The 121385-nt window shown below is 45.2% G+C and overlaps 8 protein-coding genes and 1 pseudogene across 15 annotated transcripts; 4 read left to right on the top strand and 5 right to left on the bottom strand.

Annotated features, from left to right (window-relative positions):
* Positions 1-10319: 10319 nt before the first annotated feature.
* lratd2a (LRAT domain containing 2a) lies at positions 10320-11696 on the bottom strand. The gene has a single exon (XM_028964411.1). It carries the CDS (start codon positions 11186-11188, stop codon positions 10376-10378), a length of 813 nt encoding a protein of 270 aa, XP_028820244.1. The 5' UTR covers positions 11189-11696; the 3' UTR covers positions 10320-10375.
* A 2577-nt stretch (positions 11697-14273) lies between these two features.
* Positions 14274-31949, bottom strand: fam91a1 (family with sequence similarity 91 member A1). Its single transcript, XM_028964550.1, has 24 exons — positions 31878-31949; positions 31475-31559; positions 31223-31374; positions 28068-28125; positions 26674-26741; positions 26397-26510; positions 25289-25379; positions 24212-24274; positions 23807-23913; positions 23687-23725; positions 22735-22847; positions 22486-22595; positions 22182-22291; positions 21321-21407; positions 19606-19735; positions 19243-19391; positions 18909-19043; positions 18712-18825; positions 18545-18617; positions 18307-18453; positions 16806-16907; positions 16485-16608; positions 16319-16388; positions 14274-16116 (listed from the first exon to the last, which is right to left on the bottom strand). The coding sequence occupies exons 1-24, from the start codon at positions 31947-31949 to the stop codon at positions 15931-15933; spliced, it is 2499 nt and encodes an 832-aa protein (XP_028820383.1). The 3' UTR covers positions 14274-15930.
* Positions 31950-36001: 4052 nt separating this feature from the next.
* klhl38a (kelch-like family member 38a) lies at positions 36002-40692 on the top strand. The gene is made up of 4 exons (XM_028964157.1): positions 36002-36272; positions 36951-38307; positions 38427-38532; positions 39231-40692. Exons 2-4 carry the CDS (start codon positions 36952-36954, stop codon positions 39518-39520), a joined length of 1752 nt encoding a protein of 583 aa, XP_028819990.1. The 5' UTR covers positions 36002-36272; position 36951; the 3' UTR covers positions 39521-40692.
* Positions 40693-42048: 1356 nt separating this feature from the next.
* On the bottom strand, positions 42049-71752 carry spire1a (spire-type actin nucleation factor 1a). Of its 7 annotated transcripts, XM_028964493.1 has the most exons (20): positions 71282-71752; positions 67698-67729; positions 58898-59134; positions 56936-57061; positions 52694-52768; positions 52433-52597; positions 50795-50881; positions 50536-50665; positions 49657-49698; positions 47956-48003; positions 46939-47102; positions 46751-46841; positions 46524-46666; positions 46026-46046; positions 45794-45820; positions 44442-44579; positions 44014-44084; positions 43874-43901; positions 43631-43776; positions 42049-43536 (listed from the first exon to the last, which is right to left on the bottom strand). In XM_028964493.1, exons 1-20 carry the CDS (start codon positions 71595-71597, stop codon positions 43281-43283), a joined length of 2343 nt encoding a protein of 780 aa, XP_028820326.1. In that variant the 5' UTR covers positions 71598-71752; the 3' UTR covers positions 42049-43280. The 7 variants fall into 7 exon arrangements, with proteins under 7 accessions (XP_028820326.1, XP_028820328.1, XP_028820329.1 ...); XM_028964495.1 differs by lacking the exon at positions 45794-45820; XM_028964496.1 differs by lacking the exon at positions 49657-49698 and having other exon boundaries at positions 71282-71751.
* A 745-nt stretch (positions 71753-72497) lies between these two features.
* On the bottom strand, positions 72498-77394 carry atp6v1c1b (ATPase H+ transporting V1 subunit C1b). The gene is made up of 13 exons (XM_028963800.1): positions 77222-77394; positions 76789-76942; positions 76640-76707; positions 76001-76086; positions 75776-75870; positions 75613-75704; positions 75307-75405; positions 75151-75219; positions 74978-75070; positions 74796-74889; positions 74615-74712; positions 73423-73546; positions 72498-73158 (listed from the first exon to the last, which is right to left on the bottom strand). The coding sequence occupies exons 2-13, from the start codon at positions 76921-76923 to the stop codon at positions 73063-73065; spliced, it is 1149 nt and encodes a 382-aa protein (XP_028819633.1). The 5' UTR covers positions 76924-76942; positions 77222-77394; the 3' UTR covers positions 72498-73062.
* A 1766-nt stretch (positions 77395-79160) lies between these two features.
* Positions 79161-79257, top strand: LOC114770925 (uncharacterized; annotated as a pseudogene).
* Positions 79258-79697: 440 nt separating this feature from the next.
* On the top strand, positions 79698-86026 carry azin1b (antizyme inhibitor 1b). Its single transcript, XM_028963581.1, has 12 exons — positions 79698-79891; positions 81479-81622; positions 81774-81952; positions 82027-82200; positions 82380-82552; positions 82627-82755; positions 82851-82932; positions 84003-84077; positions 84151-84316; positions 84396-84511; positions 84717-84919; positions 84994-86026. The coding sequence occupies exons 3-12, from the start codon at positions 81851-81853 to the stop codon at positions 85067-85069; spliced, it is 1296 nt and encodes a 431-aa protein (XP_028819414.1). The 5' UTR covers positions 79698-79891; positions 81479-81622; positions 81774-81850; the 3' UTR covers positions 85070-86026.
* Positions 86027-86688: 662 nt separating this feature from the next.
* jtb (jumping translocation breakpoint) lies at positions 86689-89789 on the top strand. Of its 2 annotated transcripts, none has more exons than XM_028964265.1 (6): positions 86689-87578; positions 88054-88169; positions 88475-88515; positions 88716-88801; positions 88977-89056; positions 89182-89789. In XM_028964265.1, exons 2-6 carry the CDS (start codon positions 88081-88083, stop codon positions 89336-89338), a joined length of 453 nt encoding a protein of 150 aa, XP_028820098.1. In that variant the 5' UTR covers positions 86689-87578; positions 88054-88080; the 3' UTR covers positions 89339-89789. The 2 variants fall into 2 exon arrangements, with proteins under 2 accessions (XP_028820098.1, XP_028820099.1); XM_028964266.1 differs by having other exon boundaries at positions 88980-89056.
* A 3778-nt stretch (positions 89790-93567) lies between these two features.
* On the bottom strand, positions 93568-95663 carry cart4 (cocaine- and amphetamine-regulated transcript 4). The gene is made up of 3 exons (XM_028964528.1): positions 95510-95663; positions 95282-95362; positions 93568-93821 (listed from the first exon to the last, which is right to left on the bottom strand). The coding sequence occupies exons 1-3, from the start codon at positions 95648-95650 to the stop codon at positions 93714-93716; spliced, it is 330 nt and encodes a 109-aa protein (XP_028820361.1). The 5' UTR covers positions 95651-95663; the 3' UTR covers positions 93568-93713.
* Between the last annotated feature and the right edge of the window lie 25722 nt (positions 95664-121385).

Raw genomic sequence — 121385 nt, forward strand, 5'->3', positions numbered from 1 at the left:
TAATGTTACATCGATTCTGTCTTCAGCATTATCACAATCAGCATTTTACTTCTGATGTTCTTCAGAGGTTCTGATCACGAACATAGAGACTAAAGCTTTTGATAATATTTAAAACTATTACAAAATCAAGAGGTTCCAAATCCATTCATCCATCATGAACATGTTGGCCAATCGGTCGAGATTATTGCGGGTTAATCCAAGTGAGAAACAATGATTGGTTGCCACTCCTGTGCTCCCTGCACAGCAGACACTCCCACCATCAAGCGTTGACGTGATGCTTATGTGTGAGCGTACACGTCAAATATTATAAATTCATCTCAACGACCCCATATTTCCAAATAAGTGTCATTTGGATTTGCCAAGAGGAATCCCGTGAGTGATGCACATCTTCAGGCATTACGCATGTCAGACAGGAATGAACAGGAATGCAAAACGTGCCGACATGTTAACGTAATCAGTTAGGCCCCAGTTTCCTGTTTAAGTGGAGTGTGGCGAAGCGCTTCCCTTTTTCTCTTCTGAAGTCGTTGGCAGTGATGGAGCGTGAAAGAGTGCCGCCCGCCGCGTGACGAACAGAGGGTGATCCGCCAAGCGGGGTGTCTGCACTTAAGATAGAAGTCCCGGTTTAGGTCTGTCTTAAATTAACTCCGCGAACGGAGAAATCCGACACCCCACCACACATTTTCTGCACTTGTCAGTATGTCAGTTGCCACATTTGTCAACTAATTTTTTTTACATTTTACATTTACCTTTACAGCATTAATGAGACGCCCTTATCCAGAGCGACTTACAATCAGTAGTTACAGGGACAGTCCCCCCCTGGAGACACTCAGGGTTAAGTGTCCTGCTCAGGGACACAATGGTAGTAAGTGGGATTTGAACCTGGGTCTTCTGGTTCATAGGCGAGCGTGTTACCCACTAGGCTACTACCACCCTGAACTATTTGGATACAACAGTAAAAAATATATCAGTTGCGATGCAATCGTGCATGACTTTTGGAGAGAGAAGAGAAAACGCTTTGGAAAAACTTTTTTTGGGCCTCAACTTGACATTGTTTTATTTCCACCAACAAATCCGAAGTCACCCGGGGATTTGTTTTCACCCCCCCACCGGCCCGGGTCCATGATTGTCCGTCACTTCACCCACCCACTCAGCTCCACTCCAGCACCTCTACCACAGAGCACAGCAGGTGTTCATTGCAGTTCGACCGAGACCATTGCCCCGCATCCCACAATCCCTTTCACCGCGGCCGTCTGAAGGTCGTTTCCCCTCTAGGCGACGAGAGGTTTTCAAACAGCTGCTGCACGGCTTTCAGCGAACACCTCTCATCTCGCAGCTTCCTGCGAGACGGTGTGAGCTGGGTCCTCTGGTGCAGCGGTGGGGTCGGGTCGCGGTCGGGATGCAGCATGGAAGCATGAATGATGCATTCGTTTCCAAGTCTTCCGGTGTTCAAGCAACCTGTTGTGCTGCCACGCCCACGGAGGCCATTTCATTACTCGACGATCCATATCTAAAGTGAAGTGACTGTCACTAGTGACACACAGCAGCACAGCACACAGTGCAAACAATGAAATTTGTCCTCTGTATTTAACCATCACCCTTGGTGAGCAGTGGGCAGCCATGACAGGCGCCCGGGGAGCAGCGTGTGGGGACGGTGCCTTGCTCGGTGGCACCTTGGCTGGACGGGATTCGAACCGGCAACCTTCTGATTACGGGGCCGCTTTAATTTAACTCTGCTTGAATACGAAATTACATTGCATTCAAGTTGATGTTTTATTCATGCTGATTCTGATGCATGCATTTCCAACATGCAGTCTTCAGTATTCAGATCGGGGTTTTTTTTTATACAACCAGAATACACATACACATGCATGTGAAATAAAGTAATCGAGGCAGAATCTCGGCCCCGCTACCACATCCTCTGTTGACAGCCGTAATGGTTAGCCTGCATATTGTCTCCTACAGAATGGGAGGACACTTCCAGCGTCGAGGCGGCAATTTTACGCCGCACCCCCGCAAGACCCTTGACTCTCTTCGACATCAACATTGCTCAATAGTCACCAGCTCCGGCTGGCGGCCTTGTGTAATTATAGATTGTCGCTTAAAGGCCCGGGCGCGAGGCGCGCTGAATGCATCTGGCATCTGTCCGGAAGCTCTGCGGGGAAAAGCGGAGGCTGAAAGGCCTCGCCTGGTCATTTCAACCTTGAGCTCGCCGCGCCGCCGGGGCGAAATATTGATGAAGTCGAAACCCTGGCAGGCCGGCTCTCAACGGCGCTGCAGGCGAGCCGAGCGGGGATGAGGAAGGGGGATCGCGATTGGCACGGCTGCGGACGGGGGTTCCTCCGGCAGGCCTAATTGAGGCGGATGCGATTCGGCGCGTTGGTATTCTGTGCTGCCGACTCTCCCTAAAGAAGCCGGACTGCCTGCAGGTGGCCAGATAGCGGCGCCTCAATCGGCACGCATTCACGCTGCGGCACGCGGCGCGATTGTCTGAATAAGAAGTAGTTAGTGGGGGGAAAACACGCGGGGGGCTCATCGTAGAGATGAAGGACACCTGGGCTGTTCTTTTCTCTTTTTTTGTTCCCCGCAGATTCCGCATCTGAGGAAACCTCACTCAGGCCGTCATGAGGTCAAACACAGGCGAGCTGCTTTATCGGTCGGGCTAGTGACTAAATAGTCAGAGATGGGGTCACTTTTGTCGCCGCTGACTGACAGTCACTTCCTGCTGTGGTTTGAACTCAAAAAGCTCCTTTGCCGGCTTGTGCGAGAAGTGTGAGTTTAGTGGAGGTGTTAAAACACCCCAAAAGGGGAAAAAACAGTTGCGACAGCTCATATAGTTTTAAAGGAAATCACTTAAGGTTATGCGGACAATATAAAAATATAAAATGCAATGGTCAGATGTTGACATATATGCTGCTTATATGTGTTATATACAGTACAGGCCAAAAGTTTGGACACACCTTCTCATTCAATGCGTTTTCTTTATTTTATTTGAAGGAGTTCCCAGAGGTGTTTAGCACTTGCCTTCACCCCAAACCATCTTGACTGGGTTCAGGTCCGGTGACTGTGGAGGCCAGGTCTCCATTTTTTGTTAAGTTCATAGTTTTGATGCCTTCAGTGAGAATCTACCAATGTAAATGGTCATGAAAATAAAGAAAACACATTGAATGAGAAGGTGTGTCTTTTTTGCCTGTTCTGTATGTGTGTCTGTTGATTAGAAGCTTCTGGATTTGTTGTTATTCTGCCTTATCAACTACCAGTGAAAGGTTCGGACACGCCCAGTCTCTGGAGGCAAATTTCAAATTTTACCATTTTAACTACGAGCTTCAGTTCTTGCAGTCGACCCCATGCAGCTTACACCATTGCAAGATTGTGAGCTTCTTCTCTGAGCTCCGCTGCCCCGATGGTGACCTCTGCTGTAGCAAAATGATACGCCTATTACGGGCTGGTGATGGAGAGGCGGCTCATTGCTCATGCAGAGGCTGGCCGGCCATTCATTTCTCTCGCCGTGGCGCTTCGCTCAAGCAGCTCACGTGCCAAATTTAATTTTCTCATCTGCCTCGCCTGTTTTCGCAGCAATTGTTCAGCTATCATTCGCTGCGATCCGTTGGCTCCATGAATACCAGATGACGCTTGGAGCCGTCGCACAGGGCGTGTCCCCTGCACCCATGGAGCCTGTGTTGGGACTTGTCGTCGTGCTTTTTTGCGTTGACGTCAACTGTGCTGCACTCAAGACCCCCGGCCCACAGGCCCCCCCACTTCAACCGCGGCTGAGCCCCCCAAGAACACGAGCACCCTATCAATTACCTACACCCACCCTGGCAGCCATCTCCTTCTTCTTTCTGACTGATGACTTTTACGCCTCTCTAAAGGCCCAGACGCGGCACCATTACAGAGTCCACGGGTGAGAAGAGAGTTTCTTTTATTTTTTTGTTGCTCCATTTGACTTTTCTCTTTCTTCCTGCTTGACTGTTTCTTCAGATGAGTCAGAGTCTCAGCTCAGGAAGCGGCTCTAATGACACACGAGCGCGTTCCTGCACGGGTCCCAAGTTCTAAATGCCACAAGGTTAAGTGATGGACTTGAAGTGAGCAAAATAAATAAATAAATAAATAAACTGAACCTGAAAGCCTCAAATCACCGAGCATGAAGGCCGGGTCTGCAACTGTGTACGAAAAAGCATCACATGGGCAGCATAGTGCATTTTAATAAGCAACAAAAGCTGCAATCCAACACCCGTAAACATGTGACGTGCGGTGCAGAACAATGGCATCTGTGTTAATATTGCACTTTTCTTTTTTTCTTTTTTAAACTCCTGTGTTAATCAACTTATGGCACGTCGTGACTGTTCCCATTGTGCTCGGCCCCCGCGTCTGTTATTACCGCCGCCCGGCAGTCACAATCAAAACCCTTCTCGAAAAGCCTCCCGGGATTTTTTTTTATTTGATTTTTTGTTTTTTCGCAGCATTTTGATTGACCCAGCAGGTACCCGGGGCTTGGCGCGATCAAAACACGGCGGCGTGAGTGCATTGTTGCACTGCTCGGTGTTTGCCTCGAGTAAACACCCGAGCGGTTTCGGCCCCGGGTTGGACATTAGGGGCCTGCCTCGCCCTCTTAAGAGTGTCTCCATTTCCGGGATTTCTTTTTCCCTTTCCCTCTGAGCAATGGGCTAATAGCGGCCTGCATAAGCATTTTATTCAACATCTGAGGCTCGGAACCTTCAGAAAACATGAATTTAGTGGGGGTTTTGTAATAAGGAAACCCGTTCCTTGACGATAGCTTTTATGTTGCTGATCAAATACGCTTTTTCTCGCCCCCTTAAAAAAAAGAGAGATAGATGAACACAATCAAATGGTGTCTGAGATGTTCAAATGGGAACACAAAGGCAATGTTCTGACTACGTGCCTTTCATGTTGCAGAGACTCCAACAAACAATTAAGCAAAGAAAAATTCTCCAGAGCCAAGATGGCGGCCAGTGTGGAGGTAAAATGTTCAGGTTCTGCACACATCGGGGCGTTGTGAGGTGAATGTTCGCACCCTCGCCGTTCTCCGGCAGCAGCAGACACCGCGGGCAACGGCAGGAAGTCGGGGGTTAGTCACACCTGCGACAATATGGCACCGGCGTTCCCTGTGCACCAGCCAGATGCCACTTCAGATGCCCGAGCGGAATTAGTAATGATCCACTTATGCTAATAGAAAAGTCATTATGCACAACGCTCACTTCCTGCTCGTGCAGCACGCTCAGCAACGACAGCGGAGGCAAGTCGTGTTGCAAAGGTATATTTTTCCACAAACATCGCCCTAATCGCACAAAGTGACCTTAAGACCAGTCATCCTCAGATGAACCGTGGCCACACTGGTCATGTTCCTGTCTAAATCGTACAGAAAAGAAATAAAACTATGGTGTCCTATTCATGTCTCGCTTGCCATTAGCTTCACGTATTCGCCGGAAGATGCCAGTAATAAACACGCACAGTAATAAAGCGATAATAAACCTGGTATGACAGAAAATGCACACTGTCCACTATTTTAGACCCTGTTTACAGGTTCAGTCCTCCCCCAACCAAAAATAGTTTCCACTTTTATAAAAAGTGATGTTAGAGTAATGTTGCAGGCTAGCAGCTAACATTTAAGCATCTCAATGTGGTTATTTTAGGGTGGTAGTAGCCTAGTGGGTAACACATTCGCCTATGAACCAGAAGACCCAGGTTCAAATCCCGCTTACTACCATTGTGTCCCTGAGCAAGACACTTAACCCTAAATTGCTCCAGGGGGACTGTCCCCTGTAACTACTGATTGTAAGTCGATCTGGATGAGGGCGTCTGATAAATGCCTTAAATGTAAATGTAAATGTAAAATTTAACCGTTACACGGTTAAAGAAGCCGTTACACTCGTTTTGGTTGAATAGATGAAAAATTTACATAACGCATGAGGTTTTACCTCCAGGGCCAAATGAGGACATGTGTGAAACAAAACAGCAACTGTAAAATAGGGAAGCAGTCCTAAATTAACCTCAAATTACACATTCAAATAGGATTCATGTTCCCGCACTCGGATGTGGGGATCCGCAAGAACACCCATTCATGACACTGTGCGTGCAAAGTCACTTGTTTTTTTTTACTTTGTCACAAAAACAATTCAAGAAAACTAATATTGTGGAAGTGCGCAAAATGATGACTTCAGAATAACAATTCCCATCAATGCCTCAATCATCTATGGTCACAGCTTGGCTATCATCTGCAATGTAATAGAGTTAATATCCTAACTTGCTGTATGTTTGACCACTGTATTGGCCGTGGGTGACAAGCAATAATCATTTTAGGTATAAAACTTGCCTCCTGCAAAAAAAAGTTTCTCAACTGCATATAAATAAAAAAAACTTGAGTTGTCAATAGATCTAAAATTGCAAATTTTTGCAATAAATAAATTATGATTAATTGCGATTTATTGTTAAGATTTAATAAAACCTAAAACTATTACACAGAAAAGTGTGGGTAAGAGGCTGAGGCTGACAAGGCGACAAAGGACGCGCTTGTCACCTTATGTGCTTGCGGCTGAAAGTAAAAAAAAATGTTGAACTTAAAAAGCATGAGCCAACTGCCAGCCAATTAAATACGGTACATTTATGCAAATTTGACTGAAGGTACATGGCAAGCACACAACCTTCAAGCGTTGATGCCATGCAAACGATATATTTCTAGCCATTTTATCCCAAAACTTAATATCCCACCCTTAATATCCACTACAAAAAATGAGAAACTGTACTAACACCATACAACACTATCCTGGGTGATGATTTCAGGGCGAGCTTGGCCTCACTCAGAGCACAACCCTACTCCCCCCCCGTCATCTACACTCATAGCATGTGGCGCCCAACACCTCAGCTCTTCTGAAAATGGAAACCACCGCGTCCCATCATACTGTGCGCACAATGGCCTGATCGATACGGTAATGCTCTAAAAATAACGGCGGCAGCCCGGGCTTTAAGAGAGCTGGTTACTGTCGACATGCCCGACGGGACACCAGGAATTTGATTATTTCTCCGGGCCGAGGAACTCGCTGAACTAAGCCTTCTGTTTAGCGGCTGAATGCAAGTCCACTTATTGCTCGAGCACACAGAAATACCCAGAAGCGGGAGGGAGACCATATTCTGACCGCTCACCGGAGGACGCAAAATGACCATCTGATGACTGGGAACGGGTGGTGCATCAAGTCCAAAAATAGATATATAGATTTAATTAGTTAGATGCCTGCGCCGTGGTGGAAAAGCACAGGCAGCCATGTTGTTTATGGGCATCGCCGAGCCAGTCTAACCTCTGGGCCTCCGTCTCAATTGCATCGCCGCAAAGAGGCGGCTCTCAATCACGACACGGCCGCTCTCAGAGGAGACTTGAATTTAAACATATTAAAGCCATAATACTGGCACAAAGCCCCCTCATTAAATTACATTTTCCTCAATATGAATTGCCGCCGTGCAGACTCACACACACACACACACACACACACACACCAACAAACTGCAGGCAGATCCATCTGCAGGACGAGAATTGGCATTCATGCGGCATAATTTGTTTAGTTTCAGAACATCGTGGCTTAAACAAGCAATTACCTTGTCTGCTTCATGTTTATGTGTTTGGCAACAGGAACCCGGGGAGAACAAGGGGGCCGAGGAATGCGAATCGATCTGAAGTACTTCCTTCCTGCTCATTAACGGCACTTCTTCACTTCCGCCGCCCCTGAAGTCGCAGCTAAAGGAACTGGGACGCATTCAGACACACGGAACGCCATTCGCGGCAAAACTGCAGGTTTGCCTTGCGCCTTGTGATGTGCGGTGAATCGGAGAACGTAGCATTTGCATAATCTCTCGTACACGGTTTAACAGAATTAAGGTGCCCCACCTCGGGGTAGAACATTAAAGTCGATACAGTGACCGGTGATAATTAGTGAAGAAGGAGAGGAACACACCTCGAGCACATAACCGTGACCACGTGGGGACAGAAGATTTCAATTCTAACAAATAAATATGTAAATCAAAAAGTTTGTAGTGGAGGAATGAAATATGCTAATGGCGGGAAAGTCTTGCACCAGCGGTTCACCCCATCAAGGGCTAATCTTTCTCTGGGTCAGACAAGCAGTGCTGCTGGGTTATTAGATGAAAGATAATAAGACCAGAATCATATTTCCCTCGACGTGTCTGGTATTTAGCCTTATTCGCTGTCCTGAGCTATAAGGACCAATAGAGTCGATTAATCGGAAAGAGGTCGAACAATCTAATTTCGGGCTTCGACGGCAGCCATATTGCGCCATCAACCTGCCATCGTGTTTTCTCTGAACCACCTGATGCACCCCGCCATTCTGCCCCATGCTACGTTAATCCAAATTCATTCCAGGTGTTTTGTCCGAGCGACACATTAAGAGAAAAAAAAAAAGTGAAGTGATTGTCACATGTGGCACAGCACACACAGTGAAATTTGTCCTCTGCATTTAACCCATCACCCTTGGTGAGCAGTGGGCAGCCATGACAGGCGCCCGGGGAGCAGTGTGTGGGGACGGTGATTTGCTCAGTAGCACCTTGGCGGATCGGGATTCGAACCGGCAACCTTCTGATTACGGGGCCGCTTCCTTAACCGCTAGGCCACCACCATCTGTGACCATTTCTGAACGCTGCCAGCAGTAGGGCACAGACCTTTTCAGCCAACATGTCAGCGGCTCATCGGCGTGGAGGAGGACGGCGTAAGCGGAGCAGTAATCAGCCAGGCACAAAGGGGACCCGAATGAGGGTCCTCGCTGTCCCTCGGCCGAGTGGCACAGCGCTCGTTAGGGGGCAGTTGTTTCAGGGCTGGCATTTGGTTGCGGCGCTAAAGTGTCACACAAAGAGGGTCTTGTTGCCATTGTGGGCAGGGACTGCTCACTCTCAGCGTGGCGACGGTAATTGCTCCCCTCCTTCCCAGCATGCCCTCCTCTGCCCAGAGGGGTCCTGAGACGGCACATTTTGGGCCCGAGTCATAAAAAGCACTTTGTTGGATGAATTGGCGTCGTGATTTCTCGCTTTAAAAGGAAAAGGTGCGTATACGTTTTCTGCTTCATTAAACACAAGCGTCCTCGTTCGGCCTCCGACGGTCCCCTCCTCGCCGCCACGGAGTTTGTGGACTTCGGATAAACGCGTTGGCCGGGCTATGATGGGACCTGAGGGGACCTCTGTCCGTGTCACGATTATTGACAGGCAGGAACCGCGGTCCGCGCTGGAGAGCTCCGTTTAGCCTCCAGCGTCCCTTTCATGTCACCAAACATTTGTCTTATGTCCTGCTGCTGTTTCCAGCGCGGCCTGCTGACAGACAGCCATTAGTTGGGAGTTTCTCGACACACAGGAGAGCTGCAGTGGGGCGCAGGAGGACATCGTACGTTCTCCAGGGTGATTAGACGTTTATAAAAATCTCCTCCGGGATCAAATACATCTCTTATTGCACTACTGGCACATCGACCTGTGAAAGACATTTTATACCTAATAAAAATAATAATAATAATAATAATAAACGAATTACGGTAATCATGAGCAATGAAGATGTTAGTCCACAGTCCACAGGAGCACTGTGGTGCGTGGTGTACCGCGAGTTCCAAAAATGATCCCACAAGCACCTCTCAAAAATATTTCGTTTTTTTTTGATTTGGCCCTTTTCTGTTTGTCAGCTCATCACACCTGAAACAAAAATGACGGTCGTGGCACTGAGGTTGGAATAGAGGAAAGGAGACGAAGCAAAGTGCAGCGAGGCCTCGTAACGAAGGTGAGGAGACCGTCCACGGTGGGGAGGATCCGGTTTTAACGAAAAGGACCCGGCGGGTTGACGGGTCGGCCTGTCTCCAGTCATGTACGTGCCTTCAGTCGAAAGAAGTCTCCTCCTGACGCGGAGTGCAGGTCACCCTGAGGCGAAGCTACGTGACCCCAGACGCACTCCCGCAGCCCCGGAACGTCCTCCGGACAGGACCTCGCCGGTCAACCGTTAAGATTTCCGAGTCGGACCCGCAATCATTTACCCGACCAGGAAAATGATCCGTTTTTAAACGCGGATTTACTTCAAATATCCGTAAGACCGTACGACTCTTGGTTTCTCAATGAAAAGGAGCTGGAGGTAAAAATGCAGACTCAGCCTTTTACTCGAGGGAGACAATGCAAGGACAAAACCGACCGTTAATTACAACGTGTGCCATTAAACACGTGACAGTGCAGGTTGATACATACGAGTAACCGTAATTGGTTAATTACTAACTGTCTACACATGGACGTACAGATTCCCGAATCAAACGGCTTCAAAAAAAAAAAAGGGTCACATTGGAATGCAAAACGGTTTGGAGGGGAAAAGGGGGCACATCATGTCACGAGGTCACTGGGGGTGGGGCTGGCCTCTGACCTCTCCCCCCAGCCTGTTAAAGTGAGTGGCCAGCTCCTGGAGCACGGCGGCCCGGCCGATCTGGTCGTTCCTCCTCTTCTCCATGATCAGGTCCTCCAGGCTCTGGAACTCCAGCACGTGCTGCTGCTTGTCGGCCAGCAGGACCTTCAGCCGGTACGGCTGCTTGCCGATGCGGATCTCGCCGCCGGTCTTGAACTCGCGCCGGCCGAACCGGCACCAGGCCGCGAAGCACTCCGAGTTCCTCCAGCTCAGCTCGCGGTCCTTGGCGCCCACCTGCTCCATGGCGTTCTGCACCACCACGTCGGGCCCCAGGGCCTTGAACTTGTACAAGTGGTTGACCACCCGGCCGCGGCGGCCCTGGCTGGCCTCCGCCAGGAAGGTGTTCTTCACCTCGGCCCTGTGCAGGTGCACCACCTGGAAGTCGCCCACGTACACGGCCCAGTGGGGGTACTGGCCGGCGGCCACGAACTCCAGCAGGTCTCCGGGCTTGCATGTGTTCAGCAGGTTCTCGGGCGGGTGGGTGTCCAGGTCGGCGCCGCCGAGGGGCTTCTCGTAGACGCACTCGTCGCGGTGGAACACGGCGCAGTCCACCTCGTTGCGCGGGTCGTAGCGCTTGTCCTCGTCGGACGCGGCGTCGCCGTTGTCCTCCAGCTCGTCGTCGTCCGTGGAGAAGATGTACGACACGCCGATCCTCGGACCGTCGTCCTCCGCGTCCAGCCCGTTGGGGTCCGCAGTTGGAACTTCCGCGTAACTTAAATGCGACAGCTTGTCCACCTGGTTTCCCATAACCCTTCTCCCGAAAAGAAAGGACAAATAAAAACGAGTCAAGACGCCGACATCCGGACGGAAAAGCGCGCTCAACGCGTCCAAAACAGCAACAAAAAATTAATATAAAATAATAAATGGTGAGACGACAAGAACAATAATCTCCGGGGGGACAGAACAAGTCAACAAGTGCGCGTCGCGGCGAAATTCGGTGCGCGCCGCCGAGCCGCCAGGTGCAGGTGCGCGCAATACACCTGATCCGCGTTACCGAGAGCGCAAAGTTGCAACGTGTCCCCAAGTCGCGCAGGCGGCGGGAGAGCCATGTTCGCCGTGGGCAGGGGGATGTGACACGAATAAGAAAACAAAAGAAAAAAAAGAAAAGAAAAGAAAAAAAAAAAAAAACAAGACCCCCCCTGTCCCCTGTCGCCTGTCCTCCTCCGCGCCGTTCGGTACGGACTGGCCGCGCAACGGTGCCGGAATGGCAGGCGGTCGGATGGAGACGAGGCTTTTACCCACGGCGACGGATGCGCGCCGCGGCTCGTCTTAAAGGGCCAGCGCGACATTTATTTTTTTCGTTCGTTCCATCCTTCGGCTGCGCGCCTGCGCATGCGCGCTAGGGGCTCTGACGTCATTTTGTAGGCGGTTTCGTTGAACATCCGGTTCCAGTTAATACTGGGGTTTCTGAGAATTAGGCTTGTGGTTGAAACCAGGCTTCAGAAACCTATCAGCTTATTTCCTTTTATTGATCAGTTATTATATGATGCAATAAAAGAAAAACGAAACAGCATCATTAATAATAATACAGTTTTTATTGAGAAATGAGTTTGCAATCATGAAACAATTTCTTAAAAAAATACTTTATTTATTTACTACATAAAGCACATATATTATATATCATAACAGAAGATGTAAGAATATGTAAGTATGATCATTGGGGGGGGGTGCTTTCAAAATAGTCACATTCAATTTGTTGATTCACATTATCATAAATTTCTTGGTTCCTTGCAAACTCCTCATGTGCAGTTTCATGTGCAACATTGTATAGATGCCCCAATTCCTTGTCTATTACTCATTTATTTATTTTTTGTTCTTGAAATGGCAGTAATTTCGCTTCCTGAGAGCATAATCTATAATGATCTTCGAACATGGACATTATCGCGACTTAATTCTCAGGAACCGCTGATTTATAATGGCAAATTGGACCTTTCAAATAGAGACTTGATGCTTCCATAACTGCAGGATAGGTGGTTATGAAGTGCAGATTGCTTTATATATCGTTACGTTGACCTTAAAGGCCACTGAGTGTACAGTCAACCGCAATGGTAGAAATGTTTGCTTTCCTGTTCCCTACGTCAATTAATTAAGCACCATCGAATGCTATTGCTGTCATTCAGCCGTCTGCCTAATTATAGGGGGGAAAAACATCACTCTGCTTGCTCTGATCTCCCATCCCTTTAAAAAAAACAATTTCAATTTTTATTAGGGTTCACCAGCGAGAAGCAAAATTTGTGTAAATATGAAAGCACAGTTCAGGAGATGAAATGACTGTCAGCGCTGATTAGTTCGGGCGCAGAAAGGCTCTCAGAAGTAGGAGAGAGAAAAACAAATGTGTTTTTGGCAGATCAACATAGAGCATCTGGGTTTCTCGAACATAAACATTCCTGCGTTTGGGTGCCTGGCATTAGAGAACGGCTGAACAAATAGATAAAAACACGCATCTGTGGCCTAATACTTGTTGCTTACAGATAATTAGCCATTGCAGGCTTTTTTTGGTTATGCGTTGAGCTTTGAACTTTTGAAAAATACAAAAAAGGGGAAAAAAATAACTAGGCTGTTGGACCTGGAATTGTGGAAGCTGGTCAAGATGGCTAAACCCTCCACGGGCAAACTGGGTGCAATGTCCAGCTTTCCAATAGCCTGCCCTTCATGACTTCTTCAGAATGGCTACTGAGCTTAGAGCTCTTGTAAAGGCACCATGGTGTTTTTCAGAAGATCCCCTGCCAGATCATGTCCACCCCTTTTTTTCACACTTTTGTTAGGCCTCATAATGGACGAAGCAGGTGGAACCGGTTCCTCCTGGACCAGGCTCGAGAAACACTGGAGTGTCGCCCAGTTGGTGTCAGATGTTGCATGGTTTCAAATGGTCATCTTCTAGCAGGCCAATGTCAGTTGCGTTTCCAAAACTAAAGCAATATTTTCAAAGTGACATAATTTTCTGAAATGGTGTTCTGAACGTCACATGACCTGTAAACGCCAAAAAGCTGTGTTTGCATGGTAAGGTTCCATTCTGTTCGAGGATGGAATTAAAAACCATCTCATTTTTTGCAGAACCAGCTTGAATCAGGGATACCCAGATCTGTTTGACCCTTGTGACATTTCTGTTCTTATAGAAGGAACAAAATGCTGAAGTCATTGTTCATTGGCCATTTTAAGTCATTTGGGCACCAACAATGTATTAATAAGTAATGGCACCAAAGTCTGCAGTGTTCCCTAATGGCACCTCACGAAGCGACTCTCCGCTTATCCGGAGAAGGAGCCCGTGAATTATTCCTCGCCTCGGGCTCCTCGGGGCCACTGTGTGCCACCTCTGTGTTTCAAAATGACTTCCTGTTAGAGCTGGTCTTGACGGAGTGTTCCTGTGTATGTGTGACAGCGTGAGGCCTGCGCCAGGGCCAAAGGAACCGCGAGACGGAGCTGAAAAAAAAAAAAAAAAAAAGTGCAAATTACCCCACCTGAGGGACCGACTCCTGCAGCTCAAACCGATCCGACGCCGGGCGAGAAACATATGGCAGGTTGAAAAAGCCTCGACACTTCCCCTCTCGGCTTGCCCGCCATCACCTTAGGGTGTTCATAGATATATACATGTTTTGGAGCAGTCTGCTGGCACTCACACAGGGTGGAAGGTCCGACCCGTTCTGATTACACCATTACGGTGGTAACCCTGGACAAAGGAGCACCAGGACGCAACTTTCAGCTGGATACAGGTGTGTGCCTGTAAATCTCATTTCGGGGGAAAAAAAAAAAAAAACCCTTTGAGGGCCCTCTCAAGGTCCCTAGAAGCACCACACACACACAGACGACAACAACAAAGACGAGTTCCGGGTGGTGATGTTTTCTTTCCTTTGTGGAACATATTTATTTATATTTTCTCAATATCTTTATTTTTATACATATTCACTGGTAATAACACATATTGGGGGAGAAATGTGAGGAGGAGTGCAACTCTGTATCCGTTTTTTATTTGATTTTTTTTCACAGTCCCATCGAACAAGCTACGAACGAACGTTTCCTAAGATGCTGGTCCATGTTGTAAAACAACGGTAATCTGTTCCTAACACTACTAAAGCAGACAGAGGTCCGGGGAATGGTGATGCTGGCAGAGGTTCGAAAAACAATGAAACTTCCTAAGACTGTGCTAAACCGACCAGGGGGGTCCTGGATGGGATGTGCTTATCTATGATGGTGGGGTGGGGTGGGGAGATTTGGAAAAGTGCTGATCTACCATCAATGGGGGGGGGGGGGGGGGGGGGGGGGGGGGGGGGGGGTCTGGGGGCGGGGGGGACTCGACTTCAGATGGGTGTGAAACATGCAAAATGTCATCTAAACGCTGATCATGCTGCACCAAGACCCCTCACAGCATCATCATCATCATCATCATCATCACAGTGGGAAAGAAAAGCAGCCCGAAGAGGGGGGAAATAAAGGCAAAGTGAATTAACCTGTCAGGCTGCAGTCCAGAGCCCCCCGCGCCGCACGCTACCATAATAAAACATGGTTTATATTCTATTCATTTTCTCTTTTTTTCAGTAAAGGTTGACATACATTGCTTGGATAGTTTGATATCCCCAGAAACCTGAAAACTGCTGGGGTGCAAGCGTGGGGGTGTTGATACTGGCAGTCTGCAGGGCACCAAGCAAGTCGATGCAAAAGGCAGAAAAAAATTAATGTATGAAACAGTAAAATTAAACATAAAAAAAATATACCCCCTCAAAAATGTTTTTTTAAAACAATAAAATTATTGGTCTTTGGTTTTTCCCAAACTGGATGAGATGCTTTGTTCCTTCACTTATGCCAAGCATTCGTAAACAAAGTGACGTCCAAAAGACGCATCTTACACATCACAAAAGCAAACTCAAAAGAAAAAAACTAAAAACAGTGCAATCACAAAAATCAATTTCAAAAATAATAACCCGCCCTTCCTACTGCAACACTGAAGTGAGTCAGTCAAGACGCTCCTATGATATTCCGAGTAATGATTTCATGCATTGGGTCACGTTACATGACAACACACCAAGGCTGGGGGTTTTATACACAGATTACCTGGACATCGAGGCGCAGGGTTGGTCCAATATATAATAATAATAATAATAATAATATGTTTTATATTTATATACACTTAACTGATCATTAGGAGGTTGTGTGTGAGCCTCTTTGTTATCTTTTGGACATATGAAGAATAATGTCATTAGTCAGACGAAGTGATGTCCAGCAATGACTGAAGGAACGTGAGATCGGAATGACTGGCGTTCCACGGGGCTCCTGTGTTCTAGGTCCTTCTGAAAATGACATCAGCAGCAGTAGCAGCACCATTGGAGGGGGTGTGGCCTAAAGATTTCAGCTATACCAAGGAGCCGCAGTGGTAGCCCAGCCCGTTTACCAGAGTGAGGGACAGTAGCTGGGTATTGGGGGGACAGGGCTAGCTATGAGCGGGAGGGGCATGTGTGTGAAAGAAGATGACTGACACGCACAAAGTGGGTGCAGTTCTATGTGGGCTGGTCTTTCTGCAGGGCGGAGATATGAAGAGGGGGCGGGGCTCGGCCACTCCACTCCTTCAGCTGCCCGTCTTTGAAAAGCAGGTTGAGGGCCGGCAGGGGAACGCCAGACTCCACCAGGGGCTGGCTGAGGGGACTGGACACCCCGCTGTCAGGGTCCACGGACTGTTTGTTATCCTGCAAAAACAAAGTAAAAGAATGAAAGGCGACAGAGATTTTAAAAGCATGACGAGCTCTAAATTCTTTTGATCTTTATCTATTTTTCCATTCCATTTTTTTAATGGAGGACTTAGGTGGCATTTCTTTATACACTATTTATTCCCTTTCAATTCAATTTGTGTTCACATGGTTCTATAAAGAAAAAAAAAAACATTAATACCTGGAATGACTGGACAAAACTTAAAACTTTCAGTGCCAGTTTCCGGCTGGAATGTAGTAGTTCTTGGAGACTGCAACAGAAATAAATAAATACATAAAAATGTGACTGTACTTGATAAAGTAGCTACATTAAGAAACAAGGTTTTTTAAGGAAAAGAAGTGCCTACCTGTCTTTACCGCAGAGTCGGTGTGAGGCAATCTTCTGACACACTTTGCGGTTGAGCTCCGAACTGAAGAGGGGCATCCCGAAACACAGCTCCAGCGGCACCCACTCATCTTCAGAAGACGACGCTGCGACGGGCATCAAAGGGCAGAGCAGGACTGAATCACTGAATTCAACTTTCTTTCCACATATGTACTATTGCAAAAAACTTCAAATACAAATTCTTCCAAAATTCCATTTTATTTATTTTGCATTATCGCTGCCATATGCTCGGAGCATAGGACTGGGTGCTAGTTCTCAGGTTACTTTAGTGTCTGATACAGACCTTCAGTCTCCGGTTTCCGGTCGCCGTTGTTGTCCTCGGCCACCAACTCGAAGGATTCTGTGCTGCCGTTGGCATCGAAGCCACCGGCCAGCTCCGACTCTCCTGAGAGCCGCAGGGGACAAAAGCACGCGGTCAGACACGCGACTGAGGAGCCGCCAGCGCTAACCCAATCAGCCATACAATCGCTGACCCCACAAGCGCAATTAAAAGACATTATCGAATTAGGAACGAGTCACGGTTCTATTAAAAGACGACAGGGGAGAGATTATAATCGGTTGTCTTCATCGCAGTAGCATTAATGCCAAATGCTAACACTTTATTTTTTTTTTATCCTCTTCCCCTCCATCCTTTCTTTTAAAGGTCTTTTCTAATTGGCCTTCTATCATGTTGGAACCGGGGGATCTTAGGCACATCCTCTTAATTAGGCGCCGGGAGAAGAAGCCCTTCTGTAAGGCGAAGGGGAGCCTGCACTCCAGACACACACACACACACACACACACACACACACACACACACACACACACACTCCTAACACTTTCTTCGGCGGGCCTGAGACCGTCTGCATGGAAAATGTCTACGGATGTCCCGACCAGCCTTTCCCTCATCCTGCTTCGGGCCAAAATGCAGAAAAAAAAAATAAAAAATCACATTATAAAAGCCAGATGATTTAATTTCAGATACTGCGGTTAGTCCTGCCCCAATGAAAGAAGATAGGGATGGAAAGGGGGGTGGGGGTGGGGGTTATGAAATAATAAAAAATAAATAAGAATCAAAACCATGAGCAGATACATGCAGATATAATCTATGATTCCATGCTGTTTCAACTAATGTCAGATTCGGATCTCATAAACCACATCAGGCTTTTCTAAAGAAATTATCTTTGTCTCTCCAATGCTGTTCTTCATAGCAGTTTACATCGCAACCGTGAATCATGTCATGTAGGGAATCCATCTATTTTTCCAAAATGTCTGGGGGAAAAAAAAAACATTCACACCTTTTTGACTTTTTTTTTTTCCCCAAACGTGTTCATAGAATAAGAGCAAAGAGAAAACAGAACATTCTATTTTTTTTTTACCAGGGCACGTTAAACATATCCATCAATGTTGGGGCATGTTCATTAACGTCACTTCATAATTTTATCAGACACCCTTACAATCAGTAGTGACAGGGACAGTCCCCCTTGAGACACTCAGGGTTAAGTGTCTTGGTCAAGGACACAATGATAGGTTAGAACCTACGAACGAGTGTCTTTCCCACTAGGCTACTACCACTTCATGATTTACGGAAATAACCCGACTGCTTGATAACTACCTGTATTCAGTTGAGGAGTAACAAATTACCAACCCAGGCCTTTTCCGTTGCTTTGTAATTATTTCTGCCACGAAGAAGTTTTTTTTTATTAAGTAATGAACTTTAAAAAGGGGAGGAGCCTGCAGTCAATACAGTCACAGAGTCAGGTGTAGCACGAGTGTAGATGTAATACTACAAGTGTATTACCCACCCCTGCCATCGGAGGCATCGCTGAGCCTGCGGCGGTGCCTGTTGTGCGGGTTGAGCATTGTGATATAGCCACACTGGTGCTCCAGGTCCACCTTCTCCCTGAGAGTCTTCAGAGCCTTGTGCACGCACATGTTGGAGTAGGAGAAGTCTGCAAGAACGCAGGAAGACAAACGTTGGATTCGGCAACTTCACCTTGAACACAAGAACAAGGACATTTTGAAGATGTAACGGGACTCCACCTCCTTTGAGGTCCTCCTCATCGAAAGGGAAGGGGATGTGTACGGTCTCGCCGTGGCCGTGTACGCCATGGCCCTATGAACACAAAAGGAGAAGAGTGGATTTATTGATTGATTGATTGAAGTGGTGGGCAACAGGAAGGTACCGATTACGCCTACACACTCCTAACCTGGATGAGAACCGCAGAGTGAGTGAGGGCATCGTTCAGCATGGCCAGGACATTTGAAGCGGGGACCACCCCAGGGTCGTGACCCCAGGAAGTAATCAGCAGCCTGTCATAAGCCTGTATTTAAAAAAGAAGATTTTTTTACATAACATTTGCTCCATAATCAAAGTAAAATGATCCCCGGTGGCACAGCAGCCGACCTGGAAGATTTCCGGAAGCTTCCGGAGCCTGGAGCCTTTAGACAGCAACAGAGATGGAGGTCCCTGGCCGGTCACATGGTACAGATAGAGTTTAAACCAGATGGAGCTGACCTCTGGGATGGCAGGACCAATGTGCTGGAGGACAGAGAGGGGAGAGAGAGAGGGGTGGACGAGAAGATGGCAGAAGATGAAAGTGCGTACAGGTAGGTTTTTCTGAGTCTGTGTGTGTGTCTTTGTAAATGCAGGTGTGTGTGAGTGTGTGTGGCCAGTCACGCCAAGCCCACTTTGCGCCAGGTGCAGCTACAAAGGGCTGGCTGCCAAGAAAGGGCGGTACCTGGGGCGTGCAACTGCTGATTGGCCGGATCTCGTTGCTGAGTGGCGCCATGGAGACCAGCAGTTTGTAGTTCTTGTTGAGCACGCGGCTGCAGGTGGCTGGATCCAGACCCAGCAGGCTCTCACAGCGCAGCAGGTCAAGCGGCAGGCCTGTGTGTGTGTGTGTGTGTGTGTGTAAGAGAGAGAAAGAGAGAGAGAATGCATGTAATTTTTGAATCTAGCAGGTGGAAGGTTAGCAGCACACACACACACACACACACACACACACATTTATTTGTGTTTGTGCACAGAGGCACTACATGAAGAACCCCTACACCATAGTAAATGGGAAGTAACAGACTCGGAATGCGGAACACTGACGTACCGATGTTGGGAATGTCGGGGCTCTGGTCCGAGGTCAGCTCCTTGTTGTAGCGCAGAAAGAGAATGGTGTTCCTGAGGGTGAGGGCGTGGTCGAAATATCGCTGGGCCTCGCCCTCGGCCGTGCTCTCCACCTGGCCAGCAGCACGCCACCAAACATGATTAGTTAACAGGGGTACAACAATACACTCAAGTTGTGATTTGATACCTATGATTAAAATGTTTGTTTTGTGCATTTAATAGCATTTTATAACAAAAATGAATTTGATATAATAAAAAAAACTGTGTTGTGTAGCTGGATAGACATGGGCCTTTGGTGACAGCAGGCGTGGGTTAAACGCTCAATATGGAGCCAGTCCGCCTTCCCTCACCACGACGCCCACTTTTCCCGCGTTCTACATTATCAGTTTTCATGTTTCATCTGTTCATCCTCACACATTTTAATAAATGTTTGGCTGATTTACGGCGCATTTTTACAGTCCTAATTGTTTGTATAACATTTAAAAAAAAGAAAAGTGAAAGTGAAGTGACAGCACACGGTGACGCAACAAAATGTGTCCTCTGCTTTTAACCATCACCCTTGGTGAGCAGTGGGCAACCATGAAAGGCGCCCGGGGAGCAGTGTGTGGGGACGTTACTTTGATCGATGGCACCTTGGCGGTTCGGGATTCGAAGGCCACCACTATAGACACAACAACATTCATGGAGCTTAATAAATACAGAAATACAAGGGATGCTTGCTGTTGTCTGTAGGAGAGGAGGAGCTGTGTATTTATTTCTGAATATAAATGATGTTTTAATAAGCAATGTTTTAAAAGGGGAGTAGGCCGAAGGCATGATTGACAGCTGTCACACCCCTACTTCCTCAATCTGGATGTGTTAAACCCACTCCTGTGCCAGTAGAAACTGAAATTGAATTGAATATCTTTGAATCTGAATTTCCCAAACTGAAATTGAATTGTACAAACTGAATATGAAGGTATTAAAATGCATCTGCATTCTGATGAAATTGAAACTGCATTTTCCATCCCTAAAAATGTAACACAAATTCGCTTCTCCAAATTTGATACATTCAGATTCAGTTTTGTACAATTCGTTTTGAGTTTGGAACATTCAGATTCATCTATATTGAATTCAATTCCAATTTGAGCAATTCAGATTCAAATATTTCAATTCAATTTCAGTTTCTATTGGCACAAATCTCTGTCCAGACACACGCCCAGGTGTAGCGCAGTGTCCGTTTTCTCCATGGTCGACCGTCAAGGTTCCCGGCAATGTTCGCCACATCAGTGGTACACGGTCACGCCGGAGCAGCGGAACGATCCTCGCCTCACTTGGCCCCGCCACTAATCATCCTGAGAAACAATTTCTGCCAAACTGCTGCATCCATCTGCTTTCGCAGATTCCTTTCACAGTGCGATTTACACTGTGGCCACCTCTGCAATTACTGTGTGTGCTGGACATGATATCAGGAAAGAAAATTAGGACGAAGCCAGCGGCAGATGGACAGAATAAAAGAGCTGTAGGTTCTTGTAAAGACTATTTAGGAAAGAAAGGCTGTGTGTGTGTGTGTGTGTGTGTGTGTGTATTTTTATGCTTTTTGTCTGTTATCAGGGGAGGTCTTTCTCCCATCAGATCCCGGCGCAGGCGGAGAATGAGATTGCTCTGAGGCTGGCGTGAGGAGCCGGGCTCCCGTGGCGCTTTATGACAAGTGCTCACCTTTTCCAGTTCCATCAGGAAGCTGTCCAACGTCTCGTCCGACAGCTTCCCCACCTCGAACATGGTGACCGCGTGGCTCTTCAGGTTCTGCAGCACATGCAAGAGAACGACTCGAGAGTCACGGCCATGTATACCGGCAATAGTGAAATGAAAGGGGACCTGTACACTCAGCAAGAATATTCTTCCAAATGAATTATGATAGACGACAAAAATATTATATTAAAAATACGTAGATTTATATATAATAAACAAATTTACTCAAATTAATAAATTATATATACACACACAAACATTTCTCTGTCTATATATTAAGGCAGCCCTAATAAATTCAACAAATCACAAATAATTAATCATAATCTATTAATTCCTACAAATAAAGCTTGATTAAATATTTAAAAGTATTATAGTGTTGTGAAGGAGGCTACCTTTGAATAGAGTGACTGCATGCTCCGCCAAACTGAACTGCTAGCCAATGAAATGCATCTATGCAATGTTCAACCATCACAAATGTGTTGGCCAATCTCTTTAATTTAATCTCGATTTGTTGCTGCTGCTGTATATGTCGATGCAGCGCGTACGGTACACAAAACACATCTCTACATTTACATTTCAGACGCCCTTATCCAGAGCACCTTTCAATCAGTAGTTACAGGGACAGTCCACCTGGAGACACTCATCGTTAAGTGTCTTTCTAAGGGACACAATGGTAGTAAGTAGGGTTTGAACCTGGTTCTTCAGGTTCATAGGCGAGTGTCTTACCCACTAGGCTACTACTGCCCTGTGTTAAATGCCTTCATGTATTTGAACAATTTAATTTAATTGTGATAGCCCACATATACATGATCATTATCAGCAACCCACCGGAGAAAGGTTCCCCATCATCAGAAAGGCGGTGAGGGTGGAGTCAAACAGGAACGCGATCCTCTTGGTGGGGCCGGTGGGGATGTTCAGGCTGCTCACACTCGCTGTGTCTGTTGGAAAAACCGAGCCCGTCATTATCCCCAAGTCGGAGCCTGCAGTAACAGCTGCTGCTAGAGAAATCATGCATGAAGAAAGTTCTGAACACTCGGTGTGCATCATGTAGTCATCACTGGTGTGATGAATGGCACTTTTTCTCTCTAGCTTGTCTTTCATTTGGTAACTTTCTTCTTTGGAACTTCCTTACCCTGGTCTTCCAAACTGGTGGTGTCTGTGTCAGTGGCTGAAGACCCCGCCTCCATCACTGGACTACCCCCCTCCCAAGACAGCAGCATCTTCTGCGGGTCCATAGTGCTCCTTTTAGAACACACACAGACAAATGAAAACGTTAGAAGCTAAAGAAACCGTTAAGTCAGAAGCGACATGAAGAGAAAACACCTGCAGTGGTTGTGAGGAACACTGAGGAGAACATTGGGGTCCGCGGTCTGTGACGTACTTGATTCTGTTGACTGAGGGGGCGCTCTTCCAGCTTGGGTGCAGCTGCTCAGGGCTGATCACCTGACCCTTTTTAATGGCGAAACCCAGACGGCAGTACATGGACACGGCATTCTGGGAAAGGACACATTATTCATACAAAAATGCGACCGCCGATTGATATTTAACCAACGCAGCTGACATGTATTTCGGGCGTCGCCGCTTGTGACCACAATCCTTCAAGATTGTCTGTGAAGGAGCGTTGAAGGAGTGAGAAAAGGACAAATATGTCGCACACTTGCAAGAAGCACAGAACAGATGACGTTCCATCCTCGATCAGATAGAACAAGACTCTGCAAAAGTAGGTCAGTCCAAATGCAATTCTGGCTCCAATTCAAGCGCATGCAGCTTTTCTCAGGCTATGGCCATGCCATGTGGGGTAGTGACTCTGACCTAACACTAAGTGCATGTGTGTTTGGAAGAAGTTTGCACATGGTTTGTGGAGAATGGCTTGGTGAAATGAAAAATGTCACAAAAAAAAAAAAAAAAAAAAAAAAAAAAGATTTAAATGCCAAACCCAGTGCTAATCCATAGAAATTGTATCAATATAAATTATTTAAATTCAATTTAATTCAATTAAACTAAGCATAAGAAAAAAAGTGCGGCTATTTGATTAAACAGAATTTAACGGTTGAAATGGCAGAGCCTCATATCGTGTCTGGGAAAGACAGCACAGAAGCAGTTTATTCACATTGACAGCATATGCTTTTCATCTCATTTTTGAAGGGGGTGGGGGTGGGGGGGGGCATTAAAAAGGCTCAAGATTTAAGGGAAATTGCCTGTACGCATTCCGCGGGTGACGCTTTGCCATTCGACCCACATTCACCGTTTTTTTTTTTTTTAAATGACATCCATTTCACGACTAACACACCATGTAAATTGGGCAGCAATTTTCCCCACTCCCAAGAACATACCTTCACCAGGCCCAAGTCAATTTCCAGCACATTAGCCAGCTACAGGGGTAAAAAAAAAAAAAAAAAAAAGTAAATGCCAACAAATTTGCAATTATCAGCAAGAAAATGATCAAAATGTACCTCGGACACGTTCGTCTGCTCATCAATGGACACAAATATTTTGTAGAGGAGGGTTTCAAAGTAATCGCCCTGCACCCTGTTCATTACAAACCCCTCCAGAGGTGGCACTAAAAGGTGACAGAGAGAGGGGGACGGGGTCAGCACAAAAATCCAGGAGCTGCAGCAGCAGTATTTTCACTGCCAACTCGTTCTAATAGATTATCCCATTATCCCCTTCAGATCAACGATGCTCCAGGGCCCCATTGTGCTCGGTCTCACAGAGACGCCGACACAGCTGTGGTGCGAGCCGAAGCCTTTTAAAAGGGTCACCTCAAGTAAACAGTCCCTGGACGCCGGGCATAATTGGATGGCGGACGTGAAAATATGGAGCAGACGGGTGTAGCAGGCATGAAATAGCATACTGACCTGAGATGCAGCTGTCGTCAGATATGGGGACATCCAGGTAGATAAAGCCCCGGTTGTACAAGCCTAGATGATGGAAAAGGTAGGGGGGGGGGGGGAGGGGTGAATTTTTGAAAATTGGACACATCCGGCCATTAAGGCTAAAAATCATTCCAAATAAAACCCGAGGGCATGATTGGCCCAAAACCTTCCATTTGGTCACCTGGTGTACCAAAGATTATAAATGGCCTTGAACTAAAGTTCCTGTTAACACTGTTCATTCGAAAAATGTGTGAAGAAGAAACTTTCAAATTTACAAATTCAACATCAGACATTAAGGTCAGAGCCGATAAATAAATAAATAAAAACAGCTGACCCAGCTGAAATGTTGGCCATAAATAGAATTTTTAGGATGGGTATGCATTTTATTGAGGTACATATGAAATGAAATTAAATAAAAAAGTTCTGCAAGACTGCTGCTTTGGGACTGCGCATTATGAAAGAGATGGACAGGACGTCAACAGAAATGAAGAAAAGCATTGGGGCACTTGGGGTTTTTGTGGCTGTATTTCACATTATTGAAGCGTGTTGTTCAGTATGTTCTTCTTTAATCCTAAAAACCATTGTCTGCTGCTAAATTCTGTGTCTGCATTTAGGACTGCGATCACCATTATCCATGTAGTACAACCGTCCACTACACTAAAGATTGTGCTGTTTGTTAATGAAAAGAACACATACACTGGGAATGTTTCAAGTGTGACCCGTGTGCAAGTTATCTCTAGCTAGGAAACATTTATCTCCAAAGGCAACACTGCGCACGGTGCATTAAAAGACAGCCCTGGGATGAATCAACATTTCAAATGTTTTGCTTTGTGACGATTCCAAATGGTAGAGTAAGGTGTCGGAATTAACATATGTGCTGTAATGAGAATACAGTATTCTCCATTCTGGGCCGAAATCCAAACACTCCCACAGATGTAATATCAGCCCAATGCAACATGTCACACACACACACACACATACACACACTCTCACTTACTACCAGGCATGGATTTCAATTTAAGGGCGTATAGTCAGATGCCAAGAGGATGTGACACTCACTCAGAACCACGTTGTACTCCATCGATCCGGCGAGCTGTGGGCCGGAATCTATCAGCTTGTCAATGGCCTTCTTCTCCGCCATGGACCAGAGCTGCAACAGAGTGACACATAAATACACACACATACATCCATTCACCTGAAGGCTACGTCCCAGAATGATCCAAGGACGCGGGCTAAGATGAACCCTCAGCTGCAATTTCCGATGGTTATTTTTACAGCAGGAAATCGCTATGCAGGGATATTCCACATCTGGATGGTTTAAAGGGTGTAACCCCACACCAATAATTCGAGCCCTTACACCCTGCTGGGGTAAAGTGTTGTGACGGAGTGTGAACGTTGTGCATTTCAAAATTCCATACTTTAATCAAATGTTTTTACATCACTAGAAATTAATAACCAATAAACAGTGTGGGCTTCTAATTCCTCAAGATAGCAACGGTGTATTATTGGCCAATCTAACACCAAGTATTCACCACTACACTAAGCCTATTCATCCAGTGTTAATTAACTTAGCTAATGAGGTCTCGGAAAATGGGGGGTGACGGAGGTGCCCTTGAATCTAGCTGTTATGAGTTCTCTCCACTGCTGCTACACGTGGGATATCATAATGGCTCATACAAACACCAATACAAGCAGTACTTATCAAAAAGTGCTTACAAGCCAACAGTCTGGCTGTCATTCTCTCCACTGCTGCTGGGGTGTCATAGGGCATTAAAAATAGATTAAATGCACATTTCCTTGCCCTTCTGTTTCATGCTATATGGAATTATAGCATTTGGAGACCACAAGGGGGCAAGATAAGATCTTCAGCAACTTGTATTCATAAAGTTTGGCCAAACAGACAGTGGTACATTTAGGGTTTGGGATTCATACCAATTCAATTCTATAACAATACATACAAAAACGTATTGATCTGAAACCTAATATGTATACAAAAACATGCTTATTACTTTTTGTGAATAATGTGTATGAAGATTCAGAACTGCAATAATGAACTGAAAGATAAATTAAGTACATTTAAGTGGAACATTCTAATTAGATCTGATTGTTCACCTAGCCGATGAATTTTTATCCTCATTTGTTGTTCCCCACTGGGAACCCCGCTTACCCTGGCATCATCCTCAATGATGTGGCCGGTCTGCACCACCCACCACGTCTCCACTGTGATCTCCACTGGCTTGGCAGGCAACAGATCCCGCGCCGTTTTCCTCCGGAAAAATTTCTGCCAGCAGACAGGCGCTACTTAGCAAAGAGACTGTACTTGATCTGTTCCACCAAAAATGGCAGATTTCGAACACAATCCTTCTGGGATCTTCAGCAAACTGGTTTACAAAAAATGCATGAGAAAATGCATGAATGCATGAATCAAAGGGCGGTTCTCTTACTTTGGATGACCTGCACTGGTTCATCAGGTCAATGTACTGGTTCCTCCCAATTCCGAGTAGCCTCAGACCTGGAGATAACAGAATGGTCATCAATCAATCATTCCATCATTGAAGGATTCCATCAAGAACATTAAAGAGTCTAGAATAATCTATTCATCTTCAGAGCCTGCTCAGCCAAGTCTGGGTAGTAGGAAATATAATGCTTAGTGTCCCAGCCCAAGATGGGTGGTCTACTGATCAAATGCTGATGCTGTCATGATCACAAGGCCACCATTTTCTGAGAGTCAGAAATGTAATAAAAATGCAACATGAAATAATGCATTTATTAACACGACATAATGCATCCATTCTAAACAGCTTGGAGGTAAAAGAAAGGAGTGGGATAACAGAAAAGACCAGGTTCTCACCTCCTGGTTATTGTAGATTGAACCAGCAACACTTTACTGTGTAAAAAGAGGCAGCACTAATATCTGCAAACAAACTAGTGCTAAGCGCTATGGATGTCAAAGGCGTCCTCCACTTTTGCCAAAATACATCAAATAAGAAAGAGACGCTTGGCAGTCACCTCTATTACGGCTCTATTATTTTTTTTTTTAAATTACGGTATACAATATAAATCTCGAAATCTCCTCTAAAAGTCGTGGCCCTTTAGTACATAAAATGAAACAATACAATTAACAAAGTTTGAAGTTTCTTATGAACCAAGTAGTCCGCCTCCATCTCCAATTACTGTGTTGCGGGTGCTTTCACTCATCTTGAGTCGATCCAATATAATCGCCCACTCCTAAACTGGATAAACTAACCACGCTTTTTGCCGTGGAGTCATTTCTTGTCACCTGGAACACGATTTTTCGATTACGATGACATTTTCTTCACGTTGAAGCTCGCGTTTCTGTCTCGTTGTAATTATTTATGTCTTTGACCGTACACTAGCGTGCAACTCCCTTCGTGGACAGGCGGCCTACTCTTCGCTCGAGATGCACCAGATGCCGCCTCTCTCCACATGCACAGTGGCCTGTGATGATCAGACAGGACGAGGGGGCTCGCTGCGGACTTATGGGTGCCATGTGCTGGGACGCACGCCAGCCCCGGCGGGGCGGGGAGAAAGACCCTTCCTGGCGGAGACAGAGATCAGAGCGGGAGACCTGGGCAGCGCCTGCCGGCCGCCTTCTGTCTGCCCGGCCCAAAGGCCACGCATCCCCACCGGTTCAGGGCTTCGCAGCTCTGGTAGCAGCTTACGAGCAGAGCGGCTCCTAACAGGGGGCCGGCAACATATGGCGCGGGCGCTAATTACAGAACCGTGCCACGTCTCCCTGCCTGCATCACTCAACGGATTTATTTAGAACGTGTTTATGGGGAAATGACGAGAAAATGACGAGAGGTGCAGCACTTACAGTCAGCAGCGGTGAAGTTGGGCAGAGAGTCGTAACTCTTCTCGCTGTTCATGATGTCCTGGGGACAGGGAGGGAGACAGTCAGGTGACGGACATACAGACACGACACCCCGCCGCTTGAGGCTCCCGTGAAGCCAGGCGGGAACATCTCGAGTCCATTTCAGATGCAAAGCAACATGCTCGGGTCTCCTAGCTCCACTCACTACTGAGGGGGGAAACAAAACCCCTTCACCCTACAGTATTTTCAAAAGTCATTCAGCATCTGTGGAACAATCTTGATTTCGCTACCTGACCGTGGCAACATACAGACGGGAGAGAAGTGTTTTTTTTCCCCCCCCTCAATAACTACTCGTATATCAGGGGTGAATTAATTTTTGCATGCTTGAAAAGGTGCTGGGAGGGTTTAGACAACTTACAAACCCCACTTACTACCATCGCGTCCCTGAGCAAGAGCAAGGGTGGGGCAGTGGTGGCCTAGCGGTTAAGGAAGCGGCCCCGTAATCAGAAGGTTGCCGGTTTGAATCCCGACCCGACAAGGTGCCACTGAGGTGTCACTGAGCAAAGCACCGTCCCCACACACTGCTCCCCGGGCGCCTGTCATGGCTGCCCACTGCTCACTCAGGGTGATGGGTTAAATGCAAAGGACAAATTTAACTGTGTGCACCGTGTGCTGTGCTGCTGTGTATCCCATGTGACACTCACTTCACTTTTAACCCTGAGTGTCTCCAGAGGGGGACTGTCCCTGTAACTACTGATTGTAAGTCGCTCTGGATTAGGGTGTCTGGTAAATGCTGTAAATGTACTTAAAAACTGCTGGAAAGGATGCAGCAGATCATCTTTTCCTCTAATCCGTCATGTGTTTGACATTTTATGCATTCAATATCAGGCAGAGCCTTGCACCTCAGTTAAAATAATGGCTCAGCGTGGGACCCCCAACAAATTCGCATTTGCGTCTTTGTTTTAGATGAACGTTTGTGACAGTGACCTTCAAACAATAAAACTAGCGCTCTTCTACGGAAGAGCTTCCTCAGCTGGGCAGGAATGTGACTGGCTGGTCCCGCGGGAGGCAAGACGTGATTCCGAGAAGACTTCTCATCATCACTACAGGGGAGTCCTGCCAACGGAACAAAGCTGAAGGGAACCTGTGTGTTCTCTGCTGTGCTACGATCCCTCTAAACAGCTCAGGTGACTTCCCGTGCATCGGAGGGGGCGGGAGCCGGTGCGGATCCATGCTGGAGACAAAGTCGTGCTTTGGCATTTAGTTCTGTGTTTAGCCGCACCCCTCAGAAACTCCTCAGAATTGGGCAGACAGCATTAAGAAGTTCGCTTAGCCGTGGGAGGCCACGTTAACATTTAAAAATCTAAATCTAAAATATTTCAGCTCAGAAAACCACTCCCAGTGAATGGATAATGCATTTCTATGTACAAAAATATCTGTATAATAAGCAAAAAATATATTATTATTATTATTGCAAAACTGTCATCACAACAGACAATAACTAGTTGTGCATATTCCATTGATAATCTTTTTAAAGCAGGGCTGTAAGGTTTATGATTCGTCATAGCCCTGTTATCTAGGTTTTTTTCAACACTGTAGGGGAAATTTTTCAGATCCTTGGCATTCAGATCCACACTGACTCTTACAAAAGGAGAAGGTAGGAGACCCAGAACAACGCAACGCTGGACAAAGACTAGCTATTTTACCACAAAAACATGATGGTGAAAAGATGTAGCACACATCACAACAAAGCCTGGTGAAATTGGGGGTGTGGATGATTCTGTAATTTTACCGGATGAGGCGAAGGGCTTCTACTCGTGCTTGGAAGCCCTGAAAATGTCCCTGCCTGAGGGACCAAGTTCTTGTTCACACAGGCATTTAGGTCAGTAAGCAGGGTGATCACACACAATGCGGAAGGACCAGATAATCTCATGTGTGCTTCAGAACTGATGACCGGGGCAATACACTATTCCAGACTTCCCATTAAATTGGCCAGAGAGCCAGCCTGCTTCAAAGCTTGTACGGTCAACCCTGTCCTGAAGAAATCTCCTGAGACCTGCCTCAAACAGAAAGGTGATGGCGCCTCTGCGGTTGTAAATATCACGTGACACTAGCTGTAAGGGATCTTATATCGGTGTCTTCCGGTGTTTGTCCCTGCTGAATTCTTCTTATTATAATCATTATTATTGCATTTAATTGTATTATTAACATATTTAATAGCACTCTGCATATAACTTTGTTACAACAATGCTTCTAATGGCTTGAACAAAAACTGACCCTCTCATTTAATAATTAATTAATTAAGAATAATCATATTAATTAATACTTTTTGTGTGTTTGTGTGTGTGTGTGTGTGTGTGTGTGGGGGGGGGTATTTTCATCCAGATTTCATCCTAGATCTTCATTAGTAAGGCTTTGCATAAGTCACTGGCTATGAATATGTACAGACATGTTGAAGTGAAGTGATTGTCACTTGGCATACAAAGCAGCACAGCACACGGTTCACACAGTGAAATTTGTCCCCTGCATTTAACCCATCACCCTGAGTGAGCAGTGGGCAGCCATGACAGGGGCCACTTCCTTAACCGCTAGGCCACTGCCCCATGCATATCTTAAGCACTGAACATTCAATTTACCAACCAGAATCATGGGCCTAAAACAGAACTATGAGGGACCCGTATAGTTAAATGATGCTTTAGGGGAAAATGCCTAATGTGAACAATAAACTAGTCTAGGGCAGTACCCTGAATTGCCATACGGAGTTGGTTATGGATGACAGTATCAAATCATCAGTTTAAAATTGAACTTAAATTACACCAGCAGAAATCGTCTGAACCAAAACTCTATTATTTAAAAAAATTTATTCCATACACTTGCACTGAGTGAGAGTGAGGCCGGCAAGGACACATTCCTCAAGTAACAACACAGTGTCACATGGCAGCAGTTCAAAGTCTAGCACCAGAATAACACAGGAGCGCCAGCTCCGCCAAACATGCCCCACAAGGGGAACCTTATCTTCAGCAAAGAGGTTTTCCACACAAATGAGTCAAAAACCTGGCACACGAACAATTCAAAGAACTCCGAAAGGTTTCCGTAAATCGACTTCCGCAGACAGAAGGTGGCAGTTGTCGCCAGGGAAAAACAGGGTCCATGCGTACCTCCATGATGCTGATGTAGTAGGAGAAAGGGGTGACCCTCAGGCCCTTGACAATGATGTCTGACAGGTGGTAGGGGTAGAGCATCAGGTGCTCACGGCTGTACTTCAGCAGCTCTTCGTAGTACTTGCGCTCGTCTTTCTTCACGTGCCTCACTAGGAAAAAGTCATGGAAGACGAATCAAAGACGGAACCTCTGAAAGGAACTGGGTGGTTCTTTTCGCACGGGGAGAGGGGGTGACAATGGCACACCCACCTAGGTTATTGCGGAACCGCAGCTGGTTCCGGATGCTGTAGAGCAGAACATGCTTCTCGTATTCCCGCTGCGAGTTCCCAAGGCTCTGGAAGGCAGAGAGGTTTGTTCATGTCACACTCAGAGCTCGGTGCATCACATAAACACAGGACACAGGGCATAAATATTGATGCGTTGGTTGTGTTATGGACACTCGTCTCACTGGTGGAATGCATGCAACCCCCCCCCTTCCACCCTGGCAGAAAAAAAAACAGAAAATAGCGTCATCGTGACGTCACACATGTCAATCAGATGAAGCAAAGCAACTGAAGCCAAATTATTTCATTCCTGTGCCCCAGGATGACATGATAATGCCATGAGCCCCCACAACCCCCCGTCCCCTGCATCTGCTGCGGGACACAGTCACCTGCTTGACATTGGCCGGCAGCTTGTTCCACGGATAATTCTGCCTGATGTGGAATTCCACGTCCGTGTTCATCGCTGGACTCGGGCTCCACGATTATATAAGCGGACAGCGAGCGGGCTCCCCCGGGCAAGTCCGCGGCGACCGTACCCACCGCGTAGCTCGGCGCGGTCCTCCGTCGGCCCGTCAATTCCGCGTCAGTTGGGACGTGGTCGGCGGATTTCGCTCCCTTTTCGGTAAATGGCCACTTCCTTGTTGTATTTCCGAGCGTCCGTTCGTCACGCTCTCGGCTGCGTACGTCACTTCCGGCGGGGGCGTGGCCAACGGGTCTCCTTGAATGGGGAGGCGACGTGTAACGCTTGAGCGACGGGGTCTCTGTTGAATAATAATAACATGTCTACCAATAAAATTTCTGTAGCGTAAAATGTCAAAACCGAAAGAGCTGCTGGATGGACTCGATATATTAGGGGAACAGATGAAGCCATTTCAGCATGTGTTTTTACATATTTACCTAAGATTGACGTGCATAATTTAAGACTTTGTTATTAAAACTATGTTACATGGTTTAATGAAATATGTTATCCACTGTAATATTTTTTCATAAAAAGAATCCCGTTCCTTGCCATTTCCAGCACACTGTACAATACAGTGTTCTGGGATGTTTCAGGATTCATATGAATTGGGAAACATAGCAAAAAGGGCAATGCATGGCTGGAGAGAAAAAAATTGGCCTCCATTGGGATAATAAAATGTTCTGTAAAATAATTACCGGGAAATTTCATTATATGGATGGTTATTATGTATTGTGTGTGTATTTAATAATAGTCCAGGGACTGGCATAAGCAGGCTAATGTGAGAAGATTTTAAGACGCAACATATTGTCATTCCCACCACAGACATTTCCAGGACAGTGTTTAGACAAAGAGGAAAAAGATTTCTGGTCCCCAAACTTTTGCGATAATGTACTATTGCTTAATTATTATATCATGTTTATCTTACTGGCCACTTGATATATGCAGCCTGCACGTGCAGGAGTGCAGAAGAGGAGCGCTCGTATGAGAAAACGTTTCCATCTGCATAGCAGAGCGCACAGGCCCAGCGGTCAGTGTTATTCAGTCTGTCCTGACGCATAACTGCTTTCCCGTCCTGCAGCAGCAATGACCCATCTTCAACTTCAGACCCCGGTGGTGACGAGACGCGCACCCAGCTGGTCCTCTCCGACAGAGGACGGAGCCCTCAGCAAGGCGGACAATTAAATGAAAGTGAAAACCTTGTGCATAAACTTTGGCGGACCAAATTAGAAACATAGCATAATGTTGCTTTTACTCACGCTTGCTTGTCATGGTCCAAGAACAGCTGTGGCCTAATCCCAATGGTGATTTGCTCATGGTGTGTCATGTCTATTTGCAGGTGGAGCATTTGCATGTTTTCATGAGCAAATATGAAGTAAGCCTGTTGAGAAACGTATTTTTCAAGCCACTGTTCATCATAAGATCATCTAAGATTACAATGTTTGGTTGTTAAGTATCGCATGAATTTAAAGATCTCCAATTATGTTCTTAGTTGTCTCCTAATACTCCAAAATTCAGCCTTACATTTACATTTACATTTACAGCATTTATCAGACGCCCTTATCCAGAGCGACTTTCAATCAGTAGTTACAGGGACAGTCGCCCTGGAGCAACTTAGTGTTAAGTGTCTTGCTCAAGGACACAATGATAGTAAGTGGTGTTTGAACCCGGGTCTTCTGGTTCATAGGCAAGTGTGTTACCCACTAGGCTACTACCACCCTACCTTGGTGCAGCCTTAGTACAGAATTACAGCCACTTTGATCCAGTCCCACAATGAGATTTCAGTTTCGGTGTCTGTCGCTTTTAAATGAGGAGGAGAGAGGAGAGACGAGGATGAGAGCGGCCTATAGAAGTTGAGCAGGCATTTGCAGAAATTACGTCATTAACACCATTTACCAACCAGACAGGAAGTCGTATCGGTATTTTTTCCAGGAAATTTTTTTATTAACCCCTCTGGTCTTGCGTGGGTTAAAACATTTGTGCTAATTTTTGCACCGAACCACGAGCAACTGCAATGCTTCGAATGTTGGGAAGCCATGGCGGTCGGTGGAGATAACCCCTTATGATGACATATTCCAGATCTGAACAGTGATGCAAAATGGCCAAAGCACACTTTACAGGGAGTGTAGAATTATTAGGCAAGTTGTATTTTTGAGGAATAATTTTATTATTGAACAACAACCATGTTCTCAATGAACCCAAAAAACTCATTAATGTCAAAGCTGAATGTTTTTGGAAGTAGTTTTTAGTTTGTTTTTATTTTTAGCTATTTTAGGGGGATATCTGTGTGTGCAGGTGACTATTACTGTGCATAATTATTAGGCAACTTAACAAAAAACAAATATATACCCATTTCAATTATTTATTTTTACCAGTGAAACCAATATAACATCTTCACATTCACAAATATACATTTCTGACATTCAAAAACAAAACAAAATCAAATCAGCAACTAATATAGCCACCTTTCTTTGCAAGGACACTCAAAAGCCTGCCATCCATGGATTCTGTCAGTGTTTTGATCTGTTCACCATTAACATTGTGTGCAGCAGCAACCACAGCCTCCCAGACACTGTTCAGAGAGGTGTACTGTTTTCCCTCCTTGTAAATCTCACATTTGATGATGGACCACAGGTTCTCAATGGGGTTCAGATCAGGTGAACAAGGAGGCCATGTCATTAGTTTTTCTTCTTTTATACCCTTTCTTGCCAGCCACGCTGTGGAGTACTTGGACGCGTGTGATGGAGCATTGTCCTGCATGAAAATCATGTTTTTCTTGAAGGATGCAGACTTCTTCCTGTACCACTGCTTGAAGAAGGTGTCTTCCAGAAACTGGCAGTAGGACTGGGAGTTGAGCTTGACTCCATCCTCAACCCGAAAAGGCCCCACAAGCTCATCTTTGATGATACCAGCCCAAACCAGTACTCCACCTCCACCTTGCTGGCGTCTGAGTCGGACTGGAGCTCTCTGCCCTTTACCAATCCAGCCACGGCCCATCCATCTGGCCCATCAAGACTCACTCTCATTTCATCAGTCCATAAAACCTTAGTAAAATCAGTCTTGAGATATTTCTTGGCCCAGTCTTGACATTTCAGCTTGTGTGTCTTGTTCAGTGGTGGTCGTCTTTCAGCCTTTCTTACCTTGGCCATGTCTCTGAGTATTGCACACCTTGTGCTTTTGGGCACTCCAGTGATGTTGCAGCTCTGAAATATGGCCAAACTGGTGGCAAGTGGCATCTTGGCAGCTGCACGCTTGACTTTTCTCAGTTCATGGGCAGTTATTTTGCGCCTTGGTTTTTCCACATGCTTCTTGCGACCCTGTTGACTATTTTGAATGAAACGCTTGATTGTTTGATGATCACGCTTCAGAAGCTTTGCAATTTTAAGAGTGCTGCATCCCTCTGCAAGATATCTCACTATTTTTGACTTTTCTGAGCCTGTCAAGTCCTTCTTTTGACCCATTGTGCCAAAGGAAAGGAAGTTGCCTAATAACTTTGCACACCTGATGTCATTAGACCACACCCCTTCTCATGACAGAGATGCACATCACCTAATATGCTTAATTGGTAGTAGGCTTTCAAGCCTGTACAGCTTGGAGTAAGACAACATACATGAAGAGGATGATGTGGACAAAATACTCATTTGCCTAATAATTCTGCACTCCCTGTACACCTATCGCCATTTCTAGCCAATGCAGGGCAGGACAGGCTAGAGGACTTATTAATGTCATTAATAATATCAAAAAGTGAAATTTTCATAATAGGGGACCTTTAAGATTGATTTGGTAGTACCCCTTCACAGGAGACTTGGTGATGCAAGCTGCATGTCACAGCGCTGAAACACAGAGCCACACGCGTCACCAAAGGTCCCTGACATTCTCCCCACCTGAGGCGAAACGAGGCATCTAGACCCCAGCTGTCCGTCTAGCTCTGCCCACCCATCACCACGGCACTATATTTACCATCTTCCTGAGCAACAGATGATTGCCAGGGGGAGGGGACGTTACCCGACTGCCACCCCTGCCCCTGGCCCAGTAAACACACATGGAGCACGATGACCAGTCAACCGGTGTGGGAACAAACAAGGGGAGGGTCACATGAGAGCACAGGCACCGCCACCGCCAACTATTCTTAGGGGGGCTGGAATGTACACAGCGGCCGCATGGCAAGATTGTAGCCCCCCAACTTTCTCCACACGCACGTCCAGCAGCCATTAACGACATTGCTGGACGGTGAGCGAGAGAGACAGCGGGGAGAGGAAATGTCGGGACAGTTTCTCAGATGAATCGGCCTGGTTTTTCTTAACATTTGAAGGTCAGAAAGAGAGAGGTAAGGGATCGCGTCATGTTTGTGAGAAAATGTCTGTAATAACTAGGTGAATGCACAGACTTTGACAGTCATCACACCAATAATTTTACTATTATTAAGCAAGGCACTGGTGTGGACTTGCTTTTTAAAATACATATTATTTTAAAACATCAGACTTCAATAGCAGACTTTTGATTTCAGGCCATTGTAAATGCTTTAAACACTGCTTATGGTTTGTACAAATCAAAGCATTTTTTTTGAGCTGGGATTTGATGAGCAGTTTTGTTTTTAATAAGATGGGGAATCGTCGGCTCAGTAATTGAGGTTATTAATAAACAATAATGATATATCGTCCAGGGTGGTCTCTCAATAAAAATCGGTAGCTGTCTCTGGGGTGATTAGACGACTTAGTGTCGATAATAGCCTCGTGAAATGCCCTCATCTAAACTATGGGGTCCGTTCAAGGGCAAAGCCACTGTGGGGGGAGAAACAGCTGGGATGTGACATAACTGCTTTGATAAAGTTAGCTTTGATGGGGGGAAGTGTGGCCAAGCGCTAAAAGTACACATTAAGGTGATTTATGGGAGCCTATCGAAGGCGGCGTGTCACTGGTCATCACATCAAGGCCAATCTCTGATGGCCACAGAGATGTTCATGGAATACAATGCAAATGCATTTATTTGCCCCCCCCCCCCCCAGAATGGCCAGTTCTTCGGTAGAGACCTTCCCTTTCAAGGACCAGGAGCTCCCGGCACACCTGCTGTGCCAACTTAACTGCCTGAGACAGGAGCGGATCTTCACCGATGTGCTCCTCTGCACAGAGGACCAGGAGATCCCCTGCCACAGGAATGTCCTGGTGTCCAGCAGCCCCTACTTCCGGGCCATGTTCTGCAGCAACTTCCGCGAGAGCAACCAGGCCCGAGTAGACCTGAAGGGGATCACGACGGAGGTCCTGAGCAGCATCGTGGACTACGTCTACACCGGCATCGTCACAATCACCATGGAGCTGGTGCTGCCGCTGATGCAGGCGGCGTCCATGTTGCAATATGGCCGCCTGTTTGAGGCCTGCTCGGCCTTCCTGCAGGAGCAACTAAACCCGGACAACTGTCTGAGCATGATTCGGCTCTCCGAGATCCTGCACTGCGAGAGCTTGCGCGACAAAGCCAAGGAGATGGCGGTGCGCAGCTTCTCCGACGTGGCCGCCTCCGAGGACTTCTGCGAGCTCTCCCTGCCGGAGCTCATGTGCTACCTGGAGGACGACCGGCTGTGCGCTGAGGAGGAGCAGGTGTTTGAGACACTGCTAGCATGGATCCACCATGACCCGTTTTCCCGCCGCGGAGCCATTCACGACCTCTTCAAGAAGGTTCGCCTGCGCTACATCCACCCGACGTACCTCTTCCAGTTCATCGCTAATGACCCTCTGGTCCAGTCGTCCACGCTCTGCACTGAGATCATTGAGTCGGTGCGGCGGCTCATGTTCTCGGTCAGTGCCAAGTGCACGGGCGACCTGAAGCCACTGTGGACAACGCCACGGCGCTACACCTGCCGCGAGACGCTCGTGGTGGTCGGTGGACGGAAGAACAACGAGCAGACGTCCCGCGAGGCGCTGCTTTACGACGAGCGCACCCAGCGCTGGCAGTGGCTCGCCAAGCTCCCGCTACGCCTCTACAAGGCCGCGTACGTCTGCATCCACAGTATCCTCTACGTGGTGGGCGGCCTTAGCCTCAGCATGATTTCTGGCGAGAGTGTGGTTAGCGCCACTGTCTACACCCTGTCCTTGAAGACCAACCAGTGGCGCACGGCCGAACCCATGCTGGAGCCTCGCTACGCCCACCAGAGCGTGTCCTACCTGCACTTCATCTTCGCTCTGGGAGGCATCGGGGCTAACAAGCAGATCTCGAACACGATGGAGCGCTACAACAGCATGTTTAACCAATGGGAGGCCATGTCCCCCATGCCCACGGCAGTCCTGCATCCGGCAGTGGCGGCTAACGACCAGCGGATCTATGTGTTCGGAGGGGAGGATGCCATGCAGAATCCTGTAAGATTAGTACAGGTAACGTATGCTTCCTGAATCTTGAACATTTGTACGTCCAGTCAGCCTGCATAGGCGGCGTTTTCGAGCAAGCGTTGGGCTTGGACACGTTTGATGCGTTGTGTGCCGAATTTTCAAAGGTCTATCACATCTCCCGGAATCTCTGGTCAAGGCTGGAGACCAGGACGGTGAAGAATGTCTGTGCTCCCGCTGCTGTAATAGAGGACAAGATCTACATCGTTGGAGGTGAGGTCTGTTTTTGTCATGCCTTGTTTATCTGGGGAAAACATAAACCAGATAACCAGTTTAAGTAGGTTTAGCTGGCTGACCAGCTAGTCTGGTCGTTTACAGCAGGGTGGCCGCCAGGCACACATGAGGAAGCAATTTTTACATATTTTGTACAACTGCCATGGAAACACTTTTTCATATTTAAAGGTCACATGACTTGACCTGAGGGGAAATAGCTGTGTTTCAGAGATATTCTAAAAAGATCACTTTAGCTTTCTTGCAGCGGGCAATATTTTGTATTTATTAATTTATTTAAAAGTGAAGTGATTGTCACATGTGCACACAGTGCACACAGTGAAATTTGTCTTCTGCATTTAACCCCTCACCCTGAGTGAGCAGTGGGCAGCCATGACAGGCGCCCAGGGAGCAGTGTGTGGGGACGGTGCTTTGCTCAGTGGCACCTCAGTGGCATCTTGGCAGATCGGGATTCAAACCGACAACTGAATACGGGTTCGCTTCCTTAACTGCTAGGCCACCACCTGCCCCTATGTGTGTCTTTAGAAGAAGTGAAGTCCAGTTTACATGGATTTTGTCATGTTTTCGCCCTAGTGACTTACAAAGCTGACCAACAGTATAAGTTGTGGTTTTGCACAGTTTAGCTGGATTATGTGTTGGGATATACATGTCTACAAGTAAACCAGTGTGTTTTGTTAAAGGTTACACGCGGCGAGTAATAGCCTACGACACCAGGGCCAACAAGTTTGTGAAGTGCGAGAACATGAAGGAAAGAAGGATGCACCACTCCGCCACCGTCATCAACAACAAGCTCTACGTGACTGGCGGGCGCTTCCTCAACAACCACGACGGCATCGAGGACTCCGACTGCTTCGAATGCTACGACCCCAAGGCCGACGTCTGGACCTCTAGAGGCACGCTGCCGTACAAGTTGTTCGACCACGGTTCCCTGGCACTAATCTGCGTCTCCAACCGGCCAAATCCACCATGAACTGACAGAGCGCGGCTACTCCCTGGGTCCAGAAAATAAAGAAGAAGGGGTCACCGATGGGGCCGGCAAACCATCTAAAGCGCCTTAACTACAGGCGTGAGCGAATGTCCCTCATGTTTAAGGCTCCAGGGAACTCCACTGTAGCTTGCTAGCATCTGCTGCCACCTAAATCAAAGGAACTTTTTGGATGATGCGCATAGGTGTCGGACTGCATGGCCCCCAAACAGCTGCATGGCTGGGGGGGGTACACGTGGTCCACATCCAAATCTGTCTTCGGTGCCTCGTAACCTTTTGGAGGAGCTGCCCTGCTTGTGCCTTTGGTCACCTCTGACATTGTTTCTGACATTTAGCGTGCGGGAGCGTTTCAAGAGCGTTTTCAATGCTCGCAGACAAGACGCCCTCAGCCATCAAAAGCAGGGGGGGGGCGGAGAAAATGTGGGTCCGCAGTCCTCGCAGCATATTCTTGCCAATCGCACACGACAAGATTGGCCCCGGCTGTACCGCTCCGTTGGACTCTTGGGAATGACAAGTGGCATCGTATCGCTGCAGCGGAACAATGCGAAGGGCCCTCAGATGAGACTCCTCAGGCGTCTCTGTTGATTTGTCCAGTCATTTCCGCAAGTGGGGCTCTTTGCGAACAGATCGTTATTACAGGTCTGATGGGAACCGTGGCGGTGAAAGATACATCACGCGCCTCACAAATGGCCCTTTCTGTGCCACGAAGGCGATTCTAACTGAGATGGGAAGAAGTTGGAATTGTCAAATGGCGACAGCACTCTCGTCGGCACGAACGGGAACCATATGTAGTTTGGAAATGGATTGCAGTCACCCCCCTGTTCTATGCTACAGCATTCTCAGCCTGTAGCCTAGATAGTCCTTGACAACTGTAGCCAAGGGAACCACGAGTCATGTGACCAGGCAGGCTTGCTTTTTTGCGCACATCCAACACACATCAGCTGCTGAACTGGCTGCACCAACATCTTATCTAATGAACTTTATGAATAATATATGTTCTGGTGTTCTGTGCTTTTTTTTTATAATATTTGATTTGAATGTTATGTTATATAAATAAATGCGATAATGATGTTTACTTAAAAACACATTAGTTGCAGCATAACAAATTGTTATTGCCATGAATGTGTCTGTAAAATAGAATTCAAAAAGATATTTTATTCCTGTCATGGGTCTGATTTGTGTTCACTTGCCCTCAGAAAGGTGCAGAGGTGCCTGTATGTCAGAACTTAAGAACTTAATTTCGGATATATACATATACAGTAGCATGGGATCTAATGCAGAGTTGTAAATACAGTATATCCTAGTGATATTTCATACATTTCAGAAGTTGTGAATCCTTTTTTGAGGTAATATATTCATAATCGGATACACTGGATTTCTAGATTTTGTGAGCTATCTCTATAACCAAAAATATTCACTTTATGTGTAAGAAATATATAAAATATATACACAGTACATATATCATATATGTTATGCATATAGACACACATATAATACATACAAGAAGTTTCATACATATATATATATATATATATATATATATATATCACTATCAATATGAACTTTTTTTATTACAATGCTGTCCTATATGATAAACATGAGTATCTTTTTTTTTTCGACAGAGGTGTGTGGTCATCAGCAGTGGAGTATAGCCAGAGTTTCCAACCCTTCCCCCAACACTTTCATACATACACACACACACACACACACACACACACACACACACACTCATTATATCCCCCAGCAGACAGCAGAGACCACCCTCCTGTTATAATCCCCATGCATTCACACTCCAGCCAGGCCCTGTTGGTGCTTGAACAAAGCCAGGCTCCTGTAATAACTTTCCGCATTCTGGCCGGTAAAGATGAAGGGATTATATATGGACAGCCATGCCTTCAAAACATGGATTTATGCACCGGCGGGTGGTGAACTGTATGCAAGAAAATCAATTAATTTTGCTTCCCCTTTTCACCACACGATCCTAATTTAATACACACATCTGCGTAAATTGATTATGCTTGGTTTTAACCGTGTGTTCAGCACAGCAACACTGTTATTACTGAAGTTATCTTAATGCTTTTAAGCATAATAATTGCCCATGACTGACAAATGCACTTGTGTCCTGTGTAAAAGCAGGCGGAGTTCACGGATGAGCTAATTATCCGTTGATTGAATTTTTTTTCTTTATGATTGGTTGAGATTAAGCAGATGGCACAGGTCGGGTCAATCTGCGCAAAAGAGGAGACACAATTAAGGTGGTAAACACAGGTAGAGCCGCTTGGAAAGATCGATTACGCCATCTGCAGGACAGACGTTGAACAACGATCAGAATTTTACCTTCCTGCAGAACAAAAACATGAAACATGGAATTCCGCTGATGCAGCCTTCTTTAAAATGCTAATATAAACCAACATTGCACTACAGCACTTATTTTCCAAGGGTTTACCTGGCTTGGAATTTCAGACTGACGATATCTTAAATGCAGGCAATAAATTAAAACTCAAAATTCAAAATGTAACACTACTTTTTATTTGACATTTGTTCATTTTTTAAAAAAAAGCCACATTTTAACATGCACATCATTGTTCTCTTTAATCTCAAGTCAAACTGTTTTGGGCAGTGTACATTCTCGGTAGGCTTCTTGACAAAGTATATATATATATAAAAAAAAACAAAAAAACACATAATTAAAAAATGCAGATGATGTGCTCTTACAACATGGACATTTTAAAAATCTGCTCTGGGGAGAAATGGAGGATTCTGGGATTCCTCCCATGGCACTGTTTGTCTGACCTGCAAATCTAAAATTAAAACGATGAGTTTGTATTTGGGGGGAAAAAAAAAAAATACAAAAATGACTATACAAAATGAAATATATTACTTAATTATATTTTAATAACAATAGAAGAGTAACTTAAATCAGTGTTTGAGGAGATCTGAGATGGTTTGGATATACAGCATGTACAAGTTGTTTTAAAAATGTTTAAGTCCGTGAGCCTGAGGCTAGAAGTGAAACAAGAAAAATTCTGATCTATTTACATACCAGGCCCAAAAATATATATATATATACCATGTGAAGACCATTTGGCACCAGTAACAAAAGTGCGCCATCAACAAAGTGAGCATATTTTTTTTTTGTCTGAAATTTTGAGCTGCGATCTCTATAAACACATATTTACACACCATTCATAAATTTAATATCTGCCAATTGTTTTCGAATTGCTTAGTACAGCCAGTTAAAAATTAAGGGAACCGACAAAACAGGAGTAATCATTTGGTCAAAAGCAATACGTTTGCGACCCAAATGGGTCCCATTAGAGTAGAGATGTTCATTCTCAGGCCTAATGCATGACAGTCCAGCTGCATCTGACTCCACCCACCACTGATAAAGTTTTATTCAGTTGCAGGCCAAGCACGCTTTCTGCAGAGGGCGCTACCGGTCTTTACGTATGTTTTATTTATTTATTTTTTTACAGGTTTAGGTCAAACCAAAGTTTCCTGAGACAAAGGGGACGACAGGGGATCATGCTTTACAAAATACCGGAAATACCGTCTGGTCACCCCTGGCACTTTTTTGTTTTTCTTTAAAAGGAGGGAGGGAGGGAGGGGTACTGAGAAGACCAGTGGTCACATTCCGGCACATTCCACAGTCTCTCTGTTTCACGAAGCGCTACCCATGGGTAAAAGCAAATGTAGACCAATGGAATCAGCACTCGAGGTGATATGCGAGAGGGCGGAGCCTTCCCTAAACCTCCTTGATTGTCCTCTCGGAGGGCCGGTAGTCGGCCCCCTTGGGCGAGGACATGTAGAAGGATTGGGTCTTGCGCTGCAGCCGGGCTCGCTTGGTGGCCAGCGACAGGCTGCGCTTGCTGGAGGAGATGATGTCGTTGATGAACTTCTTGCAGTCCACACACACTTCCATGGTGCTCCAGTCCTCAGTCAGCTCCTTGGGCAGCTCCATTTCATCTTTTGAGGAGGAGCGTTCGCTGCTTTTGCTGAACCTGGAACAGGTCAAGTGTGGAAGCAGATTATCTAAAATGTTTAAAAAAAAAAAAAAAAAAAAGATCTGATCAAAATAAGGAAAGTGTTTGGTACCTCCGGTGAAAACTATGGCGATGGTGGCCATGGGTGGATGAGGGCTTCGCTGGTGGCGCTGGAGCTGCACCCCCCTCCTTGGACAAAGTGTTTGAGCCCAAAGAGTAAATAGGCAGGGTGGCATAGGGCTTTGATGGAAGCCTCATCTGTCAAAATGTGGGAGAAGAAGGAAGGGGTTAAAAAAAAAAAAAGTGACAATCAGAATTAGCACTCGGAGTCACGAGAGTTGCAAACGCAGCGTACCTTCTTGCAACACTGGGAACACACGGGCCTGCAGGGTGGGGCGAGAACAAGAACAATGCATTAGGCGCTTAGTCATGACTTCACTTAGCAGTTATCTGCTTCTGCTCACCCTGATGACCAGAACGAAGGCGCCAACTCACCTTTTACAGAACTGACAGGTGTACGACCAGGTGAAGAGGGAGAACTTCTTCGTCCGACAGGAAAAGCAGAGCTGAAAGCCCAAAAAAAGCGGCCAAACGGCCACTAAGCATTAACAATTAATGATGTAAACCCAAACACACTGCCATAGACGCAACCTGTTGCGGTATACACACATCTAGGTGGTAAATGGTCATTTACATTTTGCATATCAGCATTAGAATAAATGAAACAAGCATAAAAAATGGCATTTTTAAAATAAAAATTCTGCGAGCCTTGACTACATTAAGTAAAATAAGGTATATACAGGTATATGTTTATAGCAATGTAGATATTTGAGAAATTCTATTAAAATTTTTATTTGTGTATTAAAGTAAGTGAAGTCTAAAATATAAATGTCACTGGTAGAATGTTTGGCTTTGCCACTAACTTTGCCTTTCTTCAGAGCATTGTAGACGTCTTTGTATTGCTGGAACTTCTCCAGTTCGGCCTTGACCAGCACCTGGCGAATGTGCATCACCTCCTCCACGGTCAGAGCCAGGCACTCCACAGGGTAGCAGAACTCCTCCTACGGCACACACACACACACACAACCTTAACCCTACTACACGGCTTCTCAACTTCAGGGCCATTTAGCCCGGAATGATACTGCACCAGAGGCCGTTGCCATGGCAGCCGCAAGCGAGGCCACTCCACAGCGAGGCCACTCCCAGAACGTGATCTGGCCACCATGCACCGCCACACCGAAACCATCGAGGCACGGAGAGCACTGGACATGCCACGACATGAGTGAATGTCAGATGGACGTGCGGCGGTGGCAGAAACGCTCCTCCACCATGTGAGTGTTGAGCTGCGACTTTCCACACCAACCAACCAAACAAACCATGACGCGGAGGCTGACCGACTTCGGTTTTGCAAGCTGTGAAACATTAAACATGAGCTTTATAAAGCCAATGGCAAACACGGCTATGGAACGTTCAGCATGTTTTGGTTGGTGTGGAAAGAACGTAATGTCAGTGTTGTAAAACTACGGAGGTAGCTCAAGAAACAGAATAATGAAAAAGTTACAGAGCAATAGTTTCAAGTAGCTAGTGTTGAGGGTTTTACATTTACATTTACAGCATTTATCGGACGCCCTTATCCAGAGCGACTTACAATCAGTAGTTACAGGGACAGTCCCCCCTGGAGCAATTTAGGGTTAAGTGTCTTGCTCAGGAACACAATGGTAGTAAGTGGGATTCGAACCCGGGTCTTCTGGTTCATAGGCGAGTGTGTTACCCACTAGGCTACTACCACCCACAAGTAGTTTTAGACTACTTTAGGCTACACAGTAACCACAAAATAAAAAAAAAAACAATGTTAAAAACATCCTTCATTTAAAACAAGGGGATGCTTAGATTTACAGGTACAGCATTTACCAGACACCCTTATCCAGGGTGCCTTACAATCAGTAGTTACAGCGACACTAATTGGGGTCTGAACCTGGAATTTGGTGGACGTCTGGTTCATGGGCGAGTGTTTTACACACACTAGGCTCCTACCACCATGTAGATGATGCATGACATGATCGCACGTTTTCTTATAACGAAATGAGAAACATACAGACACAGACGAATGCATGAATACCATCCAGTCACATAATGGCCAAGGTGACATTAATACATGCCATACATGCAAACCCACTGGCCATTATGCTCGCTGGCCCCCAGTGTTAGCAGGTGAGTGAGGAGCGCATCATTCCGACCACGACCCCGCCGGTGAGTGGACTAGTACAGAACGTACCGTACGGGCAGCGCCAGGTCCCGCCGCCTGATCACGGGAGGGAATTGACATCAGTGAGTTTCAGGCTTTTCATTTCATAAAAACACCAACAGCCGCGCTGCACTCTTGGATTTTAAACCATAAATGGTTAATAATCATCTAATGACAATGTGGCCCGAAAAAATAGTTTTTTCGTTTAACAAAAAATTAACCAAAGGAGTTGCTCAATAAATCACGAAGTAGAGCAGTTTACCTCAGAGCTCCCCGACGTCATCTGCAGCACAGTGCAGGGAAAATTATTGTTTTAATTGATGGAATCCCATGTGCTTAACATTCTAACAAAATCACATCAACCACAATGTAATCGATTTAAAGACCACACATTTCGCAAATAATTAATCATGATTAATCGTAATTAATTCTTGAAAATAAAGCTTGCTGTAATATTTAAGACTATAAGCGAGACAAGCGCGGGAAAGAGGCTCAGGCCATTCATGCGAGCGCCGCCGAACTGAACTGTGGGCCCGCCACTTTCCCACTAGTGGTCTGGGCGTCACAAATTTGGCTCAATTGGTTCTGCCAGCACACAGCCAGGCCGCGAGTATTCCACACTCAGAATCAGGTGAACTCTTGAAGAACACACGGTCGTTTTTGTTGCATTTCAGAGCTAAACACCGGATTATATTATATAAGCGTGATGGCGTATGGCCCGGATTATGCTGCAGGTCCCGGCTCTATGGGAGGAACGTACCAGGGACTTGGAACTCTGTCGGGATGGGGGGTGGAAAGGACGGACGTCGGTCGGGGCTTCCTTCTCGATGGAGTGCCTCCTCTGGGGGAACTGTCGCTTGTCAGGCTGAGGGGTGGAGGAGATGGGCAGAAACCTGGGCGGAGCTAAACGGGGTGACAGAGGTTAGATGAGAAATGTACATTTTTAAGATTATTTTTAATGATTACGTCGAGTCAGGGAACTCTTACTCTTCTGCCCCATGAAGGACTCCGGTGACGTGTCATCCACCATGGAGGTGGACATACTGGAAGAGCTGGGTGACCTGCGACTTAGCTCCTCCTGAAACACACAGGTGTACATAACAACTTGTTCATCTCCAGAATGTCCCCGACTGTTACTAAACTCAGTTTAACACTATGAAGAATGAAAGACTCACATCAGACTCCGAGCTGTCCAGTTCAGCCAGTGTGGGCGCCTTCAACAGCCTCTTCCTCTGAGACAGCGGCTGCCCATTGGCAGTCATCTGGGCAGGTGGCGCGCCATTGGACAGGGCCAGCGTGCTAATGGCCAGCTTCCTAGGAGCATCTGGCGTGGACATGTCTGTGAGGGCAGCCAGGAGCAAGAACATTGAACTTTCTTCATAAGTGACACGTGATGTGCACACTTTCTGCTAGTCCCAGATCAAATAAGAGAAAAAAAAAAAAAACCTTTGCTGCATTAAATTGAACAGAACCTGTAATTAAGGAAAAAGCTCAGAAACACCCACATCTGTTCAATCCAAGCTGACGCCAGGCTGGGCATTAAAAACCTCTGCACCAATGTTAGAACTCTGACGTCCATGACCGAACGGGTCGAGGCAGGACAAAAATAAACCAACTCATGAAATATTAATAACGGAGGTTACAGGAGACTTTCACAGCATTCAGGGCAACCCTCACACATTACACTCTGTCACTCCAAGATGTATGTCCACGTCTTACAAAGGTGTATTAGCCCCACTGTGGGATATAATAAAAGACAATAAACAGATAGATGAGGGGTTAAAATTCTGAGATAAAAAAAAATTTGAAATACAAGACAAAATCATATATTTACGTGACAACAAAAAAACTCTGACTTTATAAAGTCTTGTCATGAGTTGTAAAGTCACAGCAGGTGGCTTGCAGTTGAGTCAAAAAAGGTTCAAATGTAAATCATGAAGTTCGGGGGGTTCAGGGGTTAAATGTGTGGAATTTCACTATTGATAATTTTTAAAAACTTGTATGACTCCCATGTACCATCCAGGCACAAAGCCATAAAAATAAATCTGTCATGGAACACCAACGGATGCAAATATCTAGATATAGATATATTTCAAGATTTTGTTTCTGTACACAAACACACACAAAAATTTGGTGTTGTGCTCGGAGCGGAGCAGGGATGCATGAGTGTGTGTTCATTCGTTCCACTTTACCTGAAGTTCGGAACAAGTCCTGAGGTGTGCTGATGCTTTTGCCTGCTCCTAAAAAGGAACACATCCTTCAATACCAAACACACAGTGTTTGAGCTACAGCGATCAGCAGCGTTGCCACGGTGACGCGGACCAGATCGGTCACGCTCACAGGGAGAACAGCTGATCGGCGGCTGATACGAGGTGCCGGAGCAGGAGAATGTGAGTGTGTGAGTCGGGTCAGCGTGATTTCAGCACAAAACAGACAACACACACACTTCAATTACATAAAAAAAAAAAAAAAAAAAAAAAAAAAAAAAAAAAACACACACACACAAAGAAAAGCCACTGCTGTGCACCATGTGAGAAGTGGGAGGGGCTACAAAGATCACCAAGTGAAGGAAGGAAAGAGAGGAGAGAAGCCCTCCATCCACAGGTCAATCAGAAGATACAAGACCTTTATCTTGATTTACACCAGAGCTGCGATTCATTTTGAAACGTTTTACGTGTTCAAATAAACAAACGGCGCTGCGTTTTGTTCACCGAACGCTCACTCGTACACATCGAGTCAGCGGTTTATGGGCGTGTCCGCAGTGCAGGGAGTGCAGGAGCGGCAACCAGTTGATGTTTCTCGCTGGCGTCAACACAGCCTCTTAATCTACAGTGACTGGAGAAAATTGCATATATGGACTTATTTGGCTGGCGTTGTTCTGCACTTGAAAAGTTAATTAATTAGAATAAAACTTTCTAATGCAAAAATGTAAGAATATTTAAGAATGAATCGTAATGAATTCTTCGCAAAATGCATGTTGACTTCCTTAACACATTTTTTTTTTTGTTCATATTAGTCCAGAACAGATAAAGACAGACTACTTTTAGCAAATGTCATCTTAATTGCCAATAGTCTGATTCGAGAAATATGGGGACGATTTACTGTTGCATTACAATGTAAAAAGAAGTTACACTTTGTTTTTTGCAGGTTATAAAATATCTACACATTTTAAGAATATGAAGTGTGTTCAGATAATCATTTTATCGGCAAGGATCTCGCGATATGACATATATCACAGTACACAGGTCACAATATACTGTGATACTGTACATATTGCGATATTCTACAGCCTGAACTGCAAAGAAGCAATGCAAAGTACCCAGCTGTACAGCGCCATCCACAGGAGTGGAGGTTGTACTTGCACGCTGATCTCACTAAAGAAAACGCTTCACAGCACATATTTGATCTCCCTGTATAGATACAATATCACCTAAAATTTGGCAATATATTGCTGTATCGATATTATCCAACAGCCCTACCAAACATCATAACTTCTTTTTTTTTTTTGCAGCGTTTGACCATTCTGAGCATTTTTTTTTTTTTTTTTTCCCCAAATCGATTTTCTGCCCAGCTCTGCTAACCATGTTGTGTTTAGTCTGGCAAAGCCTTTCACCAGTGAAAGATGAGCGCAGAACCTCTCCTCTCTCCTCTCCCGTGGGACGGTGTCTGTTTTCATGTCACAGCTGGTGATGGAACCTGAGGGCGCAAGTCGCCCCTTCAAAAGGTTAACTAAGGCCACCCCCCTTCCAATTCCTAATATAAAAACATTATTTACACCTCTGTGACAAAGCCATTCTTGCCCAGTCCCCACAAAAACAGCAACTGATGATTGGATCGGGAAGAAGCAAAAATAATTTAATAAGAAAAATAACCAGTATCGCTGGCAAGTTTACCTGCAGAATCAAAACTGTATGACATGCTAAGCGGCCGTATTACTGTAAGAAAAACAGGGGTTGGGTGATACGGGAGCAGGGAGTTAGGAGTTGAAAAAGGAATTCCCTGCCTAAAGACATGTGGGCGTGTGATTCATGGAGTACCGAAGGCTTACAAGATCCCATGACATTTATCCGCAGTCTCACAAACGCGGTAAGAGACTGGTTACAAAATGTCAAAATAAATAAATAAACTGTTGTGCATCATGAAAGCTTGATCCTACATACCTACATGCTAAGGGTACATGATGTGCATTAATTTTTATAGTAAAACAAATAAATAAATACATTTGTAGTCACATTTTGGCAGTTTTTCCCCCGCCATACACTTGCGAATATTTGAATTGTGCCTATTTACGTTGAGCAAACCTTCAACTTCCACTGGACCAAATCCGTAACCATTTAAAATATGTCTTAAAAAAAAAGACATACTGATGTAGATGCAACCAGTAATTAAAAACACACATTTCTACACAATAATGACAGCAACGTACGACTGCACCCCGAGCCCATTCTGATTGGATTTTCACATGAACAATTTTTAAATAAATAAATGCTACAGAGTAAAATTAAATGTGGGGAAGAAAAACGTAAGCAGGATGAGAAGGAGAAATGAGCGTTATTATGTTAGAGCCTACCACACTGCAGCCAAAGCAGCCATGCACAAGAAAATGGCACTGCATCTGGGTGTGACTGTCCTATACGTGCACTGTCCTATATGTGCATTTTGATTAGACCTGTCGGTCTGCAATATTCCACATTATCTACAAATGTACATATATATGCATATATAATGTGTGTGTGCATTGCGGTGTCCGCATTCACCGCCCTGTCCCTCACCCAGCCGGCTCCTGCGTATCATGTCTGGAGAAACTGGGCGGAGCTTCCTTTCAGCCTTGATCTCTTCCAAGATGCGCTCGTGAAGGCTGGGAGGTCGCTGTGGGTGTGGCTTCAGCTTACGGGCAGAAACCTGACAAGACATGGTAGCAGCATTTAGACAGGATGGGTAATACCACATTAAAAAGTAGAAGAAAAACATAACAACAATCCACCTCCATCATTCAGTGCTACCATAATCTGATTAGATGAGTGCACTCACCGGGTTGAGTGGGGGCCTGGACCTAATGAACTCCAGGATGACCTCGTGAGCACTCTTCTTTAACCTGGGCGGAATATCCCCGTTCACCTAGAGCATCATGGGAAGAATGGCGAAATGGTCATTCATATTATATTACACTGCAAACTCTTGAGCGTTAACATAATAAAAATAATTTATATTATTATAGTGTTCCAGTCAACCAAGGAAGTATGATTAAATAGTTTATATTAGTTGCAAGAACTAGCAGGTAAGGAAATGGACCCATAATCAGAAGGTTCGCGGTTCAAATGAGAAAAGTAGAGTCCCCACACAATGCTCACCAAGGAGGATGATTAAATGCAGAGGACACATTTCGTTGTATCCCCGTGTGCTGTTCTTCACAATGACAATCACTTCACTTTCACGCACAAGCAAGAGTGTGTGTGTGTGTGTGTGTGTGTGTGTGCCTTCCCCTCTAGAAGAGGTCCCTCGGTTAATCTGGAGGAGGTAAAAGGTGAACCTGAACCCTTCCTGGCTTAGAAACAGGTGCACATGAGGCTTTTTCATGGTGCCAGATGACCCTGTAACTGGGATGGTAGTAGCCTAGTGGGTAACACACTTGCCTATGAACCAGAAGACTACAGAGTCACAGGTTCAAATCCCACTTACTACCATTGTGTCCCTGAGCAAGACACTTAACCCTAAGTTGCTCCAGGGGGACTGTCCCTGTAACTACTGATTGTAAGTCGCTCTGGATAAGGGCGTCTGATAAATGCCATAAATGTAAATGTAAACTGAGTGGCCATGTGTATCTCAATCAAAATCTTAACACCTGAACAAAGTTCAAGCAGTTACCGCATTTTACCACACATACATACACAAATACACACATTATCAGAGAGGGTATAGACTTCAAGGTTTACTTTGCTCTCCTCTGCAGTATTTTTAACCCGAGGGTTATGACAAGGCTATGCAGACCACGGCTTTTATCCAGAGTAGTCATTAGTTGTTAATTAAATACGTTACGGGTGAACAACAAGACAACATATGATAAATGCAAAAACGGTGGACATGCTGCAGATAAAGTTTGCATATTACATATGCAAGGGAACGGATCTGTGAACATCTGTAGACACACTCAGTGTGTGCACAGGAGAGAAATTAATTTATGCTTAAACTGCCCAAAGAAACAAACTCATTAATATATAGAACAAATGCCAGAGAAAGCACTGAAAGGAATCTAAATATGTTCATTCCAGTTATTTAATATGGGACTTTGTTTCATGTTCTCAATATTTAATAAGAGGCTAAATTTATTTTTCTTGGCTGTTTAAAATGACCCACAACTTGATGTAACTTTTCTTTTTCACTGTAACAGGAAGGTTAATGGAGACTGAAATCTGGCTACTGTTGGGCGGGTGGGGGCGGAACACTAGGAGTGGCGAAGTTTCACATTCGGTCTTCGTCACACACGGCTGACAGTAAGCACCTTGTAATGATGAGCAAGATTCCAGATGACGACACGAAAGACCACACCTCAAAATTCCAACAACAAGTGCAGACAAACTAGAGGAACCAGACGAAGCTCAGAGATCAGACCAAGATCTGTGGCACGCCCTGTGGTGAAAGGTCAGAGGTCATGTAGGCCGGCCCACTCACCATGACCTTGCGCAGTGTGTAGCGCTTGGAGCGAATGTCATCCATCAGCATCTCGTAGGGGGTCAGCTGGTACTCGATGGGCAGGAGGTTGTACTGCCGCTCCTGCACCTTCTTCAGCTTCACGCCGTTCCTCAGATCCCGCATCACCTGCACCCAGAACCGCGCCTAAAAAAAATAAAAAGACAACCAACAACGTTTGATATGAAGCAAACTTGGCCAAAATGTTCAGATGAAGACAATTGGTAAGGTACCCGTTCTCACCCAATCAGCATTCTGCAGCTCATTCAGGTCCCGGACTGGCTCTTCATGGGTGTCCCCATCCATCTTCCTTAGGTGCTAAATGTAAAAAAAAAAAAAGGGACAGTGGGTTTGTGATCTGGGTATTCAAAGGGAGGTCAGCTAGTCCGTAGATGCACCAGATTGTAACATCCAGCCAATCAATAAAATAAACGGAGAGGCTTTTAGTGCCAAGAGAGCTCCGATCGAACAGCGTCAGTTCCAGTTCGGCTTCCAGTGGGGACAAGGGGACCATCTAATCCAAGCATGGGAACGAGGTGTGACACTGGCCAGTGTCAATATGACCATAATCAAAAAAAAAAAAAAAAATTCCCCACAGGATATTTCAAGCATGATGTATGATGAACAGTAATGATTATGGAGGAAATTATATTTATGAGTCATGCACTGCCAAACTGCAAACAATATGATGCGATAGGCCCACAGTTCACTGCTTAAGGCAGAAAGCGGCGGAGTAACAAATCTACGAGGGCGGCAATCCACTGTGTGACTGATGTCATCAGTCCTCTGCCAATATTATTCCCATGTTCTGGCTTTGCCCTTCCTTACACCAGTACTGGACTGAGATATTTAACATGTCAGAATTTGTGGCCCATTGTTTGGGGTTTTCTCCTCACCTTCTTCGCTGTCTGGTCATCAAAGGGACGCGATTAATAACGACAAACTGGAAATCCTCTAAACCTCCCAGCCAAATTCACTGGATATGTGATAATCTTTATTTGGTTAAACCGGAAAGGATAAGACGTTCACTTAGGGGTTCCCTTAAGACAGACATTTACTCAATCTGGTTATGAGTAAGATTCCCTAATTCTCTCCTGTTCCTGGGTGGAACTCTGGAGGTGGGGGTTTCGGTTTTAATTAATTTATTGTTGTATAGGTTGGTTGTGGGGATGATTGTAGGCTGTTTTTTTTGTGTAGTATTTGTATGTATGTGTATATATAGAGTACAGGCCAAAAGTTTGGACACACCTTCTCATTCAATGTGTTTTCTTTATTTTCGTGACCATTTACGTTGGTAGATTCTCACTGAAGGCATCAAAACTATGAATGAACACATGTGGAGTTATGTACTTAACAAAAAAAGGTGAAATAACTGAAAACATGTTTTATATTCTAGTTTCTTTGCTCTGATTACTGCTTTGAACACTCTTGGCATTCTCTCGATGAGCTTCAAGAGGTCGTCACCTGAAATGGTTCTCCAACAGTCTTGAAGGAGTTCCCAGAGGTGTTTAGCACTTGTTGGCCCCTTTGCCTTCACTCTGCGGTCCAGCTCACCCCAAACCATCTCAATTAGGTTCAGGTCCGGTGAGTGTGGAGGCCAACTCCATGAATGTGAAGGTGTGTCCAAACTTTTGACCTGTACTGTATATGTGTGTGTGTATAAAAAAAAAAAAAAAAAAAAAAAAATTATATATATGAGTGAGTGAGTGAGTGAGTGAGTGAGTGAGTGAGTGTGTGTGTGTGTGTGTGTGTGTGTGTGTGTGTGTGTGTGTGTGTGTGTGTATTAAATATATATTTAATTGGGGTATAGATTGGGGATTGTTTGAGCTGTTTTCTTTTGTAACCTCTAGAGAATATAGTTATTGCTCATGCTCTAAAGTGTCGGAGTAAGCACCAGCCAATCAAATCTATTTATGCAATTTTCCCGAATGAGTGAACCAATCAGGCAAAATAATTCCAGGTTAAGTGACTCACAAGCAAAAAACAAAAACTGGTTGCCACTCCATGCAGACACGCCCACCCTGAAGCCCCTGTGTTAAGGGCATTAATTTATTTTAATGCATGAAATCTTTTTTAATAAAAATTAATCACAGCAATTCCGCATAATTTTGACTTAGATTCTTTTTTTATTTTTATTTTAGTACGTGGCAAGGTCTGGGTATACAAGTGCATACAGAAACAGGACAAAGGGAACACTGTGTATAATTCGCTCTGCCTGCAAAAAAAAGCACTTTACCTGAGCGCATTTTTAGATAATTTAGTTTTATGTCCAACTTATTTTCAGCCTGAACCTCGTGACCTCGGCAGCGCACACAACTTTATTGAGAAGGCTCTCGAGGGTCTCATCGGTCCAGGAAGACCTCAGAAGCCTTTCATTCTCGGTCACACACAGATCAAAGTCTAAGCAGGGACAACGCTGCGGAATGGGCCTTCTCAGATCTTTTCATTTCTCACATTTCACATGACATGTGAGCAGCTCTCAGTGTTTTCAGCCCTTTTATGATCCACAATTGCATAAACCTTATTATTGCTGCATGTGCTGATTATTTGTCCAAGTAGGTGAAAGTTCTCATAAAAAAAATAACATTAATTTTAAAAATGATTAAAAAAATAGCTGTTGGAGAGTTTTGTTGCTGTATGTTCCAATATAATATTTTTTTAAAAAATTGATACGGAGGCAATGTAGTATAAGGAATATTACGCTGGTCACCTGCCATGGCCTTGTATAAGGGTTAAAAATTTCCTGTAATTCCATGTCCAAATGACGTGGCCTTGTTCTGATTAAAAACACATTCCTGCGGTGCCGCGGTAATGATTTTCCAGCCGCTGTTCCATCCCCTGACTCACTAGCCGCATTCACGAGACTTTCGACACACATTGTTTGGCAACCATGTTCTGGACCAGAGACGCCCGTTTATTTTCACATTTCTCAGAAATCCAATTGCGTACCGTGGAACATTTGGCAGCGGTCCACCACCCCGCCTCTCTCATGAAATAATCTCCTTAAGCCTCCAACCACAGCATAACTCAGCATTACATAATACAAAAGTGGCAAAATCCTCGCTTTGATGGCTACAAGGTGGCCGCGTCGGTGTGCTTTGCTCCCGGATACCACACGGGTCACTCACGACATCGCAACATTCCTGGCTAAAGAGAGGTAGAAACGCGGCAGCAGCCAAGAGAGAACAAAGGGCAGACACTCCCTTCACTTAATGGCGTCCATTGAGTTTTTAGAGCAAACACGGTGACAGAAAGTGACTGGTGCGAATCTGAAATGATGACAGCATGGGAGAAGTCGCATCTGGACATCTTTTTAACTGAACTCAAATTTGCAGAAAAAAAATTGTCCCTTTGTTTTACTGCTTTTAATAAAAATGGTCCTTGTGAAACTTACTGAATAAAAAATAAATCAACCCCCCAGGGAACATTCCCATTTGGGCCATCAGATAATGTGCCTAAATTGTTTTGAAATGACACTTATATATCTTTAGCACGTCCCATTCGTGTGTCATATTGGTGACGTTTTTAGCACGGACTGAACAATACTAAAAGGTAAAAGTCAGCTAAGGCCCGTCTTTCATCACTACCCAGCGTGCCCTGAGAAACGGAGCGATGGGCTTTTTCTGGCACACCAGGGGAAAACTCCACAGTTATTATTCATTCGAATCCTCACGCCCGCTTTACACCTGCTCAGCCGAGGGCTAGAAATACCATCGGTTTTCCCCCCCACACACGCCTCTCCTGGATATTGAGCATTTAAACACCTCTCCGGCGCAATATAATCAGATCTGCTCGCCGGCCCCTTGGTTTCAGAGAGGTTTGTTTACAACCCCGCTGCTCTGATCAGACACTCGACTTACAAGAAAAGGCCACGCCGCAGGCTCTTAACAAAGCACAGGGGCGACTGATGCGGTCTGATGAGGAGCAGGAACATTCCGGAACTTTTTCTTATCGCTCAAGGAATAACCGGTCAGAGGCGATCGCGGAAAAGCACCTCATTTACAGTTCAACTTCCCTCTGGCTACTGCAGCCACTGCTGCCCTTCATCTCTGGAGGTCTGAATCATCTGAATCCAGCATTTGCGATCAAGCACTGTAGAGACTGTGGCGGAAAGAAGATCACGGTCCAGACTACAGGCAATCACCCACTCAACAGTATGGTGACTGAGCTGGAAGAATCAGCGTATGGTGCACCACAGAACGCCAGAGAAAATCCCTCCTTCCCACTGCAATCAGATTCCGTAAGAGTTTTCTCAGTCAGTTTTCCTCGTAATAATGTGCACAGTGATATAAACTACTTAAATAATAATAATAAAATAAAATAACACTATTCCAACACTATTCCAATTTTTTCTACGAGATGCTTCAGATTATTGATGTAAGCAATGTCGTTCGGAATAGATAGTTTTCTGAACCCTTCCTGGTTGCTCCAAGGAAGTGTGTATTTTTGCTATTCTGCTTACGTCACCCATTTGCTGGCTCTTACCTCTTTGGCACTCTTGATCTTCTCCAGAAAAGTGCGTAACTCCTTGGTCTCGGCGTAAAGGGCCCGACACACTGCCTGGTAGTGGTTGGGGGCTTCAGACGGGCTGGGCAAGTGGGAGGTGCAGAGCTGGTGAGAGCAGGGACAAGATTATACTCAACACCTCCAAATCAAAACAAATGTCCATTTATTGTTGCATAACCACAAGCAAGTGTTCACATAGTGCAGGTGTGGTTGGGACTTTGAACACAACTGTCCCTTTGTCCTTCAATCGCTTCCAAAAAAAAAAAAAAAAAACCCTACTCCAAAGAAACGTCCAGAATGGGTTTATTTCAACTCACCTATGGTACAGACGTTAGAATGGAACTAAGCATATGGCAGAGATACCAATTGATCAAAGCGAAGAGAGAAAAAAAAACAAAAAAACAATTAGAACAGGCAGTCTTCCAATTACGAGTCTGTTTCCTTCTCTGCTATTCCACCACTGCCCTCAGCATGCACATTCCTATATTGGAGAGGTTAAAACTTCTCTGACAAAGGATAATGTGAAAAGTTTACAATAATTTACAGAAGTCAGTGTTTTCGATTGGGTGAAAAAATTAAATATTGTAAACATGAAATATTACAAAATGAGGAAGAATTTCTCACCTAGAGCAAATTTAAAAGGCACATTGGATCAGCAGACACATAATCATATTAACGTTGACTTGGTCAAACCCCACATTTCCCAGAAGGGAAGTCGGTTTTATTTAAAAAGTCAGAACAATTGTTTTTACCAAGACTAAGAGCCTGGCAAAAGGGTTATGTAATAAATCCATAAGTCAATGGACTTCAATTGGTATTCCGTTTAGATCATTAATTCATTAGCGACCATTTCACTGCTACCACATAGTCATCATTAACAATGTCTGGACGGAATTTTATTAATAGACCAAAAATACATTTCAAAGAAACAAGGGCATTTATAATTAACGTTTACTACTTTATTTCACTACTGATCATGGGCCAGAGAAGAACTCTGAAGCAGATTTGTTCTCCCATAATGATGTAATGATGCCTCTCACACTGCATTTTTAAAGCGTTATTTTGTCAGCGTTACTGACAAATGCAAATATGCACAAAGACGGACACAATTTACTCTAACTAATAATAATAAGGCTAAATGATTGCATTTCTGTACACATAACTAGACCTGGTCGCCCTGCTCTGGAATGAGGTGTCAGCTTCCTTATAGAGAGGAGGAGGAGAAATTAGGAATTCAATCTGATGCAGAGAACATGGTTGGAAAAACCGGTCTGTCCCCACCCAGAACCCCAGCTCTAGGTAGAGCGCTAATTATTTTTTTTTTTTGCGGTTTTGTTAATTCATTGATTCTAGTGGCCCGCATTAAACCAAAACGAAGTCAAGTCCCTGGAGCTGAACTGTGGGAGGGATAACGCAATCAGATCATCTAATTTTCCCTCTCGAAAATGGAGTCTCCTCACTCGACCTCGCTGGTCTGCCCAAAACAAAAATACCCCCAGATACCCAATTTCCGCTCAACAGCGACTCGTAATACCCTAAGGCCATTAGTGCCTAAATTAGAAAATGACTGCAATGTTTTTACACTGAAAGCTTCGGACATTTCAGGTGACTCTGTCGGCATGTGTACTACGTCTGTATGCTGCACCATCATAAAACACAGAGCTCTGCTTTGTCTATGGATTTTACTGCTGTTAGTCTGTTTATAAGCATATGTATTATGAGCGGAATAAAAAGGCTTCAAAAGTAAAGCTACTTAGTGTCTCTGAGGGGCATTCAGTGCTAATGTGTGTGGATACACTGAATACAGACTCCAGTAACAACACTTAAGACACCCAAGGGGGAAAAGAGACAGACAACCAGAGGCAGTGTGATTGCGAGTCTCTGGTCTCCTTCTGAAACATGAGGAAATAAAACGTCTATTCTGGATCTCAGTCAACTCACAGAGAGGACATCGCGATAACCTCGGACGTTGCAGACGCCTGGCACGTCTTCCTCGCCTTCGTCCTCTTCCTCAGTGGCCTCGTAGCCCTCGTCAGGGCAAAGGTCGCGGTCCATCTCGACCATGTTGGTCATGAGGTCGATGAGCTGCTCCAGAGGTGGACTGAGCTCCCGCTCTTCGTTCTCCTTCAGCCCGTAGTCCAGGGCTTTATAGATCATGATACCCAATGACTCAACGATCTGTAATTAAAAAAATATGTAGTTGAGAATTATGTTGTTTTGGCTGAATTATTAAATGTAATGTGATCCGTACAGATCGTACACAGCATCTTACATTTACATATAGAGCATTTATCAGACGCCCTTATCCAGAGCGACTTACAATCAGTAGTTACAGGGACAGTCCCCCCCTGGAGCAACTTAGGGTTAAGTGTCTTGCTCAGGGACACAATGGTAGTAAGTGGGATTTGAACCTGGGTCTTCTGGTTAACAGGTGAGTGTGTTACCCACTAGGCTACAACCACCCACCATCTTGTACATCAGCTCTGTTTTTACAATTTCGGTGAATGTTAAGACTATCGCAATATCATGTTATAATCGTATCATGACCCATGTATCATGATACATATCACATCCTTGCCAATACATACCCCTAATATATATTATACACACACACACACACACACACCAGAAGGCAAATCTTTCCAAATGTTAAAGTTAGCATTTGGCTAGCATGGAGCTGCTAACTAGAGCTAAAAAGAGCAAAAATACAACAAGTGCTGTTCTAGTGTCATGCTCAATTATTGAATGTAGAACGAGCAAAACTTAAAGCTAAATTTGACATTATTTCCGGGCCCAGCCATTTGGTCTGACCCTTAGTTAGCAAATGTCATTATTTACGGGCAACATAGAAGAGGATAGACAAACCAAAACCATAAAGTTTGAAACACATTTATTCTGCGTTCAATTGCAGGCCATGTCATCAGTTCCTACTTCCCAGTTCAGATCTCGTACTAAGCCTTCTTAGTACAAATTGACAAAACAATTTGTGGCTAAAAGGTTGATTTAAAAATAAATAAATAAATAAATAAATAAATAAATAAATAAATAAATAAATAAAATAAAATCAGTGGAACAAAGTAGTCTTTTTAATTAAAGAGCAGAGAGAAATGCATATCAGGTATTGAATATTATTAAGAAAATGTTGCACACAAAATGAATCGTGCAATCTTAAAATGTATAACAAGAATGACCGTTATTAATAACCGAAATGTTACACTATAATAAAACAACGTTTGTACAACGCATAGCAACTTGTGTATGACTAGTTTCCCACTAACATAATTTATGAGGCCATTCATGCACTCAGATCATAATTATTACAGCATTATGTTGGGGTACTCTGAGAAATCTAACTTCGAATTGCTAAACATTCTTGTCCAAAAGAAGATTTTTTCAGTTGTAGCTACTAATTTCCAAGAGGTCAATGGAAATATTCGATTGCACCAAAAAAAAAGAGTTACAGGTGGACCCATTTCGACCAAAGCACGAGTTCCACCAGTCTGGAACATCAATTAAGAGGTCTACTATTTCTAAATTGGCGTTAAACTGTGTCCATCCGGGCACATCATTACTGGAGCACCAAAGTCATTGATTTGACCCAATGCTCTGGCCTGACCAGACCAAACATGCCCATGCGATCTCAGATGCCCTGATCGTTGTACGAACAAAAGATCATTTGGCTTCCTATCACCTTAAATCATCCCAAAATAAGCCTCGGCTGCAGAGATGGTGGAGCTGCCGAAAGGCAGACGACGAGGACTCAATTAAGGTAATATAATTGTGGTCCGGAAAACAGCTGAAACAGGAAGAGGCAGCCGCTCAAAATGAAGTCAAAACCGATCGTTGCGCTTCACAGAAAGAGCATTTGAGGCGACGCGACGTACGCGGGCCAGTCCTCGCCGCGGCTTTATCAGAGCGATTGGCGATTGGCACGAGCTCGTGTTTGAGGATGGAGGAGCTGCACAACAATTATCTCACGTTGCAACAGGACTCTGCAACCTCTGTTTGGAAAGGGAGTGGCCAAACAGACACAGGTTCACAAGCACACGGGGGAAAAGAAAATCATTTTTCAGGAGCAGTCAGCCAAGAGAGACATCTAGGAGCAAAAAAAAAAAAAAAAACCCTACGTAAATATTGGTTCCGCTCTTTCCGGAGCCTTTGCAGGGTGATCATATCGGGTCCCTCGTGGATCGCACTTTTAATCCGGCTGTATGGCATGCAGCTCACTGTTATGTCATCCAAATCCTCTAATAGATCATGCTAGAGCAAGGGGCCAGATCCACAGATGGACGCCAGAAGGAAATCTTAAGATCTTCCAGCAGCACACCTACTTCTCAAGTTCACACTTCGCACCTCGAACACTAAAACAGCTAAGAGGGTAGACAACATAGTCCCAGTTCGCCCTAAGAAGCGGAATTAATGGCCGCTGTAGACAGCCAGGCCTTTGTGGACGCCAGGTTTGAGACAAAGATGCACAGAGAACCAGAGAAAGGGGAAAAGCCAGCGTTCCCACACCATTCAACGGGATCGCCTGACTCGCGGACCCATGTGGACAATAGGCCACGTGACCACAGTTGGCTTAGGAAACCGGAATCTTTTCCCATTTCACTCTTCCTCAGCCCTCCACAGTTTAAAAAGGTGTGCCGACTCCGCCGAGCCAAATCAGGCGGTGGTGAGTGACTGTGCGCTTGGCAGTGAACAGGTCCCCCCTGGGATCATCATCAGTCCACTGAACGAAGACGGTCCCCCGCTGGCGAGGGACGAGTGAGTAAAAACAGAACTGTAATTACACATCACAATTTCATTTAGAGCCTTGTGACTCCAGGGAGGAAAGAGGAGGAGGATGGAAAGAATAAAGCTCAGCTTGGCTCAGACAAGAGACAGAGAAGCCACCAATGGGCGATTAGAATTCAAATCTGTTACCTGGTAGTTTTGCCACTGCATAAACAATATATAATATTAAATTTGTATGAGTAGATTAGTAATTCAATTTTCCCATTTTTAAACTGTAATACCTTCCAGACCCTTCATCACAGATGTTTCACAATACAAAGTCCACAGCATGCGTTGGTAGGTGTATGTGGAACGTCAAGCTCCAGGCTGAAATTGCACTTTCCACAGTCATTCAAGTATGCTGCCACGGAGTGTTCAGAAGAACTGGAGAAAACTTCTATGGTGAACCAGTAGCAGGAGTCCATATTCTACTGGAGCCAGATTTTAACATTTGATGGACCCATCTTAAAACACTTTTCTGGGAGCTATCATTTAGGACTTTTCCTATTGGGGAACGCAGGAACCTCCTGGGAACATTCAGAACGACCCATATCAGACCCAGTGGTGGCCTAGCGGTTAAGGAAGCGGCCCCGTAATCAGAAGGTTGATGGTTCAAATCCCGATCCATCCCGCACTGAGCAAAGCACTGTCCCCACACACTGCTCCCCAGGCGCCTGTTATGGCTGCCCACTGCTCACCCAGGGTGATGGTTAAATGCAGAGGACACATTTCACTGTGTGCAGCGTGTGCTGTGCTCACAATGACAATCCCTTCACTTTGCAGACAGCAGCAGCCACAGACTAAATCATGAAATGTAATTATATTCCAGCAAGGTAGACCTGCTGTAGTCCAATATACGTTTTCTTGTTAAAAAAAAAAAAAAATAGTTAGCGTCATAGTTAGCGTCATATTCAATCTCAAATCATTAAAGACTAACTGCAGACTTTAGTTCGCAATGAGCAGAGTTTCCAGAGAGACGTGCGTTGGATAGGTTGTTTGTCCTCCCTCGGTCCTCCGACTGAAAGTTACTCTGCCCCAGCGTCTGAACACAATGAAGACACAGAGCGCCACTTTCTCAGCATCACTCACATGACATCACTGCTCTGAGGCTAATTTTCCTCCCGTCTCCACCTATGACTTCCTTCTGTGACATCATATTGAGGCATGACAGTGTGGGGGAACAATGCGTGCTTTTCTTCACTAGATAAACCAGCTTTTAAATGGACAAATAGAAATGGTGTGGGTCAGTGGTCATCACAAACGGAAAATTATAATTCGATTAGTGTAGATTTTGTGTGCCTGGAAGAAAGGAGGGGAACATGTATACTGAGCAAGACCTCCACCAGAATAATAAAGAAACCAAAAACCACTGAAAATATTACTTGTTTATTCTAATTCCATTTGTTGTAAGAGAAAAAAAAATTAATGGTCATCACAAAGTTGAATGAATACTGGGACGTCCAGAAAATAAATGACAGGAAACTCTTAAAAATGACAGATTGATAAGCACCTTGGTTTAATTCCAGGAAGACAAAAATCATATGAAGGTGCAGTGATCGTCATTGTGAAACACTGCAGCACAGCACACGGTGATGCAAAGAAATGTATCCTCTGCTTTTAACCATCACCCTTGGTGAGCAGTGGGCCAGCGTGACAGGCGCCCGGGGAGCAGTGTGTGGGGACGCTGCTTTGCTCAGTGGCACCTTGGCAGATCGGGACTCAAACCGGCAACCTTATCTGCTAGGCCATCACTGCCCCGTAAATATGTGCATAACTATCAAGCAATCATTTTACAAATCACAAGACCATGTTCTGTAAATGTCCTACATGCATTATAATCAAACAGTGTTGGTTCTCTATACTGTATTATAATGCAATATAATAAAATGTCTTCGGTTCATGTTAAACACTTTGCTGTGGTCCTCGCCTCAGAGATAAACAGAAGAGACTCAGCTGTGTCCTACAGCTACGCTTCCCATGACAGAGCTGCTCAAAAACACACAAGCACCCACCCACATGGCGGCACATGATGTACGAATATGCGCGAGGAGGCTCTCCAGCACATGCACGCAACTTGCTACCAACGTTATGCTAAAGCGCATGACTGAAAAACATTCAAATTAATACCGTGACATTTCGCCTGGGTCGTCCATTCATCGTCGGGTCTAGACTTCAGATTGAAGCTTGGCGGTCGATTAAAAAAAAAAAAAAAAAACACACTATAAACCATTTCACTGATTATCGTTTTACAGCATTTAAAGTCAACGTTCGTACAAATCGAGGCACTTATATCGAGTTTGGAAAGAGGATCCCCACACAGTCTAACATGATCAGACAGGCGTCACATCCACTTCCATTTCACACCTTTGCATGTGTCTACAGGGAGAAAACACAGAGCCTCATAGCGGCAGAATTATTTTTCTTTTAATTAAGGTACATGTGCATTCATATCTGCAGATGGTGTACACTTGTACACTTCAAAATCAAACCACTTTGACCTCAACTCGCCGTCCACAATCCAGTCAGAGGGACTAATAAAAACCGACACTGGATTCCAACTTATCTTTCTTTTTTTGTATATAGGCCAGTTGAGGCTACTTAACATTAGCCAGTCAGTCTGCCACAATGGAGAAGGTTAGAGGTTCAGACACCTCCAGGAGGCATCTGCATAGCACACCCAGACCACCAAAACATTCCGGCCTAGGACATGTCTGTCCCCAAGCGATCAAGAGAGTCAAGCAACCTTTTGAAAGAAATTCCACATGGTTTTCTCAGGCAAATAATCAGACTCGTGTGATCGAGCAATGCACTCATTCTGATAATACAGCCTAGAATGGAACACGAAAGAAGGACTAAGGCAACCAGGCCAGGACCCCCCGTGTGGTTGTCAGAAGAGCCGATTTAAAACCAGTCACTAAAACTGCAGGGGGGATAGAGGAATGCTTCCGTACTGGACCGACTGGATTCGTTCCGCCTCTTCAGGCCCGTCAAGTTCCCGGGACTGGTCCGGCACTTCAGCTACAAATTTCTTACTCTTACTATGCAGTTTATCAGTAAAAATATTAAATATTTTTTATTTTGCAAACAATTACATCGCGACTAAATCATGACTAAATCACTTTTAATTCTTAGGACTAAGGCTTGCCACAATCTTCACACATTGTGGGTCCATCACTTCCTGCTGCTCATTTAAAAAAAAAAAAAATAGTGTGCCAATTTTCCCTGAACGCATTGGCCAATCAGAGGGGTTTAAACAGAGTTAAGGGGCTAAACAACTATTTGTTGCCGCTCCTGTGCTCCCTGCATAGCAGACACGCCCACAATGAAGTGTTCATGCAGTGTGTAGATTGCAGTGTGTGCAACACGTTACAGTTTTACCTAACATGGCTGTGAAGACTGTGAAAATTCAAATTTTGAATTCTGAGAACAGTGTTGTGAAAATAAAAAGAGTTATTTTCAGTACAGTTATATCCAGTTCTTGGTTGGGCTAGATGTAGCAACAGAGGTGTTCATAAAGGTCTGTAAATTACAATTGGTTCTGGTTTCTCAGTGCCAAATGCAAAATGTAAAAAACGATTTAAGTTTGGCTTGTGCAGAACAACTCCAGTCAGTTGAGAGGAAGGGCACTGTGGAGCTGGAAAGACACGGTGAAAACCAGCCTTGAGGGTTTAAATCACGTGTGCGTAAACTGGCCCGGTCACATCACCTAGGCCTATTATAACGCAGACAAGAATGGTCTGCAAACTGGATTTTCCCCTCGGCAACCTGGATCCTCACCAGAACTCCCACCTGCAACTGTCTGGCCGAATCAGGCACACATGCCTTTCAAGCAAACTGGGTCAAAGGGAAGGAATAAAATCCACCTGTTAGGGGGAGAAACTCCAATAAGATGCACGCCTAATCCCACCTTAATCCAGAAACGTTGAAGCCTGGGATAATCCTGTTAGCCGGATCTAACATGTTGGTTACCGCCATGTAACTATAGAAACGTTCTATGTGGACAGTCCAACTGATGCCACTGGTCAATCGCCGAGGGAAACCAACACTGGACCCTTCATCTATATATAAACCATTCAGAGCACAGCCACGGCTCCGTGTGATAAATTCTGGAGAGAAGTAGGTCACCTCTGCACACCGTGGAGATTAGTGTCGAAAGGAGAGTCTTGAGAATCGCGGTAAAGAGTCAGCCAATTAGCATCCAGCGAGAGCAGAAAATCGGCCTATAAGATCCGGGAAGGCTCCGGCTGGTGATTCAGCACTGACGTGACCGAAGAGCGGCACCAGGATCACAAGACCGGCAGACTCGGGATCTCCCAGCAGTAGCTGGGATGGGCTGGAGAACACGACCAGAGAGGGGGAAAATAAATAAATATAAAATCACGAGTCCAGATTGTCCAGCACCAGGAGAGGCGGCTCGCATTAAAACACAAAACCACCTTATTACAGATACAAATTAGAATTTATTAGGAGGTCATCTGCTTCATTCACCAAAACCAGAACCCATAAAACATCATACTGTTATGGTAACAATTTTATTATTTTTTTTAATCCTGAATATCATCTGATCATGAAGGCAAACTACCAAATCAAACTCAAATAGCAACACTAAGTTAGAACAGACTAATGGATCACATGGGCTCTGCTTGGGAGGCGGAGAGGACTGACTGTCCCATGTTTGGTGCTAAGAGGGCCCGTGTGTGGGACCGGGTGGGGTAGGAGGTGATCTTTTGTACACAGAGGTTCTAGTGAAGAGATGCATGCGTGCAGAGATCACATGATCACTCGCCAAACCGCTGAATCACATTTGTGAAAGGAACAATTTATACTGTAAAGGATTTTGTTGGTCATGTGTGAGGAACAAAGGAAAAAAAAAAAAAAAAGGAACCAAAGACATAGAATAGACAAAGAGTAACACCCCAAATGGATCATGGCCAAGGGACAAGAGACAACCAACAACAGGACTACACCACCTAGGAAGCGTTTGAAGTCTTCAGTATGTGAATAATTTGGATACCCAGATGGAGAAATCCAGGAAGAGCTTTTTGAAGAGCTTGCAGAAGAAACTTGTGGCCAGACTGGGCAATGGGGAGCATGCTAAAGTGGCTCAAAATTGCCACTTAAAAGGCGCGTTTTCTAAAACACTAATTTGTACAATAAAAATGCCATAAAAGGCGACGATCAAGCTGCCCGACAATTTTATTTTTTTTAATTAATAATTTAGTCATGTAGTCTTGTAGGCTACTGATCAAGTTCAAGTTGAGCTTTATTGTAATTTCAGCTACAACCATGGTAGACGGTACACAATGAAACGAAACAACGTTTCTCCGGAACCTGCTGATATACGTAACATTTAAACAATCAGACAAAGTTACGCGCTGACAAAGTGCACGTGTGCGACACAGACAAACTGGGTTACACAAAATGCAAAAGTGATTGTGATCCTTTCTGTCTATTTAAAAAAAAAAAAAAAATCATAAGTCTGGCAGTCTCATGAAAAGGAAAATTATCGAGGTAATCGTGAAACTGTGATTATTTTTAATGTCTATAATTGTACCACCAAAATGTCCAATCGTGTCAACCCTAGTGTCGTGCCCATCCTGTACCCACTAAGAGCCCAACCACACTTAAACGAACAGGACGTTCCTCGTTCCTTCTACACACCCTCTGGAAGGTTCACCTTCACACCAGGAATTCAAATGATTCGACTTATGGCGGCACAATATGCATGCATCTTCGCCGCATTTCACCAGGGTCAACAACACAACACACCCTTTCACATGCCAGCCGACCCCGACGCACAGCATAGCTCAGCTGGAGCGGGCGTGTCCACCTGCACCCAGGTACACGCTCCCGTCGCGGAGTTTAGCAGCGCCGTGACTCACTGATCTTTTGTTGGTTGAAACCAGTCTTACAGTCGAACCAGAAAAAAAAAAAAAAAAAAAGAAATCATTTGGTGTAAAGGACTCACCTCTACTGATGTGCTGGGTGATCCGTATTTATCTGCGGGGAGGGAAAAAGGGAAAAAATTAGGAAAAGACTTGTGTAGTTTTCCGCACTTTATAGTAAACTTCCAATGCAATAAAGTAGCAAAAAAAAAAAAAAAGGAGCTCGAGAGCAGAACAATAAAAACAAAGAAAGAGTCTAAAAAAAATTAATATATAAATGAGGTGAAATTCATGGGGATGAAAAGATATTGACCATTTTAATGGTTAATTAACATGAAGAAATCATAGTTCACATTAACTTAAAAGCAGACATGGAAGACTGAAGGATGAAAAAAAATGGTTTTGGTCTTAACCACAATGTCGTAAAAGACCTGATCACTGATCTATTATTCATGTGGTTTTCAGCTCAGCATTAATAAACTAATAGAGGATAAACAGACAATCCTGCGGCGTTCCCAGGTCCCTTTCCACAAAGTCAGTCCCCCGGGAAACCTCAGAGAATCATCAAATATTAATCATCAAATATTAAAGTCAAACCTCAGCGGGAACCAGGGGGGGGGGGGGGGGGGGGGGGGGGTCGCTTGCACTGCCATTCGGCACGATGCGCAGATTAAAAGGAAATATCATTTTACGACTACTCGGCACGCATGGCTGCAGCCCCAAGAGTCGTCTTCATGAAGGTTCGATTAACCTAACCATCGGTATCGCTGGCGGTTATTCAGAGGGACACTAATGTTGACTGTACGCACCACGCCGCAAAAATCAAATCCATGGCAGATGGCGCACATGCCGCTTCTCGGCATGGCAAGCAGTGCTTACGCTCTGAAGGGACGCGCTGATCACATGCGGCAATGACATTCGACTCTTTCAAATGCTTTGACAACACTGGCGAAAGGTGAGATTCGATATCGGATTCGTTCCTGGAGAGTCAGCGTCCTAGAGCTCAGCCTCCCCCCCCCCCAGTTTCAAAGTGGGAAAAGATCACGGTTACCGTGGAAACCTTTACTGCCTGAACAATATTGCGTTTTCGGAAATTTCCAAAAATAAAACTGCCCCACATCAGGCATGCAGCAGCGCGCAACGCTCAAGAGAAAAACCACCGGGATAGACTGACGATTGTCTGAAATGACGAAAGCAGATCCGTCTCTTATGACCGTTCCAGATTCCTCCGGGGACACAGTGCAGCGTTTCAGCGGCCATCCACTCCAGATTAGCCTACATTTCCACAAGTCGCTCTTTCACAAATCGGCAGAAACGGAGAATATTTCATGCGAAGCCCCTCTGCCGGCCGCAAAAGCCATTGACCGCTCAGCTATTGCCCAGCACGACCTGGGTTGAAAGCATCCATATAATACAAACAGGAAAAATTATATTGCCAATTTATTGATGTTGGCTGAGGTTGACCTAATATCGCAAAAAAATATCTATATCCCTAATCAGCTTCACTATTAATTCACTATTTGTTCTTATAAATATTTAATCAATAATAGTTTACATTTACATCGTGACATTTCTTGAACTATCTGAAATAGTATTTAAAGACACAGAGTATGAAAGACTAAAACAGTTGTATGTAATGTAATTTGTAAATGTATTTCCTGAAGCACACCCCACAAAAAATTTTATCTTTAAACCGGCCAAATAAATATTTTTTTATTTATTAGATATCACATTCACAAAAAAACTATTTTTTTTGGATTACTGGTGTCCATCCTCAGAAATTTCCTAACATTAGAATATAAGGACTATCATGTCACCAAGCAGTGACTTTATAAACAATGACACTTTTGGCTCTGTATAGTCAAAGTGAAGTGATTGTCATACACTGCAGCACAGCACACGGTGCACACAACCAAATGTGTCCTCTGCTTTTTAACCGGCAACCTTCTGATTACGGGGGCGCTGCCTTAACTGCTAGGCCACCACTGCCCTATATATATATATATATATATATATATATATATATAGAGAGAGAGAGAGAGAGAGAGAGAGAGAGAGAGAGAGAGAGAGAGAGAGAGAGAGAGAGAGAGAGAGAGAGAGAGAGAGAGAGAGAGAGAGAGAGAGAGAGATCATAGGTAATGGTCTAATAATTTTGGATACTGGATTTCTGTGCTATTGGATAGAAGATGTGAAGAATACACTATATGAAGATAAAAATGATCCTTTTCCAGATGCAATAGTCAGGAGTCATAAGAAACCCAAAAACATTAAACTACGCTGACGTTGCCAAATGAAACAAAGCTCCATTCACCTAAAACCTGGGCTAATTAAACGGTCTGTTGCACCAACCAGAAGGGCCAAAACACGGCTTTTTAGCCTCTGTACTCTCTGCAGTTATGAGTCTTTGGGAGAAAAATAGTCTTTAAAAACCCTTAAAACAGTAATAATAGAGACCAGGAGAGGAATAAATGACATGTTTGAGAACACCATCCGCTGTTCGACAGAAGGGTAGCTGGCCACTGTTGGTCGGCTCTCCATGGAAAAAGAAATGAATAAAACAGAAACCAGAACATATTTGATGCACGTAAAAATGACCACTCGATCATCATTTCCAGAAGGCTAACTGGCCTGATTAACAGATATTCCACAACAGACTGAAAAATTCTCTTTGAAAATGATCTTCACCTTCACCGAGGTGGGGGTTCATGGCGCCGTCTGGGGGTGCGGGGCAGACAGATGTCATCAGCCAGCGGGGTTTGACCGGACATTCACACCGACAGTGAGTAAACATTGATTTTCTGCACCATTTACACCCCCCCCCCACCCCCCCCCCCCCCACACACACACACACACACGCCCAAAAAACCCCAACATCCAGGCCAGTTAATGAAGTTCATGGGTTCCCCATAATAATTAGAATAATAATGGGCAGGGCCGTAACCAATTCCACGCATAGAGGCCCAAGAGGGTGCGGAGGACCCGGGCGCATATGATCAAGGCCGTGCAGATTCTCATCATGTGCCGGTCCTGTCGGCCTCGCACCACGTGACTGGCCGAGACACTGGCTTCTCTCATGCCGACGGACGCATCTCGGGTTTCCTTTTTCCGCCAGGGACCCCGTAGGTCAGTTTGGTCTGGCCCGGGGCCCCCGCATGCGCCAGGCAGATTCATATTACCGACGATTGTATAATAACTTTTGCGTGGCCTTGTTGGGGCCACATGAGCACGGACCCTGCGCGTGAGTGGCCCAGTCCCTTTTGTTTAGGTGGGTGTAGGTGCACATCACATCAATCACATGGCCCCATTGTTTACAAGGCGACACACTCCTCAGTCCCCACGGTTCAAGACCCCTTGCAAAAAAAAAAAAGATAATATTTATAATATTTATTCTTATTATATGCAGTCGTCGTCCCCAGTCCTCCAGGAACAACGTCGCATCTGCCACCGGGTGCAGGTCGGTAAACAGACGCGTCACATGTGCGCGTTGACAACGACGCGGCCACGGTGGAGACGCATCGTATAAACGCGAGCAACAGTGCAAGGTTTTTGCACGATTGCACAATTAATAAAAAACAAAAACGTATTTTCTGCTCTAGTGGGTTTTTTTTTTTTTTTATTGTAGAAGCACGAACGCATGATAAATACGATACTGGGGGGGTTTTGTTACCTGGGCTGCCCTGGTGCTGTAATTTTACAGTCCCGTCTCGGTTAATCCGGACATCGGCGGGTCCCTCGACCCTCCTGCCCCGGTCCCCCGGCGGGGGCTCCGCCGAGTTCCTCCTCCGGTGCCGCAGCGCCAGGAAGCGGCAGCACTGGTAGCACACGGCCCACGCCTGCTCCTCGTTGATCGGCTGGCTGTACAGCGTCAAGATCTCCTCCAGGGACAGCTCCTCTCCGCCGTCCGCACAGTCCGCGGCCACGGAATTCGGCAGGAGGGCCGGAGAGATCACCATGCCCTCGCCGGACCCCGGCCGGTTGGACATTTTTATTAAAAAATAAATTAATTTCTTATTGTTAAATCCTCCGCCGTCGCCTGGTTCCGTCCGGCTCAGGAGCGTGAGAGACACGAGTCACTGACGAGGCCGGGCTGCCCTGCTGGCCCGCCGCGCTCCGCGTTTCATTCCGCGGCGCAGGACGTTTCTTATACACGCCGGGAGGGGGCGCGCCTCTCTGCCCGCTGGGTCCCGATGCCCGCCAGGTTCCGAGCCGGTCTGAGTACGCATGCGCACGATGGCTGGCTCGTGAACTGAAATTGAATTTATTGTGAACTGCTTGAAAGTTTAATTAATTATTTTTTTCTATCCAAAATATATTTCTTACATTGTTTGATGTGCAGGATGAAACTTGTCGATGTGTTTATCGCGGTGTTTAAAAGTTTTACACAGGCAGTTTCATCTCACTACAATGTGAAGGGTCTAATACAGCGACTTTCAAATTCTTTTAGTAATAATAATTAAGCAGTTTTTATTTAATAATTAAGCATCGTTTTTTTTCCCCAGAACAAACTATGAATTTTACATATAATACTACATCTACTGCTAATATTGATGGAAAGTTAATATGATTGAAGAAACTCAATTAAAAACAAAAATATCAAATGCAAAGATACAGAACAATTAGTACAGATAAAGATACTTAAAGTCATTGAAATGTAACCCATTTTCCTTTTAGAACCTGCAGATATGTACATTTTGTTGCATCCCGTTCGCGTTGGCGCCACCTGGTGGAAATAAATGGAACATGTGGGTTTGGTTTTGCCCAACCAAGCACTGCTGTAATTTCTGCTTTAAAAAATAACAATTTGTCAATTTAATAATGCATTCATAGATCAAAAATTTCATTTTTATGTGTGATAACAGAAAAATGAAATTCACAGTCAAGGATTGTGAAGAATATACAGTACTCAGTTTTATTCAAGTTTCTTTTATACCTTCATCATAAAAGTACAGTTGCATATTTAGTTTAAGGATTTATTTATATGGATGGATTGTGTTCTTTCCAACAGAATGCGTTTCATACAATTGTCACAAACACAAAAAATAAACACAATACAGAAAACATGACAACACACAACATTTTGCTCCTCACTCCCAGTAAATCGACTATGGATCACATGCAGTAAGCTTGTGTGAGGAAATTCGGCTTACCACAAGACAAACTAAGAACAAGCCATTCGTCAGTGGATCATCATGTGCAATGCACCCAAAAAATGAATAATCTTCGTTTTGACTGAATAAACACCAGCCGCCATAAAGCAGCTTCCAGCGCTATGCTTCATCGTCAGTTTGAAGTATTTAAACAACCTCTGGTTGTTGCGAGACCATGAAACACTCAGCAGAAGGGGATATTAAAGGGAAATAATACATCACAGGGGAGAGTACGACCGTGAATAAGTTAAAGCTGGTGAATGTCCAGGATATTTGCAATAAAACCTGATCTGGCAACATCCTACTTGAAGTCTAGCAGGTTGCAGTCGATCTTGTAGTAAACATAGGGGTAGTACTCCTGTTGACTCAAGTTCAGACCTGGTATATCCATGGAGGCCTGCAAAAAGTATTTTTATTATCATTAACAGGTCATTATTGTGACCCAATAATACCAACAATGTACAGGAGTCCATTTCAACAACATTAAAAATAATAATAATTCTGACGTTATTTCTAGAAATTCCGACTGCATAGTTTATCTAGTAATTCTGAACTTATTCCTAAATACCATGTCATGTGTCACAATGATTTCTGTAAATGTAGCTGAAATGAGCTTCTGTAGAAATTGCAAATTAATAAGTAACTTCACAGCGAGACTCACATCAATTATAGCTGCGCTGCTGTCCAGATGTTTATACAGGTCGTACAGGACCTCACGCAGCTTCTTCATGTTCTTCTTGTTAGGCTGTAGGAGCATCGCCTGGAAGTTCACTGGTAAGCCATACCTGACAAACCACAGATCACGTGAACCATTAATGCATCTAAGCACGCAACGATCCGATATCCCGATATTCGGTTATCCTGATAAACCAAACAAGTTGGTGGTGGGGCAGTGGTGGCCTAGCGGTTAAGGAAGCAGCCCCGTAGAAGGTTGCCGGTTTGAATCCTGAGCCGCCAAGGTGCCACTGAGCAGAGCGTACATTTTACCCCACATGCTGCTCCCCGGGCGCCTGTCACAGCTGCCCACTGCTCACCAAGGGTGATGGTTAAAAGTAGAGGACACATTTCGTTGTGTCACCGTGTGCTGTGCTGCAGTGTATCACAATGACAATCACTTTCAGTTCACTTCACATAATAACATTATTTACAAAGTTTACAATTTTTACTAAAGAATTCCAGGACATGTCAGTGACTCTATGGCTAATTTTCATATGTTCTCTGAAATCTCAAATTTGAGAACTAGGAGAACTATTGTTAAAGTAAATTTCTGACAACCCTCCTTCCTCCAAGCCAGAGTGCACATTGTGGCCTATTGTTGCATGGAGGCCAGCTCTGAAACCAAGATGGAGGTCGATTGTAGCTGTGGGTGCGTAGGAGGTGGGCTTACGTCTGACTGCAGAGAATAAACTGATATAATAAACTGGCGTCTACTTTTTGCACAAGATCTGCATTCACAGTCAAGGATTGTGAAGAATCTACAGTACTCAGTTTTATACAAGTTTCTTTTACACCTTAATCATAAAAGCACAGTTGCATATTTAGTTTAAGGATTTATTTATATGACTGTTCGATTGTGCTCTTTCCAACAGAATGCGTTTCATACAATTGTCATGAGCACAAAAACGCATGATATTTCACTGCATGAAATTTGGCAGTTTTATTTTATGAAAAACTTTTAACTTCTTTTTATGTCCAGTCATTTAGTGCAGTGTTGTATTTTCTGAAGGCCATGTGTAGATATCCTACACTTCTTATTCTTAAAATAAAAGATAACCAACAACAATATTAAAGCAAAAAAATGTACAGTAATGTAACAGGATCGGATCGCCCATCCCTAACACACACACACTCACCTCAAGACTGACTCCACAAAGACCCGAAGAGCTTTGATGTGGATCCAGGCGATGAAGGCCTCGCTGAAGTTCACCTTGAGCCACCGCACCAGTGGGCCCTGCGCGAAAGTGAAAGGTACAAGAGATTAGGGCGCAAAGCGCGAAGCCCCGAGAAACGGAGGCGCTCTAGCTCTGTACACACAAACTGCTTCTTCTTGTCGGTGGACAGGCGGTTCATCTCCTCCTTGTCCGCCTTCATCTCCTCCTCGTTGTACTGGAAGTCGCGCACAATGAACCTACGACAGAAGAGGCGACAGGTCGTGCCTCGAGGCAACTCAGAGCGGCAGGAAAATATGACACGGGATCCTGCTGCTCGGCGCATACCTGTTCTCTCTGGCCTTGTGCCTGAAGTCGTCCATGGCCTTCCTGAAAAGGGTGACGCTGAACAGCCCACTGTCGCCGTCTTCAAACAGCAGGCTGCGCAAAGAAACAGCGGCTTCACTTTCACCCCATCCTCGTTTTAAGAGTCAAATGGCGGCGTCCCGCCAGATACTCACTTGGTGGATCGCGGCACTACCATTTCAGCCAGAGTCTCGTACATTTTACTCCAGTCGGCATAGCTCACCCTACGGAAGAAATCGCGGAAAGAATTCGCTCGGGAGTTCACGTCGAGCATCTTCTGAATTTAATGAAGGAAACATTCTCATTCTCACTTTGGAACCACCACGAGCAGCGTGATCAGGTACTCGGAGTCGAGCACGAAATCTTCCTTCTTCACGATGTCGGCTAAACTCCTGGTCAGCAGGCTCCCACTGGAAAAGAAAACGAAGCCGTGGAAGACCAAAATGCACTTATTTATAATAATGACCCCACAAGCAGTAGTTTGAAGTTGTTCTTTGAACTTTAATGACCTTTGGGCGGATGAAGAATTTAATTGTGGTGTAAAAACGGCATGCACTCACTCAATCAGGAGAATGAGACTTCCAGCACGCGGTGAACGTTACTGCGGCAGCACTTACGCGTTCTTTCGCTCGAGGTTCTGCAGGTTCCCCTTCAGGTTGTTGTAAGCCGACGCCCTGGCTTTCAGGTCGTTGTCGATCTGAGTCACTTGCTGCATGACAGGGCGACAAGACGGTGAGACACGGCGGTCTCCAGGAAAAAATAAGATGTTCCGTCTCGTACCTTGGAGACGATCTCGGAGATGTTCTTCAGGGACTGTTTGATGGGATACTTGGCCATGTCCCACTGGAACCTGGTTATGTAGGTGATCAAGTCAACTGCAAAGAAAAGAATCCGTAAGCAACCAGTACAATACCGCACATATGCACATGGATTCAAAAGAATTAATAAAAAAATAAATAACATTAATCTTATCATCCTAATAATAATTTAATTATTATGTATCACCTCCATTCGCGAGGAGATTCTCCTGGACTTTGTCTCGACTGTCTTCCAGCACGTCAGCCATGTACTGGGCGACTTTTTTAACCACACTGGAGGTCAAAAGCATGAACTGGATTTGAATATTGTTTGAATAAACATTTAACATTGTAACATTAACATTGTAACATTTCTAATTAGGACAAATATATACATTAACATGTAAAAACTAATAGTTGCCTCTCTACGTGAATGCAGATATTCCATCATTAAAGGTCCAATGACATGTTACTTTGTGAGATGATTTAAAATTAATACGAGTTCCCCGGGACTGTCTATGGTCCTGCAGTGGCTAGAAATGGCGATAGGTGTAAAGAGTGCTTTGGTGATTCTGCTTGTCGTCATAAGGGGAAAGGTTTGTGATTGGTGTATGGTCTCATGCAAATGCCCCCTCTACCTCTCTCCTCTTCATTAACATTTAAAGCTACACACACCGACACGGTGCACCCTGGGATTCAGACCAATATAGAAGCCAAAAAAATTTTTTTCAGCACCAAACAATAGTTTCTTGTCAAAAAAAAAACTAAATGGCCAAAAACCCCTGAACAAGCGTGTCTGTATTATTTTAGAGGGTGCGAATATGAGAGGATCCTCTCGTAAAATCACCTTTCTACAAAAGAGTCCAGCTTTGCCAGGTCGTCAGACAGGCCGACCAGGACATCCAGGGTTCCCACCTGTCAAAGGAAGGGCAGGAAGCTGGTGTTAGGGACAGAGGACGGTTTTTTCATGTGGCACTTGGCCGGGCAGAGCGTCACCTTGAGGTCAGGGATGCTGAACTTGTAGTTGCTGGTGGAGAGGTTGTTCGGGCGGGTGGTGGCGATCGTCATCTTGTCCCACGTCTGCTGGCACGTCTTGTCCCCGGGGGCAGAGATCAACCAGAACTCGGTCATGGCTGCAGCGGGCCTGTTTCTGGTGAAACAGACCACACAGGGGGGAAAAGAATGATGATGCGCGATTTCTTGAAGGTGGTTCCGAGTGATGCACAGCGTCACAGATGTCACCATTTCCTCATTCGTACACCGTGACAACCAGCACCGAGGAAGCAGTTCGCGTTTTAAACCAACGAAACCCGGCGGTCCACGTAAAAAAAAAACAACGACAAAAAAACGCAGAAGGTACCAGGTTCTGTCGGCGTTCATCACGGTGTCACGACCAACCAGAACCGAACCAAGCCGGCGGCCCACTTACCCTTCGAACTGGTCGGTTTCTCGCGCGTTTAACAAAATCGTAAAAAAAATAAAACGCCGATGATTTTTCTTTTTTTTTCAGCGCATAATAGTAAGAGTGCCGTCCAGGTCGATCGCTGACACCTTCGACAGCATCACATTGAGAGTCACCTGATCAGATGCGTGACGTGACGTCAGCGCGTACCCACGTGATGTGTGCAGAGGATGCACAACAGCGCCCCCGTGCGAATAGTATAAACATGACAACAACAAAACCTATATATCCTAAAAATTCAACTGAATCACGATAAAGGTGAAGGTAACAAGAGAGTTCAGACTACAGACTTCATTTGAAGGGCTGTAATAGAGTTTTCCACTTTAACTTTAACTTATGGCATTTATCAGACGCCCTTATCCAGGTCTTACAATCAGAAGTGACAGGGTTAAGTGTCAGGGACTCAGGGACACAGTGGTAGTAAGTGGGGTTTGAACCTGGGACTACCGGTTAATAGGCGAGTGTGTTACCCACTAGGTTACTATCACCTCTAGTAGCCACATGTCCACCAACAGGTAGCGCTATAAGAATCACTCAGAAATTAAAAGGGATGAATCAAAAAAAAATTTTTCCAAACTATTGGCACCATTTGTGTGTCCGACACATTTCTTTTCATTTCCATGCTGTGCCAGAAGTAGGTTGACATCAGTGTCAATCATCACGGCCATTTGAGTCAGACAGCAGCAATAACCCGTCTAATGAACACACTGAAGTTTATGGTGGATATAAATTGGATATTGTTATCGTTGTACACATTCAGATAGAGATAAAAAAAAATGCCTGTTATGGCTGTTATATATATGAGCCACACTCTGTACTGCAATGGCCACCATCAGCTTATTCGTTTTTTAATTGGGCAGACAGTAAGGCACGGCTGCTAAAGTGGGTGGGGGTGTGACATCAGGTACATTGCACAAATATGTCATTACATGCCGCACACTCCCTTGTTGTGGCATGGTGAGTTCACGCCCAGTTTGCATTCATATTTTTGTTTTTCCTCTTTAGAAACACCCCTGGGACACTGTGATGTTTCAGGAAGTAAACCTGGGGAGCCACATTTGTCCCCTTTGTGTGCCCGCTCAGGAACAGACCTTTAATGACTTACATTCCTGAGATTAATAGGCTGGGACCAGGTGCCAGTAAAAAGGGTCAAAGGGTTATATATATATAAAAAAAGACCCAAGTGCATATTTAGCAGTAAAAAAAAATGACAGCAACAAGGAGTTTGGAGGGTTAAATGCTATTTGATTGGCACCACTATACACCACACCAACATCAGGCAGGTATATGAAGGTGTGTGCTGACCTTTTTACCTCTTCTCCATGGTCCTGTCAGTTTTACACTTTACCAAAAAAAAAAAAAGATTTTATACACTTTTGTGTATAAATTGTATTGTATTGCAAGTAGAGTATATGCGTACGAAATTGAAACTTTTGTTCAGTTGCATTTGTTAAATATATGTTCATAATGAATTATCAATGAGTTTGCGTCATAAAATGTTTTCTCTTTTAAAATTTGTTCAGCCAACACAATTAAAGACCAATCGACGCACAAACGACGCATCTGCCCTACACAGCAGTGCACAAGTTGACGTTTTTTAATAGCACACACTATCCCCCGTCAGACTTCAAGGGGGGTGGGGTCTGCCAGACTGTCCAATCAGAACGCGGGAATTTTTAATATTTCCCATGGTGCTCCGTTCCCAGAACACACATGTACTGTAGCGTGTTCTGTTGCATACAATACTCAGCTTTATTATTTGTAGCATTGGCTTTTACAGAAACACACCTTTTACGTACGTCGGGCTATATATTTTATAGGACTATGAGGGGTACGGGGTGCAAACTGTTCCAGAAAGGCAGTGCCAGGATGGGAGACTTGTATTTGGAGGGGAGTGAAGACATACGTGCTCGTTTAGGCGTCACGTGTCCTAAAATTGGAACGACGCAGAGGAGATTAGCATGACCCTGGGCAAGCATGACCGTGAGGCGTTTCACGTTTTGCTGCAGGTGGAGCGTGCCGATGGACACATTTTAGACTTCAGTAGCAGCCGCAGGCCTGGAGAGGCTGGAAGTGCGCACGACATGGCGCTGCGTCTGCTCTCCTGTTGGAATGCAGAAGTTTGAGTCGCGAAAAGAAGCTCTGCAGCGATTGGCCAAATAGCAATCCCACAAGGAGATTAAACTGAAAGATGTTTTTTTTTCAGAAACAAAATCACTATTTAAGAGCATCCGTTTGTGTTTCTGCAATGAACATTATTGCAGCGGTGTGTAGAGTTTCGCTGCTGATGAAAAAGCGCCTTCCCATTTGATCGGCGGTTGCGAAACGCCCGCTGCAGGCGGAAGCGCGCTCCATATTTGGCCATGTGTGCGCCCGGCGCGCCGAGCAGGCCCCGCCCCTCCTCCCGGCGCGTCCCTGAGCAGGCCCCGCCCCTCCCGGCGCGTCCCCGAGCCGCTCCTCCTCCTCCTCCGACCGCGCCGCTGACAGCAGCACCTCGACTCCTACAACGCGTTCGCCCGCAAGGCTTATGGCCGAGGAAGCCCCCTTTCTTTCTTACGCCGGTGTCCCCACAACTCTTTAAAAATTCCGCCGAAAAAGAGAAGACGATTTTCCAAAAAAATTTGGCCGTTATCTCACGTAAGTACTGCGCGCCCGTGTGAACGCGGGCCGCCGCCGCCGCCGCAACATGGCGGTTCCCTGCTACGTTCCTCGGCGAGGAGTTGTCGCTACGCGGGGCCGTGGCCCGCCGGGCTTGTTCTCTCGTCCGCGCCTCGAACCGCGTCCACGTTGGGAATCCTCCCCGAGCGCAGCTCGGCTGGCTCCATTCGTTTTGTTAGTCGCGTATAGAAGGCGGTCGAACGCGCGCCATTTTGTTGTAATGTGTCGGCCTGGCGGGCTCTTCTCGGCCGGACCGGGAATGGCCGCTTTCTGGGCGACGGTTCCGCGCTTCTCGTGGGTCCTGCCCGCCGTTCTAGCGTCGCGATTGTCAGAACGCTTCGGCACATACCGTTCCGTGGCGTTTCCTAATTCTCTTCGCGTGACTGTTAGTGTGGAAATTGTTCTATGACGTCACGAGTCATATTTTATGTTGTGTTTTTTTTTCTGGATGTTGGAAACCAGCCCTTATTATCACTGTAACTTTTTTTTTTTTTTTAACAAAGTACGCTTTTATGGAGAGCCATAGATAGCTATTAACATAAACAATAACATTTTGTCCTGAAAGTGTTCAAATCGTGTGTAATGTCTGAGCCATACCTGGTGATTATTATTAATGGCCTGATTTGTGGCTAAATTTCTGAAATGAAAGAACTAACCTAGTCCCTGTCTTGGTTTGACTAGTTAATAATTAGCTGCTGCTTCTTTTATTGTTGTAATTGTATGTATGTATGTATATATATATATATATATGTGTGTGTGTGTGTAGTTTTTACTCTCAAAACTAGACACACTGCGAGTAGATGTGAAAGTGAGCAATTTGTTCATCTTTCGTGAAAGTTCTTTTATTTACATTTATTACTACCTTGTTAAATACTAAAAGACGAGGGTGTGATCCTTTATATATATTTTTTTTTATGTTTACTTATTGTTTTTCTATTATTTATTTATTTATTTTTACTTGAACGTTTTATTTCTTGTTTTTAAGATAAGGGAAGCTAATTACCTTATTAGTCCCACAAGTGGGAAATTTACAGTATCACGGCAGAAGATAGGAGAAGCATAAAAAGAAGAGGATAGTATAGAGATAGAGAATATGCTGACCGTAAAATATAAGACGTTCACCATGCAAATAAATAGTCTGGGGGGTGAGGGACAGTGGATGAGATTTTTTTTTTAAATATCTGTATATACGTGAAATATATTGTTTGTGTGTGTGTGTGTGTATATATATATATATATATATTGCACATAAGAAAAATGAAATGGTGTATGGATGTGTGTGTTCGTTAGTAATTATTGTTGACCATTGCTTTTATTCAGTGTCTATGTCAGTACAGCACTCTGTAATAATTTGGTATAATTGTTCAGCACGTGAAATCTTTGTTGTTGTTATTGTATATGCGACCTTGAAGAGGCGCTGAATCTGCGACCGTCCGCTTGCCAAATATTGTAAACATTAACCTGCATGTGGACTGTGAGCTTTTTACTCATCAACATGAACCTTGCTTTTCTTTTTTTTTTTTAAAAAATTAACCATGTTCTTTCGTTCCCCGCCGCGCTCCACAGGGCTCCCTCCTTCCTGTGCAGGTGTATAAGCGCTACGCAGAAGGCCTAGGGGAGGCGCTCTACCGCGAGCAGTTCGATTTCAACGCTGAGCCGCCTTGGGATCCTAGCTGATAGCGGGGGAGCTCCGTCTCCCGACCCGTCCATGTGAGTAGGGCCCGTTCTGTAACCGCATGCGTCCTGCCAGCGCACCCCAGGCATTCGCCGGCCTCCCCTTCCCCCTTTTTGTCACTAGTCTAGTCATTCCTAGTCATCTTAACAGTAATTGTCTTTGTTTTTTTTTTGTTCTATGCTCTAGTTTGTTGCATACCTAAAGGACCCCAAAGGCTCAGTCAACTCTCTTTATGATTGTCGGATTTGCGGAATACGGTTGAGATGAAAGGATTTTCTGATGAACCAACCTGCGTGGTTGAGCTGCTGGAGGGCGGAGCGACCGTCGAAGATGTCATCGATAACCACATTTACGAGCAGGCCCTGGTGAGTGGCGGCCTGCTGGGTTTCCCGTCCGGCGGTGGCGGGGTCCTGACGTTCCCTTTCCCCCTCTCCCGCAGGCTGAAAAGAGTGCGTTTGCCGTGGCCGACCTTGGGGCCCTGATGCGGCAGCATGTCCTCTGGCAAAGCACCGCGCCCCAGGTCCGACCCTTCTACCCGGTCAAGTTCAACAGCAGCCCGGTCGTCATCGAGCTGCTGGCTGCCCTCGGCGTTGGTTTCGTCTGTGCTAACAAGGTGATTAACGCGTTAATCGCTGCGATTAATCGAACAGATTTAAAAATGAGCCTTTCCCACATTTATCTCTGTAATAGATAAGACTTAATCGTTAATCGCTAGTAATTGGATGGAATCGATCGATTCGTCAGTGAACCGTGTCGAGTTTCGCCGCACGCTGACTGCGGTTCTCTGCTCAGGCCGAGCTCGGCCTCGTGCTGAGCTACGACGTCGCGCCCGAGAACATCATCCTGTCCGGAGGCTGCAAGCAGCTCTCCCACATCAAATACGCTGCCAAGAACGCCATCGACTACCTCGTGTGCGACAACGAGGTGGAGCTCTGCAAGATTGCCCGCGCTCACCCCAAGGCCAAGTACGGACCCCCGAGCCCCCCTCGCCGTATCGCAAATCGGCCGCGCCAAACGTCCGTCCGCTTCCTTTTTCCAGGCTGCTGCTGCAGGTGTCCACCGAGGCTCGCGCAGAAGAGACCAACATGGTGCCGGGGTGCTCCCTCAAGAGCTGCCGGCACTTGCTGGAGACGGCCGGAGAGCTGGGGGTGCAGGTGGTGGGAGCCACGTAAGTGCTGACGCTCGGCGAAGGGCCGCCACGCTCCGCCTCTGCTCCGGCTGGGCGCGTAACGAGCCGCTCTGTCTTCTTCTTGGCGCCTCCAGGTTTCAGGTCCCCTCCTCCTGCAAGGACCCCCAGGCCTACAGCCACGCACTGGCCGACGCCCGCTGCGTATTCGACATGGGGGTGAGTGTGCGTCTTGTAACGCATTTTCATAATACCGTAAATTCCGTCTCTCTCTAGCATTTATAAGCCACGCCTACTCATTTTAAAAAGAAATTGTATTTATGAGACATTAAACACAGCAAGATGTTACAGTAGAGATACTCTTAAACTTTTAATGAAATAATTCCAGGTTATAGTCTCAACCACATGCACACCACACATGCTTTTACCCGCACGTAACGCTCCGTCCTGAGCCGGGGCTGTGCAGCAGCTGGAGGCCGAATTACGCACGTGGAGCCGGGAACATTTATTTAGCACGAGAGCAAAACGCACGTACACGCGGTGACAAGCCGTAAGAAACGGCGAGGAGGACATGGGGCTACACGCAACCAACCTGGAACCTGTGTGTGTTTAAAAGGGGAGGGCCTTAAACTCTCTCACACGTGACGACCGTTTCAGTGAGTTGCCGTAAAGGTTTCATTGGTCCACTGTGACCTGTTCAGTAATTTAATTGGTCGGATATGACGAGGTTGAATGTGTGTCTGTAGCTTTAAATGCTAACGAGGAGGAGAGCGGCTATATAGAAGTTGAGGGATCATTCGCGGAAATGTCATCATCAACACCGTTTACCAACCACAACGTTTGGAAAGGACAGGAAGTCGTGTAACTATTCCTCTTATAACTATTCCTCCAGTGGTGGCCTAGCGGTTAAGGAAGCGGCCCCGTAATCAGAAGGTTGCAGGTTCGAATCCCGATCCGCCAAGGTACCACTGAGGTGCCACTGAGCAAAGCACCGTCCCCACACACTGCTCCCCGGGCGCCGGTCATGGCTGCCCACTGCTCACTCAGGGTGATGGGTTAAATGCAGAGGACAAATTTCACTGTGTGCACCGTGTGCTGTGCTGCTGTGTATCACATGTGACAATCACTTCACTTCATAAGGGGACAAATTCCAGATCTGACCGTCTGAGCTCTGAGCGGTGAAGCAGAACGGCCGACGCACTCTTTATACATAACGCCGTTTCTAGAACGGCTCGGGGGAACTCGTATTAATGTATTTTATGTCTTTTATTTTATGTGTGTGTAAACAGGAGGAGCTCGGCTTCAACATGAACATTCTGGATATCGGCGGGGGGTTCAGTGGCTCGGTGTTCCAGCTGGATCAGGTAGGTGTTTAGTCCCCATGTCCAGCGGAGCGCCGGGGTTCCATGCTGACGTTCTCTCGTCTGCGTCGCGTAGATTCATGCTGCTATTCGTCCACGTCTGGACGCCTACTTCCCGCCCACGTCCGGAGTGCACGTCATCGCTGAGCCGGGCGCCTTCTACGTGTCCCCCACGTTCACTCTGGCTGTCAGTATTATCGGCAAGAAGGCGGTGGCCAGAGACCGGCGCGGCCAGCCCCAGGGTGGGTATCCTGCGCGGAACCCTCTTCCTGCCCGTTCCTTTCTTCCCAGCGTTCTGACGTTGGTTCTTTTCCTTCTCAGATTTGCTGACCCCGAACGACGAGCCGGAGTTCCTGTATTACATGAATGACGGTGCCTACGGCTCGTTCGTTGACCAGCTGTTGGGGGGAACGGTCCTGGCGCCGTCCGTGCACAAGGTTTTTATTTTTCTTATTTCTGTTATTTCTCCTGTTGGCGTAAAGCGTCCTGGGGCAGTGGTGGCCTAGCGGTTAAGGAAGCGGCCCCGTAATCAGAAGGTTGCTGGGTTAAATGCAGAGGACAAATTTCACTGTGTGCTGTGCTGCTGTGTATCACGTGTGACGATCACTTCACTGAAGCGGCGCGGCGCGTCTCGCCCCACAGGCGTCCGTGAGCGCGGAGGAGTCGGTGTTCTCCAGCAGCTTGTGGGGACCCACCGGAGACGTGCTGGACCAGGTGGTGGAGCACTGCCTCCTGCCGGAGCTGGACGTCGGGGACTGGCTCGTCTTCAGGAACGTGGGGCTCAGCGGCCAGAAGGACCCGGCGGGCCGGCCGCCGGTCTACTACACCATTTCCACGGGCGACTGGTACGTAGCGCGTCCGAGCGCTTATCAGAGTTCTGATCAGGTCACCAACCCGCAGCCTGCGCGCGTCTTTCCAGGTACGACATGCAGGAGGCCGGAATCTCTCTGGACTCCACGCTGAAGAAGTTCTCGCTGGTCCAGCATGGCGCGTAGCTCCGCCCGGGCGAGGCCAAGTCCGTCCCAGTCCCAACGTCAGCATTCCAGCCGCCGGGTGGAGAACGGGGTCGGCCGGGGACACAAACGTATTAATGCGCTTACCTCAATTTCACAGTTTCCTAAAACAATTTGTTTGACTCTGTTCTTTGTCATGCAAGAAAAAAAACAAACCATTTCCAAAAACCACGTATGCAACAAAATGGACGACTGTGGAGATGGAGAATACCGCTTCTTGGGTATTTCCTAATCAAATACAGTTTACATATATGTTTAATTTTAATTGAATTATATTGTATTATATATATATAAATAGAATACCATAGACGCCAGTCTAAATCACTCGTTTGTTCTATATAGAATTTGGGTGTCATGTTCTACAGAATAAATTAGTCTAGTTTCGGCACCGACGTGCCGGAAAATGTCAATTTGGTTTTGTTATTTTGTGATCTGGAAGCCCAAACAGATTCTTTTCAGCTTTTATCAGGGGTTTGTAGAATAAAAGCGGTGGGGTGGGGGGACGCAGACAGAGCTGCCGAATTATCGTCAATGTCCGTACGTCATGCCGTCTCGTACGACCGTTTCCCCGGGTAGTGTTGTTACGTTGTGATTTACTTCTTCTTGGTAACACTCCTTTTTTTTTTTTTTTTTATAATTATTATTATTATTTAAATTTCCTGGAGCAGAACCCACTGGTAGAAAAGTAATCACGTTTCAGTGGGGAAAAACCTCCCAGCAGCCGCTTTGGACCTTTTTACATCTTGTGAAGTCGAACATCTTTCATTGACGTGACCTGTCCACATTTTTTTTTTTTTTTTTTACACTCCCTTTTGGGTAAAGGATAATGTCAAAAAAAATTACATTTTTTTGGCGCCACAGGACCATGGCCTGTTTTTTGACTGTAAAATTGTGCTTGTAAAAGTAATTAAAAGTGATTAATTTAATAAATCAACTCAATATTGCATCCCTTTGGCTCTATTTATTTTAATGACGTTTTCATGGTGTTTTAATTTGTCTTATTGCTGCCATATATTGATTAATATTCAACCCTACTAAAACCAGGCGACGCTGCCTGGTGAGATATCGTTCTCAGGATGTATTTGAAATGGGTTGGGCCGGGGGTAGAATTAATCTTCTAAATAGCACATTTTATTTATTTATTTATTTGTTTAAATTCGACCCAACTGATGGTGGAACATGCCATGACTTCAGAAGAAGAGCGCAAGATAAGAAATGAACCTTGGTTCACTTTCATTTACTTGGTTATTGCCAGTCGGGGTGTTTTTATTAATATAATATTTTCTTGTGTCCGGTGCTGAGGCTGAACGTTCAGCGTGTGCCATGTGGAGGGCAGATAAAATACAGCAATCTGTGATTTGGTTTTGGGGGGTCAATTTAAAGCCCCTGCCCTGGCAATAACACAAATACAACTTTGGGAATTCAAAGTGCTGAACTTCTTTTTAATTTCCGGTTTGAGACGCTGAGACATCAGTGTTGTAATCACGCCGGTAACAGCGACGTCATTAACGAGGATCGTAACAACGATAGTACAAAGAAGGGAGATTTGTGTCGCTGTTGGGATCCGTCACCAGAGGGCGCTGTCGTGTTTTTCAGGATCTCGGCCCAAGACGCGGTACGTATCGAGCCTGTTGACTGCATTCATGTTCGTGCCGTATTGTTCATCGGCGACGGATCAAAATGGCTTGGTTCCTCGAATTGCAATAACGTTTATATTACAACATTTGCTCGTTCCTCGTAATTATGTACTTCTTAGAATACACTTCTCAGCAATTATATACGGCTTAGAACATGGATTCTTTGCAATCATATACTTCATTCGCTATCGGTTTAAGTGCCACGTTGCAGTTGAGATTTACCTGCGTTATAAACGCTCGATTCGACTAATACCCGGTAAAGTAGCTGCGGTGGAAAGGAACCCGGGTTAGGTTCTGTCTCGTTTAGTCGGTTGTCATTTTAACCAATCGCTACCTATTTGTAGTCTATGTCAAGTTTTTTTAATCCATAAATGTAAATGTACTGACAGAAAACCCTCTTCAAACTTGTTTCTGGCAGCTTTCAAATGCTACCTGTGTACGTTGACCGGTTCTTCCAACCGAAAGGCTATGAAATACTCTTACTGTTTAATGTCTCGTCTGTATTAGGGTCTTTTCTCCAAATAATTCTATAAACTCTCGGTTTTGTTATTTATGTATATGCCGCCACTATGTGCACCTGGCTACTTTTTATTTATTTCTTTTGTTGATCATTTATTTTAAATAAATGTGCTTTTTGTTACTAATGTTTGATTGTTCACGTACTTTTTTCCACGTGAAAAATGCGAGTCGCCGCTCTTCACCGCGCCGGAAGTGTCTCTGATGACGCGTTCAGTTCAAGATGGCGGCTCCTCCTCTGGCGTGTAAATAAACGCGCTTTTGACCGCCGCCGTTCGTCACAAAAACATCGCGTCGCGGCCGCCGCTGTGCTGAACTTTGAAACTTAAAAAACTTCGGTAAGTAGGCCTTTTTTGTACGTTTATTTTTGCGATTCAACGCGGTTGGCGTTTAAGAGTCCGTTACGTATCCCCTCGATCTGAAGATATTTTTTTTATTTTGAAGCTTTCTGGCAAGTCTGTATCGGAATATCTGAAAGTTGTTGAAATTGTTGTCGTCGTTGTCGCCATCTTCTATGAGATCGTAAGGCGGTTTTGTCGGAGCTTTATAACGTGATTGTCGGTCATGTGACGTCACACGTGACTGCTGCGCCTGCAGCGCACGATCGGGATTTTTCTGCTTATTGATCGCTGATGAACACGTTGCTTCGATTCCCCCCTGATCAGCCCGGCACCCAGATGTTCGGCATCTCGCCACGGTGTAATGACGTGCTCTGGCCAGATGATCAGCACGATTTGTTTATTTCTTATTGATCGATCGATTGATTGATTTGTTTCCTGTCTTGAAGATTTTTCTTTCTTTCTTTTCCTCCAGCTGGAGGTCTGCCATGTGTGAAGTGTGATGGAGAGCGACTGCAGGATTCCTGTCACGTGCCTGCGGCCCCGAGTCCTCGTACTTCACGCGCTCTTCTGGGGACTCGTGTCTCTCAGGTGGGGAACCAGGGATGAGAACCACGCCAATCCAGAAATGTGTGGAGACGGGGACACGACCTGAACATCTCTGAATGAAAGAGACTTTTGTCACACCCTGTGTACAACATTTAGACCGGATTAAACAGAGACCCTGATTTACATTTCTGACATTTCAGCGACTTCAAATCAGTAATGACTGTGACATTCGGGGGGACACAGGAACTGAACTGGGGCAGTGCTGGCCTAGCGGTTAACATGACTGTGATTGAACGGTACATCCTGGCAGGAACTAACTTTTATTTGTGTGTGTTTGTGTCCCACAGGGTGTTCGGAGCGTCACTCTTGAGCGACGTCAAATCTTCAGGTGAGTTTGGTTCCGTGGTTTTGGTTACAGGTTCTTGGGGGCTCCGTGTTAATACGGAACATGCAGGCAGGCATCGTAGGTTCAGCTAAAAGAACACGAGAACGTGGCTCTAACAGGATAAACGTGGGAATGTAAAACTGGGATGAAAGTGGGCCGGGATGCACTCATGTTGAGCTTCTGATGTTGGGCGTGGTCCGCAGTGATGAAGCCCTCGGCGACGCCCTGCTGGCAGACTGAGGAGTTCATTGTGGCTTCAGAGTGTACGCAGTGCAGCGCCTTCTGGACGGTGAGTCCTACGCCCTCAGCACACGCACGCAAGATTTAATTAAGCTATTAATTAGCACTGTTTTCTTCACCTTAAACACCATAAATGCTGTTTAATCATCTAACTTGACCACTATAATTCGTCCGTGGGAATAAAATAAAAATGATTCGATTATTCAAATTAATTTTTTGTCCAGAAGGCCCAGACCGCCTGCAGCTACACGGGATATGTGGAGCAGATCAACTGCACCAAGTCCAACAGGGAGGAGTTTAAAAGGTCTGATGTGCAGCTAAACTCAAAAGCAATGAACAGAAACGAGCCCGATTTGTTTTGAAAGATGCAGAATTTGAGTACATATCCCGCCCCTGACTCCGCCCACACTCTTTTTTTCCCCCCCTTAGTTGCCGCTCCGCCCTGATGGAGGAGCACCTCTTCTGGAAGTTTGAAGGTGCCATGCTGGGCCTCACCATGGTCTTTGCCCTCCTGGTGGTCGCCAGGCAACGCTCCCTGGACCAGCAGGCGTCGGAGAAGGTCCGCAGGCAGATCGAGTCGATCTAGCGATTGTTCTCCGCCTAGACTCATCTAACTGGGCTGGAACGGCAGCGTCCTCTCCTCTCTGCTCCACCAAACCCGTTACCCTGTTTTTTTTTTGTTTTTTTTTTGGGGGCCCATCGTGGAACTGTGAACTTCACTTCGTCGGGCAGAGGGAGAGAATGATTGGTGTCGCAACATATATAATTGCCGTCCTGGAATGTTCTAGAAAGGATCTGTGCACTTCTCTGGACTGGCCTACTTCCGGTATCATTTCAGTAAAACTTGACTGCGCTCCTGAGGAAACTGGGGCAGCATTATCCTGCCATGTGATGACAGGTTATTTATTTTATTTCCTTGAAATTTGAAGTATTATGAATTGCATAGCCAGGTGTTCAGTTCATATTTTAATATTCGAGCTGTGAGAGGTGGGTTTAATATCAATTTTTTTCGATTAAAACTCTCATTTCCATGGTGACCTCTGCTGTGTGTGTGTGTGCATTGTGGTGAAGGAAAGCCCTTCTGGAAGCTCCTTCTCCAGGATGAAGGGGCAGTGGTTGGCCTAGTGACTAAGGAAATGGACTCGTAATCCGAAGGTTGCCGGTTTGAATCCCGATCTTACAAGGTGCCACTGAGCAAAGTACCGTCCCCACACACTGCTCCCTGGGTGCCATTCATTTGTTTACTTTCACTTCTTTAGCAGTTCTTCCTGGTGATATTAACTGTAAGACCAACCTGGACCCCCACCCCCCCAATCAGTTCAAGCCACTCCCCCTTGAAGCCAGTCCTAAAATTAGCCAGGAGCACACAATGATTGGTAGGGTCGTATTCCGACACGCTGTCAGGAGATCTGGAGAACATCCATCTGACAGGTGAGCACCTGGAACTTCTTTCAATTCAGTTCACTTACATAACCAAGTTTAACTCTGAGGACCAGGAGGAAGGGGGAGGACTGTTTAGACCAACAAGGGAGACAGAAGACCGAAATTGCCATGTAGGCATTTTTTTTTTTATTTATTTAAAATTTTGCAACACCAAGGACTGTGTTGCAAGAACATAAAAAATCGAGATCAACACAGGAACCCAGACGTGTGAGTGGTTCCTCACTGCCGCTGCATGGTTCATAAGCTCTTCAAGAAGAAGTGGCTGCACCGGGACCCTCGAGGACAGGCACAGATGTGGCCGTGTGCATCGCTCCTCTGAACTCGGCAGAACTTCTCCACGTTGCACTGGAGCAGAAAAGCAACGGTTTTCTGTACTTCCTTTCAATTTCACTGTATGGATTGTATTGATTATGTATAATAATCGGCCATAACATTATGACCACCTGCCGGATATTGTCTCCTACTCCCTCTACCCAACAAAACAGCCCTGGCCAGTCTTGGCATGGGTTCCATTAGACCTCTGAGGATATCTGCTGTGGTACCTGGTACCAAGACCAAGATGAGAGGAGATCCCAGATAGATACGGATAGATCACATTGGCCATTTGGCATCAACTCTCAATGTTCATAATGTTGTGGCCGAACGTGGTGATTTTATTACTTTTATTATGGAAGCTCACCAGAACTCGTATCCTCCTCCTCCGTATTCGCTTGCACACGCCGGGTAGGCGGTTAAACACCTTCTCCAGCAGCACAGAACCTTCAGACAGATGCGGCCTCTGTTCATCACGGAGAACCGCCAGCTGCAGGACCACCAGGTTTTAATAAATGTAGACATTTACAGTATTAATGCATGGATCTTTAATAACTTAACAAAACCCAAATACTGATGTACCTAAAGTGTTTACTTTAGAATTTCCATCTTTATGAAACAATAACATGATGTGTGCAGAGAAAGGGACTCCGAGCTGCAATACAATATTGTTCACCATCTGTAGAATTTTGCTTGTTTGAGATCATTCATTGTTTTAGAGACCGATGCCCAGTTCTTCTAGAACATCTTTACATATCAACATTATTAACACTTTCACTATTAAATATGGATTATTTGTGGATTTTAGACTTTCCATTACTGAACTATTTCACAGTTACTGTTGAGAAGGGGAAAAAAAACTTTAATTAGTTTCACTAGTGACTAAAACAACTTTAGATGCAAAATCGATCCTCTCTGATCAGGCTGTTCCTCAGCAACGTCATTCCTTCTTGAGACTGAAAATTCCCTCTTCACGGGGTCTCCGATCCCAATCGACGGAACAACTTGCCCTGCTCCATTCGACAAGCCGGGACTACCACCACCTTTAAGAAGCAGTTGAAACCCCACTCGTTTAAAAAGTATTTCAGACGAGTCTAACACTTACACACGCACAACATGTAAAAAAAAAAATAAAACTAAAAAAATCGTCTAGCACTTAACAATTCCCTAGCATGTAAGTTTCCTGACAAGTTAGGCCTTATCAGGGCTAGGAGAATTGCTGGTGTCTTCCTCTTGTATAAAAGCGTCTGCTAAGTAAAGTAAAAGTAAAAGAAAAGTCAATCAGCAGCAGCAGGTCACGTGACGCCGCGTCGCTGTGACGTTCTACGCGGCTTCTCCGTGAAGGTTCTTTTTTCTTTCTTTCTTTTAAACTCATGAGGTTATTAAACGATTACTTTTGGTCTCACCGTGTTCTCTGATTCTGGCTTCTCCGGCTCCGCCATCCTGCCCTCCGCCGCGGGCCGGGTGGAGGCGAGCAGGAGCAGAGCGAGGAGCAGGCGGAGCGGCGACATGTCGCTGTCCACGGTGCTGACGCACGGCCGGGAGGTCACAACATTCACACACACACACACACACACACACACACACACACACACACACACACACACGCGCGGTGTTCTCATACGTGCGTCGTAAGAGGATTGCCGGCTGCGGTGACGTCAGCCTTGGCGCGCTACCTGTGGGGGCCGAGTGCGCGTTTTCCCGCCAGTTTTATCTGAAAACATTTCTGTCGTGATGTGTGAACAATGTTGTGTGATTTTCCCATCCAGTACATGACAGTAAAGTGTATGAGTGGGATTGGTGGTTATTAAGAATGCAGAAGTAGTTTAAAAAAAGATCACGTGTTCATCATCTAAAACTCAGTCCCACCAAAACAGAACTAATTGTCACGTCCATGCGGGCATGACACGGCGGGTGAACGGAGAGGAGGACGAAGAGTGACGAGGAATGGAGGACGCTTTCACCTGACATCACGGAACAGGGGTTTAATGGTGAATCACAGGACAGGGGAGACATCCGAGACGTAGACACTGGTGAACACGGAACATAACTTCAAAGACCTGACAGCGGACAGAAACGAACAGGGCAGCTTTATACATTTGACACAGGTGAGAACGATTAGGGAACATTACACAGGACAACAATGAAACTCCAGTCCGGATCCTGGACCGGAGTAACCCCCATTTCGGACCGAATCCTGACACTAATATTCATTCCAGCAGATTCTTCACCTAATGAGGGTCTTGGTTTCTACCTGGAGAACTCTCCTTCTGCACGCAACCTTGGAGTAACTACAGCCAACCAACTGTCCTTCTCGGCTCACATCAGCAATCTTTCCCACTCAGATTCCTTCTCTACAATGTCCATCTATCAACACGGGCCACCCAGATACTCGTTCAGCCCCTTACAATCCCACGACTGGATTACTGTAACTCCCTTCTAGCGGGTCTACCTCTAAATGCCATCCGGCCTCTACAACTAGTACAGAATTCAGCAGCACCTTCCCAAGTTCTCCCACACCGCCCCACCGCTACACTCCCTCCACTGGCGCCCAGTATCTGCCCGCATCAGATTCTAAATCTAGTCCCTGTAGCTACTGTAATCAGAAGGTTGCTGGTTTGAATCCTGATCCACCGAGGTGCCACTGAGCAAAGTACCGTTCCCACACCGCCCCCTGGGTGCCTGTCATGGCTGCCCACTGCTCGCTAAGCATGATGGTTAAAAGCAGAGGACACAATTGGTTGTGTCACCGTGTGCTGTCACTTCACTTTCACTCCTCATGTAGTTTTAAGGCTACTTAAACAACTCCCGCTAAACAGTTGATAGACATATATCTGACATTTCATACATGGTGAGGATACAATAAGAAAAGCATAGAAATATCTAATTGGTTCATGCACACTTTCTAGCAGCACTGTATAATTTTATTCATAAGACACCAAAATTTGCACTGAAGAGTACGGGCTAATATTTCCGTTTCAGTTATGAATGTGAGCGACATTTTCATCCCTTTCATTTCGAAATAATTTATTATTCAATAAGACCACGCATAGCCAAGCAGACTGGTCGACGTTTTATTCAGTAAAAAATGAGCACATTTCACATTTCGTTTATAACAGGACACACAGTTTCAGGACAGAGTCACGCATGCAGACTGGAACAGAAAGTGGGCGGGGCTACACGGTTCCGGTTCCGCTTCCGGGGGGTCAGTAGCAGCGCAGGAAGAAGGTGTTGCACGCGGTTCCTCTCATGCAGTCGCACAGGCGCCCGATGCGCGGACCATGTTTCATAGCGCAGCGCTCGCCGACGTCACACTGACCACGCCCACAGAGAGAGAGAGAGAGGGGGGGAGAGAGATGGCACCTTTATTCATGCTGAAATATTTTTTCTATATCATAATTATCATACACACTGACCACGTCCACACAGAGAGAGAGAGAGAGAGTGAGCACCTGTTTCCATGCTGAAATATTTTTGCTAAATTTTAATTATTATATGTATATATACAGCCCTGTGGAGTAGCTTTATTCTTTTTTTTTTTATCTTCCCAACAGTGAAATTGTTCAGTAGTGGACTCTCTAAAAGGGAAAAACACCCAAATAATCCAGATTTTTTTAAAAAGTGAAAGTTAATGTTAATGTTGATGTGTAGAAATGAGCTAGATCAGGGGTTTTCGGCAACCTTGCCCTGCGCCTCCCTGTGGCTTTGGAAAATGAATAATAATGTAAGTGTATTATATCTTTATCCCTTGGTTTTCAACTGTATTTCGAAATTTGAAGATTATTTTGATCTTCTAGGATTAAAATTCAGTGTGTTTAACAGCTCTGGTGGTTTGTCCAATCAGAGTCGCCTTTGGTCTGAGTAAACTGTTGTTTGCAATAATTAGTATTTAATGATTTGCAATAGTTGACTTTAAATTGATATGTTAGAGTGACCAGATCTCCTATCCCCCAACACGTCTGGTTTTTAGACTTGTCCGGGTGTTTAACGCAGTTAAACACAGTGGTGGTAATAAAACGGCAGAAAAAAAACGGCGTTCTGGCCACTTTTTTCTTTGCATAAATAAGCAACAAGCAACACACCAGCCTACCTTTTTTTCTTATACATAGAGTACAGGCCAAAAGTTTGGACACACCTTCTCATTCAATTTGTTTTCTTTTATTTTCATGACCATTTACGTTGGTAGATTCTCACTGAAGGCATCAAAACTATGAATGAACACATGTGGAGTTACGTACTTAACAAAAAGTGGAGACCTGACCTCCACAGTCACCGGACCTGAACCCAGTCGAGATGGTTTGGAGTGAGCTGGACCAACAAGTGCTAAACACCTCTGGGAACTCCTTCAAGACTGTTGGAGAACCATTTCAGGTGAGGAGCTCTTGAAGCTCATCGAGAGAATGCCAAGAGTGTGCAAAGCAGTAATCAGAGCAAAGAAACTAGAATATAAAACATGTTTTCACTTATTTCACCTTTTTTTTTTGTTAAGTACATAATAGTTTTGATGCCTTCAGTGAGAATCTACCAACGTAAATGGTCATGAAAAGAAAGAAAACACATTGAATGAGAAGGTGCGTCCAAACCTTTGGCCTGTACCGTACAAAATAATTATATATATAGAAAGAACCTCTTTCTCTACGCGCATCGTGTCGTCGTTTTTTTTTTTTTTTTTTAATGGACGCGAGGAAATTCGGCTTCAGCTAAATCGGTATTTGAACAGACGTTTGGGTTTCTGTTACGTTTATTAAAATGTTTTTGGTTTTTTTTGTCTTACCCTCGGGATCACGCTGGCTTTTTTCTCCACTGATATCCTGTTGTCTTGCTCTCCCTCCAGAAAATCCTCCAGCGCCTCCGCCTACGGGACAATAATCATTCAAATTATTGTTAATAATAACAACAATACTAATAGACCGCACAGTTGTATGTTTATTGCAGAGATAATCATTCTTTTCTACTTTCCACCTGTTGCACCGCGACATTACGCGACATCGGCGCGCCTCACCAGGTCCCTGGTCATGTAGCCGAGCTGGAGCTGCTCCTCCGGCGCCGGGCGGCCGGTGTCGGGCGACACCTCCCCCCGGCTCACGGCGCTGAGGACGGAGAGGCAGACGCCCAGGTACACGGCGGCTCTGGCGCTGTCCATGGTGGCCCGAGGTGCTGCGTGGAACTCTGGCGGCTGCCGGGAAACTTTGCGCATTTATAGGGGCGCAGCCCGGCCGCGTCAGAGCCCTGCGGAGCAGAAAACGCCGCCCATCGATTACTGTCACCCACCTCCGCGCCCCGCACACATTATCATACTTTCAGATTTTCAAGGGCTTCCGCCGAAAGTCGATTTAGAACGGGGTCAGTCCTGTTTCTGCAACAACAACAAAAAAAAGACTCATGCAAATATATCCTTTGCATTAAAATAACTACATTGATCAGCAGTTACCACCACCCAACTAACACCAAGTAGGTCCAGAACACCAAGTCTCTTGGTCCATGGAGACTTGGATTCACCAGACCTCTGGAGGCACAAAGTCAACACCTTCAACCTGAAGAACCTGATTCTGGAACCCGAGGACAGGTCCCCATCAGGGAACACTGCTCCCATGAAGAGTTTGAGGTTTGAGGTTTTGAGGTTGAAGTTTATTGTCATATGTACAAAGTACAGCGTACAGAGCACAATGAAATTCTTACTTGAAAACCTCTCCCACGTAGACAGAACATGGAACATGATACATAGAAGACCTAGAAGACAAAGTGCAGCAGCAATAAATAACTAAGTCACAGAAGGGTGAATATATCTAAGAGGTGGACTTGGTCAGCAGCAACATCTACAGGAACGCAGGAGCAACGTTTCCCCGGCAGGAAACTGACCAAGGTGCCACACACCGCTCCCCGGGCACCTGTCATGGCTGCCCACTGCTCACCAAGGGTGATGGTTAAAAAGAGTAGACACATTTCGTGCTGCAGTGTATCACGATGACAATCACTTCACTTTCACTTTTTACTTTCAATGCATCACACTGCCTTCCCATAGTGCGTCCTGGGGTGCATCCTGGTGAAAGACTCACACATGAGTGTGAGGGCTGGATCTACTGAAGCTTTTCCAATGGATGAGATGCCACACCCATCATGTCACAATTTCCTTCGTTGGACCTTTTGGATCGTCCTGGTATCTCAAGCCATGACATCAGGGTGGTAGTGGCCTAGTGGGTTAGACACTCGCCTATGAACCAGAAGACCAGGGTTCGAATCCCACTTACTACCATTGTGTCCCTGAGCAAGACACTTAACCCTAAATTGCTCCAGGGGGACTGTCCCTGTAACTACTAACTACTGGTCCCACAAGAGGGAAATGAGCATTTTCCCATCAGAAATAAACAGTATAAAATGTACAACAATCTGAAAAAATAAATATGAATGTATATGTGTAAACTTAGATCTGTATGTATGTATATATAAATGCAGGCTATAATAGTTCCAATCCATGTTCATATTTGAGCGGAATGACTTGTGGAATATGAAAGTACATTTAAAGTTATTTTACAATAAAAGGAGAATCGGGGCCGCAGGTGCATTTGGGGTCCTGGGGAGCGTTAAATAGGATCTCACATGCGTGGCTTTCGCTTCGCACCACGACTCTGATGAGCCAGGGAGGCTAGAAGCAACCGCATCGTTTTCATAGCAGCCTGCGCGGGACGAGGGATGGGACCCTCCAGGACCTGCTGCGGTTGTGGCTTCTCCTGCAGAATGACAAATATTATTTCAGAACTGCGGCTGGATGATCATGATGTTCTACCTGCAAATGTGAGATGGACTCGTGAAAGCTGCATGTATTTCAAAAGGAATCAATCAGTCAATCCATCAATCAATAACGACAGGCACATAGCAATCATGTGGATAGCAATAAAAGGTGCTCATCCAAGAAAAAGTGTGACTGAAAAGCGTAATAAACAAGTAATTACAATAAGTGTGCAATTATGAACATTTATACATTTATATGTATGTGTAATGTGAAAAACATGATTTACTTTTGGATTTCAGTGGTTAAGATAAGATCTGCATTGTACGCCTTTTGTTATTCTATTTCTTTTTTGCCTTGTTTTTTCTTTTCTTTTCTTTTCTTTGTCTACTCAGAATATTGTAGGTTTGTATTGATTGTCTGTCATGTGTGATGTAAAATTACCGGAAATCGATGGATGAGAGCAAGAGATGTTTTTCTCCTGTCTTCAGAAAACGGCAACGTGAGTGAGGAATTCTGAAGACGTGCATGGATTTGGGAATTTGGGTTTGCGCAGGACCACCTGCATCATATCATCTGTGTCATTTAGGGCCCAATGACAGTCACAACATGCTTATTATTAAAATATTGCATTACAGAGAGGGGTGAGAGTAGGCTGGTAGGATCTTCAGTGCTACGTAGTTCCAGGAGAAGTGATGAACTGGTCATGAAGTTCATTAACTGCTGGTTCCACCAGTCAGGTGCACATGTCTATTTATATAGGCATACAGGTATTAAAAATGAATATGTTCATTGCTGTGGTTGATTTAACAAATTAAAAATGTTTGATTGTCTGGCACTTTCTTTTTACTTTCTGCCTTCGAAACATAGGTGCAGGCCTGAGCAACTTGAGTGTGGAGAGTCCTGAAGCAGCCCTTCCTATTTGTCCTGACCAAGAAACACACTTTTAATGCATGAAGATGAGGAGAGGTGAACACTATGAAGGCTGAGTTCTTGATACGTGTAAAAATGTAATGCTGCTTTCAATGCTAATACTAGTGATGTAATAACTTTAAGATAATTACATTTATTATGGCTCTCTGATCTCTAAATGTTCAATATTCATTTTTCATTTTGCAGTAACCAAGGCAGCTCAAGACCTTCCTCTTTAGAGAATATTTAGATTAACTTGTAACCTTCTTATTGCCTGACTTCTGTACATAAACTACAACATAGTGAGTAAAAAGATTTTATTCATAGTTGGGGGTCCTAGTGAACCAGAATTGATCACTTCATTGAAGCACGTTGTAAGTCGCTCTGGATAAGGGCGTCTGCCAAATGCCTTAAATGTAAATGTAACAGGAACAGTGTAACAGGAAATGCTCAGGGTTACTGTCTTGCTCAGGGACACAATGGTAGTAAGTGGGGTTTGAACCTGTGACTTTGTGGTCTTCTGGTTCGTAGACGAGTGTGTGAGCCGCTAAGCCACTACCACCTCATTTTCCCTCCCAGGGCTCAGCCGGAGTGCTTTGCCTGACACGCGTGATGAAAGGAGCATCTCTGTGTCTCATTAAATCCCTGCCGAGAGAGGGAATTTGCCGACGTGCTGGCGTCACGTCTTCGTGTCCAGACACCAGCCCACACCTGAGGTGAGAAAACGTTGAGGGGGTATCAACGCCGAACGGTAATGGACCTCACAGACCAAGAGGGTGTTAGATCAAGGGGTATTAAAGAAGTGTTTTAATGACTTCCCATTGGTTTATTCAATTGCATGCACATGATTGTCCAATTCTCTGAAGACAAGGGAAGAAGATGAAAGAGAATCTGTGGATGTGAAGTGTATCGAAGTGTATATGAAAACCTTAAGAGTCCTTATTAGGTCACCCAATTACCCAGCATGCCTTTTTGTGTTTCATAGCTTATAGTTATCAGATATCATCATCACCATCACCAGGACACAGCTACCAAACGTCTTAAAAATTAAATTAAAAAATTAAATTGTGAAGTGATTGTCACATGGGATACACAGCAGCACAGCACATGGTGCACACAGTGAAATTTGTCCTCTGCATTTAACCCATCACCCTTAGTGAGCAGTGGGCAGCCATGACCAGCGCCCGGGCCCATAGCATCCTTTATAGCATTCTTAATGTTATAAACCATGAAAACAACCACTCCGCACACCTCCGTTCCTTCTTTTTACCTCCCGTTCACTCCCATCCATTCTACAGTCATGATACAGTCTTTCCCACAGCGTTTTAATCTTTAACATTTTGTACTGTCCTGTAAAACAGCAGGAACCTGGGCTGTAATGATATTTTGTATTTGTACGATACAGGGGTTGGGAAATATGCGTGATAATTGATTAACGCAATCCAGTATCGGTGGGGGAATAGCGCAGTTTTGAGGCAGACATTTTTTGATGGTTTTAGTAAAAAATGGTTTGAGCCAAATTTTTTGGGATAATATTTGTGTTGTGCAGTTTCTAAACATGTACATTTTTAGTTTTTGGCAGTGTAGACGAGATTTATCGTATTTATCTTCATTTTAATTTTTTTTTTGCGCACGGCCATAAACCACATACCTCGGGTGATCATGAACGAAAAGGAACCGAGGGACTAGAAACCCTTTATCCTTTATTTTCAGAACTCCTGCCATCAGCGCTGGTGTGGTTTCCATATGTGCGAACGTGCTTGTTAGTGAATGAACGTAATAAACACTGCCTAATGTAGGTCTGTCCAAACTCCCTTGGTCTCTCAGCAATTTCCAAGCGGGCACGAGGTCAGCAGAGCCTGTTGACTGTGGGCTCAACTGTATTGCTGCATGGTGAGGAGCCCATTAAAGCTCTGTCTAATGTTCCGCGGAGTGCGGATTTCATTAAGTGTTCCTTAGCGTATTGATCCGAACAGCTTTCGACTGATACAGATAGGCCTGGTGACATTTAAAACACTGCCGATTTATCTAACGACCTAAATATGTAAAAACCCATTTACAATTAGGAAGCAGAGATGTCCCGCTGATAAAGCAGGACCTGCAGGAGACATGGATTAAGATGAAGTCCAGCCTTTCTGTGTTATGGTGAAGACCTGCCTATCGACCTGGATCTCCTTTAATTTTGTCCAGTAATCCACTCCCATAGTGTCAGTCACTGTTGATGGTGGACAGGGGAGGCGTGGTCGGAATCCTAGATTTAGGATTACTCTATTCATCCCATGGGAAATAAACTTGCATACGATCATGACGATGTGACAGGGGAAATGAGACCATTCAAGTTCCATTCATTCACCGAAAGAAACGGGACCTTCTATCATTTACAGATTCAAGCCCATTTACAGGTCAGAGGTCAGTTTACGTCAAAAATGAACTCATTCCCTTTCAGAATTAACCTGAGGACTCATTTACCCACATTGACACATCTTCCTGACCATAGTTTTGTATTTCCTCACTGTGTCCCCGTCCTGTCATCCTGTCTTGTGTCCGTGTCTGGACTCTCATACTGTTTCTTGCACACTTTTGTGACTGGGTAGTAGTAGCCTAGTGGGAAAGAAACTCACCCTTGAACAAGAAGTGCACAAAGTCCCAGGTTCAAACCCCACTTGCTACCATTGTGTCCCTGAGCAAGACACTTAACCCTGAGTGTCTCTAGGGGGACTGTCCCTGTCACTACTGATTGTAGGTCACTCTGGATAAACAGCATTAATGTAAATTCATTTTCATCACATCTTAGAGACAGTTTTGAGACACTTTTCATCCATGGCCATCAGTCTGCGTGTATGTGTTCCAAACATGAGTGTGTGCACATGTGAATTTAAATGTGTGTGTTTGTGTGTGTGTGTGTGTGTGTGTGTGTGTGTGTGTATGTCCACGACGTGTGTGATTAGTCGGCGGCCTTTAGCGCGGCGCTCGGCTCGGCTCATCTCAGCGGCGTCAGGTCATTTTTCAACTCCTCACCTGGTCGGCACGGTAACCTTGTCGGGGATGGGGAACAGGCCGACGCATCTCCGTGACGCGCAGACAAGGACTGATCGAGTCTGATGGCTGTCGCAACTGCGGGTACGCCCGTCTATACCCATGCTGTTTAACCGGACTTCATCTCATATCTTTTCTTGACCAGTGAGGGTCAAGATGGCAGTGACCGCCTTCTTTTTCTGTGCTCAGTTTCAAGCCAGTCACAAGCAATGTACCATCTTCTTTTATTTCCCAATTAAATTGGACAGATGGATAGATTGAAGGATAAGGCAAGCAGACTCATAACCGGAAGGTTGCCGGTCCAAATCCCAAACCCCCATGATGCCACTGAGGTCCCCTTGATGATGGTTGTGTGCTGTGCTGCAGTGTTTCGCAATGACTGTCACTTCACTTTCACTTCACATCTTCACATAATACTAATATTACAGTCAAATATACTAGCAGGTATGATGCACGTTGCAGAAAAGCACCCCAGAGCCAGGTTAAACTCAGCAGAACCTGACGACACTCCATGACAATCGCTCTCCTCAGGAGGAATTCCTCTTTCAGTCCATCTTTCTGCTTTCTGACCTCATTAACCAGGAGCATTGCCATCACGTGCCTTTTGGACAGTTACGCGTGTCAGTTACTTTAATTATACCGGGGTCAAAAATACCGACTGGAAATGAGTGTTTTATCGCGCAGAGCCGAACGGGGCCGATAACGACCCTCGGAGGCATCCGCTGTTCTGCATCTGCATCCCTCCTGACCTTATCTGATGCGTTTGCTCGGTAAACAGCTTGTACGTGCAGGCTTTCTGGATGGAAGCATGACATTTCACCGCAATCCCGTGCCCCGGCTGGAGATGCCCTGATCACGGGCTCGAGCATTTTATTAAATGTCCCAGACGCTCTTTAATAGTTTCAGGGCGGAAGTACGTCAGAGCTCAGAAGTTTACCCAGGACAGAAATTATGACAATAACATTAATAATAATGCAGTACAATCAGTAGTAGAGGTGTAAATCGGGGGATGGTTGTGAATTTTACTGTTTATCATACATATTTTGTGCTGATGACTGCGCACATGGCTGGAGACCAACTGTGTACAACGAATATATCTTAGTACCCTAAAACAGCATGCATGGTGTGGATGTTACGTCTCAGATACTCAGGTAAATTCACGAGGGCTTGTTCTTTTCATATTGAGACACATTAATAGTTTTAAGAAACACTTTTTATTCTGGTGTCATGATCCGGACCGGCAGGGGTTGACTCCGGATCCGGAGTCTGGACTGGAGTTTCATGTTTGTCCTGTGTAATGTTCCCTGATCGTGTTCACCTGCTTTCTATTTATATAATTGTATAAAGCTATCCTGTTCGTGTCTGTTCCCCGTCGGGTCATTGTGCGTGTTAATGTTCCCTTGTCTTGTGAAGTTTGTATTAAACCCCTGTCCTGTGATCGTGCGAATGCGTCCTCCTTCATGCCATGTCCAGCCCACCCGTGACATCTGGGCATTTGCCTTTATTATCCGCACGTGCCCTCTCACTCAAAGTATTTGCATGGCATCATGCATTCATTGATAAAATTGTAGAAGGGATGGAACAGGGTATGCTTGTTTAAGAAAGGGGGTGATTTTGATTATTCTGAGTATAATAATGCAGTATAATCACTGACCAGCCCACTCAGAATTAATTCCACCATCACAATGAACATTCTCCATTGCGTTATTGTGACGCCCGCAGCCGGAGCTCATGCACCTGATTAACAGGTCCTGATCGCTCCTACCTGAGGCTAACTGAGGACCGGGGTGATTAGGACCTGTTAAAAACAACAATCAACATGGTTTCGCTGTGTTTGGTTTCCTTACAATAGTCACATGCCTCTTTTGTGCCTCTTTATTTTGTATTTAACAAGCATCCTTACTTTAATAATGTTAAATAATGAAAAGAACAGTAATATTAAAAAAGTAGATATTGTTAGTATTATTACGAAAAATATCCTAATCATCACAATAATAACAATTGTTATAGAAAGTATAATAATTATAATCACTTTTTTTTTTATTTATAACCTTAATTATAACCTATATTATTATTATTTCTTTTTTGATGATCAGTAAGGTTAATGCTCTGTTTGCAGTCAGTCTTGTATGGACCTGGGGTGGTCTTGCAAATATCAAAATATTCTTAAAAATATAAGCACATAGAAATGGGGCTGTCTGGCAGTAGTTTATAAAGCCAGGCTGTAACATGTTTATTAACTATTCATGAAGCATAAGATTTGCTAAGAAACTGCTTTTCTTTCTGCTGTGTATATTTAAACTGTTGTATAGAGACAGAAATCAGGTCTAGGCCGTATCTGCAAGTGAATCAGCAGGGTTCTTCAACCTGTTCCCTGGTCGGATGCAGGAAGGAGGTGAGAGCCTGTAGATTGTGGATCTGTGACAGGAAATGAGATTGTCAGCTGCAGGCTCCGCCCCTGGCCTTGCTATGGTTCCCAGGGTCTTTTATGCTTGGATATTTTCCTCACCTTTTTACAGTATCAGTCCAAGCCCCCCGTTTCCCTTTAATGAACCCCCCCCCCCGGCTGAGGTTTAATTAGAACGTGTTCTCCGGACAGTAGATTCAATAGCGCAGGGGAATAAGCTCAGGCTCTAGTTGTTTAGTTTCATAATAAAGTAGTTATTCATGATGCCGTGTGTCATTATGACTTTCTATAGGTGTGTGTGCGTTTGTAGCTGCTCAGAATGTATCTGGAACTCGCTGCTCCTCCAAGACTTTTTCTGCCCACCATTCGTTCTTGTTATATAGATCCTAGACACACACACACACGCACAGGATTATTCTCTGCTGTTTAACATCCACTGTGGTATTACTGAGTCGCTGTCTTGTGCCCTTAGTGAAAGGGTCAGGGGTAGTGGTGGCCTAGCGAGTAAGGAAACCGACCCGTAATGCAATTTTTTAAGGTTTCGGGTTCGAGATCCCTGAACGGCCAAGGTGCCATTGAGGTCCCCTTGATCAAGGTACTGTCCCCACACACTGTTCCCCCAGTGCCTTTGATTCATTGTGTCATGGTGTGCTGTGCTGCAGTGTTTCACAAAGACAGTCAATTCACTTTCACAGTGACTAAATATTTCACATCCCCACCTGCTGGCCGAAGGCTGAATTACATTTTTTTTTAAAGTGAGGGTCTCATGTACACAAATAAATGTATGCTTTTGACCTTTATTGTATGTGTTCATGTTAGTGTGAGAGTTTTAGACTCACCTGACTCGTGATCATACAGATCTGAGCACCTGCAGAATGAACAGAGCCAGAGAGAACAGCAGGCTGGGAGATGTGGTCTTCCAGGCTTACAGAAACCATAACTCACCACTGTCAGAAGCAGCACGGCCTCATGGGAAAACAACTAATGTTTAAAATGTATCTTAATTTCATTTTATTTATTTTAATCCATGAGTATATTTGTTGTAACAGTCCGTATATTGTTCAGAGTATTAGGAGACAGCTTCTTCTGAACAACAGAAGAAAATCTGAACATCAGGACCACTTTGTCTTTAAGTCTGTCTTTTAAGCCTGTATTGCCATCTAGAAAAAAAGATAACTATTTATCTCAACTAACATTATTACAGTACGTCTGTATTGTAATCCAGCAAAACATTAAAAAGTGTATGGACAGCAACTTCCTCATGTTAAAACTGAAATATTTTCACTTGGTCCTAAAGCTGGCAATCAACATTGATGGTCCTCTTACCGCCATATGTACAACTGCCAAGGATGTAGAAATCATAATAAATTCAAAGTGATCTATCCTCAGACTGCATTTGTTCATCTATGCAACAGTCTTTAGTCTTATGCATGTACCAGGTTTTCTGCCTCATGAATACCCTCTACTTATAAGAGCATTGGAAGCCCGGCATCATCTCTCAGGAAACTCTAACGAGTTCAAAATGGCGCCAAAAGAATAATGACTGGAACAAGGAAATTTGAACACGTCACACTGATTCTGTCCTCCCTGCATTGGCTATGTACACAAAGCCAAACATGGATTGGTCCCTGATTACTTGGATGACTTCTTAACAGACTACAGCCCTACAGAAATAATTATGATCACATTGCCTTTCTGGCCATGTTTGCAACTCAGATATCACGATCTCAGGTCTCACATTTGTGGGTTTGAATCCCGAACCACCAAGGTGCCATTGAGGTCCCGTATAGTCGGATATGTCTTTAAATATGCCAGATATACTGTAAAACATCAAGTAAAATAAGGCAAAAGCACATTGTTTTTATTAAAAATATTTATTTCAAATATAGAAATGTATAAAATGGCATACCATCTGTGCTGGGGCTGTCTGGAAGCCCTTTATAAAGGACATTCATAGCCAGGCTATAACACATTTATAAACAGTTCATAAAACATAAGACTTTAAAAACAACAGTGGTGTGCAGGGCAGGGCAGGGTGGTGTTCTCTGGGAAAGTGCTTTTCTTCTTCTATCTCTTTTTGTAACATATCTGTGTGTGTGTTTATTGAAATCGAGACAGAAAGCAGGCTACGAGTGAATCCGCAGGGTCCCATGGTCGGTTGCACGAAGGAGGCGCATGTCTCGTATCCGAAGCGCTTTAGATTGTGGCTCAGAAACAGGAAATGAGCTTGTCAGCCGATCGGCTCCCCGGCTGGCCTGGCTGCCGATCTCAGGGCCCTTCATGCAGAGGTACCTTTTACAATAGCGGTCCAAGCCCGCGTCCCTGTTTTAATTAACCCCTCGGCGCATGTTCTCGGGAGCCTCACTGTGCACCGACTCCAAACGTCGATTCAATAGCGCCCGACCTGCGGTCAGCAGGAGAGTTAGCGCAGTCTCTAATCGTGTCTTTTCCCAACAAAGGCTGATGAAGCAGTTATTCAGGCCGCTGTGCCGTGTGTCATTTTGAGTGACTATAGGAGGGAGAGAGAGATATTGAGTGTGTGTTTGTGTGGGTGGGTTCGCACAATGGCTCAGAACGTGGCAGAAACTCATTGCTCCTCTTTGTCCACATCTGTTTGTGCGCGTAGTCTCCTCTTATCATGTAGGTCCTAGAGAGACAGGCAGACACATGCACGTGTGTTAGCCTTTTTTTTTCTTAGCGGCGTACATCCTTGGCTGTTTATCAGCCCCACCTCCTGGCACGAAAGCAGAACTGCACTTTTTTAAAAAAATCTCTTCTGTCTGTGAGGATCTCATGCAGAAAATATGTCGGCCTGTTCCGTACACGTCGCATTACATTTGTGTGCAGCACAAGCAACAGCTGCAGGAGCCCGAGCAGACTGACAGCTGTGTGTTTGTATGTGTGTGAGTGTACAATTTGTGTATTTGAAGAAAATATTCTCATGACCCCAGTCGGCATGCACGGGTCTACGTGGGAGCATGCGTGCATTCATGCATTTTCCCTTCCCAGTTTGCATGCATGCATGCATTTATGTGCATTTGGATATACATTTGACCTGTGGCATGCATTTGTGTGTGTGTTTGTGTGCTTTTTGTGTACTTGACGACCCTGTTGCATTGCTGTATCTATGAATTTGGCCTCTGGTGTGTGTGTCGCAGAGAGTTTCAGACTCACCTGAAGTATGTGCTGTGACAATCGTGATCATAAAAGGCGGAGCACCTTCTGAATCAGCAGTGCCAGAGTGAACAGCATGCTGGGAGATGCGGTCCTGCAGGCCTGCAGAAACCATAATGCACCACAGTCAGAAGGAGGACCCAGAACCAGGTGAAACAGGGTTGCATAGCAGCGCAGACTCATGGGAAAAAACAAGCAATGTTGTACCAACATGCTTGTTGTACCAGGAGAATAAGCTGCTCCTTTATTAAAAATATAATGGATTGTGTTTGTGGCATCGGTTTCAACACCAGAAAGTGCTAAACGCTGTTGGCTTACACACAGTAAATGCAGAAACACACACGTTTTTCAAATGTCCAGTAAGTGTAGAGGCCCCTTTACTCCAACACTCTGCCAACTCTGTCAGCAGATTCAGTGTTTTTGGTCACAATTTCCCATGGTGCATGTTGGGAAATGCTGTGGCCAAGTGCACACCGGTCTTTCTGCTGTCAGACCCACCTATTTACACCCCAGTGGTTCCAGGAGTGTTCTCTTATCCTTTTGGTGAGCGTCACTGTCTATTTATTGCAGACCAATGAAATGTCTCCTCTCCAAAGTGTCTGGAATTTTGTCTGATGCTTTTTTTTTTAAATAACAGAAATAGCGTAGGATCATTTGTTTACAAAAATTCATTTTTCTTGACATATTTTACCTGAAAAGTAGAATAAAAACACCAATCTGGCAACCCTGCGCTCAGCTTTTCATGTGGAACAGTATCTCAGTCTAGAAAGAGTTGGTCTCAGAAGAGTCAAAAGCATTGAGATCCAGGCTCCAGGATCCTCAGCTCTTTTTTAACCAACTCCAACTTTTAACTGCACTTCCTGTTTCCAAAAGCATCAACTCTGTGGGACTTCTGGAAACAATTTCAGCGAGTTCCATGCAGGCTTGAGCCGACTTTGATGGTCGCAATTTACATCGAGAGGAAGACCCCCACAGGACTTCAACCTAAACTTGGCAGACACCGGTGACATGTAAGAACCAGAAGTACCGCGTCTGTGGGAAGGGGACGTTCCTCCTCCTGTGAATCACTGGTGAAGGTCTCCTTGTTGCTGGCAGTGACATCCGCCTCTGTGAAGGTTTCCGGATCGCCTGTGTCTCCACGCTCACTGAGGAAGTCGTCCAGCTCGTCGATGCTGGAGTTACCTGGTCAGAGAAACTCAATGTTGGAGAAAAACCCAAACCGTGAGACGTTCACAACATGTCGTGGGCTGGGAGCACTTACTAAAGAAGGAATACTCGATCGTGCCGTTGTATTCATACTCAGGCCCAACCGTGGTGTCGTAGTCGTCAAAGTCACCCTGCCCTCCTGGGGGAAGAAGAGCATTTCTTTGAAAACAGAAGACAGGAAACATCCGATGCTTTGTTCTGCGATGCGGAACCCAGCCGTGACTCTTCCTGTGAGTCCAGCTCTCATAATTTAAGAGCAGCCCACATCACACCATGTAAAAACAGGGACGGATGCATGGTTACAGGTCGCTGCGGAGACGGGAGACTCCAACCACCTCACCCGGCCTTGGACCTTGGTCTATGGGACACATCGAGACAGATCACCTGCTTTTCTGCAGTATATATAGATCAGTTCAGGCAAACGAAATAAATGGTGTGTCAGAATGGGTTACCGCCTTCATTAGAAAACTTCCTTCGAGGAAAACAGCGAGACGCCCTCCCGCAGACAGAGCTGCCGTCAACATGTGGTTTTAATTACACAATTCTTTGCGATTATTCACCGACCGGTTGCCCATAGTAACCAGCCCTCAAAAACGAAGTGAAGATGTCCTCTGTGATCTGTCGAAAAACACAGATGTGCAAAAAGTGCATAGAAATCACTAATGTCCGAGAAGGAGCAGTTGCGTTTTCCTGTGGCTTTGATGGGATGTGGCACATGGGACGTGTTCACTAATGTTCACAATCACTAGTTGAATTAAAGCGCTGAGAGCCTGCATGTTGGAATTGGTAATGGCCGTGGTCACGTGTTCAAGAGGTATTAGGAGTGAAGGGGTCGAAGGGAATCGGAAGAGAAAGAGAAGACAAAGAAATCCTCTCTATGGTGCACATTTCTACTGAAAAGACGTGGCTGGAGAACAGGGACGTGTTTAACTCACCGCGGAGGAGAACCAGATGCCAAACAAGGAGCGCGGAGAGTTACAGCACCACTTACAGGTGTGGAGGGGGTTAAAACATTGTTCGGGCCGTCCATCTCTGTGTGGACACCAACACTTCAGATAATGCTCCAGAAAAGCGTTCTCATGTGGATGGCCCTTAAGGCATTAATATACTTGCTGTTAACTATGTACGTATGTATCTTGTGTTTTTCTTTTTGCTCAGACATTATTCAAAAATTAACAGGATGTGTAAGGAGATTCAATACCTGCCCCATATTCCTTATAGGGGCAGTGTTGCAAGATCTGCACTCAACAGACGCAAGTATTAATTTATTTTGTTTGCGGCCTAGACACTGGTGGTACTACACTACAGCTTACGACGCACAGTACACACGCACATGTAGCTCACTCCAAGTATATGCCTTACGATTTGCATGCGATCAGAACTCAGAGATCCAAAATCCGATTCAAAAAGCCTCAGTCCACTGTTTCCACACAGTCGTAAATCTACCAGGCAACACGTGGGCATCACATGGGTGAACTTGGCACCCGGCTCCTGGAAGACCTGAATGATGTTTGCGCCAACTCATGCCCACACTCCTCAGGTATGTGCAACAGGAACCCAGGCCAGGAAAGAAGACATGACATCAGGATGGTCAGCCTGTTTGGTCGGGAAACCCGATCCAACCCCACCGTCTCCTTTAGGCTGCGGGTCGGCCCGAGTGTTCAGCTGGTTAATGTCAGAGAAGAAGCTCGTAACAGGTCACAGCTCATAAAACAGTCAAGAAACCGCATCTGGGTTCTGAACTTATTTCCTGCTTCTCTGCGGCTCGACTGTGAACACGTTTTGGGTCTTCATCTCTCAAACACACTCACACACACACATACACAAACACAAAGATTATGTCATTTTTGTGGGACCATGGTGGCCTAGCGGTTAAGGAAGTGGCCCCGTAATCAGAAGGTTGCCGGTTCGAATCTCAATCCACCGAGGTGCCACTGAGCAAAGTACCATCCCCACACACTGCTCCCCGGGCGCCTGTCATGGCTGCCCACTGCTCACCAAGGGTGATGGTTAAAAGCAGAGGACACATTTTGTTGTGTCATCGTGTGCTCTGCTGCAGTGTATCATAATCACTTTTCACGTGGTGTAGGTTATTATTTTAGATTTGAGGATGTTGAGCATTTATTTAGCTTCTATGTGAATCTGACGCTGTGATAAGATTATACATGTTCTGATGGGTCTTCATCTTATATACACACACACAGTTTTATCTGGCACCTTAATTGTTTAAAATGCTTTTTGAGGGAGTGGCTGCAGCTGTGGGGATGTGGGTGGGTTCTTATTGTCTTTACCTCCAACCACACTAACTCAGACTTTCCCAAAGACTAGTGTGTCATGAGATATATGTGGGGTTGCCACGCTCCTCGTTTATTTATTTGCCTCTGGCCGTTTGTCAAAGCCTGCAGTGCAGTGGGTGCAGCAGGACGGCGGTGAGCTCTGACCCGGCCGGGGATCCTGAGGGAATTCTGGGAATTCTGTGCAAAATCACACACTTCTACTGGACTCTCAGCTATGATCTGGGAACAGCCTGGGTTTTGAATCTGCTTATGCATGGATTTGTTGACAGGTTGATATAGGTTCTCCACACTGGAACATCTGGTAACTCCTTCAACGAATGCCCTTGTGAATATGTAAAAGGCATTATGTGCCATGCATAATGCATTATAACGCATTTCATGGCATCTTGAAGTGAATTGTAAATGGTTGTGATTATTAGGAAGGCACAGAAGACAAGTATGCTCAAAGACATTTTCTGATACAGTGTAATGTAATATAATGTAATATGAAAATGGATATTTGAGCATACTGTATGTGTCATGGTTTCCTTTTTTAAAAAGAGGTCTGAAAACTGTGTTATGAGATTATGTACCCATTTTAAGTGGCATTCTATAGGTTAGTTGAAGTATACTTTGTCATAAGTCACTATAAGATACTATGAAGTAGATTATAATGCACATCTTACAATGAATTATGAAAAGACTGACGCTTTTCTAAATATGAATTATATGAATTTTCCAACAATATGGCTTTGTGTAATTCACTACAACAAGGGAAATAGATACTGAAAATAAAGGAAAAAAATCCACCCCCGAGCCACTCCAGGCATTCCGATGTCTCATCCAGCCGCTAAAATAAAAGTGGTCAGCACAGTTCTGTTCCGAATTATCAGAACCGTCTGTCCAACAAGACTCTTCCCCCAGTCCTGTCCTACAGGCCTTCTGCCGGGAATGAAGTCTCATCCCTCGGAAATAATCACGGTGTTCACTGCATTGTCTGAAAGACCTGCAACACTCTGGCTTCCCATGGGAAAAAGCCACCTGAACCTGAGCCAGTAAACAGTGATTCCGTAAACGTTTCTCTGTCTCTGTTTATTCCACTGTGGTACCTGCAGTGTGTCTGTCTGACGTGGGAACTGTATCCATTATTGCAACAGAACGTCCCCAGAGTCTGGCCTACGTGAAAAAAAGCACTATAAATAACACTATTTTATTTATTTTATTCACAGGATTCTATGGTGTTCCATATCACACGTTCTGTGGCATATATTTCCTGGAACCAAAGTTCTTTTTCTTTGAAGGAGTTTGTTTTTCTTCATATTAGGTCCCCTATTATGAAAATTGTATATTTTGTTTTTACTTAATTCTTAGTGGTCCCCTTATACTGTATTTAAAGTCTTAGCCTTGGTGCAGAATTATGAGGCAGAGAGAGGCAGAGAAATCGTGGTTTGAGGAAGAGAGCAGCCTATAAAAGCTGAGGGGGCATTCACGAAATTACATCATCAACACCATTCACCAACCAGGAAGTCGTGTCAGCATTTTTCCAGAAAAAGATTTAATGTCTCGTGTGACAGAAATAACACACACATTTTTGCTCATTTTACAAGCAATTGGAGTGCTTCGCACATTTGGAAGCCAAAATGGTCCATGGAGCTACTTTTTTAGGGGAGGGGTGTGAAATTCTCTGAACGGACAAAGCATGAGAAAGGGGAGGTAACCTTTCCCCTTATGACAACATAAGGGGACAAATTCCAGATCCGACCGTCTGAGCTGCTGCTCTCTCTGAATGGCCAAAACACTCTTTATACATATCGCCATTTCTAGCCACCGCAGGACCATAGACAGGCCAGGGAACTCATATTAATGTTAAATAATCTCACAAAGTGACATTTTCATAGTAGGAGACCTTTAAATTTGTTGCACTGCTGCTGTAGAATATGTAGTATCTGTGACCAATCATCAACAAGCAGGATTGTCGGCCCTGCACACAAAAGTACTTTAACTCTGTGTAAGTAGCCAGTGACACACACATCCAGAACAACAAACATCCAGTTACATTTACAGCATTAATCTAACACCGTTATCCAGAGCGACTTACAACAAGTAGATACAGGGACAGTCCCCCCTAGGAGCGACAGTAGGCGGGATTTGAACCCGGGTCTTCTGGTTCACAGGCGAGTGTGTTACCCTATATATACCCTACCACCCTATTGTGGACTTCCTGGTCCAGTTCTTCTCCACCTTCTTTCCTCTGTATGACCCTCAGAAGGAGGAACCGGAGAACTGATGAGATCCGACAAGACGGACAGTGCTACAGTGGGCAGCAAGGGTAACAATGACCTCTGACCCATATAATCAGGCCAACCGACACACATCAGAAACAAAATCAGTCACACAAATCTGGCCAAGAAACACACACACACACACACACACACACCATTTGAGAATTTTCCATGTTTGATCTTTGTGGGGAAATCTGAGAATCTCTCTCTGAGGCTGTCTGTGTTTCTGTCCAGATGTTGTAACTTGGAAAAATGTACACATGCAAAACCACACACACACACACACACACACACACACACACACACACACACACACACAAACAGTAAACTCTGTCTGCTGACCTTAGATGAACTAATTAATTTTCTTTTTATGACCCCATGCAATCACACATACACACACACAATATAAAAATTTCAACACACACTTTCCTGTCAATCCATGACTACAATGACCCTCAGACACACCCTGACACACAGCTGTGTGTTTTACTCACCGCAGCAGAGAGGCAGCAGCAGAGCGGCGGCCAGCTGGAGCATCAGAACACACAGCATCCTGCTCCTCAGAGAGAGACTGTGTGTGTGAGTGTGCATGTGTGTGTGTTATCATCCACAGCCAGGCTCTGAATGGCTGTGCCGAGAGGGTGTGAGAGGGGGAGAGAATGAGGGACCGAGAGGGAGGAGAGAGGTGGATACCCCGCCTCCACTCTGTATGAATTTCTTTAAGCTGATCTGGGATCATGGGAGATGGTCAAAATCTGGACAAAGTGAGGCCAGTGTAGCTGATTCTGGATCAGTGTCGGGCATTATGGGGATTGTGCCTGGTCTATTGTCAGTGGTTACAACGTGGTTCAGACTCCTCTGGGGTCGGAGGTCAGGAGTGTCTTACAACTGAAGAACAGGATGTTGGGGATGTTTCGCCCAGTTATATTTAGTAAACTGTGACACTCACTTCTTCTTCTGTCCCCTTACTGTCCCACGGCTCTTTTTCTTAAAAATAAAATGTGTTTCCAATAATCAGTATAAGGGGGAGGGTCCATGTCTCCAGATGTTTCTGAGCTCTGCTCTTCGTAGGGGGGAGCATTGCCTCTCACAGAGCCTCTCTTCATGACTTTTCCTGCAGTCTCCATTTCTCCCCCCACCAAGGATATAGGTTCCTCAGTGAAGGACGAGTGTGTGTGTGTGTGTGTGTGTGTGTGCGTGTGTGAACTGAGGTGTTGGAGGTCGTTAAGAGTCTTTGATTCTACTCGTTCCCTCTGTTCCCCTCCATACCTGGACGGTTCTGTTTGTGGTGCAGGTCAGAACCCATAAACCCTCCATCGAAATGGCTGGTTCCGTGTGAACTTCATCATCGCTGGACTCTGTCCTAATCTCCCCACCCTTCACTCTCTGGTTCTGGGGTCTTTGGCGCGACATGCAGCTCTTTTTATAGAGCAGCTGGTAATCTCCAACATCGCGCCGGGGACTGAGACTCTGACCGCTCCGACGATAAAGAGCAGTTAGAACCCAACAAATTTCTCAGGGCCGGTGCATCGGTGCTCTTACCAACCATTTCGCCGTGTGAATGAAGATACTTTTCAGGAGTGCCGAATCCTCTAATAATTGGAGATTTTGGAGTTACTTTTTTTTTTTTGTCAGCTGTCATCAACACTAAAACAAAAATGTACTCTCTATGTGTGGTACAGTATTTCAGCTCTGTGCGTGTTTCTTGGACATTTGTGTGTCGCGATGAGTGTCTATGTACTTTGTGTGTGTGTGTGTGTGTGTGTGTGTGTGTGTGTGTGTGTGTGTGTGTGTGTGATTAGATCTGTGTTTCTCCTCTGTACACTACATTTCCTGATTAACAGCATATACTGGTGCTATATTTATATACTGTACATGTAAGTGTGCATGTGCGTGTGTTTGTGTGTCTCCCTTGGGGGGCTGGATGCACTCTCTCTCCCACAGAAAGCAGAGCGTGGGCTCCTGACAGGGGGGGTAGGGGGGACGTGAGAACCAGAGAACATCCAGGGGAGTGATGGGAGCAGGGAACACACACACAACACACACACACACATACACACAATGTCCTTCTCACTCCCTGTAGCCCTTTCCTTTGTAGGATATGATGCAACACACACGCACTCCACTCACCACAGTTTATCTTGCAGCGTGTGTGTGGAATCTGGGCGCGTGTCCAGGCCCAGTTTTTCCGTGTGCGTGTTTCGCCATGGGCTCCTCACATCTCTATCATATGGGCGGGGCTCTAGGAGAAGGGATGGGGTGTGCTGGTGATGATGATGCTGAACCTTTACATTTACAGCATTCATCAGACACCCTCATCCAGAGCACCTTACAATCAGTAGTTACAGGGACAGACCACCTGAAGACACTCAGGGTTTAGTGTCTCAGGGACACAGTGGTAGTAAGTGGGGTTTTAGTCCTGTGTCCTCTGTGGTTGCTGATAAGGGTTTGCAGCGCAAGATTCTGGGAGGATCAGTTTTGTTCTGTTGTGTTTGATTGGGTTTCTTCACGCCGGGCGGTCTCTGTCCTCAGTGGGTGAGGGGGGCGAGGTTTTCTACTGCTCAGGGGTGTCTCTGGTCTGAATGGGTATAATGGGATGAATGCCTGTCAGCCCTTCCCCTATGAGCGATGAGATAATGTCACAGATTCCTTTTATCCCAGGATACAATCGCCTGTCTTTATGCAACCAGACATGCCACGATCACACACACACACACACATACACACAGTTGTGTGTGACTCTGCTGGTATGCAGTGATGACCAGTCCGATAAGAGCCAGTCCTGTCATCAACCAAGAGGTCAAGAGCCGAACAGGCTTTAACAAAGCACTTCTGTAGTCTGGAGACCCGTCCACCCGCGGGCTAATCACGCTGTCCACGGCAGATCCAAAAAAAAAAACCCCAACCACACAAAACTACAACCCACAGAGAGACAAAGGAAAGAAAAAAGGAAGCAAGATGCATCGTTGGTGTCGTTGCAGGTCACTTTATTCTTGCTTCCATGCCGGTGGACGTGGTCTCTTCCAGAAAGACCACACCTCCATTCATAGATTGATTTTGATATGCTCTCAAGCCCTACGCGTCACTTCCGTTAGTCGTGGAACAGCGACTGGAGAACCGGGGATAAGAAGCGCTGAAGAAGTTCACCTCCTGCAGAAGGACATGGGACAGCAGCTGGAAGCACAGATCCAGACACCTGCATATCCTCATTCTCCCCGAAACGCCATACAGGAACAGCGGCAGGAAAGGCCATACAGAAGGGAAAGAAAACACGGAAGGAGGGACGTGGGGGGTGTGGGGAGAGGAAGTGCATTTTCCTTCATCATTGAAATGCAAATAGGAATAAACAAATGGAATTTAATAGCCAGTGTCATTCAAAGTCATCATGTGAGAGTAACTGTGGTGTGAATTGCAGCGGCATTAATCTAACCGGGAATGTTCCTCTGGGTTTTATGCAGGATTAAAAGCTAAAGCCACCTGTCCTGTGCGAAACCCCTCATCACTTCCAGCTTTATTGTGCCGCTTCCTGTCTACTGATGCAATCGCTTGTGTCATTCTACATTCTGAGTGGTGAGCTGGTTGTCCAGCTGAAGCCCCGGATCTGGCCCGGACGCTGTCCCGAGAGGAAGAGCCTCGCTGCTGATGTGGGAAACAGCAGCGCCGACCACGGCTGGTCCCAGATCAGCCAAGAGTTACTCAAACTCCTGTCCTTTTATGCACAATGATTGTCACAGTTGAAACATTTGTTCCATTATTAGCCACAGTGCCTCTTATATCTACATTCATAAAGCACCCTGTATTAATAAAGTTCCCAGAGTCCCCTCAAGACAAGCTGCCAAAAATGTCCCCAAAGGCTGGGGTGTCACAGACCATTGGTGTACTGGTCTCAGATCAGCTGCCCTGAGAATCATGGGAAAAGGTGGATCTGACCACTTCCTGGTCCACTTTTAGCCTTGCTGGTTTGGGGCTAGTCCATGTGGAGGTCAGAAGGTTAACATCTGTCCTGCAGTTCTCATATGAAGATACCACATGGACTTAATATATTTTACATTGTAATTTGCAATATTTTAGTCTTGTTTGTTCATAGTATGTGTATTGCACCATTAGGGAGATCATATGATGACATTAGGGGTTATTTTTTTCCTGTTTCTATAGATTGCAGTGTAGGGGCGTGTTCAATAATATAACAGTCACAAGTTGACCAATCAGAATGCCCAAATTGTATCATGGAAGCACAAATAAGAGAGTGAACTTTGGAATTTTAGTTCTATGAGTGTAATTCCTTTTGCTTGATAACAAGACATTATGGGTAGTAGTGAAACCCACTTAGTGTAAAAAAAAAAGTGAAGTGATTGTGAAACACTGCAGCACAGCACACACAACGAAATGTGTCCTCTACTTTTAATCCATCACCTTTGTGAGCAGTAGGCAGCCATGACAGGCACCCGGGGAGCAGTGTGTGGGGATGGTACTTTGCTTAGTGCCACCTCAGTAGCACCTTGGCAGATCGGGATTCGATCCGGCAACCTTCTAATTACATCTGGATAAGGGTGTCTAATAAATATTTAATTAAGATATTAATACAATACATACATATAATATATAAACAAAAAAACCTAAACATGTTGACATATAAATAAAGTTAAATAGTGCCCTCATGGTGAGCAGTATCCAGTGTGTTGAGATGTGTTAAGGAGGTACCTCGTTCCCCCTTCATGAGCTCCATAAACTGGTCTCCACCAACAACAGCTCTACACTACCGGGAATCCCTGCTGAGCATCAGCAGACCCACAGGTTTTGCAGAGGCTGCAGGAACTTGTAACGCCCTCGGCTTCTGACTGTTACATGAATTACAGCCACACTGGCCTGCGGGAGAGAGTGCGGTGTAGGAGCCAAGGGGCTGGTGTGAGGGGGTTGCAGTTTGGATGCACCTTTTCTATGGAGACTGAGGCTCTTATGAAGAATCTGATACAAAAAAGCCCGTCTGAGGAATCGGATTGTTTTTAGAAGGAGTCACCTCTTTTTAACCTTCAGGTCTGCTTTGTTGTGATCGTCATCTTCATGAGCTGAGTGAATGAAAAGCCAACAAGTCCTTGGGCCCTTTTGCAAGTTCTTGTTTGTACTGGTGTCACTGTCAAACAAATTGTCCTGGCCCGAGGTCGGTTCTCTGGCTGTCAGAACTCGAAGAACCGTTTCCGAATGAATGGTGTATAAGGTGGGGCCCGTAACCCCACTTTACTACGATTGGACTGCTGCTGCGGTGACACCGTCCAGATGTGGAATACAGGACTTGAGTGAAGGGGGTCGGTGGCCGGTTCTCCATGTTCACTGGTCTGGTCAGCGTCTCAGCATTACCTCAGAACCAGAGACGCGTGTAGGAGTCGCGGCACATGCTGTTTTACAAGGAGTGACCGGAATTCTGAGGGAAAACAGCCTTTTCCACTCATTCGTACACTGGCCCTCTTCCGAACAGAAAAATTATATTCCTGCAGAAACCCAGATAAGACTTTAGCTATCGGCATGAAATCCTCCATCGTTTAAAACGTATCCAAACCTGACAAACATATCCAGGTATGGTGTTTGGAAAAGAATAATTTCTTCTTAACACTTTTCTCAAGCACACACACACAAACACACACATGGATGCCTCCCTCCTGTTTCAGGAAGACCTCAGCGCCTGTGCTGTTGTTATGAAGCCCCCCACTGATAGTGGAGCTGGCCAGAGTGAATATTCTAGAATCTCCTGTTGAACTAATGACTTGGTTTGGCCGTTACCCCAACCATCATCATCCTCATCCCCTCCTGATGAAGCTGTGGTGTAATGATAATGTGAGGTGTTGTACTGCACTCTGCACTGTAGAGAACGTTGAGTCAGCATCTGTCACGGTTTTACTTAACACACAGCATCAGCACAATATTACTACTACGTGGGTGGTAGAAGCCTAGTGGGTAACACACTCGCCTATGAACTAGAAGACCCGGGTTCGAATCCCACTTACTACCATTGTGTCCCTGAGCAAGACACTTAACCCTAAATTGCTCCAGGGGGGGACTGTCCCTGTAACTGCTGATTGTAAGTCGCTCTGGATAAGGGCGTCTGATAAATGCTGTAAATGTAAATGTAAATATTACAATATGTATCAAGAAATCAGAGATCTCAAGAAAAAAATATTGTGAAGTTTCTGATGTTGCAGAACAGATGTCATTTTTCTTCTGAAATGACGTCCACAAATATGTTCGTGTCATACCCTGATTAAAATAAAACTGAAACTGCAACAGAGCAAATCCATTCAAACCATTTATATAACTTCAAATATCAACCTAATTTGTGATCTCAAGAAAACTGTATTTTTGAGATCGCAAAAAAAGTCATGATCTGGAGATAACAATGATCTCAAGAAACATTATCTTGAGAAAATTACTTAAGAAAATGAGGAAAACAAGTCATGATCTTGAGATTGGATGATTAAATCATCTGTGTTACAGAGAAACAATAAAAATCAAATTTAATAATAAAGCACAGTCTTTATCAGCCCAGTGGATTCTGTGACGGTTTTATTCAACCAACAATGTCACATAACTCGATTCCTGTGGTGTGAGCAGGGAAGACCACCTATGATGTCAACCTCTTTACTGATGTTTCGTAACGTTCTCGGAAGGGGGTGATTGGTAGACACCATGACTATTGCAGGTTCTTCATTTAGAATGAAAAAGAAGAGCAATCAGTGCAGGTCTGTTCAAATCGGTTCGATCTCGCCTCTCATTGGTCATTCGGTCTCTGCAGCAATTCAGTCAACAAGTGTCCCCGCTGAGCGGGCAAGACCCCCAATTCATCCTGTTAACGCAGCCCCCCAATCAACGGCAATTAGAAAAGCATCAGCCAACCCCAGGGGGGCCGCGGGGCCGAGTTCTCTACCGTTACTATTCCTCATTGTGTGGCCATTGTTCCTCAAACCTCCCACCCCACCCCTCCGGCTACTGAACAAAGGAGGGCAGGAAGGGGAGCAGAGTGACAACAGCAGGGCTGGGGGGCTATAAGGGGTCAACTTCACAGGCATTCTCAACGTTCTCCCAGACCCAGGATAAAGCCCCCATTTCCAGAAGTCTTCATCCGATCATCAGGAGAGTCGTTTGGACCCCAGAATCAGGTGGAAGGTCAAGGTTATTTACCTAGTTCAAGAGTATAGAAAGGTTCGAGCCCGGACTTCTCATTTTACTGAGACTCATCCCATTTTCCTGCATTAGAACCTCGTGGGTGCTGGATGCCCTCTGGTGGGTGGATCTTGAGTCGCAGCCTCAGGTCCAGAACTCCAGGTTCGCTAATTCTTAATCAACTGGAAATTAGAGAGCTGCATCTCCCATCAAATTGTACTTTCTGGGTGTTCTTAAAAAAAAAAAAAAAAACTTCTTTTATCATTTATCGCCCATGCGAGTTGACATCATTGTCCAAGTGGTAAAATACATTTTATACACTTCATGTTTGAATATAAGTAGGATAAATGATAACTAGTCGCTTACTTTAAGCTGGGACTTTTTTTACTGTTTGCATTGCAGCTGTTCATAAGAGTAATGTAAAGGCGAGTATTGTACATTGTTTAGTATCCTGTAGTGCTCCCATAGCGCCACCCTAAGGCAACTTTGAGTTATAAGTTTGATTGATGGTCGGTAGTTGTCTGGTGTCTGAGAAAGAGACCGTGTTCTCCATCTGTAGACTTTTGCTTGTAGGCGATCATTCATTAATTTACAGAGTTGGGAGAGACCGACACCCCGTTCTTCTACCACATCTCTACATATCAACATCAACATTATTAACACTTTTACTATTTGAGTTTCATACTTTAGAGTCCCCACTCTAAGTTAGACTTAAAATTCCTTGACTCTTTCAATGACTTTCGCAGAGCAAAAAGCAGAATTTCCATGACTTCCGGTATGAAGAAATGTACAATAGAATGTCTTGTTATAGAATTCAAAACTGCATTTACATCATTGTTGTTGAATATCGACAGTTTGGCGTGTTAAACGGATCCAAAACCTCAACTGCATCACTGACATCCTCTACATGCATCTTTTATTTAATCACTATAGGTGAGCCAGTCCTTAAATTCTTCATTTTCAAGCCAAATATCTTGAAATTTACACTTGTCTGGCATGTTTGGTGAGTTAGCAAGTGTAAGGGTGTTGCACTATATGCAATAAACAAAATTCCCTGACTTGGCACAGAAAAATGATCAAATTCCCTGTCTGGAAATGCTTTTATTGAAATTTCCAGATATCCCCTGACCCATGAGCGTCTATAGCCGAAATATTTACGGTTGGGGACGTAAAAAAAAATGTAATTCGTTTCTGTACAATATAGTAGATGAGCTCCTCCAGGTTCATCTCCCCACCATAAACGTCCTCAATAGCCACTTGTATATAACTTATAAGTTAAAACCTGTAGAAGATAAAGTGAAAGCCACTCTGAAATATAATATAACCTAACATAAGAAGTGTGTGCTTGCGTGCGTGGAAAAGCTCCCAGCTCAGCATCTGCGTGTTGCCATGTCCACCAATAAAAACCGCAAATAATACCGGGAACGCAGCCCCCCACTGACAAGACTGGATTTTACATTCCCAGTCCCGCACGTAAAAGCTGCCGTGTGTACATTGATTTAATAATTTGATATTGGAGGTTTTTTTTCCCAAGTACGAAGCCACACCCGTTGTTTACTCGACAAAGGCGTCAGAGTCGCCAACCTGGCAACCAAGTGCCGGGCGCACAGGACGTCCGCCTATAAACAGCGTTTAGAAGGCGCGCAGATGGCGCAGGTCGCTTCGTCTCCTAAGCTGGAAGCGTGTTGTCGCTTCGCGGTCAGCCA

Source organism: Denticeps clupeoides, chromosome 20, assembly GCF_900700375.1.
Source record: "Denticeps clupeoides chromosome 20, fDenClu1.1, whole genome shotgun sequence".
Lineage (NCBI taxonomy): Eukaryota > Metazoa > Chordata > Actinopteri > Clupeiformes > Denticipitidae > Denticeps > Denticeps clupeoides.

Coding starts and splice junctions, on each gene's coding strand:
- lratd2a (XM_028964411.1), bottom strand. CDS start 11,188: ATGGGAAACCAGGTGGACAAGCTGTCGCATTTAAGTTACGCGGAAGTT.
- fam91a1 (XM_028964550.1), bottom strand. CDS start 31,949: ATGAACACGGACGTGGAATTCCACATCAGGCAGAATTATCCGTGGAAC. Junction 31,375..31,474: donor GCGGTTCCGCAATAACCTAG/GTGGGTGTGCCA, acceptor ACTTTTTCCTAG/TGAGGCACGTGAAGAAAGAC. Junction 22,848..23,686: donor TTGACTTGGGCCTGGTGAAG/GTATGTTCTTGG, acceptor GTCCTTTCCCAG/AATGCCGTGTCCATGTACTG.
- klhl38a (XM_028964157.1), top strand. CDS start 36,952: ATGGCCAGTTCTTCGGTAGAGACCTTCCCTTTCAAGGACCAGGAGCTC. Junction 38,308..38,426: donor ATCCTGTAAGATTAGTACAG/GTAACGTATGCT, acceptor GAATTTTCAAAG/GTCTATCACATCTCCCGGAA. Junction 38,533..39,230: donor CAAGATCTACATCGTTGGAG/GTGAGGTCTGTT, acceptor GTTTTGTTAAAG/GTTACACGCGGCGAGTAATA.
- spire1a (XM_028964493.1), bottom strand. CDS start 71,597: ATGTCCAACCGGCCGGGGTCCGGCGAGGGCATGGTGATCTCTCCGGCC. Junction 48,004..49,656: donor ATACAGTTTTGATTCTGCAG/GTAAACTTGCCA, acceptor GTTCCTTTTTAG/GAGCAGGCAAAAGCATCAGC. Junction 46,667..46,750: donor GTCCTTCATGGGGCAGAAGA/GTAAGAGTTCCC, acceptor CACCCCGTTTAG/CTCCGCCCAGGTTTCTGCCC.
- atp6v1c1b (XM_028963800.1), bottom strand. CDS start 76,923: ATGACCGAGTTCTGGTTGATCTCTGCCCCCGGGGACAAGACGTGCCAG. Junction 75,705..75,775: donor TCTCCGAGATCGTCTCCAAG/GTACGAGACGGA, acceptor CCTGTCATGCAG/CAAGTGACTCAGATCGACAA. Junction 73,159..73,422: donor GCAGCGCAGCTATAATTGAT/GTGAGTCTCGCT, acceptor TACTTTTTGCAG/GCCTCCATGGATATACCAGG.
- azin1b (XM_028963581.1), top strand. CDS start 81,851: ATGAAAGGATTTTCTGATGAACCAACCTGCGTGGTTGAGCTGCTGGAG. Junction 82,933..84,002: donor GCTGCGTATTCGACATGGGG/GTGAGTGTGCGT, acceptor GTGTGTAAACAG/GAGGAGCTCGGCTTCAACAT. Junction 84,317..84,395: donor CCGGCGCGGCCAGCCCCAGG/GTGGGTATCCTG, acceptor TTTCCTTCTCAG/ATTTGCTGACCCCGAACGAC.
- jtb (XM_028964265.1), top strand. CDS start 88,081: ATGGAGAGCGACTGCAGGATTCCTGTCACGTGCCTGCGGCCCCGAGTC. Junction 88,170..88,474: donor TGGGGACTCGTGTCTCTCAG/GTGGGGAACCAG, acceptor TGTGTCCCACAG/GGTGTTCGGAGCGTCACTCT. Junction 88,802..88,976: donor AGTGCAGCGCCTTCTGGACG/GTGAGTCCTACG, acceptor TTTTTTGTCCAG/AAGGCCCAGACCGCCTGCAG.
- cart4 (XM_028964528.1), bottom strand. CDS start 95,650: ATGGACAGCGCCAGAGCCGCCGTGTACCTGGGCGTCTGCCTCTCCGTC. Junction 95,363..95,509: donor GCTACATGACCAGGGACCTG/GTGAGGCGCGCC, acceptor ATTGTCCCGTAG/GCGGAGGCGCTGGAGGATTT. Junction 93,822..95,281: donor AAGCCAGCGTGATCCCGAGG/GTAAGACAAAAA, acceptor GGGCGTGGTCAG/TGTGACGTCGGCGAGCGCTG.